This window comes from Trachinotus anak, unplaced genomic scaffold, assembly GCF_046630095.1.
Source record: "Trachinotus anak isolate AG129_WGS33_773 ecotype Australia unplaced genomic scaffold, CSIRO_AGI_Tana_v1 ptg000005l, whole genome shotgun sequence".
NCBI lineage: Eukaryota > Metazoa > Chordata > Actinopteri > Carangiformes > Carangidae > Trachinotus > Trachinotus anak.
In genome coordinates, this window is record NW_027273856.1 from 24,101,393 (window position 1) to 24,203,801 (window position 102,409).

A 102,409-nucleotide genomic window follows, 5' to 3' on the forward strand; every position below is an offset into this window, starting at 1 on the left:
TTTCTTTGATTAAAATGATTGCTTCCTTATAAACATCTGCCCTGATACTAACTGGTTCAAAGCATGTGAAACAATAAGCCATAACTTTCATAATAGTGTATATACAAAGTGCTACATTTAAAGTAAAAAGTTGCTTTTCATCAAATGTAATATCACATTGGACATTTGCATCAGAAAACCTCCTCATCCCAGCTGCACGTACTAACACAAAAAAGAAATCTGCATGTGATGACTCCTTCTGTACAAGGGGACATGCGTGTCACTTGCTGCTGCATACTCTTGTTGCAGAAACAACACAGCTCTATACTCGAGGTTTAATAAGGATCAGTCTGGAAAGAGAAGCTCCACAAACCTCTAAAATGTCAGACACTGCAGTATCATCACTCACAGTAAATGGCCTTTTTTTTCTCCATCTTCTCCCTTTGTCTTTTTTTGTTGTGATCCTCCTGGGTCCGGTGCACAGCGGTGATGCTGCGAACTGATTATTTAAAGCAGCTTGTAAAATACAAGCTTTCAGGTCAACTAACGGAGCAGCTAACTGATGTGTCTTCCCAAAGTCAGTGATTGGAATTCACTACAGTTAATCTAGTATTAAAGTTGTCCTATTTTAAGCTGGAGTGTTGTCAAATCACCACCTGCCATCATGTTTCAACATCTCAAAGTTAATATCAAGCAGACCTCCATTTAAAATAAGGCCCAATATAGACAGAAAACAGACTGACACCACCACTGCTTTCAAATCCCCAGTACCCCTGTTCCCATACCCACACATGCCCTCAATTACCCTATGAGCACCACATGTGCAACATCATTAATAAGATCCACTAATAATGGTGGCGAGCTCCATTGGCCGTGAGTGAGATTTGACTAATTACTGTAATTGTATTGGAGTCATGCTCATTAAATATGAAAATTGTGTTCTGTGAAATGAATGGGGTTTCATGATCACTCTTGTATGGACAGGCAAGAAATAAATTAGAGAACAGTTTCTCGTTGCACAATTAACTACTGCACACACAGCTACCTGCCACTCCCCCCAGTCTGGTAATACAATGTGTGTGTGTGTGTGTGTGTGTGTGTGGCTTAGTGTGTGGTATGTGTGTGTGTGTGTATTTTTGTGTATTTTTGCCAGTGTGCCATTACTTGTTGCTTATGATTCTCTGTACACATACTGGATGCATGACCTGCTTGCCCATGAAACATGGAAATGTTAATATAGCACAAAGCATATAATTGCAATTGTAATGATTTTTTCTTTATTTTTCAGCTACATTTATTTTATTTTATTTGATATAACTCATAGCTTATATCAAGTGCTTACTGTTTTCTGGTTTAGTTGTAGGCTACTGTATAAATGTTAGGCATGGCATGAGGAACAATAAAACATTTACATAGACCAAGATGCTTTTAATTTTTTAAATTTTGGAATTTTTTAAAATCATTTTGAAGCACTTATGGAAACTTGGAAATTTTTATTTTTTATTTTTTTTTAATTCTACAACCAGGTTATGAGACACATTGTGTGATGACATTACAAAACTGACAAAAAAACAAAGCTCAAACTGCACAAACACACCTAAAATATGTTTTATCGGACTTTTCTGACAATTCTGCCCATAAAAAAAAAAATTAGTGGTGTACAACTTTCAATCCAAATACAACAGTTTCTTCCCCTCACACAACAGGATGTGCCAGTGACTCTTCACTGTAACTTTTGTTCATACTTCTTTCTATCACCTCCTGGGATTTAAGCAGCTGTCAGGACTCCAGAGCCTAGACGACAGTGTCTGGGAGTGGCTACGTCCCAGAGGAGCAGAGCATCTTTTTTCCCTGCTGTGTTTCTGCACGCTCAAGTTGTTTGAGAAATCTTGCAATGCAAATGCGGTACTTACCTTTACCGCCCAGTAACAAAACTGTGTCACTGTCAGAGCTTTCTGTGAAAGCCCTGATTTTGTCTAAAGAGATATAGAGGTGAGGAGAGGCAGGTAAACAAAGCATAATGTGGAGGTCAAATGCTAATGAGTGTTCCATTTGTTACGTCTGGCTCCTTCCAAAGGCAAAGTAACAACGTCAGAGGCACCCAGACATAATAAATCATCCAAATAAATAATAAAGATTCAGAGAAGACTTCATGGTGTTCATTGTGCCACTTTGAATGAATTTACAGCCCAGACCTGATTTCCCTCATGTGGCCTTATTTAAATTGTCCCCATTTTAAGCCGCCTGCTTGAGACAGCAAGATGCTTGCAAGGCCATTTTAAAGCCCAACACCCTACCATATAATTTCCATCTGCTCACTGGTTAATAGGGTAAGACCAGAGAGAACCCCACTATGAACTGTAATGTAACTTGCTTTAGCTGAGATACAGGCCAAAGCGCTGCAAGACTTGAACAGATGCAATGCCATGCGGGGTTTGCAGCTGTTGCAAGGTCTCAGAAAACCCACAGCTGTCCCTTCTCTGTCTGAGTGCCCCAGTAAATGGAGACTGAAAGACAGACATGACTGATGAGGTGGTGAAAAATCCAAAGTGGCAGGTGGATGAAGAGTATCACAGGTAGTAGAGAACACCATAATAATACATAGCTGATAATATGTTTTCTTTCTTCCCTCCCTTCTCTCCTGCACTCTCTTTGTACCGTCACCACCCATAGATGGCGCCCAATTCATTTTGAAAACAGTGGCCTTTCTCATAGGGTTGTCCATCACAAAGTGCCACAGACTGCATGGTGGTGGGGATGAGCTACGGAGAAAGGCACCCTTACCTGTCCTTGAGCCAGGCAAGAGAGAGAGAGAGAGAGAGAGAGAGAAAAGAGTAGATTCAGCATGTATGTATGCTGTAGCCGGGAGCCATAAATCATGACCTTCTTCAATTTACACAGGGAGCATATTGATGGTTTCCTATCTCCTTTACTCACTTTCACCTAGTTACATTGTCTAAGACAACACCACTCTGGGTAACCATGACTGACACTTTACAGCCTATTCTCAGTGGACTCTCACCTCAGCCGCTGAATAATCCTCACGTGAGGCAAAGGAAGAAATGTGAGTGTAACGGTAGCGGAGCTGAAGCCGGTGGTAAGAGGTCGCGCTGACAGTGTGATCCTCGATTTTGTGAAAGAGGTAGGCAACAAGGTTGGCTGATTAACAGACCGCAGTGAGACAGTGTCAATGCCCCGTCTTGAGCGCAGACAGGTCAGACAACCGGTGACAATTTAGGAAAAATAATAGGTGGTTTACAAGATGGAAAGTCACTCTGAGGACAGTGGGCCATGTCCTAATTCTCTACTACATGACTGAAAACAGAAAAGAAAAAGTACCACCTATAAGAGACTATAATTATAACCACAGGAGATAAGAGCTGCAATGATGAGAAGTTCATGATATTAGTAATTGTGTTTTGTACCACCTCTTTCTCATCAGACTTTAATGATAACACCTTTACATTGACTTCTAAGATACTGGTAATACTGACATGCTGTGCAGAACAATCCACAAGTTAATACTCAGTAGTTATTTGCAGCAATAATGTGGAGTGGCGGGCACAGCCGTGCCAAGAATAAATAAAAAATGAAAAAGTGACAAGGCCATTTATTTGTTTAATTCAATCTTCTGTTGAGAGATCTTTTCTCTGGACATCATACTTGATTTTGTTTAGAGGAATGGTTTGTGGCAGGCTGATTAAACACAGACTCACCCCCCCAACCCCCATACTGGCTGAAGTTGAAAGCCCAGTAAATGAAATGACTTCCACAGGATTGCACCACAAAGGAAGAGAGTGTGTCAGATGTGCATTCAGCCAGTGTTGTAGCCAACACAAGGTCAAACGGGACATTGTGTAGACAGCGAACCAACTGACAGTCGGGGCAGAAGGATGCCGTTACACCCCAAGGCACCGTCTTGCTAAATGTACAAGTGCACACACGCACACACACACACACACACACACACACACACACAGATGCACATGCACATGGTTGGTCATACTGGGCACCATTTGACTGTACATTTCTTATCTCCGGTGTGAGACGAGGGCAAGGCTGTACTGTAAGACTGGATGCAGACGCCTCTACTCAGAGCAGGAAATTTCTATTACTATTCACTCTCATTATCTACTGAAAATAAGATCTTACTCTTCACAAAAAAAATCAGATGATATGGGAAACCTGAGAGCAACTTTACAGCAAATCCTTTAAAACTTACTTCACCTACATACAGGTATAGACAGGAACTAACAGCCTCTTGCAAAAAGAAAAAGATAGATCCTTTGCTTATTTATGAAAATCTTACAGTATGTTGATTTTTTTCATCTATAATGAGAATACTAAACTGAAGGCTGGTGTTTTGGAGGCAGTGCAGTATGTTATGGGAAAATGTAAATAAAACATATTTATTTTAAAAATTATATTACATTGTATAGTGTCCATATCAATATAATAGGGTAAATATATTTTATCTGACAAATTTGTCTCCTTGTTAAAAGCCAAAAACGGCAGTCTTATTCTGTATCCACACACATTTAATAGTTTTTAAGCTTTATAAACCCAGTGTTATTGACGTTACTCATCGCAATCACTGAGATGCACATGCATCCAAAAAGTGAAAAAATATCCACATGCGGATTTCTTGTTCCCAATTCTTCTTTTTATTCTACAACGACAGGACCATGTTTTGAACACGTATGGTTTTCCTAAGGTCTGAGGGTCAGGAAGACCATTTGTGGCTGAAACATTGTTATGTTCATGAAGAGTAAAGGGGATAAGCAGTGCGTGGGTTTTTTTTTTCTTCTTCTCTTTTTTGGTTTCTGTAAGTGATATGCAATCCTGAAAAAATGGTGACATATTGAGTAAAGCTTGTCAGTAAATGTGGTACAAACTTAATGAGTTGACTGATTTTGTAGATTGATTTTTTTCTCACATTCAGTGAATTGAAGATATTTAAAGAAATCATTTGCAGTGTTTACATAAACCATGTGATTTTATTGTCACTGTACATTCAGTGCACTGTTCGATCTGACTCACTCCAAAAAAGCATATATTTACACATGGATACAGTAGGCATGAACACAACAAACAAAACACAAGAAAATGGCACACAATACTGTCCAGTGAAACCTAGCTGTGGTTGGCTTTTTGCTTCTCACTTCTCAAATTTTTCCTTTTTGTCTTTCGAGCACTGTGAACGTCTGTGCATAGTTACCCTGTCTTGTTCTGAGCATAAGTTTACAATTAAAATGAACCAAAGCTTCCTCTTAACTTGATTCATATATCACAATTACTAACATATTGCTTTTGAGGGGAGTAAAACTCTTGGGTAATCACATGTCTATGGTACATACACCGAGCAGGGTCCTTTATACACCGCAGCCCAGAACGGCCAGAGAGGTTCCTCCATGTTTTATGTAAATCTCGTCATCTCAGAGTGCATGGAGATAAGATAAGTCCGCAAATGGAACAGCGAATAAGCAGCTTTCTCCTCCGAGGAATGTGTTCCCCAATTGCAGTAGGTTCATCTACATTTTTTTTAATACCCAGTCAGTGATGTCACTTTATTTCTGTGCCACCGATTCCCAGGAGGAACCCATGGCCCGCTTCCAAACCCAGTGTAATTTTCAAAATATGAATTGAGGTATAGGGTCTAGATGACTTCACTCGCTATATGTCCTGCTGTGCTGATAACCAAAATCAATGATATCTCAGAGTGTGTGTTTCAGTGTTGAGAAACACAAAGACGCAAAAAAACAAAATAAATATAGATCGATTATTATAATGGCCCTATCCTCACTTGAGTAAATACCCTTTGACTCAATACAGTCAATTGTATTGTTGAAGTTGCCAATACATCATGAAAAATTCAGTAAACAGGCAAATTAAACAACTGATCATTGCTACATCAACGCACAGCAGCTACAGTATAGTATAGTGAAATATGCACAACACATTTGCCGTGTACAGCACTGTACAGTATGTCCACATTGTAAACAAAGCACAACTAAATGTCAGTCTGATGCTCCACAACACAAGGAACATAGGTGGCCATATTTGCCTTGCATAGCCCAGTGATCGCTCTGTTATGAAACTATTACAGACACCCGTGAAATCGCCTTTGTAAAGGTTTAGACAAACCCTCCCCACCGTCAACCGAAATAAAACGACTCTTGTCCCCAAGGTAGAGCCAAAGCAGAAATTTAATTGCTCCATTTCTTTTGAGAATTTCAGCGTAGGAGACAATTAGAATTAATTGGATGTAGTAGAACAGTTTTAGAACTCTGAAAATAAATTAGGCATTTTTCTTTTATTTTCTTATATTAATTTCAGTGATGGGAAAGTTGGGAAACAATTATCTGCTATCAGTCTTCAAAGTGCACAGAGGAGGTATGTGACCGAAGGTTGGTTTGTATGTGTTGGTCAAATTTTCTGCCAGAACGTGCTCATTAACACTTCACTCAACCAGCACAATATGAACAGATGGAGCTTGTTGAAACACTCGCCCTTAACTGTCTCCACAGTATGAAAAAACGATCGTCGTGGTAGGTTTAGAAGCTCCTCAAAATGAATGGATGCACAGCTGGATACTCATCAAAATAAAGGTATTACTATTAATGAATTACTGTAAATAACATCCATATTTATATGGAAACAGCTGGCTGCAGGTTTATCACTGTTACTTGTGTTTCATTCTAAATGATTTGAAGACACTATGCTTTGGTTTGCTACTGTACAGAGGGGATGCATCCTTAATTTCAATTGGGAACGGATTAGCTGGGTATACATTTGGGGAAGTGCATCATGGGAATTGTATTCTCTACTGTATTGGGTTATAATTATCTATGCATTACATTACAGTGAATCAATAGCGTCTGTTCCTGTGAGGATTGTCTATAGTGACTGGTCGCTTGTCTTTCTGTTTTCTTCTAGTTTGGGCGGAAGCTAATGGCACTTGACACTTTAAAGACACAGCTGCTTTTAAGTGTTCGTAAGGGATCTGTCTCACTACAATCCTAAGAGCAGCTGATTAATCTATTATGGTATTATTCTGATTTTACGATAACATGTTCCATTCGACCTGCTCAGGTTATCAGGACAGAAAGAAATATGTTGATAACTGTGTCACATTATTCTCTTGGCTTTCTTTGAATAATTTGGCAACTGGTTTACAATTGATATTACGCTCTAAAAGTCTACTATCACTTCTGGATTATACACATTTATGAAATTAGCTTGTGCACTTCAGTGTGTCAGAGTGTCAGTGTTTGCAGAAATGTACAGAGAGTACAGTGTCAGTCTGAATGATTAGCACCTTCATTAGAGATGAGCTAAAAAACTGGTACAGAACTTCAGTAAGACGTAATCTGAGATCTAATATTTTCTGCCATTATTGATGTTGAGTTTTAATTCAGAGTGCAATTCAAGTTATTCTCACAAACACAGGTGTCATTATATTGTTGCACACAAACATTTCAACTAGTCAGCTGCTATGGTGTTACATCCAAACAGGTTTAAAATGTTGCCACCTTAAATCCAAGGGTCTAAACATCCTCAGTCATAAAAAACATCTGCATTATTTTTATTTGATCTTGCCACCTTGAAACTCGGATAGAGAAAAAGGGAAAATTATTTCTCAAGGAAACATATTATTTGTGAAGCTTCAGCTGTGGCAGTTGTATGTACTTGCATTTAACACATCTCTACTGGCTGTTTATGTAACAGCAAGTTTTAGCCTCCCCGATATAGTTTGGAAATTTGTTTCAAATTTGGCCAACCATGATAAAAGTGGGGAAAATATGCCCAATTATGGATGTGACTAATTATTTTTTTCATTATTGATTAATCTGCTGATTATTCTTTGATTAATTGACTAATTGTTTTTCCTTTAAATTCTTTTGAGAGTGAAAAATGCCTGTCATCGTTTCCCACAGCGCAAGGTCATGTTGACAGATGTTTTGTCTCACAACAGTCCAAAGGTATTCACAGAGAGAGAGAAAGCAGTTCAGATATGTGAGGATAGCGCACAGACTTTGGTATCACATAAGACTGAGGGCTGATGTAACTGGCTGTGGGACTAATGCTATTAATATAGTGACACTTGTTTGAGAGTACAACCTAAACAAGGGGGGTGGGTGGACACAAGAAAAAGCAAAACCTATACAATATATTGCAATCTAATACAGCACCATCACAACCTATAGGCTCAAAAGCAAATATAGAGTTGAGTCAGCACCTATGTGACACAAACTGAACATTACAATCATTACAAAGGTAGTATTTATTGCAGGGCTATCAGGGTGTATCAGATTGCATTAAATTGCATAGATGTTGCTGTTATTGCGCCCTTTTTCTATATTTACATAAAATAAACTTTTTATGACAAGCCGCACAGTTTAGTTTAAAAATTCTCAGCACAGAATATAGCTTATCATGTGTGTATTTCACAGTATGTCTGGTTGCCAATATTTCTGTATGACACTTAAAACAGAGAGAAGTGATGAGTGGGTCTCTAGAAGCAAAAACCACTGACTGAGATGCTACCAGACAGACTTCGCTAGTACAATACCCATTATTGCCACGTTATTCATAGATGCTTAGTGCAAACTCTTTGTGAACTATGATCACTAGCCAACCACTGTCCTTCTGTAAGCACCAAGTTGACTACAACGACTGAGTCGTTGAAGCTACTATGAGGTAAATACATTACGAGGAAGTCGAGAATCTTACATACCCGTCATGGTGGGTGGCGCTTTCTTTGATGACGAATATAAGAATATGTCTAACAATTCTCCCCCCGCCCAGTGCAATTTCACACAATATACAGTACACATATTATATGTAGACCAGTTAGAGACTATTGCTTTAACAACTGAGATTAGAAAATATGAAAGAAAGAAACAAAAACACATAATGTGGCTATGTAGCCGCACAGTTCTTTAGGACATTTATATTAACACACTTCCATTTTGAGATGAAAATAAGATAAGAAACAAATTCACAGAAGCTTCAGGTGATATAGAGCAATGGGTCTCTGGTTATAACAAGACCTCGGTTGCCTGATTTCTGTACACAACATCTTTATATACATCATCATGATCCCACATCATCAGGCTGATATTCATCCTTTTTAAACCATCTCAAGTTCCTTTTTCTTTTATTTTTATTACCATTTAAAAGTGTTAAAATGACTCAGTAGTCCAAAGCTTCATCCTTTCACTGTCAGTTGGCACACTGCCTTTATTTTCATGGGCTGTCTCTCGCCTCGCATTGGGTGATGCAGCTGTCTGTCAAACATCTGGCCCAGGTGTCAAGCCTTGGCTTCCAACATCTCGAGGAATAGTTTGTGCATGGGGACTTTGCCCTGCATTTTGATGCTGTAGAAGTGCTGAACTGCCTTGGTGGCGGTCTGACGGAGCAGAGGCAGGGTCATTAGGAGCTTGCCTGCCCGTCGAGGGTCCTCCGGGTGCTGAGAGCCCTCAAAGTCCTGAAGGGCCTCATGGAGAGAATCCTGGAGCCTTTGGACAGCCTCGATGTTCTCTATGTGCATGGAGTCTGAAGCAGAAAGGGTGGAGGGGGAGGGTGGAAGGGAGGAAATAAGAAAGAAAATATTTTAATCATTTATATTTTAAATGTTTGAAATGAAAAGCAAACATTTTCTACTGATCTGCATTGTGACAAAACATGTACAGAAACAACAACAACTTGGTGTTTTGCAATTGCATCAGCTGGCTTTAAATTCTGCATCTTGTCTTTGCAAACATGCAATTTTGGAGAGAGGTTTTCTCTTGTTGGTGGTTAATGACGCTCCTTAAATAAATGCCTATGCGTGGCCAGGACTCTAGGGACAGGGAGGGGAGGGAGATGTACTGTAGGTCTGTATAAATATATAGTAGGACAGGAAAAAGATTCATTTCTTTTGGTATCATGGACCACATACATCCCCCCTGCTAATGAATTCAGATGGCTGCATTACTAGGATATCGTTCAGCTGAATGATGGCGGCAGATGGCCTTCATTTCCATAAGAAAGAGCAGTTGGCCCCCTTATGTATAGGCTCTAAAATAAAACCAGTTGAGACTTATTAAAAACTGCTCCCTATGTATAAGTCTACAAGTTAGAAAAAAAGACAGGCTTGTCCTCCAAAGGACACTCTGACATACAGTAGAGTGTTTTAATAGACAAGCAGTGGTTTGCTTTCAATCAATTTCACTGCACAGACTTACAGTGTCAGGTCTCATCTGTGTATGTATCATATCTACAATTCATCAACTGACAGATAAAATGGTGCACAACAAAATGTGAATTCAATTCAGTATCGTAATTGAATCAAAACAATTCATCCTGGTATATCTATCAGAATAAAATCGACTTGTTTCTTCCTAAACACTCTGTATTACTAAAGCTAAACCAAATGTGGCTGCTGATTGAAGTGTGTGAGTGAATTAGATCAGCCCTGCTATGTGTCATGAAAGTTGTGGAGTGAAGTAAGACCGTGTATGAACATGTAAATGAGGCAGAAAAAAGGAAAGTACAAGGCTAATTATGTTCCTAACTGACTGATTAAGTCTCTTTTACCAGTCGCCTTCTGTGTAAATTGCGTTTCTATCTTGGGAAATTAACTAGGCTATGTGGACCGCACATGTGTTCCAGCACTCTTCATTTGAAACCTTCATGTTAATACTGATCTGATCCTCGTTTGGCTGTGCGGGCATGCGTGTGTGTGTGTGTGTGTGTGTGTGTGTGAGAGACAGGGAGAGAAGGGTAAAGCAAGGCTATGTTTGCAAATGTGTGTCAGTGTGTGTAAATGCACAGGGAGAGTGTGACTGTTTTCATGTGTGTGTGTGTGTGTGTGTGTGTGTGCGTTGAAGGAGGTTAGGGGCGGAATGCAAAACTAACTTTGAAGAAACAATTTCCATGTAATCCGTCAGCAGCCTGGCGTCAATCCCGTCGATACTCCGCTAATTACAAAATCAATGGCCATGAATTTCCACAGCTGTCACACCCACAGGACCCCTGGAGCCGAAGCTCTCCGAGACTGTGTTCAAACGAGCCGAAGCTGCCCTCTCGCCCTCCGTGAGCCTCCCTCTCAACCCCTGCCTTCCTCTCTCACACTTCTCCCTTACCTTTACATCCTTGGCTTTCCATCACCCCTCCCTCCCTCCAGCGCCACCCCCCCATTTATCCTCCCCTCTCTCCACTCTCCCATGGAGAGTTTGTCATCAGAAGACTAAAGCTCTGGGCTCAGCATTTTTCATTTTTCAGTCAGGCAGGAGAAAAGACTCCTAACAGGCATTGATTAGTGGGGGACAGGCCCGGCCTCATGAAAAGCAAACTGTCGATATGGGCGCAGCATCTTCACATTGGAACAAACGAGGCCCGTCGCTCCCCAACGCTCATTCCACTCCACTTAACACATTTTATTGACAGCCCCTGTTTTCCTAATGAAATGCTAAATATATCTCCCTGGGCTGTGGCGCGCTGGCAGCTACTGTTATGGAGACGGAGAGAATGAGAGCGCAATGTGACAGTCACACACACACACACACACACACACACACAGACACCCACACATGTATGTGCACACAAATTAAAATATAGATGCACACACTCTCTCACACATAGGAGGTGTTAAATTAAACAACCGTGCTCCTGACCTTTTTGTCCCCCTCTTATCGGGTATCCTTCATTGTGGAAGTGATCAGCTCCCCAGATATAGACAATCACTTGACATTTTTTTGTTTTATTTCTTTGTTTGCTTTAATTAAATGCCAGCTATCTCGATTCATTTGAGATTTAACACAGAGATGTACCTTCTGCTCAAGCTCATGTCACCTTTGAGTTTGTAGAGAAAAGTAAAGGATATTTGGCTAAAAGACTATAATTCACAGCAAAAACATCACTTCTTAATGATACCTTTATATAAACCATTTTTTTTTAGGTCACGTGGACCCAAATCAAAAGTAATTTTAAGTGCAAACTCAATGTTTAGCGGTGTAAGATCTGAAAAGTTGGTGTGCATTAACCCCTTCACATTTAGTTTACATTTATTTCCACTTAATAAAGATTTAAGGTTGAAAAAAAATAATCTTAATCGACACTGTCTGACAAAGTTGTAGACTATATATATATTCTGTATCATCTTGTTCCAGCTCCTCAGTCATGCTATATGATACACTGAGAGAAATTCAAACCCAGATGGAAACATTCTTCATGTCTTGAAGATCTCCTCATGTTTCCCCAAAATTCAGTAATATATTTGGACATTTTAGGATCTCCATTAGAGTTAAACATAAAAATGTGTGTGGGCTGCACAGCATGAGTTTGTACTGACTAACAGTGGGATTAAGGAGGTTAACTTTACCTGAGTTGGCAAGGGCGATGGCTTTGAGTGTGACAAATTCCTCCTTCTCCATGCGCAGCTTCTTATAGCGTCGGACCAGTGGCAAGATGGCGACGTGCAAGTCCAGCAGGCCTGAGATCCTCGCCTGCTCCTCGTCCACCACATAGTCCTCTGCGTACACAATCTCGTCCTCGCAGGGCAGGGAGCGAAACACAATGCTCAGCACCAGGATCTCCATCCAGGCACTCTGCAGTAGACTCATCTGGTCTGCCAGCGAGAGAGTGGAAAAACCTACAAAAACAAAAGAAAAAGGAAATGTGTTATTATTTTTATATTTTCTTTCTAGACATAGCTTTGCACAACCACATTACAAAGCATGAGATCAATCCATTAATCTCTCTACGCTTTAATTGGCCATTTCAAGTCCTCCCCATATTTTATGGGCAGTGTGTACAACGCTTTAAAATCCCTGGAGAAGCCCAACTTGAAACAGAGGCCGACCACTGTATGCGGTGGCTTAAGGGAAGAATATAAATCAGTCAAGTGCAGAGGCCTTTGAAACATGAGCCAAGGCTGCTTCACCCATCAACCGTCAACAGTTCCTCTGCGACCCAGTCCATAAGCACATGAGACAGCACTGAGTGAAGACAAATCCACTCCTAACCCTAACCATCCTAACCCAACCTTATTCTAGTAAAGAAAGAACATAACATTAATTTGTCTTCAGAACACAAGAATCAAATCTGGATTTTAAAATTGATCAAATATCGTTATCGTTGCGTGTTTGCTCTAAAGTTAGAACTGGTTATAACATGAAGTCATGTCAGTCATAAACACATTAACCAGAAGTCACTTTGAATACTTGAATTAATTAGTATTGTGATTTGGATAGAGTTTATCAATCAAGCAACATTAAGGCCCAAGACAAAAAAACCAAAAAAAAAAAAACCAATTATATTCTACCTGATAGCTTCCTACCTCATTCCTTATTCTTTTGAGTTCAACCCTCTGAATTCAGTAACATTTCATCCAAGATCTTGAGGTCGACCTGTCAACTCTCTCCTCTAACATTCACACACACCACATCAAACAGCCGGACACCTGAAAGGACCTAAACCGCCACAATACCTCTCACTACTCTATGGTGAATAGGAAGGTGATTGGGGGTATTGACCAGGGCCTTGAACCCACCACTCTGCTTACTTAAATCTGTGCTTGTATGGATGGGAATGGGGCAGGTTGACTTAAAAGAGGTCCTCCCGATGGCTCTTATCAAGCAAATAGAGGAACGATGAGAAGAGAGAGAATGAAGCAGAGAGAAAAGAGTGCTGGGGGTGTCATTGATTAGTAGATTGTAATCAGTCCACCAAATGCGAAGGGGGGATCGATCCAAGCCTCAGATCTGACAAACAGACAGTTGATGGAGGACATCCGGTACACGTTTAATGGGGGATGGGAGGACTCCGGGATCACAGAATGTAGATACTGTAGGCAGCATCAGGAATTCAAGTCTCCACCCCCAAATGACTATTTTTCCAAGAAAATTAATGGGTTTAATCCTTTAAGGTGTATTTAGAATAATGAGGAAGGATCAGTGACTTTATGTGTAACATGTTAGTTGTCTGGAAAAAGCCAAAGTGAATTAGAAAAAAGCTTAACCACTTGTAAAGGAGCAGTGATCCAGACATAAAATATAATGCTTAATAGCAGCATTTAAGTCATCAAACCTCTCATATAGGCCACTAAAAACATTAACAAATTGGCTCTTACATCTATGCACATTTTTTTATCATGTGCTCAACATGTTCTTGCAATACTATGTTTCTTTACACATTTTGTGAAAGAACTGACACCCAGTTCAACTGTCTTCCTCTGTTCCCCAGCCTGTGTGTTTTTTTTTCTTTCCACTCAATTTACTGAAATGATGGAGTGACTTCCTGGCTCCCTGGGGGTTGCCCTGGAGCTTCAGGTGTGTCGCCCGGAGGTGGTTGAGTTAAGTGTCGCTGTGGAGGGTGATTCCCCCTGATGAAATATCAATATTTCACCCTACTGATTTACTGCCGTTTGACCAAACATGACACAATATTGAGCAAACTGAAGAATGTCTATGTCTCTGTCTCTGCTGTTTCCTCCTCTTGTGATGACAAAAAGCTTGACGGAGACATGAGATACTACAGACAGATACTACAAAGACAGAGAAGTGTACACAGTGTCACACCTACAGGCAATTGAGAGTTGCCAATTAACCTGCATGTCTTTGGATTGTAGGAGACCGGAGTACCCAAAAGAAACCAACACAGGCACAGGGAGAAACGGCGTGCTCCACAAAGGCAGGTTCAAACCCATAACTTTACTGTGAGGTGCTAACCACTGCACCATCATGACACCCTACACTTTATTATGAAATCAAAACAAAAATCCATGAATTTACTTGTGTGGTTTAAAGCTAAATTAGAATTGCCTGAACTCCATCCAGAAGCTGAGACAACAGTTGGTGACAGTCTGCTAAGCTAGGCCAGTTACCTTTCAGTCAAACTAGTTCAGCTGTTTTACTGCATATGACCACTGCCTCATTTAGTTATATTATATATAACCAACTAAATTCCCATGATGTTGGTTTGGAAATGGATCATTCTCAATTTCAGAGAGAGCTAGGGGTGGAAAAAAGGAAATTTGGCTTTAGCCACTGCTCGCTGTGGCTACCTCACCATCTAGCATGTAGTTCTCTTGCCTTTGCTGTCTAGTTAGCCATTTCTCTGTGACAGAGAGTAAATGCTTCTAGATCCTGTAAATTATGAAGCCAAAGTTCGTATGCTGTGGTTTGGTTTGGTTTTTAGCTCTGTGTTGTAGTTACTGTATGTTTTAGCCTCTGCTTTTAGAGATTAGATTTTAGAAATTAGTTTTTTTTTAAACGGTAAAATCAACCCTTTCTCCTAGAAATTCTGTTCATATACAACTAATCTGCAACAGCAAATATGTCCTGATACCTGGATTACATTTTACACCAACATAATGAGTGAACATTGTTGATTAACATTTTTAAAAAGGTTGATACTGAACCTTTCCTCACAATGTTCACCAACGTTTTTCCAATATTTCCATGTAGCAACTAGTGCGTGATGAAAACTTTTAATGATTATTTTTAGGAACTCATAGCACTTGGTTACTGAAACATGGTGATCTTGGTTGGATATTGAAAAAGTCAGTAGTTATTTGAGGTGTGTTTTATGAACATTTAACCAAAACCACCATGTTTTGTTAACCTTAACCAAAGTGTTGCCTAAACCTAACTATATACGAGACACAAAATGCAAACCCTGATGTCCAGTGTTGTGGGAAGTCAGGGGGAAGAAGGCAATAAAATATAACTCTACTTTCATGGACCGCAAATTTTCATGTAACACCCTGTGTTGTTCCAGGTCAAACTTTTGCATGATGTAAACTTACACCATTTTTTTATTTGTATATTTTTTATGTATATTTCTTTAGGGTACCTTATCTGCTATGTACCAGAAGATGTTAGTGGTTGTTTGCAGGGAAAAAAAGTACTCTGGCTATGCAACAGTACAGTACAGGTAGAGATCAGATAAGTAATTGAATCCCTATTCAGTACAATGAAGAGACTGAGTGGTTGGCAGTGAAGCTTGAAGCTGTCATTGAGCACTAGGTCTAAAACAGACAGCAGTTCACTCTCTATTCATTTAGTATCATTACAGGCCTCCTAAGAGCCCTAATGGGCCTAATAAAAAGACAGAGGTAATAATGAGACTAGAGGGCCCTATATGAGCTGGAGGAGTAGGAGGGGGAGAGCCAGGGGAAAAAGAGAACAAGGAAGCCAGAGTGTGTGTGTGAAAGATATGATGGTAGAGAGAGCGAGAGAGTGGCAGAGTGTGTGAGTGGCAGAGAAAAAGAGAGGAAAAAAATAAAAGAGGAAGAAAGTGATGCTCTGAACTGAGTGAACATTAAATACCAGAGGGTGCTGAATGCTGCTGCCTCGAATATAAATCTACACATGTTGTGTGCAGTTACACGTCTGAGATGGTGTATGTGTGTGTGTGTGTGTGTGTGTGTGTGTGTGTGTGTGTGTGTTAACAGCTGCACAAATTAGTGGCCACCTTTGACCTCTTGACAACTGTGTTACGATTCTGTTTCCATTTTCATGACACAGTGTGTAACTGCCTGGTGATGAGTTACAACCATCCGCTTTAAAGTGTGTAAGCCTGTTTCCTAACAGGTTTGTATTTGAAGCCAAAATGTGTTTTCACCTCTGTTTCATTTTTATCTTTCTTATATTTGGTAGAATAAAAATACAGAAAAAATAAACTTGTGCACATTATGGTACACCACAGACAGATGTCCTGAGAACAGCTATTTACCACAAATATTCAAGCCTTCAGAAATGTGCAACAGAAAATCTATTCAGCGTTGCATGTTCCCCCCAGGTCTCCACATCTGGGTGTTGAAGGACTTTTACATTAATGGAGCAATCTGCAGTAATGACTCTTATTACCTCATCGTTAAGGCCATTTGCGCAGCGGTGTATGAGTGTAATGGTGGGAGTGGACTGTTAAACTGTAGGGACCCCTTTTGTCTTAATCGTTACTTGGTGACACTCTGACCTGGTGGCCCCGGGTAAAATGTCCCCAGAGTGTCACATGCACCTTTAATAACTCTGTCAGGTCTGGACTGAGATTGTCATAGCATGCAAGATCAATAGTTATACATAGGAAATATAACAGAGATTGAGGTCCAAAAATGTGACAGTAAATTTCTTGAATTTATTTCTGCACCCCTGTGGCTATGATTAAATTGAAGAATTTGATTGTAGTTGCCCCATTTGACCTCTTTTTCACTCTCTGAAAAATCTACCTGAATTAGATTAAAAAAGCTAGTTCAGACATATCCTTGTTCTCAAGATGTTTGATGAAAAAGAGGTCAGGGAAAAAAACTGTACATTTGGGTCAGGGATGCTCTATTCGTTGCAGTGTAAACTCAAGTGGTGAGACAGCACCCTCTCGTCAGTGGCCCTCCACTGCCTCTGTCTGTGGCAGTCTCTGTTCAAATCTGAGCATCATCACACCTTCACCCACTCTACATTGCATTAACAAAGGAATGAAACTTAAATCTGATGACAAATCAGTGATTAGGAATAAACCTAGACAGACCAGAGAGCTGAGCAGCCGGCTAGTGTTGTGCCAGCTGTGAATAAATCCACAATTGTTATATTTATAGTGATGATGGAAACGCCTTGTAACTGTTTATTTTATTTTGATGATTTATTAATAATTTCAGTAGTTTTCCAAGCAAAACATTAAGACTTTTTGGCTCCATTTTCAAATGTGAGGATTCACTGCTTTATTTTATATCACTGCAAATGAAATATCTTTGGGTTGTAATGTTTGTGGGGCAAAACAAGACACATGAATACTGAAACTTTGATGGAGCATTTAACCCAATTAATTGAGACAAAAATATTCAAAACATATTTAAAAACATATAAAATATTTCTCAGTTAAATGAGCTGAATTGGCTACATGTGCAACTTTGTACATACTTCATTGGGATCAATGAGATGCATCCACTTTGAATCTGACATGGGCTCCCTTTAAACATACTGGGGTCCAAAGTGTCTGTTTCAACTGATAGAGATGAAAAGAAAAGAAGATCTAAAAACATTTGCATAACAAGCCTTATTTAAGAATTCTTCAACTAGGACCAGGGAAATCCGTCAGTATTTGCCTAAATAAATCAATTTTACCACAGGCCCTGTGTAGTCTCCTTAAGTAAGTAAGAGGATTGCTTTCTTTAAGTCCTGGGTTGAAATGGAATACATTGACATAGGGGCGGATCCCAACCCCCCAGACTCTCCCACCCTACCCAGTCAAATCAAAGGTTTCAGCTGCTCTTTATTGATTAGATTTTAGAATATGGGACTAGCTTTTCCCTTAGGTGCAGATGAGTAGCAGATGTTAATTATCCTGTGTGTGTGCATGAATGTATGTGTGTGTGTGTGTGTGTGTGGGTGTTTATGTGTGTGCAACAGTCAGTGAACTACTTCAGTAATCTCATACTGTATTATTTCAGCAAATTTAAGTACATCCTTGCTTTACCAACAGCATAAGACCTATCAAGTTGCATTTCATGAATCCAATTATCAAAACAAACAAATCGACAATTTTATACGAATTAAAAATATATCCTCATGTTGTGCTCCAACCCGTTCTGTTTCTTGGGTCATATAATTATTCTACATTCTGTCATCTATTGATTTTGTCACAGCACATAATGGCTGTATAGAGAAAATTATTTATTAAATGCTCGACCAGGTTTAAATAATTAAGAAATCAAAAAAACTGATCCCAGACAACACGGTCATTCATTAGCAGTCATGTCTCTCTACCTGGGATATGTTTGGCCCAGCCGATGATGACCACCAGCTCGCGGTCGGCCAAGTCGCACAGCGTGGTCAGGGCCTTGATGTCTCCGTCGGGCATGGTGGGGTCAGGCATGGCATAGATCTTCTCTGGCTCCACCACCAACAGATGGGAAACGATTTTTGTCACTGACAGAGAGGACGATGGATACAGGGACAGGGCGAGAGAAGAGAGATAAGAGATCTGTGTTGTGTGACAATTTCAGACGACAGCAAATGCAAATTAGTTTTTAAGGAAAATAACAAAAGGCTCGATTATGCACGGACCAAAAAAAAAAGTACAATAAATTAATGAATAAATAATACATTTGAAAAGTGTTAAATATAACATTTTATGCCACTTTCTATGGTTCACTTAAACAGGTGACAGGTTGGCCTGGTAATGAATCTGACTTTAGCATCAGTGAACACAGACTTTTCCCCCCATGACAGTCGAAATTCATCTTTGCATCTACAAACTGTCACAGTGCACAAAACCTCAATAGATATTTTGTAAAATTAATGTATTTTTAATAGCAGTCTTGCAATTCACAGCTCTTCGTCCCAACATTTCATAAGTGGCCCAAATCGTTAAATTACTGCTTTCATATAAAATCAGAATGAAGACTTTCTGTAATGTTAAGGAACAATGCACATGTCATCTGAGATTAAAAAAAAAAGAAAGAAAGAAAACAAACATATATACAACACAATACAAACTGTGTGACTCACATGGCTTTTTGGCTGGAGGGGGGATGGTGAGGCCAAGGTAGGCGCCATTCTCTGCGTCCAACCTTCGTTTGTACTTCTGTCGCCCCCCCCTCACCCGGTCCAGACGCACGCCTGCAAAAAATATCACACATGTAGAATAAAATAGATTCAATTCAATGTTTTGTTTACCTGTTCAGTTTTGTTCTTTATCAAGCAAGCAAATCTGACATCATTAGATTCTGTTAAAATGCCACGCGACCAATTTCATGCTATTACACTTGTACTATAGCTACTACTGCTAATGATAGCCTCTTTATTACAGCTTCTTATTGAGAAACTTGACTTCTCTGCATATTTTTGCTGAGTCATAAATTCCTCTCAATGATTTCAATGTTTCTAATTTTTTGACCTCATTATTACCTCATCAGTTTTTATTTATAGTAGTATATTACTGAACAAATATGTCTTGATATTTATACATACTGCATAAAAAGTACATGAAGGAATTATATGGCATGTATATTATTATGTATGTATCATAACTGGGAGAAGAGAGTTTCATTCCTTTATTTTTAACCTTTTGACTGTCAAGAGAGACCGCTCAATACTTCCTTGTTATAGATGGAGGAGTGTAAGTACCTAGTTAGTATACAAACGTGACATATCTGGGATTATCTTGAAAGCCATCTCAGAGGACACAGGCTACATCAGATGCACCTTATGTGCTGGATTTACACGCTTGTATTAAAAGTTGTTTGAGCGTTGAGGGAGAGCAAACAGATTTTACATGGTCAAGTGGAATTGCGTTGTGTGAGATATCCCAGTGACTCATATAAATTCCTTTGATTCCCCTGGAAACAAAAGAATCCGATTAGGATGGTCTTTCAATTTCCTGACACCGACTATCCACTAACCTAATTACCCACCGTGCCCAGAGGGAGCTCATTCTTCCCAGCAAACACAGTGAGATCATTTTATGCCTGGCAGATTGAAGCTAAATCGAGAGCCCCTCTCCTAACACAGCTTTCCATTTGTACGCCTTAAAGTAATCAATAAAGCTTGCAAATAGACTTCTTGTTCTTTGAACACATGTGGATGTGGTTTTAATTAGTCAGTTAGGCAGCTAGGAGCTGGGTTTGTGACAGATGGAGCTTGGAGTTGTTTTTACCATTATTCTTGGTTAAGGTAAATTTAAAATTATAAATTGTGCTTCAGGAAACTGTGCACATGTACTCCACATATTAAATCAATTCAATAGCTCCTCTCTATTTAATGACACACATAGGCCCAATAAAGGCACATGCAGTTAGTAAAGGCTTTCGCAACAATAAGCTTGTGTAATGCAAAAATATATTGAGCAGGTGTAGACTCTAAATTCACGAACCATAGACTTGTCAGACTAAGTGACAGTGAATTGTTGCTGCTTTTGTCCCTGACGTCTACCACAATCCACACATGCACGCACACAGAAGCACAGACACACACACACAAGTACAAACAAGTGGACAGACACACAAACACACACACACACACTGGTTTCCCTGCTGTGGGCTGCAGGGTCATGTGGCTGTGACAAGCGACAAGTGACCAAACAGCCGGAGTTAGAATTCCAAGATCCGCGGGGGCTGTTTGAACTGGAACATCCAACTGGCCCATAATTAATGGACGCTGACAAGAATTAAGAGCTCAGCGCTAACCAGTTTCAGTTTACAGCTTAGCAGCGCTGCAAACGGCAGAGACCCATGGCAGGAGGGCAGAGAGAATGACAGGGAGGAAAAAAAGAGAAGAGAAAAAGAGAGAGAAAAAATGCTGGAGAATGGGAGGGTTGGGGAATAAGACAAAACAAGCTGCTGCTTTTGGCTGAATGTATCAGTTTTCTGCAAGATCTGTTTTTTCTTTCTCTCACTTTTCCATCTGTCTGCCTCTTATTCTCTCTCTTTTAGCATCGGGTCTACATCTCCTCCCTCACAGCACTGTCTGTCCCAGCCAGCGCCTGATCCAACCAGGGCAGGATTATCTCCTCCCCATGTGATACAGCACAGTACTGAGAATCTGACCACAACAAGACAGCTGGATGAGGCCCTTTGTAGAAGGCTGGGGAGGGGGGGGGGCTTGTGTCATCGTCAGCACCACATACCACAACTCAGGCCCGAACCCATAGCAGCCTCCATGCTTCCAGACAGTCGTGTCCTGAAGAGAGCTTGTGTATTGGTAGTGAGAGCGCCTGTAACATGGGGGCCAGGCGGGTGCACAGATCATGTTAAAAGCATCCAGATCCATTTTTTACAGTTGCTGGCCCTTCATAAAGTGTGGCAGCCAGAATATGGATGCAGGGGGTGAGGTTATGGGGTAAAAGAGCGCGGGGAATGGGAGGTGGTAGAAGTGTGTGAGCTGGATATTATGAGCTCGGTAAGATCATACAGTACAGTACAGTATGCTCATAACTTATTGCAGACTATGAGTGAGACGGGCTGAGACACAGAGATACTGCCTGATAGTCCATCTTCACTGTGTGTGTATGTGTGTGTGTGTGTATACATGTGTGTGTGTGTGTGTGTGTGTGTGTGTACATGTGTATGGAAAGACGATGAGGCATGTTTGCATAGGAGCAATCTTTACGGCCACCTGACCCCAGCTTCCCTTTCACATTCAATATCTTTATTGACTTCTGCAACCTTAAAGCACATTCCTGATTGAAGCGGCTGTTTATTCCTGGCGGTGGCGGTGTGTGTCATGTGGATTTATTTTATTCTTTTATATGTATGTTATTTGATTATGATTCAGTTCCACGGAGTAATTCGGATTCCTTCTGTGTCCACATAAAAAAAAAAAAAAATTTTAAAATAAGGGTCAAGATTTTAGAAATAATTTTAGAAATACTTAAGTCATGATTAAAAGTCCCCTTCAACACAAACACCAAACTAAAGTAATTAAAAACTCACTAAAATGATGAAATGATTGCATTTCATCATATTTAATTATTCTGTTAATTTTCTGTAAATTAGTAGAAATGAAAAATAGTGCGATAATACTGGAATTAGCCAATAAAAATACTCAGCATGTACTAGTTCTTGTTTACATCCAGTATTGCCCTTGACTTTAAAGTTGATTCTGACACTGTATGACAGAATGATATAGTATATATTCTGTATCATATTAAAAGACTCATGTTTTTTATGGCCGTAACATATGACATCAAAAGGAAATATTCTAGACGTCTTGAGCATCAATTTATAGGGTTAAATTATAGAATATAACTCCCCACGGCTGTTAAACACCTCAAATTCCCAGACAAAACAGAGACAATATGACTTCAGTGCCCTCATGGGCCAGTAAGCAGCATAAATGAAAGTGATAAACTGCAGAACAAATCAAACATAACCAACAAAAATTAAGCAGAAATAAATCAAAAATATACATAAAAACAAAGTGTCCAGAATAACATTAATTCCCAAAAGAATAAGTAGTATAAGTAGGAAGCTCTAAAGCAAACAGATTTCATCTCACAAATGTGCATGTGGCTCACAGTGTGTATCAAGCTTGAGTGTTACAATATGAACATGTGTATGTGTGTGTGTGTGTGTGTGTGTGTGTGTGTGTGTGTGTGTGTGTGTGTGTGTTTGTATCTCACACAACTATTTTGAGCCGCTCACCTGTCAGAGGCGCTTCTTTCTAGAGAATGTGTCAGAATTGGCTGGCTGGTGAACGCTGCCAAAGGGAGATTAGGAGCTCCCTATTTTAGCTGGGAAAAATCAGAGGGATGCAGCGTGCGCCCCCTCCTACACAGTCACTCACCCTTTACAAGGCACAGAGACCTTGCCCTTGCAAAGCTACTTCTAAGGGCCGAGTCTGTAAGCCTGCAAAGAGCTAAAGGCACTGGACAGCTTTTGTTTGATTGTACAGAGACTGGGTGGGCTGCAGAGAGGGAGGGAGTGAGTCTCTGAGAAAATGGGTATGGGACAAGAGGAAGAGGGGGTGTATGAGGATGTCCCACCTGCTCTAACCCCTGATGTCCTGACAAGACAAAGCTGGAGTTGTTCTCCCATAACCACACACACTTGTATCGCTCTCTTTATCATGTTTTACACTTTTCATGAAGCTGAGCCAGCGTGTCCATAAGGGGTATTACTGTGTATTACAGCCACCCTGACCACAAATGTGCCTGTAATTGAAAACATCTGCACGGCTGGAGATGGGCGGGTCGATTCAGGATCCCCAGTGCAGGCGTTCAGTTTGTGGTGTTCACACAGTGTGTTGTGTGTCGGAGAGGGTGAGAGGGAAAAAGACATAGAGGGAGAAGGGTGCCAGCGGGAAACATGTACTTCAAGGTCCGATTCCATGTCACTTGTCAGGGGTGATATACTGTACATTTGGCATGTGTGTACATGGATCTCTGTGTTCTGAGTTGAGTGAGTGTGTGTGGAGGGTTGTAAAGAGGTCAGCACTTCGCTAAATCCCCTTCTTCAGAGGAACACGTGTTAGCCTCCATGTCTGATCTATCACCTGCCAGACAGTGAGGACAGGCCAGAGCAGAGCCTCTGGGTGGGCGCTGACTCTCAGCTGCAGTCTGCCAGCTACTCTGACACCCTAAAACACAAACAAGGCCCCATACAAGTGTATTAGATAGACAGGTTTGTGGTACGAGAGAAAAATCATGTAGCAACGGGTCAGAGGGCATTCAGTCTTGCATACGCAGATGTAGCGCTAATGCAGCCTTGTATCATGTGCAGCTTAAATGTTTAAAGGCATCCATACAGTAGAGACTTTTGCTATGTCTTTATTTTGATGATGTAATCTTAGCGTATAGATTGGTTTCTGATCTAAGCCAATTGATTGGCAAAGGACCTGACAGTCTGTGATATTGGATATGGCTTTACTAATCTTTTGTGTATGTGGCTGGAGGAAAATAAGGCTGTAACGTTACCCCAGTAGCCACGTTCGCTCAGGAAAGACTGCTGATCCCTATCTGTGGTCTGGCGAGGGCGAGACAGTGGTGTAGGTTGCCAAAATAGTCTGGCAGCTTGTATTCATCCACCACATTATAGTGGTGTCAGAAAATCCCCACAAGCGAAGAATACACCACAGAAACACTTACTTAACACTAAAACCAACAAGCATCAACTTCAGAGGAGCAAAGGCTTCAGTGTCTTTTATTGAAATTGCTAAAAATTTTCATTCATGACAGAATTTCAGAAGGTCCACAGGGGTGGATGCTTCTGTTTCAATGGGACATAGTTTTTAAACATGCTAATTTGCTAACATGATGATGTGATTAGTCAGTCAAAGACCTACACAAATTTTGCTGCTGCACTAAAACTACTAAAAACTAAAAATAAATCTTTCAGCTTTAGCAGGAAATAACTGTAAACTAAACCACAAAATAAAAAAGAAAATGCTAATTCAGTCCAGAAAATTCATGCATCATTTAGCACTAAAGAGTAATGCTATGGAGGTATTAGCGCTACTATTAGCTGTGGGCACTGACTCCTGGCAGTAGTGACTGACACCATACCTTCCGCGAGTTGTAATTACGTGAGGGTTTTTCCATTGGACCTGTGACCTTTTATCAGCCGCAGTTGGACATTTAAGGGGTCACTGAGCGAGGCAGGTTTCTTCAAAAAGCCGCCTGCCGCTACCATCCGCCCAGCTTATCCACAGCTGTGCTGTGGCACAGCAGTAAAGCCAGATCTGGAAGGAAGCCTGTCATCTACAATGTTTTTTTTCCAAGAGTCTCTTTGATTTTATTTGCAGATTTAAAACTCATTCGTTGTCACAAAAACCGTTTACTCATATCCACAATCATGTCATGTGCATCCATAAGCAAACTTAATACGTAATGGACAAATATCCACGTGATGTAATTCATACTGATAAACCGCACAGTATGTATTTACATGTTCCTTGCCAATGTGTGTTGAGCTGCTACTTGAGAATAGTTGATTTGTTTGGACTCCAAACAAACCTGACGCCACCAAACTGGGTTTAAAAATTGAAGTCAGCTGATCAGCGGCAGGTGTTACAGGGAGGGGGGGTTTCTCCTGCCTGCCAGTAGTGCTGAACTCACTCTGGCAGCTGGCACTTTATGATTCAGAATGGCACGCTTAAAGTGGAGCTTAGAGGGTCCTGGTGGAAATATCAGATACTTTAAGAAGAACTGAGAACATGAGTTTTCTCAGCATCTTCTGTGGGGCCGGGCATTTCTTATGCTAACTGCAGCTGTAGTAAAAACACACTTAGCTTTGGGATGTTGTGAGCAAAGGGAGGTTTGTAATGTGATCGATGTCAAAAAGAATTCATGAGGAAATAAATATAAAATGTGAATATACTGGTCAATATCTGAATGCTAGTATTTGTACAACAGAATATTTTAAAATAGAAATAGAGGTTTTCGGTGCAGCAGATGGTGGAGAAAGTAGACCTGCCCGATAAAATGTCACCCAAGCATATATTTTCTTTCCAATTCCAGTACTATCATATTTTTATTTACCCAGCATTTATTTACTGTGTTTTTGGCTCCATTATCTGCTCTGAAGATCTCTCAAGACTAGATTGGTTTATTCGTGATATTCATGTTAGACTATGTGAATGTTTCTTTTCCATGACCAGCTCTTGGCCACTTGTTATATGGTGATCTCATTCCATGAAGTAGGGCAAGCCGCTGTCCCCCCACTGATTCCATGATCAAAGTTCCCCCAAGTGTGTAAGAGGCCATGCCACAGCACTATGCCACGATTAAATGTCCTTTTTCCTTTTAATTGAACGCCATCACTTTCAGAGAATCACCCACTGCGCCACATGTCGTGGTGACTGTGATGCTGCATCTCAGCAGCGGCAGGTGGTGGAGGCTACGGCATCAAATTCCCCCTCACACACACACACACACACACACACACACACACACACTGTCCACATCAACGGCTTAGCTCAGCCCGCCGCAGACAATACCCCGCCGTTTTTCCTTTAAGCATGCGCTAATAGTTTCAGCTTTATTTCTGAAGCATCAATGTTTTTTCTGGCTGACAGTCAAAGCCTCGGTGTGAGATATTTGGGCAGGATGAAGACATCAAGAGTGGACGCAGGTATTTTTAGTGCTTTAACGGCAGTACAATGGATGACCCCTCAGTCTGAGACGAACAAACACAGCTACATCAGTACACAGTAAAGTTGCATTAGTGGAAGTGAACCAAGAGCCTGACATACAGTCTTGTGTTACCAGCGCAGACTGCAGTTAACTGCTGTCGGCTTCTATTATGAGATGTGTTGGTTCTGGCAAACAACAACAAACCTGTATCACCACGGTTTTATTTTTAGGAAATTTATGACTGTTGTGTCTCTAAGTGGAGCCTATAAACAAAGTCTGTAAACAGTCCCTTTTATATTAGGATATATATCATACAATCAGTGTAGATGGGACTGGGCTGAACTCCAGAACTTGATCTGAGGAGACTTCGGAGATCAAATAAAGTTCTACTGAATAAGTATTAAAAATATAAACAATTCTATGAAGCTACTATTTGTCAACTAAACTCTGCCTTGAGTATTTCTATGGTGGTTCTAAAGCATTAATTTTCAAAGTCAGACACTGTGCAGATCGCTCAGACAAAATCAAGACAACCGAGCCCCATAAGTAGAGCTGAATAAACTATTCACAGTTCTTGCTTGCATTGTACCCATGGATGTACACACAACTATCGCTGGAATCTTTTAACTGATTGCACTAAAATGGGGCACTAAGGTACCTTAATTGCCTCGATGAGCTGTTTCGATGAGTGTTTGCCACATCCACTGGTGCAACTCCAAATGCTGACTGTGTTGATAAGTAAGCCGAATAAATGGGCAAACTACAATTACTGACTCCCTGTTGTTTTCAAAACGCCTGCATGCACCTGTCCCTTGTATCTTGTTTGAAAACACCTGATTGAAAGTCAAGGGAAAAAACGTGTTGGTGAAATAAATGACATGTAATTCATAGATTTCACATAATACTACCACAGTAACAGTGTGTATGAAAATATTTATCCACAAAAACTAACATAAAAACTTTTCACCCATTAAATGTCAGTGTGTACTAAATATTACTGCACATTCTCAACATTAATGGTAACTTTCATTTAATACATTTACTGATGTTGACAGTGTGTGATAGTTTTTGGTGACACAGACAGAAAAGTAATTAAAAAAGCATCATATTTTATAACATCAGTCATTTATCATTTATGTACAGTAAATTCCCAGTACAGCACTGGGTATGATAATACTCTCTACAAAAACGCAGCTTCTTGCTTGACTCAGTGTGTCAGTGTAGAACGATTCTTCTAGCTTAACACACAAATGGAAAAAAAAACAACAATAAATAAAAACTCTCTTCCCATGGAAAAAGAAAAAAAAAACCAAGAAAATCTATCGGCTAGATTTCCCCCCTGTACTCCCAAAGGTCTCTCAGCGCAGGAGAAACAACACATGCAGGAAGTGAGGTGGGATGTTCGGAAAGCATTTAGTGGATCAATATGCCAGGCAAGAGAGGGGAAGGGAAACAGACAGACAGCAAGAGTGAGGGCGAGAGAGAGGGTGAGGGAGAGAGACACCCGGAGCCCATGGGAGAGGGAAGTCTTGTGGGAACAGCTTGTGCTTTTCAAGAGTACTGTTACACATCTCAGTCAGTCTTGGTAGGAACATCCAACTCAGCAGCTTTTCCCAGCCGCTTGAGTTCAACGCTGAGAGGCTCAGGGGTGTGAGGAGAGGTGAGTAAGGCATGTGGGTGATGTCACTGGTGTCTCCCTAAGGCAACAGCTGGCTTTAATATCTGATCACTGACTCGTCTTTTAGCCCTCAGTGAGACTGTTAGACCATATTAGATTCACCGTCATTAAGTGAGCCAGTGAGTCATTTATTCCAATATATAAACCTAAATAAGAGACCTTTATTTGTTTTACATTTGTTTTAAACTTGGTCACAGAATCATGACAGCATCTAAAATGTTTGTAAATGATCATAAGGTCCCATAGCGAAGAGCTTAATTCTTTAAATTATAACAAAAAACAAACAAACTAATTTAAAAAAAGAACAGAAATCGGAGGAATGACAGTAAGATTTTATCCTCAGGATAATAATTTCTTGTCTTTTTGGTGCTACTTTTATCATTATTTTGTTAATTGTTGAGAGCAATAAACCCTTTTTAAGATCTCACCAGGACTACAGCTAACTATTATCATTTTTTTCCTCATCCATAAAATGTCACAAAACAGCAAAAAAATGCCTTTAATTTTTTCAATGAAATGATCATTAAATAAAAAATAGTGCTCACCTTCTTTCAACATGCCAACTTTAAGACATTTCATGAAGCGGCAGGCCTGGCACGATTTGCGTCTCCTTTTGGTGATCTCACACTCGTTGGTGGCCGGACAGCTGTACTCAATATTCCCTGTAAAAAAACAAAACAACATGTTGTCATTAATTTTGTGTGCACATCAAAAATCAGGAGGAGTTTGTTTTAAAATAACTGAATAGAAAAGGAGATAAAATCAGAAATCGTAAACAACAGGCACAGAAAGGCAGTAAAAGAAACAACACACGCGTGCATATACATACACACACACACACACACACACACACATACACACCTGTCCCAAGGTGACCCTGTGTGACACTCCTGAAGGAGAGGAGAGTTTAGTGGCATTTTGATGGGACATGTAAAAAGCACCTACCCGCCCCAGAGTCCCACCCCCATTTTGATTCACAGATAAATTAGCTTCATTAATGCAGAGCGTCCTCTCTGCAAGGCTCACCACGACCCCTTCCAGCCCATCCTTCTTCACCTAAAGGATGATGGGAAAGCTGCCCTCCCTCCACAACACAAGGGCTAAGAGATGGACGCACAGCCGAGCGCTCTGCATAATGTTCTCCAGTAAAGACCAAAAGCTGCTGTTAGATTGGCCAATCTAAGGCTCCCATATCATGTAGCAAAGCTTGATGTATTATTCAAGTCCGTCTCGACGGCTGTTGGCTCACTATGGAAATATTTCCTATGCAATTTAATCACTCGGGTCCAAAAACAGCCAGAAATGCAGACATATTGAATCTGCTGCCATGTAACTGCTGCCCGCTTTTCTCACCAGGTTCCGGTTCACAATTTTTTTTCCGGATCATCACACGCTCACTTCAAAAGTTGACACGACCCCCAGAATCCAATGACAAATCCTCCCAAGTATCCAAATCCCTTGAATGAATGTTTAAGCAATGTCCCATAAGTCCAGAGATGTATTAATGGTACCTAAAAACAGCAAACCAGGTGTTGTCTGTTGCAGATCTGCCAGATCTGCTCCCCCCAGCCACACACACAACCCCCTGTTGGACAAGGAGAAGGTGCCAACATTTGTCAGGATCCCTGGAATCGATGGTGCCAGCAGGGTCACATGCACAGTGAGGGGCCCGGGGCACCATGCCAGGATGTTGGCAGAGGCTGTTGCTGGTTTCAGGGTGGCTAAAGTCTTTTAAACTGAGAGGCGTTTGCAGCGGGAAAATACAGTAGACTGCAGTGTAGATAAAAGTGGCATGCTGTGTGCCAATCCTACACTACTAACTAACTGTAAAGAGCCTGTGCAATCTACTAATAGTCATAGTATACTGTTTGTGCAGTAATACAATGATGCAATGGCTTTGTCTGATGTTCATAGTTCGTATTATTTCTAAACAGGTTTTGAATGTGAATTGTGGTCAGTTAGGAAAAGTGACAAAAAGAAGTACACACAAAAGAGTCAGTGTACCCCCTTAAAGAACTTTTTTTTTTTTTTTTTAGAGTACTGTTGATGGACACTGAAGTCCCACAAGTTCCTGCTTGCCCAAAAGAAAGTTACACAAGAGAGATGTAAGAAAAAATGACCACAATGCAACACAAAGTAGGGTCCATAGCATGTAGACGACTTTCTGCTAACAATCCCACAGCGATTTGCATTTTACTGTTGTGTAAACTACAGCTGTCGATGATGCAAAACGACAAAGATCCACAAGCGCTCAAAATCTTATCTCATATCTTTACTGTTCACTATACAGTAAATTACTGAGTGTCTGTCCTACAGACAGTAAAGTGAACAGTGGTTCTCAGTATTCATTCTAAATATACTTTATTTTTTCAGTGTTCCACTGTGAAAACACAAAAACCTGCTAAAACACAGGCATAATTAAGGTTTCCCTAACCTCCGTAGGTCACCTTGCTCACTTTTTCTTGATCATATTTTATTTTATTCAGAAACATATTGTAAATATATATTATATATAATTACAGTGGTCCGAAAGTCTCAGACCACTTTCCTCACAGTATTTAATATTATATCATTAAACAGAATAATAGATTACAGAGGATTTTTTTTTTTCAGTTTAGAGGTCAAATTAATTTAATATTTTTCTGATTATTACAGGAAACATTTTTATACCTGAATGGATCAAAAATGACCTGGTGAGTGTATGTGAGTGTGTGTATGTGAGGGGGGTTGCATTGGGGGTTCACAATAGTCTTAAATTGCCTACCTCTAAAAGCTCACTGTCGGCATACCCTCTTAGTTAATCAGGTCTTGTGTCCACCTTTATTTCTCAAAGGACATTTCAACCACTCTAATATCCTTCCTTAACCTCTCTTATTTTCCCTCTAAATTTTGATATATTATTATGCTATGCTATTATCCACGCGCTCATCTCCACTCAAGCTGGACCTCTCCTTGTCCTCCTCCTTTGCCGAGGCCGGGACCCCCCTTCCTGATTACCATTCCATTAAAGCAGCTTCTCCTTTCAGTGAATGACCATGTCCCCTGTCCCTTGTCCCTCTGCCTTTTATTTAGAGGACTTCTCAGCGTCTCTCTATCCTCTCTTCCCTTCATCTGTTATTGCCCCGACAACACGTGCCTGAGCTTCTAATTGGCCCCCATCTCCCCCCCTTGGGTAGAGGGGCCTGGGGGCAAAGAACAGATCCACACCTCCCACCCTCCTTTCTTGACTTTCTCCCAATGAAATGCCTGGTTCTTAATTACAGTCACCCAACACTGATTGTTATTGACTGAAACTCCCGGGGCTCAGGACGAATGACGGACAGATTAGGTTCATTACGAGCCTGTCCTCCACGAAGGAGAGCGAGAGAAAGAAGAAGAAGAAAAAGAAAAAGAAGAAGAAGAAGAAGAAGAAGAAGAAGAAGAAGCAGAAGAAGAAGAAGAAGAAGAAGAAGAAGAAGAAGAAGCACCATTTACTGTCTGTTGGTCAGATTGAAACCTGTGCAGCCTTTAAACTAACAATAATTAAACACAAACTGGTATTCAAGATATGGCTAAAATGCCAAAGTGCCTTCAAATGTTTTGATTGGGACAATGAAGTATTTCCCACAGAATAAAAGCAAAGTATCACACACTTTCAAAACAACAGAGCTTTGAGCCATTTATCAAAATTGACACCACAGTGTCTTTATGTTTTGTTCAGTCCAACTGGTTTTCACAAAAGCAAAATTTAAAGATATAGTCTTATATTTAAATATCTGTCTTCACCTTGTAAGTGGGTATCTTAAATAAGCCAGAAGACAGTGACTCTCAGCTTGTCTCTCAGCCCATATCAACAATAAAATGGATACATCTAAAAATGCACCTGTTTTTGTCTGTTTTGCCCATCATCCAAACAACAACTTATCTATTAACCTATTTTAAAAAATCCTACACTGTCATCATACTCGAAGTATACTGTAGGTGTCGTCATTGACATATGTTTCAAACAATTGGGTTTTCTAAGGGTATCTTTAGCAAGCCAGCCACACTCCTTACCTTTTGGTGGCACTACTATGGTTTTTGCCAAACCCTAATAAAATTAAAAAGGGGAATGGAGAAGATGGTAATTCATTGGAGTTTGGACAGAACTCTTTCTTCAAATGTATCGGCTTTAATGTGGCCACGACCTCACTAATCTGCTTTCTGACTTTATGTCTATAGACTCAAATGCTGCAGATAAAATTCCAAATTCTGCATCTCATTTTGTGGCACATTATCTCTGTCCACGTGATTATTCTGGAACAGCTCCCGCACATGGCAGAGCCGATGCCAGACGTACAATTCACATGCAAACACATCAAAAATCACGACCCAAAGCAGATTTACAGACTGGGCCTAAAGCCTGCTGTAGACACTCATAATCACTACACTGTATCAGTCCCAAAAGAGCAGAGGGTTGACCATCAGCACTCAGAAACTCGTGGGACACATGACAATTGGATTCAAATGGATTAATCATCAGGTCAGTATGTTTTCCTGGCAATCCCAACTGTCAAGGTAAACCTAATAAAAAGTATTTTGAATCATCATAAAAATTGCACTTTTGTATTGTGACAAAAGTACATCTGGATAAATGATATATAATGAATAAACACTTCAGAAGATTCATCAACCTGCAAAATTACAAAATTTTTTTAATATTTTCAGGCTGAACTGAGAGCGACAGACAAGGGAGATGAGCTCAGGTGAGCCCCTGAAAAATGAAAGAGAAAGTGGGAAATACCTTGTATCGTCCTTTTGAAAAAGGCTTTGCAGGCCTCACAGGAGGCCACCCCGTAGTGGTATCCTGAGGCAATGTCGCCACACACCAGGCACAGCCTCTTGGGAATGGCATTGAGCATGTACTCGCACTTGATTGGTGAGTCATCCACCATGCTGCCGGAGCACTCCTCATAGCGACGTAGGCAGGCGCCTCCACCTCCAAGCATGCCTGGGTTGAACATTGGTGGGGAGTCCAGGGCGTGTGAGTGTCCGCTGGTGCTGTTAACGTAGCCGCCGCTGGCGTCAGAGTTGCCACTGGGACTGTGGTGACTGCCGGTGTCAACTAGAGAGGAGGAAGGACTGGAAGGCTCGGTTTTGACGTAAGAACCACAGCTCGAGGGTAGGTGTCGGTCCTCAGAGGGCATTCTGGTTAGTAACCTAGACAAACAGACACAGGGCCAAAGCTGCAGTCAGATTCTGCACTAAATTCACAGTAAATACACTTCAAAGCAGGTAGCAGTTGATCCATTGTAAAATTTTAGCACGACATATATTGTTACAAAATGTTCAGCGATCTGGTAATCAAACACCCTCAGGAACTGAATAGAAACACTTTTCTAGGCTGACAACAGAGCGTCTCTAAAATGATCAAATCAATTCTGTATGAACATTCAGAGACATTCCCTAATTTTCTGAACTCATAGATCATGTAATCTTTCAGCTGAAGCCGGTACACTGGAAAGACAGGGCTTTCAAACAAGATCAGCAATTGAGAAATTATGCCTGTTTAACAAACATAAACCTAAGAACTGATTTTCTAGAGAACTCAGAAACATAGACCTTTATGTGAAATCCAGTATAAATCAGGAAACTGCAGTATCAGTGAAATCATCACCGCTAACAAGCCTGACAAGATGTACTGCATGTTGCTTTCTTCCATCATCGCCTGATTATCCTGCGTGAGATTCATCAGCTGTGATGGAGCGCACCAGTTCATCTGAGTTTGATAGATTATGTTACAGACACAACCATTAATGTGTTGGAATGCCAAGTGATATACTACAGTAGCTTATTTCTCTCAGGCAAAATGGTAACTAATGATCATGTCAATGGATGCCCCATACATCTTGCAAACAATGCCCACAATGGGTCGGCTGCCAGAAGTAAGTGAATAAATGAAACTTCAGAAGGCTGTTAATGGACAGAGAGAGGTGTTACACTCAGCATATGGAGGATCATGGGTAATACATGACCCAATCAATAGTCCTGGTTACTTTGTCAATGGATGGTGCTGGGTTACAGTGGACTTAAGTGAGAGGCTGGAGAGTCAATCCCAAATTTCATTGTTAAGTTTGGGAAAAGACTCTGAAAAAATTAAAGATATTACATATAATTCTGTACACAAGATGTTTATTTGGTGTATTCAAGAGGAATCTCTGCTGCTCTGCCTGAGGTCTCTTTCCTTTTCCCCCTCATTAAAGGACTATTTGGGAGTTTTTTCTTGTCCAAATCAAACATCTAAGGCTAAAGCGTGTTGTTCCTATACAGATGCTACACAGATTGTAAAGCCTTTTCAGGCATTTTTTTTTTTATTTTGGGCTTCATGCCTGATAAATAAAATTGACTTGATCGGAATTTACTTGAAAATAATGTCAAATGACCAGATGTTACCAAAGGTCGCCAAGGCTTCTTGGGGACTTTTTCTATAGCTGCATCTCTTGCTAAAAACAACTCAAGAAAGGGAACCTTTCTCATGGCAAACTGTATTTATCTATTTGTTTTATTTTTATTTGAGGAGGATACAAAGTTCTTTATTTGCCATGTTTTGTAAGTTGTTGTACTTCCAATGGCTTCAATAATATCCTCTCAAACAAAGCATGAAATGAGGCTTGGGTCTGTGTTAGAACTGCTGGCTCTGTCTGTCACAGTTGGTGCTGATCTTACACAGCTTCGGTCCTACATGCTTGTAAATATTGTGTGAAAGCTGTGGAAAGTCACGCTAAGAATGTCTGAAACTAACAAGAAGCTAATGCTGGCTAGATTCCTCTGAACTTTGTGTCTGTTGCTGCCGGGGGCTGCCCCCTTTTTTTTTTCCAAATGTGCTGTTGTGGTTAGAAATGTATTTTCCCTTCTGTTGCCTCTTTGCATAAGTGTTTATATAAAGCCATGAAGTCATCAGGCCCTGACAACATGAAACCTCTCTTTTAACTGCTAACGGGTAGCGGCTGGGAGGGAGGAGGAGATATCCTCTACCCCTGAGCCAAGATCAGATCTATTGATCCTCTGCTTCCTTCCTGTTCCAGATGAGGCATGAAAAAATAAACCCTCCTCTTACGGGTCCCAGACATTCCTTATGCATTTTTAATCAGTCAGGACTGTTAACATAGTGCAAGATAGAGCGATACAACATAATGTTAGTCTTCATTCTGAGGCTGTTGCAGTTTATAAAAGATTCATAAGACTCATGTTAAATCTTGTTAGCAATTATCATGTATCTATAGTCAACTGGAAGGTATATTTTCTCCCATCTGAGCAAAGTGGAGAGAGCGGTGTGGTAACAGTTAATACATCATCGCAGCCAGATAGGGGGATTCCCTATGGAATAGTACATTGTGGCATATGTAAAAAGTAGTTCATTCCACACTTAGCACACAGTAACGCTGGGGAGATGTTTTTTGTTAGGTTTAATGGAAATTTCTAATGGGTCCTTTCAAATCTGTCGAAATGAAATAATGGCACGAACCACCAATTCGCATGGACAGAAATAGCTTCATAGTTTCATAATTTGGTTTCCCCCTCTTATTATAAAGAGACATAGTTTTCTAAGTGCAGCCTGACTTTCCTCAACCCGCCCCACTCCTTTGGCAACACACACACACACACACACTAAAACACACACAAACGAAGTGCACCCAATTTCTAATGGAGGGGTGTTTGCTCCGCCACGCAGAAAAATGGTACAAACCGAGCAGACAAGCAAGACTCATCAGACAGACGTGAAGGTCACCTGCCTTCTCTGTTCTGCTGTTTTTAGAGGGCCAGATGCTCCCACAATGGATGGCTCAGAGCAGCAGACACACAGGTTTCAGTGTGTCCACCACTCTGAAAGAAAAAGTCTAGACACGACTCCATGTAAAAATGAGAGAGCTGTCCAGAATGTTTAATACGACCGAGACGCTGCCTGAAATGCCAGATCAGTGACCACTGCTTTATAATTTTTTTTTTTCTTTATTTTGGAGCCAAAGTACGATGGGTGTGGAAATGTCCCATCAGAACAGCTTAAAATCTCAAATGTTTGTGTGTTCGTGTGTGCGTGTATTTTGGCATGCCTCCTCATGCTGGCAATATTGCAGATCCCCTGTTTCCCTACATAAATCCTGAATCCATCCACCTCTTCTGTAAGCCATGAAATATGTTTTCCAGGCTCCGAATTTCAGCGCAATAAATTTTAACATGAGTCAAAAAAAAAAAAAAAAAAAATCTAAAATGCATAATCAAAACAATTCTCCACAATGACCTCATGCTATCCTTTCCTTGAGGCGCGAAGGTTTTAAAAAAATAAAATCAGGTTTCCCATATTTTATTATGCATTTTGCCACTGAGGGGAAATATTATTGTTAAGCTTGGGGTTAAGCTTGTAGCAAGGAACACGACGTAAATCATGGTGCTGAACACACAGTCAAACATGCAAGCGCAGAAGGACAGAGGCAAGGAGCCATGCATGAAATTAGTTCATTAATCTTTCTATGATAGGCTGTCCTTGTTTGGGGCAAACTCTATCAGCTTTAAACTGAGTGCCCCTTCCTGCCTGACACATAGATTATACTGTTAGTCCGCAGCTGGGGTGTCTGGGAAATGAATGGTCATGCGAGCGGGAAAACGGGGTAGTTGTGTGTCGCCCAAGTGTTAAGTGGTAACAACAACATGCGTGTGACAGCGTTGGCACAAATGAAGGTCGTCAAAAAATGTGCGCGTTCTAACATTTATATGCATGATTCATACGCTGCTGTGAATAATGCCGTTGGTTTTTAGAGCACAGACATTAGTCAAAATACATTTATAATGCACATTAAGGTAATATCTTGATTGTACAATAGGAAAAAAAAGACATATCTATTTAAATCTGCAAGCCTGAAGTCTTTTTTTCCTCAATTGTTGTGTCCATAAAGCACATCCAGTCCTCTGCAGTTACCTCTTTGGCTTTAAACGGAGTGGTTTCCCTCTGTCAATCTACATTCAAACATTCAAACTCTGAGACTAATTGACTTATTAACCCAGCTGTTTTGGACTGAAGCAAATGCTCTTGTTAAAAATGGTATTTCTAGTCTTATTTAGACTTTGCTGTATTCTTTTGTGTATTCTCTTTGTGATTGTACCTTAATGTGGTAGGTTTCATCATATTTATATATTTTTTTATATAATGTATTATGTATATATGTAATTTATTATTCATATATACTTTATGTATCTTATGTTCAACTATGCTAGCATTCATGTTTTACCTGGCCGCAAAATAATTTTTTTCTTCTGGGGAAATAATCAGGCAAGTAACCAATGATTATTTTCACTTTTGATTAATCTTCAAATCATTTACTTGCTCTATAAAATGTCAGAAAATAGTGAAAAACAAGGTGTGTCTGACCAATAGTCCAAAAATTCATAATTAAATTGAAAAGATGATTATTGTAATCTTTTCTTTTGATTGACTAATTGATTAATTGACCATTTGTTTCAGCTCAAATAATGTCAAAGTTTATGCTATAAATGTGAAAGTTTTTTTGTCAGTTGTCTGTGGTAGTTACTCTTATTACGCGGTCATCTGCGCAAGTTCGATTTGTTGAAGAGGGCCATGGGATACGCTCGAAAGCTCAGAGAATAAAGAAGTAAGTGGACCTCATAGTATATGACACAGATTTGTGTACCAAAGGTGGCAATGTAAATTTAGTTTTGAATACAACATTTTTACTATCATAATAAATCTTTAATTTCAATTAGTATGAGTTTATACTATGTTTTCACTACATTTACACTGCATGGATACACTTCGTTTGTGCTTCTCTGTCTCCCCCTCTCACACACGTACTTGTACACAGAGCTTCGAGCATATGGCCTCTTCAATGTCACTGCCACGAGGGGAGATTGCATAGATTTCCCACATGGATGATGTCTCCTTACCTGGAGTATCAACCCCCATCTACATACTCGTCCACCACCTCCAGGAAACTGCTCTCCCTGCAAAGTCAAACACACCCTTAACTGCCTTTTAAAAAGAGACAGAAGAAGGAGGTTATGGGGACGAAAGAATAAACGAGCAGAGACTTAAGCCGTCATTGGGAATCAGAGGGGGACTCATGAGGGACAGTTACGATATTGATTTCATAAATAAACAGAGATGGCCATCGATCCTAATGTTATTTTGCATTTCAATTACTCCCCAGAAACATAACCTTCAAACGTCTGCTTCGCCACAGTAATAACATCCACTGATAATCACAAGCGAGTCTTGTCCGGCGCAAATTGGCTTTTCTCTCTCCCCCCCCCCCCCCCCCCCAAATGTGTAAATGACACAACTTTGCATTTGCCTAATGGTATTAGGGCATGGGCTGAATTTCAAGTGCGACTCAAGCTGATACAGTAAGCACTCCGGTCAATTGACACAATGCAAATTAACGTGGTGAAGAGGAATTAAGTTCACAATGTGAGACGTCGTGAGGCTACGCTGAGGCCCATTAAATTAAACATGCTGGCTGACCCACACTCCATGATTAGACGCACTGCTTCTTCGTCTGTGGGTATGTGTGTGTGCGTGTGTGTGTTAATTTCATTTGATCAATAAAACAAACTCATTCTAAGAAGTCCTCTCTGCTGCCTGTATTCAGCCTGATCCCATGAAAGCCACATTCATGTTTTGATTGAATAGCCGCCGCAAAAAAAGCGTCCATCTACATCCTGATGAATTCAGAGTCCTTGACAGGCTGCCTAAAGGATATATCTATATCAAGAGGGGGTCATGACATGTAATGAAGTTAGTTCTCCTCTCAAGCCGTCACACAGCAGCACTCTACCATAGAGCTGGGCTGGCTGTACCCTCGTATGCAGCAGCCATCGCCATTAATAAACATGACAGTCTGAACACTCTGAAAACAGCGTCATGACAAAATAGAGCAGCGAGTTTCAAGTGTTTTGAATTGTTCATATCTCTGGTAATTTTTCCTCAAGCTCAAAGCTGGTGGTGAAAGAATAGTTGGGGGCAATTTTTCCCACTAATGTGAACACAACACAGCACGCACTGTCCCACCACCTGCTCCCTCCATCCGTCAGTGGACTCATAGGTTCAGTTCCCAGCTGATGTTACCGGCCCTATCAGCCAACTATCAAACATAAAGATGGGATAGATCAAACGAGATGTTTTAAAAACCAACCGTGACCATGTTACTTTAACTGCAGTGATAAACTGTTTTCCATGAAGCGCAGAAAGCTGGGAGCTGGGAGCAACGAACTTTGTCCACTCACTAGAGCAATTAATCAGTAAGAAACAAAATTTTCACCAATGTTACCAACGTGTAAACATAAAATTCTGTTTACTGTTTCTAACATTCACAAAAATACTTTTGAAGAACACACAGAAGAAGCAATAAGACCCAAATTTATCAGTAACATATCAAATGTTGCCTAATAAATTAGCACTGCCGGTGTGTTCTTTCTGCATCAGATTTTTTTTCATGTCAGTTTTCAGTGAAAAAACTCAATTTTGGCACAAAACAGTACATGATACGTCAGGTGAAGACGTCCAGTTACTGTACACATACACATGAATCCAAACATCTACTGACCCACAGCCACAAGCAACTTCAGTAAAAAAAAATTCTCTTGATTTAATGTATGTAGTCATGTTAAGTTTTTACAAAGAACACTTGTGATAAGACAAATGATTGGACCATGGTGTTTGTCTTTTTACTTTTTAGACGAATGGAAAAGTTCCTTATAAATAAACGCAGTATAAACAATAAACACAGTATGACCATACGCATAAATAGTGTAATACATGCAGATGCAACACATGATAAGATGATGTGTTTCTCTTAACAGACACAGTCAGGTGTTTCCATGATATGGCACCGCTAAAATTAGATCCCAGGTCAGCATGTGATTCTTTGGTCTCATCCGTATGTGCGCGCACATGTGTGTGAATGTGTCTGCGATTGTGTCTTTCCATGTGTGTCATACATTTGACCACTTGTGCTCATGCGTTCCTGTTCGTTTGCTTGCGAATGACGCCTATGAGACCAGCAAGTGGAACGAGAGAAAAATGGATCTGATTTATTAGAGCAAGATAAACATCATTTAAACTTTAAGTTGAAATTATACAAAAACTGCCATGGCTAATCATACTGAAACCACAGCTAATTACAGACACATTAAAAAGGATGACTGTTTTAAGATAATTTGTCAAACATTTAAACAATTGGAAAATCATGTTTCTATTTTTTATAGTGCAAAATTCTGTTGTGTGTCCAAGAGAAGTGGTATCTACCATGAAAAACTCAGAAAAACCTTTGAACCTATTTATAAGTAGAAAGCACATAGAAATTTTTCTCTCCCCAGAATATTCAAATAGTGTCAACTGACTGAAAAGTGGAGAGTACCTGGGGAGGCAGATTTTAATAGTAGATCACACACTTTAATGGCCTCTGGTCCATTTTTTGTTATTTCATCCAAACTTATAGCATTTTGATTTAGGTCATAAAATTCACAATTCTTATTATAATTTGCTTCAACAAACACCAAAATGGTCCTGGTGTGAACATTTTATAAAAATTACATCATAAATTCATAAATAAACAGCTTAGCATAGTATAGCATTAATGTATGTACATTATTTTGCACAGAGGAAAAATACAGTGGCATAAAACTGTGAGTAATTATTGTTATCCTTAAAACAGGACAAACGATCTATCTGTGTGTGTGTGTGTGTGTGTGTGTGTGTGCGCGCGTGTGTCTGTGTGTGTGCATACACCTGTATATCTATAAATTGTTACTGGCAATGATGGGAGATGCCTGATAAGCTGATATTAGTTTGTTGGTGCAGGAACTGATTTGGCTCTTCAGCAGAGACATAGCGTGAGAGTTGGACACTACAGTGGTCAGACCTCTCACCTCAGGCCAATAGGTTGGTGGTCGGGCCAAAAGTCCTCAAGGGGTTAATAGCATTCCCCAAAGCCAAATCTAACTTAGTTCAGCTTTATGTGACACTAAAAGCACAGATGTACAGATTTACAGTATGCAAGTACATTAACAAATACATTTACTCCCAGGTGGTAAATTGTATGACAGAATGATTAACAACATTTAAAGGTAATAATGAAATTATTTACACTACATCACATATTGTAGCCTCAGTTATGATATGTTTGTGCTAAACAGAGTGCGAAAGTTTCCTACAGTTTACAGTCATGAGATGCAATTTTTTTTAAGTTTTATGATGGTTTGTCTGCCTTAAATGAAAATATAATCAACTCCTAGAAAATGCAGCGTTAATCAAAAGACGAACTTGGTTATAACCAATACAAACACTGTCTGTAGAGTTGTGAGTTTGTAAAACAGCATTTGCATTTGCGGGTTTTTTTGGGTAATGCCAGTGTTAGTGTGTCATGGAAAGTGCTGTCCTATCAAATGTGACCAACTCTTCCTGCAGTAATAGAGGAGAGACAAAGATTAACATTAACACATTCAGACTGCACACAGTATGCTTACATTCATTTATACATGCATATTTTTGTAGACATCCGTATCTGCAGGGCACACATGCAGATGTACACAACCATACAATATCACAAACACAGCAACACACACACACAAACGCACGTACACACTCAGACCTGATCCAGGGTCACTATAGGTTAATAGTATTATATTGTTGACTTTGTTTTTTTTAATAATATATATTCAGCTTTAAATGTTTTCAATTTTTTTGTGAGCTTAAGTTATAATATATTTTTTAATTACTTTACAATAACATAATAACTTTGGACCAGTTTTAGTTGGATAGATGTGTATTAAATGCAGGTTTACAGATTCTGGAAACTGATGATTGTGCGAAAAAGAAGAGCTCAGGGTGGTGGGTTTTTTTTTTTCAGCTGCACTGCAATCTGCACAGGAATTGCAATATTGAATGTAAAAGCCTTAAAAGACATTACATGAAACTGATATATTTAAACAAATTAAAAAGAAATGAAATCCAGGTCAGTTACTTTTATGTGAGATATCAAAACAACTGACAAATTCTCTAAACTCTTGTGGTTAAACATTACACTTTTAAAACAATTTCTGTCTATTCAATGAGAAATTTGTGTAATTCATTTGATTGTAGTAATTAAATCAAATTTTACATTATTTGTATGGCACACATTACTGCACTGTTGAAACAGTCTGAATTGTCAGTGTTGTCAAACTAACAATCCATTTGTTGCTTTAGTGCAATTTTGTATGCTAGAAATCTGAAATACCACCATACAAATGAACATACAATCAACAAGATGTACATGTTACTGTTGTATGAGAAGTCTGCAAAGTGTAAAAAAAATCTACACCACTTTTAATAATTGCTGAAAATCCCTTCTAATAAAAGCAGTTGCTTTTGAAAGCAAAAATGTTTGATCATTTTTCTCCTGCGTAACAAACACAGGCTGAAGTTATTTCACTTTGATGAGTTTTTTCTGCTTCTATTGATCCTGAGTTCAGATGCAGTCATAGACTGTACCAAATTAAAATAAATGTGTAAAATAAACATCAAAGAAAATGTTTCTTTCTTATTTGTAGAGAGTTTTGTGGAGTTTGAAATATTCCTAATCACAGTCTTGCTAATCAGGTTAAACCTTTCCAATCCCATCTGCAGCTTAACAATAAGAGGATCCCAGTGAAGAGTCTCCCCGTCCAGTCTTATTTGGTTAAAAGAGGGGCGTCTAAGCAAGGAAACACTGAGGACCGGTTCTCCAACTGAGATTTGAGAGTTTCTTTGACTTCTCATTTCCCCTTAAACAGCTGGATCCCTGCACTTATGAACTAAATGCACAATGACAATATATACATGCAACATCTGCACCACTTTAATCTTAATTAAATCGAATAAACTGTGTTTTCTTCACATACAAGGAGACTTTTTAGATTATCTGATACCTCTCTGTTGAAGTAATTTCTGCATGATTTAAGCATAAGCGCAAAAATCAAGTTAAAAGGAAAATTACAAACAACATAAAAGTGATCAGAGCTTTAACTAAACACAGACAGTTATCTGCCCCGTCAAATATGCTCTTATCTGTCGCTCATGAACACACTCTTTCACACACACACACACACACACACACACACTGGACAACAGCACAGTCACAGTTTTCTTTCTCTGGGACACCGCCGGACATCGGCTGCTGCGGACGATATCCAGATGAGGATAGTCATCTGGATATCGTCCGCATTAATCTGCCTCTAGCTCTTCCCTGTGGCTGAGGTTAAACCCTGGATCCTGATGCAGAGCTACACAGCTGTAGGGCAACCATCCGACCTGGACTCCCTGCGGGCTAACACTACTGCAGCCTCACTGACACAACTCAGCTCGGCTGTCCCGTACATGGTGAGGTGGAGCTGAGATAATACGAGGAACTTTCTGTGTTTTGAAACTGTCTACTTTATGTGTGAGTTTTTTTTTTCACAAATTAATTAAACAGGTTTTCCTTATGATTTGATGATTTGTTCTTTTCTTTTGTTAAAAAAATAGAGGTCAAGAAGTAAATGAAATTCTGTCACCTTAAATGGAAACAAAAGTCGAAATGAAAAATTCCTGACAGAAGGGAAAAAAGATGCGGAAAGAGATGCACCTACTGGTTGTGGTAGCAGAGAGGGTCAGGGATGCACAGTTCGGAAACATCCATCAGTCCACGTTAAGCATTCCAGGTGTTGCAAAAAAAACAGATAAACAAACAGCTTGGGAAAAGCTGAAGGAGGAGATCAGTTCCTAAGTCTCCACATATCTTGATGAAATGTTGGTCAGGTGTTCCTGGGTGTTGTCTCCCCTCCCTCTCCCGTTCAACACACACATACACACACACACACGAAATATAAAAAAAAACCTTCTGCCTCAGCCCGACAAACTCCAGTCTGCACAGGTGCTGCACACTCAGGCTCAGGAGTACGTATGGAGAGAAGAAGAGTGGATTTAGTGATGATATAGAAAGGGGAGAGTGGAAAAGGAACTTGAGGTAGAAATGGAAAGAGAAAACAGGAAGCAAGTGTACAGAAGAGGAGAAAGAATAAAAATCAGGGAAGTGATGGATAGAGAAAGAGAGAATAAAAGATAAGAGACAGCTGGATGGAGAGCAGCAGTGGTGAGAGCGCACTCTGGCTGAGTAAGTCAGTGAGGGGATTGAGTCTCCATTGAAGACATGTGGGCTCTTTAAGAGCAGGAGGGCGTGGTTTGGTGCATATGGAGCAGCTGCTGTTGGTCAGTTTCTGGAGGGCTGTCCTGAGAGCAGCCAATGGGGATTAAAGATTACTGTGGTGGGACGGGCTAATGGACGATCCTTTGGTGTCCAGTCATTCACAAGGGAGCTGCTGCAAAACACAGAGACACAGGCAGACCCCCCCCACCCCACCCCACCCCACCCCCAACAAGAAAGATAGTCAGACAGACAGACACAAACAGAGATTCCTCCAATAAGACAGATAGATAGATAGATAGATAGATAGATAGATAGATAGATAGATAGATAGATAGATAGATAGATAGATAGATAGATAGATAGGTTTCTTCCACATAACTTTAGAACTGAACTGACAAGCAACAGAAGTAGCAGCACGTTCACTGAGGCCGATTTATACAGGTCTGTTTACTGTGCTTTAAAAGGCTCAGTGCCAGCTTAAGGAGCTAAACTGTTCCTTTACTCTTTTATCCTCCCCACCGTGGATCTGGCTTTCCACAGCCTGCCCTCCTTTAAACTAATGGCAGCTGCTTCCCACAGCATTTCACCAATCACACTGTGGAGAGGGGATCTACCACTCCCTACAGAGGCAGGATGTAAGAAACTGAGAGTGATAATGACCTCGACAGGAATGTTAATAATGATGACAATGCCAGAGAAGTTTGAGTGGACCTTTACCACATGTATATAATGTGGTGGCCATCAGAAGAGAAGCAACCCCCCCACCCTCCAACCCACTTCATCAACCCACATTTTCCTGATCGATACAAAACCCATCACACGCTTTTATTGATCACAGCGTTGCTGTGTCGCCAGAAGCCTCGGGACAGACTCTGTTTCCCAACCATCTCTTAAATAAAAAGGAATTATAAATTTGAACGTTTTCTTTTCATGTCAGTCTGCATCAGAGTCACGGGAGCACCGGGCGATTGCTTTAATAAAGGAGCTGTGCATTCTCAATTAAATTCTTGATCAATATTTTGACATTTAATGTACTTTCCTGTGAAGGAAAACCAGGGTATTCCTGCTGATCTGATTAAGACATCCAGACATAATCAATAGAGGAGATATGTTTATGTTTTTAATGAGGCAGAAAGAAAAAGAGGGAGACTAATGTTCAGATGACATGTATGATTTCACATTAGGGTTGAATACTGGAGCAGAAGTTAATTTAATAAAAAAAATGTGGAGGTCTTGTCTTTGCTGCTTTTATTTTTTGTAAAGATTTAAATTAGTAAAAATATCTCAGCTATAGGAAGTAAAGGTAAAGTTGTGGATTTTTCAGTGTTTTTTCAGCATTATTCATTTTAAAAATCACTGCATTGCATTTTTCTGCTTCACCGTTGTTCCTCTGTTGGCAGTTTCCTGAGATGGGCCATATTGTACGTCCAAGCCTCATCTGCCTCCCTCCCTCTCAGTCAGCCAGCTTACCCAGCGAGGGGACACCGGGCTTCATCTGGCATCTGACAGGAAATCTATTGAGCGCGCAGTCTGTAATCCCACTATCACGCTATCGCCAAATGAAGAAACAGTAATCCAATCATTAAGTCTGTATTTAAGCAAAACAGATTTTCAGCTCTATGACCAAGAGTGTGTCTCTTTAAGCAGATCTCAGCCAGTCTGGGACTTAACCACTGTGCGTTTTGACACAGCAGTTTATGTTTTCATAATACTTTTGCTTTCATTTGCTGTTTTTTTATTCTCAGTGATGTATTCCCCATTTTCCACTGTCTCTGAATGCTGGAATATGGCCTTGATTTAGCATAATACAACTAAATATAAAAGGAGCTTATGTTTACTGTCAGAGGGAAATTTAGGCTTATACAGAATGCACAAATGATTATATGTGCACTCATGAACAAAAACACATAAAACCTGAGTTGTAACTGACTAAAACATTTCCTAAAGCAGATCAGAAGCACTGAGATTTAACTGTCTGTGCCAATCAGCGGCTTGTTTCTGAAAAGTGAAAAAGAGCCAATCGTTATCTGTCAATACGTAGTAATTACATATTGTGTTGGGCTGAGGGACACAGTCTCTCTGCCACACTGAGTGTATGTAATTAAATTCCTGATTCATGAGCAAACTGGTCTTTTATGTCTGACCTTCTGACCTCAGCACAGAGACCCGGTGGCTCAGCAGGAGGCTCACTGTGCTACAAGTCAACTTTTAACAATAAAAAAATCACATAGGCAGAATACGATTTAACTGAATTGTTTCTGCAGCAATGTTATTTATCAACAAAAATACAGAAAAAGGAACTGACTGAATTACCAAAAGACACAGTAATATCAGGAAACTATTAAAGTACCTTTCCATACAGAAGTGTTGAAATTATTAAGGAGCCATATAGTTTGCAATGGAAGTGACAGCTGTAAAGTTTTATTTGACCCATATTTCACATCAACCAAACACTACTCATACAGCTGCCACCTCTCTGGTTTTAATGACCTCCTCATACAACCTTTAGCTGTTGATAGTTACTGGTAATTAAAAAAAAATATACAAGCTATATGAGAGAACAAATAAACCAAAAAAACATTTTCTTCGAAAGAGATTTAGTCAATGTGGTCTTGTTTTAAAGGTTATTAGTTATAGAATTAAATTTTGTATTTTGTTTATGTGGTAGCATATTGTCTCTGAGAGAAAATTATAACTGCACAAACTCTGTTTTCATTCAGATCAGATTTTTTTCTCCTCAGCTCAGCAGAAGAAAAACAGCTGGAGATTCATGTTTATCTGATCTCTTACACTGTAAATGGCTGTGAACTGAAATATGACATTCAAATATTGTTATTATACTGGGTAAGTCATGTTAATTGCTCTCATTTAACTAACAATATATTCATGCAGATGAAACTAGCAATATGAGGAGTCTGATAATGTTTGTATGTTGCACCTTTGTGGAAGTCATTTCAATGTAAAAGTTATAGCAATATAACATGTTTTCTATAAAGGTGAAAAAAAAATAAAAGGGATTTTCACAAGTCAAGGTAGCAGATTATTACTGAAATTTCACTATGCTGTTAACCTGCTGTGTTGTATTTAGGTGTATTTATTTAATTTTGGTTTACTTTGTACTAATGTAGTTTTAGTTCTTAAGATCCTATTGTTTATGTTGCAGTGTTGTTCATGTTATCGTTTTGTAGGTTCCTAAATAAAAATCAAGTCTATATTTTGAATATACTAAATATATTATCATCTACACACATAAAAGCAATAATATAATACACAGAAAATGCAAACCTGACCAAAACACTGTAGAGAGTAAATGTCTAAAATGGAAGAAAGCTTCAACTTCACCTCTGTCGTCAACCAGTTCTACAAAAATGTGTCTTTTCCAACAACTAACACGAAGCTCACTAAACAGAGCCTGAATCCCACAGATCCATCATTTGCACATTCCCCTCTCACTGCCACACACTTGTTTGGCTCATCTGCTGGAGGAGTGTGGAGAGGGATAATTACTATAGCCACAGGGCTGCATTAATCAGCTGGGTGCATTTGTTGGGTTTTATTATGTTCCACTCCCCTCTCTCAGCCACGCTAACTGAGCCACCAGGACTAGACAGGGCTGGTGGAGGGCCGCGGTTGCCCTGCTGCCCGTTCACGCTGGGTTAATAAATGCTATTAGCCTCTATCTCTTGCCTCTTAATTTCTCATTTAACTGAGGACAGTTAAAACAAAACTCAACAAAACTACATGAGCGGTGGTGTTAATCAGGGACTCGTAGCAGGACTCTGATGTCTTGATTGAGAGAACTGGACTCACACAATGAGGGAAGGAAATGTATGCGGGGATCTGTAGCATTGAATGGACTTATTTTCGCTGTGACACTACTTCATCATGTGTGGTCAATTCACACTTCATCATTTATTATAATGGTGGTATGATGCGATATTACCGACAGCAGTAAGAAACAGGCCGAGCATGTCCAAAAATCCTACATGAAATTATGTTTATTTGCTTATTTTTCAGCTCCTATGTGAGAATATTTTATATTTTATGTTTTATGTTTCCCTCTCTTCCCTCGCATTTGATATAAGGTCCTGCAGCTGTTAATATTATTATATTTATATTGTGGGTATATGCATTATAATTATATTAAGATGAGGAGTTGATACTATATCAGTTATCAAATCATTAAATTACACAACATTCAGTGACTGAAATATTTCATTTTCATCATAATCTCCTAAACTAAATCTTGTCAGCTTGCACTATTGCTGTCTTGTATTACTGAACCAACACTTTCATGGTTATTCCCACTGCACAGTTCATTATCAAAATGTTTTCAATCACAGTAAGACACTTTGGTTAAAGGCAATCGCCAAATGGCATATATTATCTTGAGGACATTTTTCTAACCTGGGTTTGCTCCAGTGAAAACCATGGTTGTGATTCCGGCAACAGCAAATGGTCTCTGCGTTTAATCACATCAAATATAAACAAAATCAATTGTACCCATATGCTCTAATTTTAAATAGCTCCTTGACACCAGTCGAATCCTCAAGCGACTCGTCTACGTCACCTGCATAACACAAGAGGTCTGGATGGAGTCACCTCTAAACTGAAGCCAGGTTGTGTCATTGCAATCCAGAAACAGGATCAATACATTCATCTCAAGTTCATTCCAATAAGGCAGCTGGCAAAAACGGCCCTCGTGGTGTCAGCTTTTTAAAGCTTTTTCACGCTTGTGCGTACAGATAAAACAGCTAGCGCCAAGAGAAGTGGGTAACTTTACACAGTGGCATGGAGTGTTTGCTGAACTAACAGACTGATTAAACAAAACATAATGAGACTTTTATTGTAGATAATTATATGTGTAGATTTTTTATATTAAAGAACAACGTGGCATATTTTTGACAAAGAAAATTTAATTAGCAACAGCTAGCTAGAGTGAAACTGTGAGAACATACTGAGGGATATGCACACTGATCTGTATAATAGCAGTTTTGACAAACTTCACATCAGTGAGCCTGAATGTCTAAAAGAAGGAAAAAAAAAACGTACGTTCATTGAATTCATATCACGGAGCTGCCGGTTGGGCTCATACCAACTTCAACGTCTAAAACACCCACAGGGCACTAGTAACTCTTCAACTACCAGCTTCACTCTGAGGAACAGTTAACTAAAGTACAAAACTTTGTGTTTCAAATGACTTAGAGTGGGTTTGATAAGGAAATTATCCTCTTAGCTTGTCCTACTGCCAAGATAAAAGAGGCTGTTACTGTATAAATTACTTCCATAGACGAGAGGCTTGTCAAAGGAGTCAGTGGCATATCTGAGTGAGATTTTAGCTGCTGAGAAATCATCTGATTATTTTTAATGCATAGTTTAAATAACTACTGACCACATACACAACTGGAAACATCGAGCCCGGTGTAGCCTTTTATGAACCATGAGGGAAGAAAAAATGTCCAGCAGATTTTAAACTGCAGGAGTTGCAGCCTGTTTACACAGTGCTGATGAATATAATACTAAAAACAAACATTTATGTAAAGCAGCCTCCGTTGGCAGTAAATCTCATTTTGAAGAGAGGCTTAGTATTCCAGACTTGGCTCCCCCAAGATCCAGGGATGACTTTCATTTAGTCTCACCTCTCCATCCAACTGGGGTCACCCCTGTTGGTATAGCAAGCACAGCAGTCACATTGCTCCACCATGCGCGCAGATTGCTTACTAGAACCGCCTGGAACCTTTCATATTTCCCAGTCAGCATTTTTACAGGATAATTTTGGCAGCCTTTAAGGATATCGCTGCCTTAATAGAGGATAAAAATAAACGGGTGGTGGAAGGTCTATATCAGGCCGGTATAATCTTGTATTCTACACTGTGTGGAGCTAAACGTCTGGCTTTGGCTCCATTCAATGAGATTAAACTTCTCCCCAGTTGATTCCAAAAGACCATTTGTCCTATTTTTAAAACTAGAGAGAGAGTTTTGAGCCAAGTATATCTAAAAAGGCCAGTTAAATTGATTAAAATACTATGGTGTAAATAGCATTATAGCGCAGCTTCTAAGAATGCCTTTGGTCTATATCCCATTGAGCGATTCTGGTCAGCAGATTTCTATAGATGGTTTGTCAGATTCAGCTTGTATTTGCACATATGCCTCGATGTGCTCTGTATGTGTGCATCTGGATATGTGCATACATGAACAGGCATTTGTGTGTGGGTGCTATATGTGCATATTGGTATGGTTCTGTGTAGCTTTAGCAGTGACTGACTTCTGTACAAGAAAGCTTGTCAAAATGTCTCAAAGAAGGAAACAGCTTAATTCAATCAGTGCTGCCGCTTTCAAGACCACAAGGGAGCCAGCTAATGGTGTTGGAAACTTGAAAAGTTGGAAAAATAAGCTTGAGGAAGTTCTCACTACCTGGGAAAGAAGTCTGTTCCTTGAGGCTTTCCTACACTGTATGATAGTAAAAGCTCCACTCTTCTGGGCCTTGTTGCTTCTCTGTGAGCTCAAATGCTGGATTTTAGTTTGTGCTCCTCCCATGAGGGGCAAAGCTTTGCAGAAGTTAGAGGAGGGTTATATGAAGTTCAGTAGAAATGTTTTTCGAGTACTCAGCCAACTTTTTAATAAAAGACAAGAATATGGATCGAGATGTTCTGCAGAAGCATGTTTGGAAGTGAGTGGATGGGGAGTTGGAGAATATACAGGTTTAGTTAAATGTGAAAAAAGTAACCCTTCTTCTAAATAGGCATCCTGTGGGCATTCCCTTTCAGAATTATGAGAAAGAAACAAATGTTATGCCAAAATCTGGAGAAAACATGACAGTCTGTGTCTATGACTGTGCAATGCGGTGAAAAACTGCAGGTCTATAAGGCATGCACCTCATTTATTTTATGCACCCTTCCCCCTTCTCCGACATTCACCCACATTAATTCCATGATTGTGTCTTCCTCTCATTTTCTCCCTCGTTATGCATTTAATGTTTCAAATTTGCCGTCATCACAGAAAAACGCCACAAGACGCTATAAATTCTTTTCTAATTCCAAATAATTAGGATTACACGGACCAGTAGTTTTCAATCAGTGAGATCATCTCAATGATAGATGGTAGGATAACTGGTCATTGCCGAGACATAAATATTGTGTCGTTCAATTAATCTGGTCTAATGAGGTGTCAAAGCTGCCACTCATCCATCAAATACAATTAAGAATAAACACATATGCATGGAGATGGGTAATTAATAATTAGCAAAGCAAAGAAAACAGTATTGGTTTCAGCAGCCACATTCACAGAGCAATTTACCACAGCTCTTTTCTTCATTCGATTTTTCAAGTGAGTGAGACAATGCCCCATCAAAGGAATTTGAATCAATTTTTACCCATTTTCATGTCTGATGTTTGCTACGCTCTGTGATTCTGCCAAGACGTGTGTCAGTTTAGAAAACCGTTAGGAAACTTAAAGAGGCAGCGCTTCGTTATGTCACCTTCAATGACAGTTCAGTCTTTTAAAAAAATTAATCCAGGTGCCTTTCACCTAAATGCACCACAACCAGAGCTGGAAATAAAAGCACACTTTATAAAAGTGTTCCTAAAACTTAATGATGGATAGAGTTCTTTTCTGGACCAAAAAGAGGAAAACATTTATTCTAGATCTTGGGAATTAGGGACTGTCATCAACAGTTTGTCTTCATCTCTCTCTAAAGCCCACAAGGCTCATTGTCCTAAAAAAGACATTTCAGAGTGTTCATTGTCTTCCATTTTCAGAGGCCAGTCAAGCATCCTGACAGAATTAAAGTGCAGTTCTGAGATGAGACCTCCAATATGAAAATAATAATTTATTCTGCCACAGGACGTTCAATACATAAAGTTCTAGCTGTCAAAAGCTTTCATCAGACTCTGTCACACAAAGGTAGAAACATTTGTGACCCACTTGCATCAACTCTCAGCCAAAGGTCCCGCTTATTAAACCCCTCTGTAGCACCGAAGCTGACACCTGTCATACATGAGTTGTGGGGTAAGTTTCCCCTTGACACGACACAATTATAAGGCTTCACCTACAGACTTTTGGTCATGTTTGTTGAAACCTGAGAGGAACATGATACATTCATAAGATAAGGAGTTGAGCAATAGGAGTTAATTACTGTGCTGTAAATAAATCAAAATGAAAGTATAAATTTAGATTTCATCTCCAGATTAATTTGGAAAAGCCTTTGTTGACTGTAAGACTGTTTATTAGAATAAGAGATCAAGGTGGAAGTCAAATTTCTCCCCTGGGTTGCTCTGGGGAAGTCTTCTTGTCTTGTCTAGAAATTCTGTATTTACAGTATAATCCTCATTTGCAAAAGCACAGGTTTTGAGAGAAATGTAATGTCACCTGCATTATAGATTTTATTTACATAATCAGGGAAAGAGTTTCAGGAATGTATTTGACAAGTTGCAAAATGTTGACTGATAATAATTTGTGTTTCCATTCACCTGTTTTTATGCACGGGCTGTTGTATTTCATTGTTTTCCTACAATATCTGCTCTAGAAATAATGGTTCGGTTTAGGCGCTTAGTCAAGGTTACATGGAAAGATTGTGGTCTTGGTTCAAGGTTGAAAAAGCCACAGATGTGTTTACTGTGTTAACGTTTAAAGAGTATTTTATTACTAGAATGAAAAGCAGTGTTTTACTGCCCTCTTTGGTTGAAAGTCTGTTTCACTTATGACCACACACATCCACACCCATCAGTGACACCCTTGGGTCCTGGAGCACACCTGTACATCACTGCCTGCAGCAAGGTGAGTTTAACAGTTAAACCACTGGATGTCAGAAAATACAAGAACTTTAGGGAGTGTTAAGTGACTCCTAAAATAAAATCCCAAATTGTTCCATAACCCTGTTTCGCTTATTTACTATTAAATGTTTCTCTTGCTCTAAAATGCATTTTTTAAAGGTTTGAATAATGCTTGGATAAGTCACAATGGTATAGTGTCAAAATAATGTAGTCACAATGGAAATATCACAGCAAAATGTGAAAATTATTTTTTTGTTGAGTTCATCTGTTTGTGTAGTTTCCGTGAGGTTGTTAATGTGTTTTAATCGATTCCTGATTACTTTGACAAGTAATTACAGTTAGCATATGCTGAACATGTATTTATGTAAAATCATGTAAAAAATATTGATATGAAATAATGTAAATAATGTTAGTAAGTGGATCACAAGTTGAGATTGTTTTGTCACATGTTGGTCAGTTTGGCTCAACCTGTTCATGTCATTGCTTTAGTAAATGCAAAACAGAAGACAGAGCATTCAAACACTTCCATATTATCTCCCTGTTTGGGGGCAGAGTGGTCTCAAAGATCATTTTTCAATACTGGACGATTAGTGGATCAAACTGAACATCCATATTGTCATCAGAATCATGTCCAATCATGTCCAAAGTGGCGTCCGGCCTTGCAGGCACTAAAGTCATCAGAAACAGATCCAGATACAGTTCAAGTCCATGTCCCAATCTCAGATGTCTAACAGGCCAAATTATTGAAAAGCAGTCAATGGCTATTAATGAACATTTTTTAATTTTTCACTTGCTGCTGCACCAATATATTGACAAAATTTAATATTTTTTGGATGCTTAGTTGTTTTTTTCCCCAGTTGAAACTATGAACATTGATATCTTAATAAATGCAATGATTAATGACATATTTACACCAGTGATACAGTACACAGTCTCTACAATGTGCATCCACTCTTGCTCCAGTGCTTTCGCCTCAAAAAGTTTATGTACAGTACGGCCCTGCAGTGTCCCAGCTGGTGATGGTGGTGACATGCGATGCAACAGAAGTCAGTGGTGTCTTCCTGATGTAAGAGTCTACATAACAGGCGCAGAGACACCGAGACACCCTGACGGCTAAGTTCAGCTGTAGTAGTAGCAGCAGCAAAGAGGCAATTACCCAGAGGCATCGGGGCGAAAGACAGGAGGAAAATCAATACATAATTTCAGCATTTCAGAGGGTGTTTCCTTCAGCAGAGTCAATGTCTCAATTCACCAGTGTGAGTTAGTTGTTTTTCTTAAGTTGATCTCCTTTTGTATTTCATATTGCACAATGAAAATGTTAATAAATAATGATTTTCCTATGGTTCCTTTACCTGTTGTGGCGTATATAAGTCATTTTCAAATGGATGAATGCAAATGCAGTTGGAATTTGAATCTAGTGAATGTTAGGTCTAGCATTAATAAGAACCGACAGCACACTGCCATGAATTTTGAGTCTGAAAAGGCTGATCCTAAATTCACAGAAAAGGCTCTACAGACACCTCTGTGCATCCTGTGAGTGGCATATTAGGAATTCACTTCACCTGACCCCAGGTTAAGTGTCTGAGAGGAATTTCATCTAGTCCTAACAGCACAGGAGCATGGTGTAAGTTCACATACAGTTTACAGCTACCACGCAGTAGCATTTTGAACACTGTCACACTGTGTTGTGCAGGCAGGCAGATGGGCAACCCCTGCCTACCCAGCACCAAGATGCCATGGTGAGGTGACAGCAGCCAGACACAGAAATGAAACAAATCAATAGTGGCGTCTCTTATGGAGAAGATCAAACCACAGCCCAACATGATAATGACCACAAATGCACTCAAGCGTTGAGGCTACCCCCAGAGAGGCGCTTGTTCAAATGAATGTAGGTTAGTATGATTGACTAATCGCCTACTAAATTAGAAAAGACAATATCATAAGGCTTGTGCTGCTTCTGAGAGCTTTGTCTGCTCTGACTCATAGGAGCACCTATGGCCCATGATGATTGTTAAACATAACGGTACACCTTCTTTCATAGCCTGGCAATTATACCACCTGCAAAAACTTCAGGCATTATCTCCTTACAAAACAGTAAAAGACCCATTTTTAGGATTAGATATGGCTAACTTTTATGTCGTGGATTTGAATATGAAAAGGAGACTGGTGGGGAGTGCAGGGAGCCCAAGGGACCTAAACACAGACTTCCTCTAAAATGTTAATCGTTTGGCTAATTGAAGGTATGTTCTTTGTCGGCTCTGTGTTTTGGAGGGTCCCTTCTATGGACCGAGTGAGTGCAAGGTAGAAGGGCTGTCAGATGTTATTGTATTTGACTGCTGCTGCACCGGGGTGCCAGTGGATTTAGGTGCTTTCAAGATAAGTTACGGGGACACGCACACACACTCACGGACGTCAATGGAGACACGCGCACATATACCCATGAAACACACAGCTACACATGCACACACATACACACACACACACTAACAAATGTACATGACAGACATTTACATTTCAAAAGAGCATAATTGCCCAGGGCGGTGGCAGGGGGAGTGTGGCCTCAGGATTCCCCGAGAGCGGCTGTGAAGTTAACGAATCGTGAGTCTAGACTCAACCGAAACTCCTCTTTCATACAAGCACATTCACACTAACATCCTCCTGAGTAATAGTCAGGTAGAGTAGTCATACACCGTTACACAGACAACTCATTCACTGCTTGTTGCAGTTCAGGCAACAAAAAAAAAAAAAAAAGAAAAAAAGATTTTCCCTTTCCCCTTGGTCAAGGATAATATTTAATTGGTTTAAATGTTGAGCTCAGTTATTAGCCATTTTACGTTTAAGCTGATCAGCACTATGATTACATGCACACAAGAAACCAGTCCTGGGTGAAATCAGGTTGAATACACTGCAAAAACCTAATTACTGTAAATACATTTACATTTACGCACAGCTTTTATAAAATCTGAATTTTACATTTAGTCTAATGCTCAGCTGTAGAAACAGGCTTATTTAGACTACTACTTTGGTTCATTTGTAATTATTCTGGATACAGCTATGAGTAATGGGCTTTCCTTTCATCCCTCAGCACGTCTGTAACAGTGATATTTTCCCTGTGTCTCTGTCACAGACACCGTAAAAACCCCTTTTGGGTTTTGGTATGGCCAGTTTCTCCATCAACAGGTTTTTCTTAATCCTCTTTTATCATGTTCACACAGTTACCAGTGGGAATAGTGGGAAGTTCAAGTTAAAAACAAGTTGCAGTTTACCCTAATTTTAAATAGCATACTGCTTTACAACACTGGAAAGTTGCCACTGCAACAATAACATGGAAAAATGGGAAAATAGGATTCACACAATGTAGAAGAAATGCAAACTATTGCAAAAGATATGCTGTAGATAATTTAAAAACGGTGTTGCCATCAACCCTTTAGTTTTAATCTTAGTCCCGACATTTTTGTCACTTGATTTTTGTCATGTATTTTAAATGTTGCTTTGAGGCAAATGATCTTGCCATCTGTGTACATTTACCATGGTTACATGTCAATCACGAGGTTGGTAGAACACAGTATCCATGTCACTCTGCTCTATAGAGTGATAGAACAGACTGACTCCTCAGTAAATCCCGTTATCATGATAAACTTTGAACCACTGTCATTCCTGCTCGCCTAGCCTTACTATAGCTCCCTGTTCTCTCCACTGCAGAGCAGCCAATCAATCAGAAGCTGGATCCACTCACCAACAAACTGTTCATTGTTCTTGGATTTATCTTGAGATGTGAAGGTAAAATGTTGAATAATGTTGTGATATTTCTTTAGCAAACATTTAGAGGTTTACTGCTGACAGTAATCCAACTAAGAAAGCAAGATGTCTGAAAGTAACATGAACATTACATCCACAGAACCTGACGTTACATTAGTTTACTATTGTTTAAATGTTGCTCCGTGTCGCATCTTACTGAATGCAAATGTTTAATAGTAGTGCAACAGATCAAGCAGCTAAATTAACTAGAGGACACTTTTACTAGTCTTTACTTTCCCACAAAGGGGACTTTAACAGTAGCATTCAGGGGAAGTGGAAAGGGAGGAGACTACCACCTGAAATAGGTGCCCAATGGCAAACTTTATACCCACAGCCTATATATAGTGAGCCAGACTACTGTTTTACTCAGGAGTTATAATGTGTGATTCTCCAGATACAAGCAGGTCGTTGAATAGGATTTTTCAGTTGTCCATTTATCTGTCTTTCATATTATTATTACTGAGTTTTCATTTGGTGACTAAAAATGTGATTTTTTTTTTTAGATTTCATTTTAATAGGTAACTATTTTCCTTTTTTTTCCATGAATATTTTTTGTCATAGTTTTTTTTGAAGAAATGAATCCTGCACTGTAACACTGCAAAGGGCTGAGAAAACACATCACTGCAAAAAAAAAAAGAACCCCCCCCCCCAAAAAAACAAAAAACAATGATCCTAAGTTAATGTAAACACACTCCAGGTAGGAGTGACCAGAAACAGACAGCATGTATAGTTTTGATTCGATATATAGAGATAAAAATAGCCTTGTACATTCTGGTCAGACTCATGTCAGTCCAGTGGGGACAGTCAGGGAATGATAGAGGAAGCTGAGGTGATGCTGAGTCTGGTACTACATGGACTACAGTCAACTGAAAGCTAAGCTGCCACGTTGCTGGAAAGAGTGATGGCCTGGCAGAAGTGTTATTTGTCTTGTATTGCTGGGTGAGCCCTCACGTCCACTCAGGAAGAGATGAAAAAGGGACGGACGGTCTGTCTGGGAGAAGTGCTAGCAATGTGGTGGAGGACAATCTGTCACCAGCAGTCATCACTTAACCGAGCCCAGAGCTGCACCACTCACTCAATGAGAACCTCACCAGACTTAAATGGGAACGCTGGGCAGAGCCAGAAAGAGACATGATTAAAAATATGCATGAAATGAAATGAAATGAAATGCAAATCCTTCACTTTTTTTACTTTAGCATTGAGCTCAAAAAGCGTAAGACATAAGACACATGAACGACAAAGAACACCAAACATGCTTAACTACATTTGACTCTCATTCTACCTTTTTCACAAATATTTTCTGTCTTTTATCCCATGTTAACAACTGAGGTGCTTCACAGAATAACACACAAACACACTTCAGTTTCTAATAGGAGCTGGCATTGCACGTGGAGGTGGAGGGCGCGCAGAGGGGCTGCCCTGTCTCATGACACAATAAATGACTGTGATCCAGGTTCCAGCAAAAACAAGGACTGCTTTTCAATTCCACCTCTTTTACACGGATGAATGATGAACCCTGGGTAAGAGGTGCAGTGTTGTGGTATTAATATACATCAGAGGCCTGAGCGCCACACTAAATCAGGAGCCCCAGTGCATTTGTTATTCTAATGACAAGCAATAGCCACATTCTGCTTGTGTGGAGGTGGGAGATCCTAAAATGTGAGAAGACTAAACTACAAAAGACTTTACTAAAAGTAAAAACAAGGAACGGTCTAAAGGAGGAATGACTTGGAGACTGAAGTGCAGTTTGACAAAAGTCTATTGGTCATTGTAGTTATTACTGTGTGGTGTTTGATTTGTCGAAGAGGGAGCTTTTTCCTTTAACTAGTACCAAGCTAACTAAAAATGAGAGCAGGACAGGTTATGGACCATGTAGCAAGCTGTAACACAATGTCATACTCATCTGCACAAATTTGAAAATAAAAATTAAAAATAAAACCCAGATAAAGTTCAAACAGGACAAGCCACTTTTCAAAATCACATCAAAGGCTATTTACTTCAAATCACTTTTATTCATCTCCGAGGTATTTTAACCAACAGCTGCTCATCTGACCCAATAGATCATAAATCAGCTTTGAGGAGAAGATCGAGTGAAAAGGAGAAGAGAAGACGGACGACTCTGGTGAACTCTGTGGATTGAATAATCAATACTGACAAAAATAAATGGCTTGACTATTTATCACAGTCTGTGGTCAGCGCTATAGCAGAATTCCTATAATGTATATTTCATACACTTTTATACTCATTGATTACCTGCCCTGTAGTTTGTAAATTACGTGTATATTGATCTGCTCATCATACAGTTGTGGCTTTTACTGTCGCCCATTTGTGTCACTGATAAAGAGATCAGGACTATGAACAGTTGGATAAATCTTGAGCCATTTTCTGCTATTATCACAAAATATTATCACATACAATACTGATTTATACAGTGTCTATCCTGTAACATCTTAATTTCTTGTGTAGATTATTATCAGTAGCGCCTTTTCATTAGAAAAATAGGTTGTCTCTTGTGAAAGGCATTTAGGAGGTTGGCAGATTGCAGAAAGAATTTCATTATTTACAAGGTAAACTGACAGAGAATCAAGATTATTGCAGACATTAATGGAATATTAGGCTTTATCATACCTGTACTTTAGTATAGGTTGTCCATAAATCTGTACTGACTAAAAATGACACTCAGCGAAACAAGGAGAAGTGCACCATCACAAGGTGGTTCCTGCACCTGAAGTCAACCATATTGATTAAAAGTGATAAATCAAACATGAAAAAAGAGGAATACCGGCAGCAATCAGAACTGCCATTTATTCTCATTATCTAAGCTTATGTGTATATTCCATGGGGAGATTGGAGTCAAAAGATGAACAGGAGTGTCCCTGTGAATCTGAACACATTACAGAGAGAGAAGAGAGGTGGGAGGGAAAGAGGCGAGGTTTGGATCAATGGCGCCAGATCAATGATCAATAGGCCCCTCACACCAATACACTTCCTGCTGACGCTCAGAGCTCTGGTTACACAGATGAAAATGGGTGGGCAGGGCCAGAGTGTGACGGTGATTTATGTTTGCAGAGCAGATGTGTTATTTTGGAGACTGTCTGATAGAGATGCCTGAATGTCACTGCCTGGACTCAGAGACTGAGGGAGTGTTTTAACATTAACACCAGTGGGCTGGTGCTGGTCTGCAGGTCACCATAAGAACATAGTGCAAATCATGATTTCCAGAAAGGGAAATAAACACATAAGGATATGAAGGAGTAGGTTTTAGCAGTGTTTGAGAGATAGTTTCTTTTTAAATAACTTAACGAGGCATAGAAACACACAGTGTGGCTCAATGTGGAACAAAGGAAATCTATCATCCAAAATCCAACACAACTCATCACTTCAGTGTAAAATTGGGCATCAGAGAGGTTGAATATCTGATGAAGAGGAGGTACTACTTACAGGCTCTGGTCTATCTCACAAGTAATGGCAAAGTAATTTAATATTTCAGCCAAAGTGCCAACAGACACTGTACTCACTGAAAAGGATTCGGTAACTGGAAGAGGGAGATAGCAAAAAAGATCAAAATCAATACCACATTGGCCGGGCAACCAAGAACAAGGCAATAGATCATTTCCCTGCAGTAACTTGGATGATTTTTTCTCATTATAAATTATAAATATACCATAGTGTCTTGATCACAGTTTATGTTAATAGAATTTCTCCACTGTAGAGGCTTTTTTTCTTGGAAGAAATGAAAATGTAGCTGCATTATAAAAAAAAGATTTAACATGAAAATGCCAAAACAAAACAATCTGAATTAATCTGAAACCAAAGATTTTTCTTATGAGAGATAGAATTACTGTCTTGTGGTTGTATGCCTCTGCCAACCAGTGTGAATTCTCAAGTAGTCAAACACGGCCAAAACGTGTTTTGTGAGGTCACAGTAACCTTTGACCTTTGACCACCAAATTATAATCAGTTCATCTCTGAGTCCAAGTGAATGTTTGTGCCAAATATGAAGAAATTCCCTCAAGGCGTTAATGAGATATCATGTTCACAAGGACAAAAACATGTTTTGTGAGGTCACAGTGACCTTGTCCTTTGACCTTTGACCACCAAATTCTAATCAGCTCATCCTTAAGTCCAAGTGAATATTTTTGCCAGATGTAATGAAATTCCCTCTCAGCGTTCCTGATATATCATTTTCACAGGAATGTGAGGTCACCGTGACCTTGATCTCTGACCTCTGACCACTAAATTCTAATCAGTTCATCCTTGAGTCCAAGTGAACATTAGCACCAAATTTGAAGAAAATCCCTCAAGGTCTTACTGAGATATTGTGTTCATGAGAATGGGATGGATGGACAAACTGAAAACACAATGCCTCTGGCTCTGGCTGTCACAACCGTGGAGGCATAATAAAACATTGAAAATCAGATGGGGATATAAGTAAGTTCAACAAAAAAAGTTGCCTCATCCATTTTTAGTTGTTATGAGCTGTACATTTGACAGGACCATCGAGGGCCAAAAGCCACCCAAATATGCTCCAAAACAAATGGCGTCTCACTGTCTCATTTTATGACTATGTTAATTGATCATTTGATGGGTGAAGATGGGTTAAACTAAACTTTTTTGTTCTGTAATGATAAAACAAAAACAAAACCATCTGTGTTTTGCAGCTGTGATTTTATTTGTCACACACTGACACCTCATGTCCCTCAGAACAAAGCTTCTGTTTCTGGTTTACAAGGTTAAACTAACAGAGAATGACATTGACAAAACTCACATCACACCATCAAATACTTGTCACAATAGTGCAGACCTACAGTATATTGCTGTGCACATACACAGAGGTGAAGACGAATCACATGTGCACACACACAGACACACAAATGAGAGCCTTGTTTCAACCTGTCAGTCACCCATGCCTCTCACAGCCAAGGTCTAGTGACAACTGTTAAATCAGAGCATGCCTTCATCCCCTCCATGGCTAATGCTGTTAACTGTAGAGCAGCATCTCAGCTAACACATTCTGGGTAACTCTAATTACCCTCGGATGAGTCCAGCTCCTCCTTCAGCCCACATGGTGCCCAACTCCACACTGTGGTGGGAGGACAGGCAAGAGGAGACCACACAGCATCACTGAATGGTTTCTCTTTCTTGTCAATTTCACATTTAAGTGCTGAACTCTCCTCCTGAGCTCCAGTAGATGTCTCTAACCTCTGCGCTGTATTGAGCTCCATCTTGTTACAGATCCCCCCCTCCCCCCGCCCCCTCCTCCAGATCCCACCTTAAGTTACCCCTTGCAACTGTGTCCACCCGACTCTTAGCCGTGGTAAATTGGGTTAACGCTCACTAAGTGTCCCATCGTTAGCGTTGTTAATTGACTACTGCGTGTGATAATTAACAGGGAGCAGACTGCCTACCTCGCTAATCTTATTTAGGTCATTTGCATTTAAAATGGTTTTGGTCTCTGGCAAGCTGAAAAAAAAACCCCCAAAAAAACACACGCTCTTGGAAATCATGCTTGATGGACGAGTCAGTACAGCCACTTAACATAAAAGCCTGTGAAATTGTGGTTGATGAATTTAGTGTTTTTGAGCTACTTTCTACATAGAAATGAGAGGCATAGTTTTAACATAACAGAAAAGAAATAAGCAAAAAAAAAAAAGAAATAAAGAAAAGAAATAAGCAAAAACTTCAAGATGATTTAAGTACTAGAGCGAAACAAAAACTTTATTTGAAGTTCTGTAAACCAGAACAGCATCACTGTGTTTACCAAAGACATCCTGTCCCATAAATGTTCCCATCACATCCCATTTCTCTTACTAACTAATGCTGTGTACTCTTAATGTATGAAGGTTGATTTTGTTGTCATGCTGTGATACCTCCGGATGAATGTTTCCTTTGTTGAAGCACCTTCTGTCCTATTTTGGCAATGACATGAGCGCTCGGTAGCTACAGGGGAGACACACGGCTGAGCACTCCTCCTGATTCACACAAGCATTAACACAGCACATTAGCTCGGTGGAGTATTGGGAATGAAAGATGGGCTAACACCGCTGCCCCAGGCAAAGTGAAGACGTACACTAAAGGCAGCTGCCATCTATTATGGATAGCCAGTACCGACCCCCACTGTTGGTGTTATGGGGGTGACAGTGCTGTCCTTGCCGAGGCGCTGACCTTCTTTGGTGGGGAGAGGGCGTTGGGCAGATTAAAAGTGGACTGGCTCACCGTGCAGTCCAGGCGTGCCCCTGATGTTCTGCCCAGATGGTAACCACACACACACTTGAGCACACACAAGTAAATACGTGCACACACGCACACACGTACACACACACACTCGCATTCTGCTGCATCCTGGGAGGGCAGATGTGGAGTTTCGAACACAGCCGTTCCTCAGGGTGCTCAGGCTTCAGAGTTTATACACTCTACGTCTACATTTTTCCCCACACACTCACAGAGCAGCACACAGGCACGCACACACCACATGCAGCCCTCAGAGGTCTAACCAACCCTCACCTCCTCCACTCTCCTTCTGAGTGTTTCTCCATCACTTAATTCTGGCTGTATGTATGTGAATCATCCATCACTCACTCAATCAGTCCATTGAATTTCATTTAGTGCGGTGTTACACAGGGCATGTGATTGATTCACTGGTACCTTTTCACTGAAGCTTGAATGACACACAATGCTGGTTTGTAGACGCTTGCTCGCTCGCTCCCTCGCGCGCACACACACACACACACACACAGACACACACACACATACACACCACTTGCATATACACTGCTGCACTGGGTCTCCATTGCCAGGGGGGAGAGTTGGGTGCCCATGCTGCCAAAGAAGACCCCTCTGAGACTTACTCAAGGTCGCCATGTCCAGCTGGCTGTGCCAACATCTGTTCAAAATGGCCTCAAGACTGGCATGAGAGAGGCCCGTCTACGCTGCTTGACCTTGGATCAATGGCCACATTTGGAAAAATAAATGTTAACACAGTTACTGCCAGCTGATGTTGTATGAAGTCTGACCATGGCAAACAAAACTTCTCCCACTGATAACAAATATGTAATCATCTATAATCAAAGTAGACTCAACCAATTGGTAGGCACTTAAGACTGAGTTGGGAAAATTAGTCAATTCATAATTCATGAATTCATAGAGAGCTATTCCAAAACAAATCAAAGGTGCATGCAGTCATATAACAAATCAAACTTTAAAAAACAAAATGAGAAAATGAGGAAATACAATAAAGACAACAGCAATTACATTTTAAGACCAACACAAATGCTTAAAAGAAGCGTTAATTGACATTAATAGAAATAGATTTAGCAAGACTTGGTTTTTATTAGTAGGGTCAAAAGAATTGTGACTATTGGCAGACCTCAGCATGTGGGGGGATGGTAGTTCAGACATGTACACTGGAGTGAGACTACTGATTGTTGGTGACAGGTTATATGTTACGTCTTAAGTTAACTCTATCAGAAGCTAGTAGAAACCGTGGCTATCTTCTCTCTTCTCAAGCACCTGTTAAAAGTTAGCTGTTGTATTTTCTACAAAGTCTGTGAGTTGTGCAATTGATTGCAAAGTAAAGAGAGTTTCAGCAGTTCAAACAAGAAATATGAAGGCATGGACACCATTTTTCAAACATCAAACATTTTGAGAAATCAACATTTTGTTTCATAGCAGGACAGAACTACTCTATTTTTCTCTTGACAAAAAACCTGATATTTGGAACAGGTTACATATTTTGTAAGAGACATCTAAGTTCTTTGTGACTTGGGTTGAAGCAAGTATGAGCATTAAGTGCATGTAGGTGGCCAACACCCTCTGCCAGAGAGACAGAGGGAAAGGACAGCAGGTATACTGTAGGTGTGTATAATGGAAGAGAATTAATATTATAAAATGTATGCTGTAGGAATGCCTTCAGCTGATGCAGTAAGCAAGAAGATTAAATTAAATACTTGAACACATGTCTAAGACATTGTTCAATTGAGTCAAATCCAGTTGTTCCTCTAATTTGAACATAGAAAAACAAATCCAATGAATTAAGAGCTTTGAATCAAAGATAAGAGTAATGATTTCATATTACCACGATAAAAGAAAATAATTTCTTTTCATGTCTACTAAGCTTCTGAAAAAAATAACAACTTATTTCATAACCAAAACTGATTCTGCTCCAAAAGGTCTCTTTAAAACTGACAGTACTTTCATGCCTCATGCATGTAATTTTAGTGGATGTCGGATTTCACAGTGATTCGTTCAAATGAAATCATCAACTGTACTTTTTCATCTCTCTTCCCATTTCAGGACGACAGCGAGTTTCTGGACGGTAAATGACATTTATTCATGGCTGCATCAGTAAGTGTAGTGTTAGTGGACAGAAAAATGATTGACCGCTACCAACGCTTTCCCTGTTTTAATTCTTCATGGAGGTTGTTCTCTGCCAGCAAGCCTATCGATTTTTCTATCAAATACGAAAACAGGCATTGTGGAGAGGCCGCAGAGGTCAGTGTGAATTAGAGCAGAGGTGTGTCAGTGTGTTTGTGTGTATCTGTGTGTGTGTGTGTGTATGTGTGTGTGTGTGTGTGTATGAGGACACCCCCTCCTCCTCCCCTACATCCCCATTGTCACTCCCCAAAGGCCTCTCTGTTAAATTGGCTGACAGATAATAAGATCATACAGGAGAGTAAAGACACGGAGACCTTTGTCCCACAATCCAACAGTCTTATTTCTGGTAAAGCTCCTGTTGTGCATCACAAACAACATACAGCGTTACAGCATGGGCACATCTAAGAAGAAATAAATTCAGCTGAGCTTTGGTTGAGAATTTTTCGGGGGATGAATTTAAATTCTCTTGATGTATCTTGGATGAAACATTGAGATTAGACTTTCTTCTTTTGAACTAACACAAATTTAAGCATTTTGCAATTCACTGTGGTAAAAACTATTTTGTCAAAGCCTGACAGTTACATTTCACAAATATAAATTGTAATATTAAATGATCAAGCCATGTTTCATGTCTGCCTTCACTTCATTTTTTATGACCATTTTACAACAAACACCATTTGACCTTGTGCATATTTATGGGATCATAACTTTGATTCTATAAATCATTATAGAAACAACTGACTGATGTGATCGTATGGCTAATGTACACACAGTATGCTATATCAGCACAGGGTAAAATTTTTACTACTTCAGCTGAATTTTTTGATTTGCATTGACCAATGTAAGGTTGCAACAGGAAGTTTGGGCATTTCTAATATTTTAAAAAGTAGGACTGGATAAAATTGTTAAAATGATCCAATAATGATTCTGATCCTTGCATTTGGGCCTTTTGTCAGTAAACATCTGCACTAAATGTTATGGGTAGGTGATGGCTATTTGTTCTAAGTGGTTCAGTTAGTGCTGCATGATGTGTTAAATGTCTACTTTATGGCAAGTTATTATAAAGTATTAAGTTAAAAATCTGTGCAGATTATATCTGGTTATATGAGCCACCCTGAGCTACGACATACTATGACATGAATAATTAGTCTGTGTGGTTTTCAGGATGGTTCTTACTCAGGATTGTTAACTGACTCTGGTTATCTCGGTTTGTGCTTGTCGAGACGATATTTGAATCCATGGAAGTCAACAGAACAGGTTGTGGATTCTCCTTCATTCAGTCTGTCCCTGCAGGGGATCTAACACTAGCTAACAGCTGTCGACAGATATCAGGCTGATGTCTTGTTAACACAAACAGCGCAGATGAGTTAGTGAGCAGACTTTCAGTTTCTGCCCTGTCTGTGCTCAAAGTTATCATTAAAGTGGATTTCTGGACTTTGCAGCATCTGATACTGACAGTCCATGTGTAGCTGTATGAGATATCATTTATTTTTAAATTATGCATCATGATGACGCCCTTGTAACTGGTGCAGGTTTTTATTATTCTTGCTCCACTGTTTTGCACATGTACAGTAGACCTAAAAATGTGGATGTATCATGTTTTAGTTGTTTTGCAAGTACCAAGAATAATAAATCCTTGGTCCACAGTTTTATGACTGGGAAATGTGTTTACAGTTCAGCCTGTAGTATGAGAAGCTGTCTTTGCTGATTATTTATTAAATTTACTACTATAATATTTTAAATACATACATACATGTATATGCATGCATAATGTGTGAATATGTGTGTATGAGGGTATATTAGTGTGAGTGCATTTGAGTATGTAGGTACAGTGGAGGACCTCTTTCCCATTCACTTGAATGAGAAGGTTTGAAGCTTTCCTGAGAGTATCACCCAAACAACGTCAAATTTGACACTAAACTTCCCAGGGTCCTGAGTGGAGCAATACACCTGCTGTGACATAGTGTGTCCCCTGGAAATGCTTCAGTAGATGCATTGTTTTTGCACAAAAGCTCCTGCAAGCATTTAAACAACGTCACAATCAATGAAGTCAAAGCCCCATTCAGTGTTTTTATATAAACCTTACAATTTGCAACATACAATAGCAATGCACTGTGTGTGGTCAGTCAGTTTTCTTTGTTACATCACAGTCAACACTGACCTTCCTTGGGTCCTAAGTGATACACCTGAAGTCGATAGGATGAGCGTTGTTATTGTTGGGAAAATTGAAAGACAGACAGACAGATGGAGATTCCTCCATTTATAGTTAGATGTGTATGCAGGTAGTAACGTATGCGCATGCCTGTATGTATTATATAGGCATGTATATATGTATATGCATGTATGTGCAAGTGAAGTATTCAGTTTTGGTTTGGACAATTTTGCACTTAGCACAATTTAATGTGTTCACTAGTTGAATGTAGAAGATTTTTTTTTATTGGAAACTGCTAACCACATGGGGAATATGATACATTCAAAAATAAGATGTAAAAAATTGTCTATTCATGCTCTTTTCTCTATAGATAATGCTTGAAGTATCAACATTAAAATGCAGTAAAGGGATGAATAAAGGGATGAAGGAAAGCTTTACCATTTTTCTTTTGTTTTGACACTGGACACTCAGTGCAGACACCAAGTGTTAAAAAGCTAGTGTGGAAAAAATGTGACATGTAAACATCATTTTCAAATGTGTCTGCGTCAGTCAAATTGTACCAGTATAACTCTTCGCGCTCATCTGTTTGTGGTCTTAGTATTTAATATAGCACTAGCTGCTGCTGCTGTTTCTCATTATCTTTAAACCTCTTTACTAAAATCCCAAATGGGCCAATTCTATTCAACCACTATCTGCTTTACATTTATCTATAGTATTCATATTAAAATGTGCAGCTCTCCCTTTTCCCACAACATCCCTTAATACATCCCCATAGCGTGTCCTCAGGCCTTCTGCCCCAAGGGCTCATGGGATACGAATACTCCCTGGGGCTGCTGTTTTCACAACCTGTGAGAGAAGCACTCGAGAGAGAAGGAGAGAGAACAGCAGAGAGGCGGCAGCAGCGTTTCTCTGTTTGCTTGATGTCACTATAATGGAAATATGCATAAGTGAGAAAAGGCATAGTGGGCCTTTGGGGCCCAAGAAGTACAAATATTTTAATAACAAACACTTTCAGTGTTTGCCTCCTGTAACGGCACCTGGGTATTATTTCACATTGAATGTAGTCAGTCAGTGCCAAATTCTGTATGCATAAAGATATAGATGTTTTCCTCTTTTACTGGAAGTGATTTTCATGCTGTGGAAAGTTTTCCTGGTGATATGTCCTTTGGAGAACTGTCATTAATCAAAAGTCAAAGTCACCTCAGATCTCACATTAGAATAGACCAGTTTAGCTACGGCTGAAATTGCAGCTGACCCCTCTTGCCCTGAGCACTTATTCAAAATCAGCAACACGGCCATAGGGGGCTAAAACAACTAAATTGAGTAGGGTTGCAAGAAGCTAGTAAGAGTACTGGGGGAAAATACCCAATAAAGCAATGCCAACTGGCAATCTCAAGGGTTTCTTTGAGCTTTCTAATGTCCTGATGGGTGACTTATAGCTTTGTATATGCTATAAATGTAAATGACAAAGGGGTTATACTGTAGAGAGTAAGGAAAAATGAACAAAAATGGTGGTGTTCGTGCCAAAACAGTAACCTATGTCCAGTCCAAAGGATGCCTGTGGTCAGAAATAGACCTGAAAAGCATCTGACAAAGTTGGCAACCTCCAGCTTCACAAGGTGAACAGCTAACCCAAAACCAAACTACAACAATTACAGAAGGAAGGAAGGAAGTAAAGGCTTCTGAAACGTTTGATACCCACCAACACATTAAAAAATATGACCTCATTATTTGTATTAGAGAACACTGTTAACCAAAACTTCTTTTAACAGCCACAGTGTCTCCATGATGTATGAAACAGATGTGCTGGTGGTTTTACAAATAGCAGACGAATACATACATACTGTAGATAAATGGGGAAAAAGTTTCACTGCACCGAGTATAACAGAGTATTTGCAGGTTTGTATTTTCTTTTCATTTTTTGTTAAACTCATCTTGAATCTTTTTGAAGTTTTGCTGTTATTGCATTTAAATTTCTTCCACTCTCAACAATTGGAAAAAAACACATTCCCAGAGAATTAAAGGCCCTTAGTATTAATGAACATTTGTGTCCATATTCAGTGTATCAGAGATTGGGAAAAAGGAAAGGAAATACATGAAAAGGCTCAGTTGAACAAGTTAGACTCCCTTCTCAGATTTTCATAATGAGCTGTCAGTCATTTCTCAGTGCACAACAACTTTCATCTGCCCTGATTCCTCCCAACCTCCCCCATTTATCACTCCTTTCTCTCTTCTGCAACGCGCTCCTCTGACGCCCCGTGTCGTTTATCACGTCCGGTGGAATAGAGTTTCTCCAGCTGTCAATTTAGGAAATGGAGTGACGAGCGAGACCCCAGGGACCCTGCACTAATCTCAGACTGCAATGTTACGGAAAATGATGAACATCTCCAGTGGCCAGTTACACTGGCATCTGTGGGAGCATGTGTAAATCAATTACCTGTCCTCACCCAAAATTCATCATGTCAGTAGACAAACAACTAATCAAACGCTGCAGCAGGGCAAAAGTCAGCTCAGTGGTTATCTCGTGTACTCTTGTGTCAACACGATCACACATAGTTGCACTTTTATCACCTGTATAGGGCATTTCATTTATCCTAAAATTATACCTTAAGGTTGGAAAAATCTACTCCACTCTGCTCTGCTTTAGTCAACTGCTCTTTCATGTCGATAAGAGTATTCGATAAACTACTACCTGCTCCAGCGGTTTAACGGTCAGTGGAACTGTGTGCTGTCAGAGCCTGTGGTGAAAAATGCCAGTGTCACGCAGTCATGCATCCCATGGGGAACAGATCTCATAGTCGCTTACATGACAGGTGTGGCAGAAGAGCAGTGAGTGAGACCTCTGCTCATCACTCTGGTGACCGGTTAACACGGCAGCAGACAGTACACGATGCATGCTACCTCACCTCTGAATGCATAAACACCTCAGATCCACTGACCACAGGAATCCTGTTTTATGAAAACCTGCGCGTGGCGGACAATGGCTGAGTTTGTCTTTTCACTGTCTCCAAAAATGTTTATTATTGTTATATTTATTTTATGCATTTCAATATGATGCGCAAGTTTGCCTTTTGCATATTTCGTGGGGTTTTTTTGGTGTTTCTCTGAAAAAAATACTATGATTCTTCATGAAGTAGTTACCAGTTCCACAACAGTGGAGGATGTATGAAACAGTATTCTAATGGCCATAGTATAGCAGTTATTCCATTGGCCGGCCACTTGTAATCACCCTTGTGGTTTAAAAGGTCGAGGGGTCAGGGGTTATGGGAGATAAGGACCCTCGGGACTGTCATAAAACACTTGTGACACTTCAGCCCTCGTTTGTCATGCCAGAGCTCGATATCACACATTCATCTTGGTTAGGAAAGTCTTTTCCTTTAATAGACATCTTACGTCATAATCCTGCATTGTGGCCACAGCCTGTTCTCTCTGAGACCAGTTTACAGATTTTATTTTTTAACTTATTTTTAGAGCATGATGGTGGATTTTTGCACTGTGCAAAAGTGAAAAGGAATCCCTGACTTACTGTAGTTTCAGTCCAATGTTTATATGTCTGTGTCAAGAAAGATCCTATTCAATATCTACAGAAGCTCTACTTAAAATGATTTTTCCTCTCCATGTGTAACCATGACATAAGTTTGGGGTTTTCAAAGTCAAAACACACTTCCTCAGATTGGGTGGTAACAGCGACTGCTCGCCCTCGTCCACATCTGCATTGTATTTTCCAGAATTTGCAAGCGCAGAAAGGGACAATCAAACAGCCGACAAAACAAATGAGATTCCCTTACATTACACAACCATGTAATCACATTTCCCATGTTGTCTCTTTCCCTATATGCTGTGTCCTGACGAAAGTGGAGCCAGAAAGCTGGACCTGCATCAGGAGGGTCACAGTGCAACCTGGTGCAGGCCTCCCTCCGTTAGCTCTGCATACAGAGACGTTTTGCTCCCGCTGAGACATCTCATTTAGTGCATCTGCAAACAACATTACAGGTGGAAACGCTTTAGGAGATGTCTTGCAAACATTAATCCCATTTGTGTCCTAACCCATTTCAAATGTGCATTCCACTGCACTCTCATGAAATGAGAGAGATGCTGTGCCGATCAAATGGATGCAACACAAACATTTCCAAGGACTTCAGTGGACACACAAAGGAGATGTCATCACTAAGAGGATCTGCATTCAGTGAAAAGCAACTGATGGTGTTGAGCAATAAGAGGCTGATTTAATAATAGTATAGCATGCATTCTGTTGTACAAAGAAACAGGAAGTGACCACAGTGTAACCACATTGTGTCCAAAAATCTTAAAATGAAATAATAACAGCAGCAGGTGGTGACATAGATAGTTGTATCGCGCTTCTTAAATTACTTACAATAAATTGTTCCTATTAATTGAATAAATCTTAATTTCATATGTGTTTTGCAAATTCATGCTATTAATCTGTTAATCTGCACTAATCTATTAAAATTCAGCACCACAGCATTTTTAATTTTGTAATTTCATGTAGGAAAGTTTTGGGTTTTTTTTAAACTGTCTTTATGTGATGTAACATCACATCAACATCAAATTATTACAGTCATATGCACATCCCTCAGCAGGTGGTGGTTTGAGGATGATACCATGGATTAACACCAAAGAGCCCAGCACACTTCCTGCTCCAACCTGGTTTAACTGGAGATCATTTTGACTCCATTAGCAGCCACTACATGAGAACAAAACATTAGAGATGAATGAAAAAGTTCTTCTGCTTATAAAATCACCTGAACTGAGTTCTTAAATCCACATGTAATTGGTTAAATAATTAATGCACACAAAAATTTAAACTAAGATAAACTGTACAGATAGATATGTAAGCTATAGATACAGCATGGATAGCAGAGTGCATGAATAAATATTAAATGCTGCCAGTGGTTAAATACTACCCTCTAGTGGAAGTCAGAATATTGCTTGATGTCTAGTCATGACCTAACCAGAGGAAGCAGAGGCTGCATTTTATTACCTCATAATTGGGAACAGTTCTTAACAGGCTTTCTTGACATTCTTGTTATCCCAACCTCAATCAGATACAGTTCAGGACCAAGAGAATATGATCACATGCAAAAGATACTGATTTGCTCATATTTTCAGATTTGACTCATATGAGTTTGGTGAGATAAATGAAGAAACACACTGATGGAGGAACAGTCACATATCGAAATCTGCTGTGCTCAAAATGATGATCAACTTTTTGTGATACTAATTCTTGCTATACTAACTTGATAATTTTGTTCTGATCCACAAGACACAAGCTATAAATTCAGCTTCTCATACAATACAACAAACAACATGTTGCCAAGTCTGACTCACTCAAATGAGGATTGTTTGGAAATTATGATTAGTCGATCGATCACTTAGTCGGCAACTATTTTCATTTGATTCATTTTAGTCACTATTCAAGGAAATATATCAACATTACATAGCTCCAGTTTCCCAAATATGATGACTTGCTGTTTTTCTTTGTCTTATGTGATGGTAAATTGAACATGTTCAGCTTTTTGCCAATTGTTCCATGAATCAACAAAATAATCTGCAGATAAATCAATAATGAAAATAACCATTAGTTGCAGCCGTAAACACCTGTATTCTTCTTTTTCCTCACTGCTTTCTTCACAGTTTAACTTCCACATTACGAACTTAAACCACTATTAGCTGAATGACATACGCCACCCAATCTCCATCTCTCCTTGCTTTTAGCATTCTCCTCCTTGGTCACGTCCAATTAGCTATCCCCTAAACACTCTTTCTCATTAGGCAACCCATAATCCACTCATCGTGCCTTGATTTGGCAAATAAATCACACTCTGAGTTTTTTCATACTCTTTTCCCTCCCTCCCTTCCTCTACTGCTGTCTTTTTAAGCTCTGTCTCTCACTCAGCCTCGTTAACCCTGTCCAGAGTTTCTACGGTGACAATCTCCGCCAAGCCTCCTCATTGGACATGGCAGCCGGCAATTTGCATGCCAGACTATTTCTCTTCATCATTGGGCCTCTTTCTCGCTCTCTCTCATTCTCTGTCTCTCTCTCTCTCTCTCTCTCTCTCTCTCTCTCTCTTTCACTATGCTAGAAGAATAGAGAATAACTCAGCAACTGACGGCAGACGGCATGCACGTCCTTGTCCTACAAGGTTACGAATCCATTTCATCTGTGCAAGAGGGGAGTGAATTAAAATAAATGATGGCTGGACATTTATTGCATTCTGGGGGTGAAGGAGGGATTGGGGAGGAGAGGCACAAGTTGCAGAGTGAGACTTGTGTCTCATACTGAGTCAGAGTGGCAGACAGTTTGATATCAAGTGGCATACAGCACTGGCACAAAGAATGAAGACAATACGAAGACAATAAAATAATCGGCCACAGAGCTGAGTTTGAATCAGTGTGTCTCTGTGCAGACCACTCTTCAGTCTGAGCTGGTGCTCTGGGATCATACATGTCTTTACATGTCAGTGTGTGTCCAGTATTGGACATCATATGTCACTGGTCAGTGCCAGGGCAAGTCAAAGCTGACTTCATCGCATGTGCTTCGATTCTTCATATAATATAAGTAGTACATGTTAACTGCAATTATATCTTACTCGTGCGTGATATTGGTAATGCACTTAGAAATACATTCATACTTGTATAACAACCAGTTTTAGTTATTTGCAGGTTTAGAGCAGAGCTGCATATTTGTCGTGAAATATGTTGTAGGTTTTATAGAGAATATAGAACTATTTCGAATATGTCGTGGAGTTTTCTATCAGTAATAGAATTTTTTTTTGTCTTCATTTTTTGTCCTTTTAAAGTTTATTTTTTGCTTTCATATACAAGAGGAGTTGGTGAGAGTTGTTTGCTTAAGAAAGAATAAGAAACACATGTCAACTTAAGGCTTACATTAATGACAAAGCCCCCACAAAATGTCTAAATATAACAATGCTGAAGTAGAATCAATAAATCCTTAAGTGTTTCATTTTATCTTAAAGGCAAGAGTGGATCTTGAATCAGTGCATTTTCCCTGTGAAGCTTGATGAATGAAGCATGTAATTATTTATTCCTTTATAATACTTATTATCATTGGTGGCAATATTGCTGGTGAAGAAATGATATGTTTGCTTATACACACTCTCTGTTATCAATTGCCCACATGCCAGTCGGCTTTTGTTCAGCTTCTATTTTTTATATTCAGCATTATTTTATGTCTGCATCCTCATATTCATGAGCTGCAAACCTTCACCTGATGATCGCTCTATATAAATCTATAGTTGGTTCTATTGCTGAACCTCCAGTACCATCAATGTGGGGATGTCCTGAGTCTATTTTACCCACATTTAGTAGTCACAGTTTACAATATCTATAATTCATTATAAATTCAGCTCTATGGTGTTGTGAAAAGACAGGATAGTGTTTATAGACGTCACTGGAGAACCACTGTGCATCACTCCAAATTGCTCCTTGTTTCCGTCTGCGTGTTCCAGAAACACATCCTGGACCCAAAGGATCCCTAGCTAAGTGACTTTTTTCCTGTTGACCACAAAGCTATCAATATGTCTGCCTCTTGACACTGCCCTATCTCTCTCTGGACACGGAGGCCGGACTCTGAATGCTGACTACTGCTCACTGCACATCGCTCCTGGACCTCTTCCAGGACACTCTATTGTAATACAGTTATTTTTAGACAAGCCGACGCAAATAAATATTTATAGTTGTTTGCAGGTCAGGGGTCTGAATGAACCGCAGGGTGGATGGCAGTGAATAAACTACAGTATGTAACTACGTAAGCACGAATAAGGGTTCAGTGAAGCAGGACAGGAAAAAACTGATGGGTTTTGAACTGAGATATTTAAGGCTTGGCACTTGCTCATACTTAGAAACAGAAAAAAAAACTTGTGCCTAAGAATTATAATCTATGGAGCACAATTAAGGTTGAGAACACATCTATCAATACTAATACTCATGAGGCTTCAAAATAACTTAAGTGGAGAGCTTTCCGGTGCCTTACGTGGTTATTCATTGCAATGTGGTGTTAGATTTTTGCTCACTCTTTCCCTGAATGCAGCTTTCTCATTTTCCCTGACATCTGGATGCCTGTGATAATAGCCCTGACGCTGATCACTTTTACATTTAACTTCAGTGTGTCCGTGGAAATTATTACACTTGTCACTTCACTCCACTTCCTATCAAATTTATACTTTAGAGAGGGTATTTCTATGCAAAGAGACTGGAATGACCGAGACAAAGCCTTGGCCTGGGTGATGAAGGAGTAGCACAAGAGGGGAAAATTTAAGGTTTAAGGAAATGAAGAAATGCTGAAGGAGCCAAAATGGTGATTGAATGGTAACATTTTCCTGTGGTCTCCCCCCCTGACCAGAATTTGGACAGAATATGGGGGAATATTGTGTTTCTGTCATTGTTCGTCTAGCCTAACTTTGAGTCTAAATATAGGTTATGTAAGAAAGACTGAGGCCACACATGCACGTGTACATGCACAGAAACACACACAGACAAAATGCAGTATGAATACTGGTTGCTTTTTCTTTGTAATGATGAGGCTTCTGTTTTTAAATCACACTAATCTTTTTTGCCTTTCAAAACTAATTTAGATATTTCAGACAAACTGACTTAAATGCATCATTAGCGCAGTGACATGACCATTATATTAGTAGTTTGCTATTATTTTGATGTTTAAATTGACAGATCAGTATCAGTATATGGAAGAAAATTATCAGAAATACCAACTTAGACACAGTAAAAGACAGAATTACTTCTGTAATATTAATAATCCTCACTTCAACAATTTAATGTATATAAAAAGTATAAGGTATATCAAGTGTAGAGGATTCAAATGCAATGGAAATACAATATGTGTGAACATCAGATGTCTCTCCTGGAAAAAATCTTGAAAAGTTGAGTCTGTTCTGTTTCTTTCTTGGTTATTTATCATACAAGAGATTGTCGTCAGAGTGTGCAAGCGGTCAGACAACACAGAGAATACAAAGAAGTCAGTTTTAATTTCTGAAAGTAATGGTGTACACCTCCATCTCTGAGACCACATGTACCCATAATGGATCAGATTCCACCAGAACATTTTGTCCTGTGCCTTTCTCAATTTTCTGACTGTCTCAATAAAGAATCAAATAATAATATGGTGGACCGTCCAATCTGCTTTTCAAAACCACATCAATATTTGCCATTGCAGTGAAATGGCTCACAACAATTAGCCATCTCTAGCTTTAATGGACCGACAGCCCAAACAGGGGCACATTTTGACCTTCCTACCAACCACCCAACCAGGCGTCTGTCAGTCAAGGCCGCACAAATAACCGAGCTACTCAAACACTTGTCATCATCGCTCATCAGCATCTTGATTGTTGAGGAGGACAGTTCAGACGGAATATCCACATACATCCAACGGCCTCTGATGTGACAGCAAGGGTTTATGGGATGGCAACGCACGAGCCCCACCCGCTTCACCTTGACCCCACTGCCCCACTTCCATCGCCACCACTCCGCTCGTCTCAGGCTCTCCAGTCTGACCTCATCATCCCGGGGGCCTCTGGCCTCGCCTCTGACGGCTGAGTTATTACCATAATTACCCATGAGGCATTGCAGGGAGCGGCCACGTGGCAGAGGCCGCCCATGTTTAACAGAATATTTGGGTGTTTTATCGGCTTTAACTCAGCCCCTGGGGCAGGCGAGAGGGGGCCTGGATGATAAGAAAACCACTCATGTGGGAAATGAAGTGGACCATTTCACAGACGGAACTAAGAAGGGGATGAAATATATTGTTAAGGCAGCAGTGGCCAGTGCACATATGTCATATATTCTCTAAGACAAGGTGTAAATATGCTCATATATTCAGGCGGTGTCGAACAGAAGAACTGTCAGAGATGACTACTATCTAAAAATAGCAGATTAAACCTTATATAATGAAAAGAGTACTTTGATTGCATTGTGTCAACATCAGATATGTCATCTCCTGAGGTTCAATGCAGGTGGATTAAACAAATAATAGATATTATAGGCTTAAGTGGGTCAGGTTTTATTTTCCTTCTTTAATTCTTTTAAATCTTAATTATCTGCCGTCAGTCCAATGTATAAAGACCGTTTTTATATCGCTGTACATTTGTTCATTTTTATTAATAGATGTGTATGGGATCAAAAAACAATTTCTCTTAAAAAACAGTAGTTCAACATAGATTCAAAGTGAACACAGGGTCATGAAAAGGTATCTGGGAAAGACAATTAAATTCATCCAAAACTGAACTTTCCTTAAAGAAAAATATTTTTGTTTATTTAAACATATTTCAGAGGCAAGGTGTTTTTTTAATTATTATTATTTTTATAATTTCCAAATTTTTAAGAAAATGCTTTATAATCCATGTCTATACTGCCATGTCCAACAAGCCAGGAGGCCATGCATATTCATACAGTTAGAGTGAAAAGTACAGCCCATCCTGCCATACATGGGTCACAGGGGCCATTGGCCTCAGGCCAACTACACACTGAGAGACAAAGATTGTGTACAGTAAGTGCACACATCTATTGGTCTCCGTATTTATACTTAAAAGCTCAGTCAAACCCACACAGAGAAATACAGAAACACACAAACATTCACACACGCCCTCACCTGCTCAGAAAGGTCAACACATTAGCATTCCAATACATACAGTATTCAGACTTTCCTAGCGCAATATAGCTACCCATCAAACATGTCCAAGATGGCACTTAGCCGTGTGTGCCCGTGTCTTATTATGCAGACCCATCTGTGTGGGTTCAAAGGTCATGGCCAGGCCTGGCAGGGGCTACAGGTGAGCAGATGAGAACAGTAGGGGCTCGGTTTAATTTAGCTAAGCACTACAGGACGTGGTGCGCCCCCGTACCTGGGAAGGACAAGTTGAACTTTTCACACTGTGCCTCAGACTCATCATTTCAATAGGTGGAAAGTCGAGGAAAAATGAGTAATAGAGTCAAAAAAGCTTTTGACACAGAATCTGTGTTTCTTTGTGGTTGAGTTTTTTTTTTTTTGAGTGAGAGTTGTTCAAACAAAGACAGACAAGCACATAAACACACAAAACTACATTCACACAGGCCTCTGTCACAAGTCTTTGTTTTTACCTCCCTCTCTTTCTCGTTTTCCCTTTGACACACATCCAAGTACACAATACACACAGACATATTGAAAGAAGATGACTGTCAGCAGTGTGACTCTGTGTGTGTGTGTGTGTGTGTGTGTGTGTGTGTGTGTGTGTGTGTGTGTGTGTGTGTGTGTGTGCGTGCGTGCGTGAGTGCGTGCGTGCGTGTGTGTGTGTGTGTGTGTGGGGGTGTAAAATGGTGTGAGGGTGTGAGGGAGAAAATCCCTAATCTGGCATGGACCAGCTTCCTGTCTAGACTCTGCATGAGGAGGCCAGCACTAACCTGGCCAGTGCTGTGAGTGAGAGTGTGTGTGTGTGTGTGTGTGTGTGTGTGTGTGTGTTTGTGTATGTGTGTGTGTGTGAGACTGTGTGTGTGTGTGAATGCATACATGCACATTACCATAGTGTTGGTGTGCATCCTGCATCCTGCTAATGTATGTGTGTGTGCAAACCCACATTATCTCTGTGTCTTACTGTCTGTGCACACTATCAATGTTTTTGTCTAAAGCAGAGAACAGACATTAACCTCTGGCCTTCCATATCTACTGTCCAATGTCTGTTTTTAATTGGACAATTTCCAGTAAAGCTCCTTTTTGTTTTCTCTGTTATTTTGACACTTTCTCTGCCATGCGTGCCAATGCTGCCGCGATTCCAAAAGCTAATTTCCTCATTATCCAAGTTGCTGCGCTTACGGGAATACAGAGGTGGGAGAGGGGGGGTTAAAGTTGGAGGGAAGTGGAAAAAGGCCTGATGTGGTTTTCTCTGAAATTTCATACAGAAAATGAGGATGAGCTAGAAAAAGCTGAATGACTCTTTTTTCTTCATTATTCTATGGCATTCCTAAATTCAGCTGATCAGTAAATATAGTAGTGAACGTTTTAGCCCAAACAGCATGAAAACGACACTGAAAGTGCAGAAAGTTAGGTCACTGAAAAAGAATTCCTCGTGGTTTGGTAACATGATTAAACTGAGCTGAATCATAACTGGAATCGCTGACAGCCTCTTGCCATCCATCATTTGCACAAACCCTGCCATTAGTAATCACAACAAACATCACTGAGCACAGCGACTTTCTGCCGTCTTACTGACACTGAGTGCTAATCAAAAAATGCTAAGTGTGTTTAGCCTTAGCTTTGACAGTATTTGTCTGGAGTGTGAATCAACAACATGGGCGTTGCTATTTCATATTCATGCCGAGGCCCAATGACACCTTGTCCTCTGCTTTCCAAAAGGCCCTAACTCAGCAGATCGCCACCCCCTTAGACCCAGATGTAAAGTGAACAGTCTTCACCTTTGTGACATCAGACCGCCTCAATATGCCGTCTTATGGGAGCAAGCCGTCACAAGAGGCCTGCCAAAGACCACGGCCACGACCATGGCAGCCAAAAATCCAGGAAGAACAAATGACAAAGGTGATCTTTTTGGGAGGAAAAAGAAACAACTAAAAGTCAACATTTGGAGTGAAAAGTGGTTATTCAGCATTTTTTAAAACTCAATCAATACTTTTATATTTAAATAGGACCAAATGATGATGTATAACTTAAAGGGGCCTCGTGTACTGGTAAGAATGATCTTGTAGTTCAACCAGTTTCTGTATATCTTTGTCTTATTCCTCCCAGCAACCATGTTTTTGGCAAACGATCTCAGACCAAAGAAGCAGACAGACAAAGTGTCCAACTAACTGGTTAATTAAATCAAGCTACTGGTATGTTAAGACTGAGTAATGGTCCTCTGGATTTTGGTAGAAACCAAAACAGGAATAAAAGTAGAGTGGATATTGGACTTACATCCATTAGGTAAGCAGAAGCATGGCTCCAAAGAGTTTCTGATATCGCTCCATGTCTCATGCTGAGTACCTGCTTGCCAACACGCCATGTCACAGCTGTGTGTCTCTCAGCTGGTTTGAAGGTCTTCTGTCCCCTGGTGATCAAAAACAAATTTAAAAAGGATTTGTCTTTCATGGTAACTATAAAAACAAAGCTAGACAAGATTTAACGTGAAGCAAATGTCATTACATTACGTTCATTTAGCAGATTCTTTTCTCAAGTCTGAGTGATTTACAAGAAACGCATTGAATATCCACAGAAACAAGAGTGGGATGTCGTTAAAAAATGTAGGTGCTTCAGAGCTGTAGTACAAATGAGATTATGTAACTTTTGTTGTTGCCACAAGCAACAAGTAAGGGATAAATGTAAATGTTAAAATTTATTGCAACAGTAGCAAAAGTGGAGGAGAGTCATAAACTCAACAAAATGGCCTTTTAATGTTCGTCATAGGGAAACATCTAGCTAAAGTTTGCTACCATTGGCAAACATTTAACAGCTACTAGTCATATGAGACCAAGTACGGTTGTAGCAAGAAAATCCTGAGTGTGTGTTGTGCTCAGTGGTCACACTGGAGTGCAGGGTTTGACCGAGACTTGGAGGTAGGAGGAAACTTTTCACTTCACTGCCCTCTAGGTTTGCACCGGAGTGTTGCTGCAACAAGGATCCAGAAGAGGGAACAGAGAGGTGGGATTGTGTGGGAAAACAGAATCGCCAGAGATGTGGGAGAACAGAACCGCAGTCAGAATAAACTAAGTCTAAACCAGTCACAGCCTGATACACAACCTGGGCACACCTGTGAACGCAACAACACTGACATTTTTCCAGCGTTAATCATTGGAAGCCATTTGGAGCTGCCAACAAGCAAAGTTGCCCACTGCCTCAAATTTAACCACAACAAGGAGGTAAGCCTTTAACTCTGCTGCGTAATCAATTTAATCATTGTATTTATAGTACAGGAACAAGATGAAGACACACATCTCAGACATGACAATGACAAAGTGACAGACAAGCTTTTGCCACGTGATCTCACCTTAAGTCATCGTCTAGCCGCCGTGGTATTCCTTTCCTATGTACATGTATTAAGAAAACCGATGACTAACACAGATGGTGGACGAATCAAATGAGTCATTTGAGTTGTATGGCTATTACATATACACATCATCGTCTCCGCTGGTGTGGGTTTTAGGGGTCTCCTGTTAGCATTCCTACCCAACTGACTCCCCAAGTATGACTCATATGGCTTGTTACCCTCAGACAAAGCAGACTTTACTGTGCTGGCTTGTCAGTGTGCTGTAGTAGGGAAATCTGGCAGGATGCTGCTTAGTATTTGGGGTTTGTCTGACTCTGTCTAGCCAGTCTTAAGCAGTCTGACTATGTATGTGTGTGTGCATGTGGTCAGATGGTAAAGTCTGTCTACTCTATTGAACCTTTTAAGATTTTAAAAGCCAAAAAACTGTTTTATGTTTTATAAACACAGCAGTCTCCAATCACCATGCTGCTAGAGGAGGTTAAGCACTATGGTCGCAGTAACTACTCTGACAAGTACAGTCAGCAAGAATCTAACCTACATTACAGGAAAAAGAGGACATATTCCTCCATATGGCTACCAGCATGTGTTTTTGTTTTTATCCTTCGGACTGTAGCTGCATTCCTTTTCCGTGTGTCGCGCGAGACGGACAGATTGCCGGAGAGTGACTCACTAAAACCTGACCCAGCAGTGAGGTAATCACTGGAGGACGCCTGGAGTAAAAGTGAACTTTGATGGCGATGTCTGGGATCATGTCTCGGAATCCCCAGACAGTTTGGACTACTACAAAGTGTGTGTGTGTGTGTGTGTGTGTGTGTGTGTGTGAGGGATGACATAATTGTTGTGCACCAGACAGGGTCCATGTGAAGGATGAAGCCCAAAAATCCATTACAGAATCTCTCCACACAGCTTTGATAAGACAAACGGAAATACATGCTCAACGAAGAAGTACAGTTGGTCCTTGATAATTTATAGATCTGCCTGTTTTTTTCTACATGTTTGATAAGACCAGAGAGGACAAAAGGACGATTACTACTACAGTGGTGTTGATGATGATGATGATGATGATGATGATGATGATGATGATGAGAATAAGTTCAGATATATTCTAATATAAAATCTAATGTCTCAATGAATCTGTCTATTTAAAAATGACTCCTTCATTCATTTATTTTGCAGAAGTAATAATCCAACTGAATGTGACATTTCACAGAAAACTTTATAATGATGTACTGACAGATTTAGTTCTCTTATTGTAGTAGAATTTCTGGACTCTTGAAGACAGGGCATTTTTTAAGCATTAAATAGACAATTTTAGACAATATGATCCTTTTGAAATGTTGTGTTTCTCTGCTCTAGTGTCCCTGTGCAGACACAGACAGCAGACATAGTTATGCAGCATCACCTGCTGGCTTAGTGGAGAACTGCCAACATTACAGAAACTGCCAAAGGATGGGACAGAAACAGCAGCATTGCAGATGCAGAACAAGGAACCTCATTTATTCCATCAAAACAACCAAAAGTTCAGTTTACAGTGGAATGTAAACTGTTAGAATTTATCTGTAGAAAGGAAAGCCACATTATGTAATGGTATATTCACTGAGGTATGCCACAAAGACTGGAAAATGGTCCACTGAAAGATCATCGTCCTCAAGAACAAAGACATAAGTCATACATTCTTGGGAAGAGGGGAAGAAATCAGAAGTGACTTTGTTGTGTCATAATTTCCCCAAACTCTTCCCTATGATTATTTTCAAGAGATAAGCTTTAATTCAGTGCATGACAGTATACACAGAGGACTGTGGGAAAGTGGCTGACGGATACCAGGGACCTGTATGCTTGTCCCAAGATAGTTTCACAATGCCTATAAAGACATCTCACTCCCCACTCATTCTAGGATCACTAAAAGCCCAAATACCCATTTTGGTCCACTTTGGGTTTGGATGGCTACATCACTGAGCCAAACTTATGAATGAAGACATTTCAGCCAGAGCCTGGAGCAACGCTAGTGGAAACCAATTTCCAAACAGTAAACAAAAAAGCTAAAATTTTCCTATGACCAAGTATAAAGGAAAATAGATAATGTAGAGCTTAATCATCAACAAACAAAACAGAGCATTTGCTGTCCGCCTCCTTAAACAGCACAATAAAGCGTCACTGCAAATTATATTTACGGTACATGACGCACCAACTTGCTCATTCAAGCCCATTTATATGCAACTGCAAATGAAACAGTGAAAAGAAATTTGACATTTCTAAAATACTTGATGCAGACTAAAAGTCAGAATTATTCTGTTCTGTACTGTTCATAGATACGATGCTGTTAAAATAAATCACATCCTACATCATCACACTGACAATAAAAGACAAGATAACAGACAAACACCATGTGAAAGCATCAGATGGTGCATGAGCATGAATGCAACATTAATTAACAATATAAATATACAAACCGCATCCATTCATCTCCAACTCCAACAAATTAGCAAAACAAATAAAGAAAGTTTGTGTATAGTACATGCAGGTACCTGGGCATATGATCCAAAGCCAAATATTTACCAAGTTTGGACATTCAACAAAATCATTCTTGCTATGCAAACTAGTGAGCAAAAGAAACATAGTGAAATACCAGACCCCATGTTTGGGTATGGGGCCTCCAGTGGTTGAGTGAGCTTTGACCTAAAATAGGTCTGAGAAATGTGGATATGCTCTATGAATAGAGATAAAACAGACTGTGGAGGGGAAAATTCAAAAAGATGAAATAACTTAAGGGTCTGCAAATAAACCTTCAGACATCAGTGTAGAAAAATGAATTTTATGTGGATGGTGGTTTGCAGAGGGCATGGGAAAATCTGCCTCGACAGTGAGGAAACTTTGGTTCTTTTGAACAGTAATGCAATCGTGTAGCCAGAATGTGAAGTCTGAAAGGATTTCTGTAATTTGAGAGCAGCCTCTGACAACAGGATTTGTCCTGTATTGTGTGGGTCTTTACAGAAAGGCTCCAGCTGAAGAAGAACAGACAAAGGACCCAACTTTGAATTATCACAAATGACGTGTGTGGAATTTTTATGTGTAAAATCTACAAACCCTTTCATCAGTGTTTTTATGGTTGCTATAACAGAAATGGCATATTTTCAGAAGAATTCTTTTTCTTTTAAATTCTCTTTCCTACAATATGACTCAAAGAAACAATTTTGAGATTTAAGTTAAACCAAGCAACATTAAACTTGAATTAAGTTGGCTCAATATTTCAAGTTTTAGACTTAGATTTGACTGTTGTGTTGGTCTACAGTACATTACCTTTAGGCCATCCTTGGATCAGCCAGTGAAAGGAAAAGTGGAGTTCTTACATTTCAGAGAGAACAAACATCTTAACAACACAATCTTATTCAAGAGAAAATATTATAAGACACAGAGAGTAATTTAATAAAGGAAATTTAGATAATGTCAGTTCAAGTAGGACTGCGGGTACCGCAATGTGCCACTAGAGGGTGGATTGACAAACCTAAAATACGGTGGACAACCAGAGGTAACATCAACTGAGTCTTCTCCACGATCACAATCAACGGCACTATTAAAAACATGGTGAAAAAAAACACCAAACCGGGATCATTAGACGAGATCTTCACATCATCTCAGATGCCTTAATATAGAAAACCTGGCCAGAATATGGAAGCTGAACTTTCCAACTTCATATAAAAGTACATATGACTGAGTGGTCTGAAAATAAAACAGTAGACTCTTTTACATGTTTATTAGTCACAGCTGATGTCTGGTGCATCGCAATGAGCCCTGTTATGATTTGGGCTCTCCCGGGTGTTTGCGGTCCCTCCTCCGTCAAACGTCAGAAACTACTGGTATAAAACACATGCGAGGCCATACCGACCGCTCAAAGTCGCATATACCTCGTTAACCTGACAGCCTGCGGTCTGTCTCCTCAGAGACAATAACGAGGCTCTAGATTTTAATGAGAAAGAGAAAAGGAGGAATATGCCCAGCTGTGGGACGGCTTAAATCTACTGGATTGAGCACAAGAATGCAAAAGAAAAGTCTGTTTGTTTCTACAGAGATCCTTGTGCCGGATAAATTTCATATATGTGGGAGAGTTTCTGTTGCTCGGGACTTTGAATTGGGTAATGTCTAATGGGCGAACACACACTTGGATTTCTGCTGATAGCAAAAGGGACTGCCACGAGAAAACGAATTAAGTGAGGAGTTTTTCATCATAAGCTCCAAAGGAAGTTCAAAGAAACAACAGCAGGGTTCATCAGCTTGATCTGAAGGCTAACTGACACTGACCTTGGCAGTCGTCGCCGGTGAATCTGCACATTTCTACCGAGCGAACCAAATGCAGAGAGAAAGATGCATTTGGGTAAGGCTTTACTGTTTGTCCTCCTCCTCAACTGCGCAACTCTGAGCTCATGCCTGTCAACTTGTGCCACCGTGGATATTGACCATGTGAAAAGGAAGAGGGTCGAGGCGATACGAGGTCAGATTCTGAGCAAACTCCGATTGACGAGTCCTCCGCACTCCCTCGGACCCAGTAAAATCCCTTATCAAATCCAAGCATTGTATAACAGCACCAAGGAGCTACTGGAGGAGCTTGGGAGGGATCGGCAGCAAAGTTGCGGTCAAGACAACACAGAGACAGAGTACTATGCCAAAGAGATATACAAATTCAACATGGTCTACGGACCGCCAGAGAGCAGTAAGTATTAAAGCTGTTTAGGCAGCTAAGTTTCTATCACTGGTGTTTTTTTTTAAATTGTCAGCAATCAAGGTGTCCACTGTGCGTAATTACGCACCAAATGAAGCCAGCCAGACGCGTCAATCTATGTCATATAGCTTAATCACTGACTTTTTGCTCTGCTGCATATTAAAGATCTCCTTTAGACAAGTTTAAGGTTTAATACACAAACACTTAGGTTTATATAATTTGTGTCTAATATGGGCTTCCACAAAAATAAATAAATAAATAAATAAAATTTAAGTTACCTGGCTAAAAATTCATAAAGTTACAGCTAGTCATTCTCCCCTGTTGAGAAACCCAGAATCTGCATATTTATATGCAAATATTTTAAATTCTTAAGTTTAACTGCTGGATACAAGATTTCTCCTACTTCACCATGAGCACAGATAAACTTTCCTCCTTCAGCAGTTGAATGTGAAGTCAGCCTTCTTGTATTAACTCTGCACCTAGATCATTTTCCACATTCAAAAAAGAAGGTGTCTGTGTCAGAGCTTTCTGGGTTTTGTAAATCTGAAAGTTGAACTTGTTTTGCATTTGGAGGATGTGCTTTGTTCCTGTAATGCTCACCAACCTGTTTAACCCTGAACTAGTGTTCCAGGAAAGTCACTCTCCTCCTACTCCTGACTCCACTCTTCCTCCTCTTGTTTTTTTCCTCCATGGATTCTGTCCCTCTCCCCAGATGTTCCCATTTCCTTTCCAGTCAGGCCCAAATGAGAGGGACATCTGCCCAGGCAGAGGGGGATGCCTTTAGGAGAGGGAGTAGGAAAAGTTAACAGAGGTGGACAGGAAACGTTAGATGATGGAAGGACCTCCCCATTAGCCTGGTTAGAGGGATCCCTCTCCCCCCCAGAGTGTGACTCTACAGGAGTGGGGTCCCATGAAGCTATCACATACATAGACACATCATTACAACCCACCTCCCCATTGAAACAGAGCTTTGAGTGAACCCCACTGGATGTCTTGGCCTGTGAATCCCCCACAGGGGTGGCCTGTGAGCATGAGATCACTAACTCAGTGCTCAGGTTTAACTTTGCTTAATTGAGTGTGAAACTGAGCCAGCACCAAAAAGATTTCACTGTGCCATCATTATATTGCCAAAAGCTAGTGTTAGGTAACATTTAGTATAATAGTTATAAATGTTAAGTTTTAATAAAGTTAATAATAACTTTACTTTGTTTCAAGAATATTTGTTAAGATTATCAGTAAAGTCCTGCTCAAATTTTTTGCTCTGTACTAAACCTCTCTTTGGCACTACAATTTCCTTTATAGAATTAAAAGATATGAACTGGAAGTAGAAAACCTACGCTGAGAGGGACATGTGTCAGTACTTGAGGGAGATTCATACAGCATGTGGTCCAACTGAGTCTGGATTACTGAGAAAGTAGAATAGGATAAATGCTGTGCGTGTGTGAGAGCCGGAGAGGGCCTCATGGTCTAGAGGAAAGCCAAGACCATTGCATCACAGTCCCTTTGAAATCAACAGGTGTTTCTCAAAAGACCTATTTTCCTTCAGCAATGTTCTGTTTCGAATCTCACAAAACAGTTATGACAAAAACGCCAGGCTGAAGGTGCCTCAAGTTCATGTGGTGGTTTTATTTTTGGATTCAGAGTCATAGATGGGCTTAAGGTACAAAGATGTTAGAGAGATTTACACACATGTACTTTTTTTCCTAACAATTGGGTGAAGGCCATTGTTTCTTTTGGCATAACCTTATGTGATTAAAGAACAAATGGGAAATGGCAGAAAAACAATATAACACTGTAAGAGCTGAACTGACGCATAAGTACCTGCAAGTGTGTCCTCGTCAACAGCTCTACTACTTAGATATTTAAAATGTGAACAACCTAATATCACCCTTAACGTTTTACTTTGTCAAACTTAAAACTGTGGTATTGGCAGAGGTTTTTATGTGTACAGTGTGATCTCATACCTGGAAATATGCATTCTGTCAATAGCTTATACAGTATGTCCACATACATATACTGAGCCTGCTCAGACTGGTTAATGTGATTTTCATATGCTGGAGCAGGCAAGATGAACCGTTTTCAGATTCATTGTGCTGAACTCTCTCTTTCCTCTGGCAGGGGCGACTCATGATTTCTTCGGTTAAATGATAATAAGGAGACGTAATCTGTCTCAGCAGATTAACAAAAAATCCCACAGGTTCCTTTCTAAAAGTTTCATAACCTCTCTGATCAAGGTTAAGACACTTGTTTTACTTAAATCGGTGTGGCTGCAAAACTCACTTTTATTGTAGTCCCACTTTGAATTTTTGAGTAACAGGTATGTTAATTTTGTCTATAGCTGCTTTCAGTTCTCTTATCAACAGCTCTCGAAACAAAGCAAATGACTAATACCATTCCTAACAAATGGTCCACTTCATATATAATGATGTTTCCTAAAAATCTATTTACAGTAGCGGCGTCTGAAATGTTAAGATGGTGTCTGATCCAAAGCCAGACAATTCCTCGAATTTGTCTCCAAGAAGTCCTCCAAGTTCAAAAACAAAATACACTGTTTGTCCATCCTCTCTACAATGACTGACGCCCAGCATTGGCAGGACAGTGTTTGTCACAAATAAAAAATAAATCCTTTTTATCACTGGGCAATGGCATGGTTAAGTTAAGTAGGCCTCTTCGTTAAGTTTAGGTAAACTTCACTGTCGTGGTTACAGTAACAAACACTTGGTTAAGATTAAGGAACCATTGTGGTTGTGCTTTAAAAAAAATCTCCATGGTCATCACTGAAGGACATCCATCCATCCACCCTGACCTTTTCCATATGCAGACTGTGTCGCTCTATCATGACGTTGCCTTTGCCCCTGTCAAAATTACTACAGCCACTAGGGGGCTTTGTCACTCGAACATAAGCTTATATTGTTTTGGGGCACTGGCTGAAACGACTGACACTGTCATTCTTCTCTGAAGCCCAAAAATGCCCTTTAAAGATGCACTCTAATTGACAGTATACTTATTTAGCATCCATACAAATGTTTTCATAATGGTACGTTTCTACTTGACATTAAAGGTAATGATTCCCTTTAGGAACTACTTTTTTTCATTAAAGATGTGGTTATGTACATTTAGCCTGAGTCTTCTTTGCTAGGTGCAACAAAATGTTTTGATAAACATTTATAGGCATTTGTCCCTACTATGTTCTAGTAGACGGTTTGATCCCTTCCCACAGAACCAGGCTAGCTGTTCCACACTGTTTCAAGTCTTTATGCTAAGCTAACTGACTGTAGCTTCATATTTACTGTATGAACATAGGAGTGATATCAATGTTCTCAGCTAACTCTCAGCATAAAGCAAGTAAGTGTATTTCCCAAAATGTTGAACTATTCCCTTAAGATAAGGTAGAAACAGCAGACTGCGTGTGAACCCAGTGATTATGAAGACACAGCCACCTTAGGGTGTTGCCCCTTGTGGTATAACAGGACTTAGAGTGCTGGCTGTGTGGAATCAATTTTTGACTCAGAACCAGTGATTTCACTCTCTTTCCCCCAGTTAATGTGGGCAAACACACACTATCCTTTTGATGGTTTCTGAAGGTAAACTGTTGACCTTTGGTGGATCTGAGGCAGCTCTGTGAACCACCACAAATCTGTGACAGGTGCAAATGAAGCAGAAAGCTGCTGGAAGACTGGCAAATTACTGCATTGAGAGGCTGGACAGCAAACATCGGAAAGATTTCCTTTTATAGCATGGTACGCATACAGAATCTGGCATATGTCAATGACTGAGGTTGGGTTGTGGAGAAGTCATCATGGTCAGAAGGCGTTTGGGTCCAAAAAGTTGTCAGTGGAACTGAGGATAGAAGGGTTTTTGATATGCAGATACCAGGGAGATGAAGTCATGCTAAGCTCAATAATATTGCTATTTCAATTACAACATTTTCATTTCCACCAAATATAGACAAAAAGTGTTGGACAAACATTGAGGAATTTTTGATAAGGCAGGCAACAACACCAATCATTTCACTGTGGCTGATAAACTTAGTGCCAACCAAGGGTCAGTAAACCCAAGTTCATATCTTAGGTGTGAATGGGTTTATAAGTTTTCCAGTATATAATAAACATGTTAATCCATGCCCTTATTTTCATTCTCATGTGGAGCTGTATTTCAACACATGGTATGACAAAAGGGAAAAATGCAAGCTGTCATCATGAGCTTGAAATTATTATCAAGTGGATAAAAGCTTGATCAAAAGGCACAGTCCACTCTACCCTCACTAAGTCACTCAGCCAAAAGTACTTTCAAAAATCAGTTGTAAGCTGAAATGAGTCGATCATCAGATCAAATATCATATCAAATATCAATATCAAAATAATCAGCAACTACTTTGATAATTGATTATGTTTTAGTCATTTTTGAAGCAAAGTTTAGTTGCTTAAAGTTTACAAGCTTCAGTTTCTTAATTGTGAGGATTTGCTGCGTCTCTTTGTCTTAATTGATGGTAAAATTAACACTTTGGTTGTTGAGGTGTTGACCAGACCAAAACTTTAGGAAATTTAGATTTTTTAGAATAAGATTTTTTTCCACTATTTTCTAACACTTAATAGACAAAATGATAAGTGGAATAATAGAGAAAATAATCGGAAGATGAAACAAGAATTAAAATTATTTGCAGCCCCCATTATAAACTTTTAAAAAAAGAGTTTTTGTTTCATGGTGGCAACCCCTTGTTCTTACATATAAATTATTATTTTTGCAAGGTTGTTAAAAAAAAAAAAAAAAAAAGGTTCTTAAAATAGTGATGACAAAATAACTTTTAAAGCAGGAAACATTTTGACATGTCACAGTGGGAAGAGGTCGGGTTTCAATAATAAAATGAATGACATCTAAATTCCATTTAGCTGCTTCAATTTCTGAGTCCTGGTATTGTTCAAACCAGAATAGAATTTAATGTAATAATGTTAACGTTATTGGTAACACCTGTGCTTTTCCTTCTATGCTAAGGCAAAATGTCTGCTGTGAAAAGGGCCTACACCTGATAAACTGTTCATTTCATCACTTGCATTTATATGAAGGAGATCACAAAGTAATTATCTGTGATTATGTTGTCCAGAAGTGATGATGCAGTTGTCTGGACATACACTGCTGGTTTTGTCAGATCCTGATAAGACTTTCTAAGCCTGTTCTCTCACTTAACTTTTATTTTATTCTCTCTGTTCCAGACGATCTGCTCTACTGCCCAAAAGGCATCACCTCTAAGGTTTTCCGCTTCAACGTCTCCGCCATGGAAAGGAACTCAACCAACCTCTTCAGAGCAGAGTTTCGAGCTCTGAGGGTGCCAAACTCGAGCGCCAAGAGGAATGAACAGCGGATTGAGCTCTACCAGGTGTGTAAAGATACTGTTTCCTTGTTCTTCTACCCAGATCAAAGGCAAAGCTCAAAGTCAAGGCAACAAGAATCTTCAAAATCTATCTTTTCTGGATTTAATCTTTGTATGCTGAAACATTACTAGATTCTAGTCTGTCAGGAATGCATCTTACATAAGCTGGTTACTTGTTCTCCACCACATGATTTCAGACTCTAATTGACAAAGAGAGCCAATGACAACCAGATTGTGGTTGCGGGCGTGGGTAGCAGCCAGACCAAAAGCCAAAAAGCTCAACAGGCCTGCGGAGTGTTTGCAGAAGTGAGACAGGGTTACTCTTAGTGCAGTACTGGCAGGTCAGATCTAATACGCTCACCATTTTGGTTATGAAGAGGCCTTTTTTAAATCAAGCTATTAAAGGGGGCTGTGCTCTGTTAAGTGATGAAATGATGCCACCACTTTCCTAAGTTGGAGTCAACATCATCAAGCCCCTGTTATTCTGTCTTAATATCCTTTGCATTTATGGATCCAATATAAAGAGAAGTATAAAAATAAAAGTGATAAAAAAATACCACAGTATACAGATACTCTGGTCAGGCATGATGCTATGAGAAATGCAAAAAGACAATTTTACCAAACACAGAATAATACCACAGGCAAATGCAACCCTGATTTAAATAAGTGTGTTATTTTTTGCCAATTAAATGTAGTGCAACGTTTTACATTGTTTGTTATCATGACTGTATCAGTTTCTGTTACCGTCTAACAGACTATACATGTGATGGAAGAAGATTTCAAGAAAAATCTGACAATAAACTGTCATCAAATTTAATTCAATCCTCACCAACTTCTGCGCCAATCACACACCACTTAAGTTCTTTCACGGTTGGCATCGAACAATTGTGTGTTTGCAGAAGACCTTAATCTGGTGGTCAGTGTTATGCAGGGGAGCAGCAGGGGGCAGGTGCTGTAATTTTACCAAAGAAAATTATTTTTACTGCCGGTTTCAAACACGGGGGGGAGTACAGGAGAGGAGGCTCACACTCAGTGATGGAATACATATTTGATCTTTTAAGAGTAGAAATAAAACAATGAGTAAATAAAAGTCCTGTGTTTAAACATAAGTATTGACAGCAAAAATGTATTTATTTTTGTGTAAATGTGCTTAGTTACATAACACCACTGGTCACTCAAGACAGATTTCCTATTTCCTTCCTTTCATATTGGTTCACATTTTCATCTAAATACAAGAGATGCTTGAGTGTGCATTGTTTTACTATTTTACTCCAGAGACAGGTCAGGAGCTAGACTTGTAATTTACTTTTATAGGTGCTCCCACTGAACACACAGCAACCACGAGTTTCTTTTTGAGCAAAAGCTATGAACTGGACAAATATGCTTATATTTAGAAAGAATAAAATTGACTGTGGGTAACGTGGAAGCAGCAGCTTGCAGTGAGAAACTCACAGACAATTAGCATCCAATTCTGCAGCTTTGCACATTTTTCTTTAGCCTTTAGCCTTTTGTTTTCGTCTAACACACATTTACTAAATGGTCGAAAATTACCACTGCCCGCAAGCTTGTTTTCAACAACAGCTGGCTGTTATTTTCAGCAAACAAGATTTCATACACTATGCCCCACCTAGCAATGACACAGCGTATAGATGAGATTAGAAACTAGCTCGCTTTTGGAGAAAGGTAGAACAGCTAGCAAGCTAAAGAGCCAGATACAGAGAAACAGAAACAGACCTAAAAGAAGTGTGAATATTGGACTTACATTTAAAAGTTGGACAAAAACATGAATCCAAGTGAGTGTTGCTCCATGTCTCCTGTTTTTTAACAGGTCAACGTGTGTCAGGATGTCTGTCAATGGTCAGTCAAGTCCTTCTGCCCCCAACAGGCCAAAAAATAAAAACAGAAAAATACACCCCAGGTGTTTTGAGTTATCTGGCTAATTAGTCCTAATCTCTCTGCAAATGTTGCATGGATTGCTTTGGTACACACATCGCGCACATTCATGTTGTCCTAAAGATGAACTGTCACCACTTTGGTGATCCCCTCACTTTTTTTTTATCTGGCATCCCCATCAGGTCCAAATTTCACTTTGGTTTATGATGACATACCTGCACAACCAACAGTCTCAGTTTGTGTTTAGTGGTAATTAGCAATTTTTAGCATGCTAACATGCTAAATTACAGTGGCGAACAAGGTAAACATTATACAACATTAGCATTGTCATTATGCTAATTGTCATTATGAGAATGTTAGGAAGCTGACATTAGTATTTATCTCAAATTATCAGTGTGTTGATATGAATGTAATTCCACATTCATGTGGTGTGGGAGGGGAAGCGATGATGATAAAGGTTCTCATATTTATGACTGGCCAGCATTCTGACCTGACAACTGAAAGTGGAAGCAGCAAGCAAAATGTTGGCTAAAAACACTATAAATGGCTACTTTAGAGGAAGGTGATTTGAACAAAGTGTAAATAATGTTGAGTGAGTTGAGTTTAAAGATACCGTGCTTGTTCAGTGTAGCATTATATCTATTGCATCTCAGCATTTAATTAGTTGTGACAACAGACTTCGGCAGATTTTCATAATTATGACTTGGATGTTGACGTGAACGCTATTTACAAGTGGGAAACTGGTAATTACGGTGACTACAATAACACACTAAAGCACCATAATTACAGCCTCACACAGCAATTAGGATGTAGGCCCTTACTCTTCTTTTACATTTATTTTTGAGCCTATATAATCTGTATGTACGTTCCAGTAATCACATTATTTTAGCTCATAGCACGATTCATTACAAGTGATCAAAACTGTCACTGGATAATTAGAAAAAGACAACAAAGAGCCTTGTCTTGTACCACCAGCCTTGTCTGGTGTCTGCTCTATTCTACATGTTGTTTTGTTGAAGCTATTTTAGTATTGAGCGAAAACTTTCCAGAGTGACCATGTCTTATTGCCTTGCAGATTGTGAGGCCAAATGAACACATTAGGAAACAACGCTACATTGGAGCCAAGAATGTGCTAACCAAAGGTACCCCAGAATGGGTCTCCTTCGATGTGACTGAGACAGTGCGGGAATGGCTGATGAACAGAGGTGAGACTGTGATCACTGTCATTTGTTTTTTTACTCATTAGTCCTAATGATCATCCCATGTTTGATCTCAGAATCATGACTTTTTTCTTTTCTTACAAATATTGAGTTTTAGTAACTTTGACAATCCTCTTCTCTGTACTTGTTTACCATCAGGAACTAATCTTGGCTTGGAAATCAGTGTGCACTGCCCCTGCCACACCTTCAACCCAAATGGTGACATCATTGACAATGAGAACGAAGTGCTGGAGGTGAAGTTCAAAGGTGGGCTTCAACAACATTTTGTCATATAGTTATTTATTCCGGGTGTTAGTTGCTCTTTTGATTTCATTTCTGTTAATGTTTTCTCGTCATCTTTCTATCCTATCAGTTTAGAAGCTGGTGTTCATATGTTCTTAGTCCTTACTCCTACAATTTACAGGATTTATTCTTTAATCATTTTTAAAAATATGTTGCAATTCATTTAATAATTTGTGGAGTTTGGTACAAGATTGATTTAATTCAGCACCTACTTTAAGTGCTGATGATCGTTTGTCTTCATGTGGAAGATGAGGTGTTGCCTGATACAACTTTTGCCTCAGAGGACTAAAAATAAACTTGCAATGAAAATATTTTATTTGCATTATTAGAAACAATATATCAGACATAATTTTCATGTTGGTGTTTTTATTTCTGTGTTGTGTAAAATAATTACAAGGATAACTGTTTCGTACTCTATAATTTTAAAAATTGTATGCACAGATTCAAGGAAATTATGAAAGGAAAAAAGCCACTAAATAGTTGGTTTACTTGCTCCTCCATCATGTCTATAATTAAGGCGTGGATGGAGATGAGGAGCACAGTCGCTTGGATCTGGATCACCTGAAGAAGAAAAAGGAACAGTACCTGCCTCACCTTATCCTCATGATGATCCCACCCCATCGCTTGGACACTCAGTACACACGCCGACGCAAGAGAGCACTGGACACAAACTACTGTTTCTCGTAAGGGACACATAAATTATCTTTAGTAACAGACAAATAGTTATAACTTGTAAAAAGGTGTTTACATGCATCAGCTTATAAATGTAATGTTTCAAATATGTGCTGCAGCATACTGTATCATATTCATGTAACCAAGAAGGTCAGAATGTAAATGTGCATCTAATTGCATGATTACAAAAATTAATCTGGAGACTGATTTCACTATTGTTGTGTTTCCTCATCACAGAAACACGGAGGAGAGCTGTTGTGTTCGCAAGCTCCACATTGATTTCCGGCGTGATTTGGACTGGAAGTGGATCCATGAGCCCAGTGGTTACGATGCCAACTACTGCTCTGGGCCCTGCCCCTACCTGAGGAGCTCAGATACAACACACAGCTCGGTAAGGACTCCACAGGGATACAAAACAAGAGATTTTGTGAGACACTTTCCCACAGTGTAAAACAAAAACATATTTTTCGCAAATTTTTTGCGGTAAATAGCCATGCAGGTACATTTAGCTTTATTTGCCCAGATTTTACATATGCCCCTCCGAGTCCTCTGCCTCCATCTCGAAATGTTCACAGCATCAAAACTTTGGACTTGATCTGAGGCTGCCCTGTGTAAAATCTACCTAAATCTGACAACCATGAACCCAAAGATAATTACACTCTGCCCAAATAGCAGTTGACCAAAACAGAGCTTTTAGCTCCATGTTTTGGTTCTTGAGCTCATACATGAACTGTATGGCTGAGCTATAACAACAGAACTGAAAATAGTATAGGTAAGAATGGCCGCAAAAACTTCTAGACAAGCAGATTGCATATTTTAGACCATAATCTACCAGAAAATGTGAGATTAAACATCATAGAATTTAAAAGAGTGTTTAGTTGGTTATTATAAATATATATATGAATTTTCAATTATACGTCTCAGTACTTACAGATAGAAGTCTAGCCATTACACTGAATAAGTCAGTAAATTATCAAGATCCCATCACCCTATGGATACTGAATATAATACAACTTACTCAGTTGTTGCACAGCTGTAAATAATATCTGAAAGTGAGCTTTGATCTCTCCCGTGTGCTTTCCAATAGCTGCTGAGCCTGTACAACACTCTGAATCCAGAGGCATCAGCCGCCCCCTGCTGTGTCCCTCAAGACCTGGAACCCCTCACTATACTCTACTACTCTGGACGAACCCCCAAAGTGGAACAGCTCTCCAACATGATTGTCAAGTCTTGCAAGTGTAGCTGAGAAGACATTGAAAGGCGAGGTAGTGTGGCACGATTTTACTAGGTACTGACCAAACCCATGCTCGTTGACTTTTGGACTCTTAGCTGTGACAAATACTTAAACTGACCCTGTGGCCTCGTGGCTTAGATCTGAAAACCACTCTGGAGGTCACACTTTTTTTTTCCAAGGATGCAGATTTTCTTAAAACTTGAGGTCATCTTTTTTTTGTTGTTTTGTGTTTTTTTCCACCCACTCAGTCAGTTCTGGATGACAAGTAGTTTTCTTCTTAATCCTAAAAGATCCAACCCAAACCACACTCGGTCTTACAATCAAGGTACGATCTTTAAATATTTCCGTCTAGATTTGTGAAGATGGACAGCACACTCTTCAGGCTAGATTACAGAGACTCCTGTACAAATCTATCTGTGACACAAAGAAAAAAGCAATGAAATAATGAAAGAGACTTAACTTTGTGCTATATTTTCCACTTCAGAGCTCAAGCAAATATTCCACTAAGTTCAAGTCTCTGCATTATCAGCATAGCAGCTTTCCTGTCTCTAGCCTTGGAACAGTATTGTTAATAGTCACAAATATAGATGGTGCTCTCCTGAAAGGTTGAAGAGTCCTTTCAGGCTGGATTTTTCCTTGAACTTGCCTTAAGCTCCCTTCCCTTCAAACAGTGGGCATTATCTTCAATCACAAAAGGAGAAAGGACAGACTTGCTGCTGTATCCAAAGCCATAGCTGTGGTCAGGGAAAAGGAGAGCTGAGAGAGAATGCCTGTTGGATTTGCAATGGAAAGTGAATGAACAAAGAAGTTGAGCCAAGCTTTTCTTTTTTTGGCCAGCCAGCAGCAATGGCCTTTTTTTTCGGTGCATCTATTAGAATGGATGGAAGAAGAGAAAGAAGAAGGAGAAGAAGAAGGAGAAGAAGGAGAAGAAGGAGAAGAGGGAACCTGTATGCAAGGGAAGAACTGTGATGGAAACTAGCCATGAGCGCACTGCCTGCCATTCACTGGAAGTTTTCATTCCTAACAGGTTCAAATTATTTTTGGGACATCAAAGAATATACTGGAAAAGAACAAGTGTTATGCAACAAGTTTTTATTCTATTTTTTTTTTATGAGATTTCTTTTGCATAAATAGCAGATTTGGTCTGTTATGCAACTTGTCATATAGTGATTGTTTCACTATCTGGGATGAAAATTGATAGATGGAAACACTTTTATATAAAACCACAAGTACTGTTACATTTCCTTGTGATTTAGAAAGAATGTGCAACTTTTTTGTGCATAAACAAATATTTTGACCTGTTGTATACTAAAATCTTAGTGTATTAAAAGGTGACTATCCCCAGAAATTTCAATGAGAGCACTTTTCTCCAGCAATAACAGGAAATGTAATGAAATTTGAAGTGCAGCTGTTTATTTCTTTAAAAAAAAAATCATATTATTCTATCAACTCACCTGTCACCTTTCACTCCAGCCAGCTGACAAGGAGTCACATGTGCATGTGCAGTCCGGACTCTGGTGTTCCCAAAACACTGCAGTCTTTCATTCCCTCTGCTCCGTCTCTGTTTGTGTTGGTGCTCTTTTACAGTGTGAAGCCCTAATGGAACAAAAAAATGAAGAGGGAGGGGAAGAAGTCATAACATGACAGTGGCTGGATGTACAGTAAGACCTCATTTTTCTCCGAGTCAGGAGAACGATTCTGAATCCCTGTACTGTTTGACGTTGGCCCAGTCAGAGTCATCTAACCTTTAGGTGACATTTAGGTGATGTTTTTGGCAGTAATATTGTTTGGTTGACTTGTTGATCATGATTGTTATTAAAAACACAACATGCAAAACCTGTATGAGCCCTTCTTAACCCATAAGAATCACACACAAAATAATCAAATGTAATAGATCTGTAAAAACATTTAGCACCAAATTAGGGAATGATGAATTTACCCACTGGTCTTGTCTGCCATATTGAAATGCTATTTAAAATGCTATTTTCTCATAATGTTTTGGTTACATACGAACATAATTTTTCTTACTTGAATCTCACCAGTCCCACCTGTTTCCTGCAGGCGCATGGAGAGGCCTTTTTTCTACTAGAGTAATAAATTCAACTTCTCTTTCTCAGGGATTGTTGCTTAACAGCTTTCCCAGGCGAGAAGCAATTACTCTTCTTTTCAGAGCATATTAATGTGCAGACAGATCTTTATTTTCTTATTTTTCACAATATGGTTAGTGAAAATCCACACATAAACCAGAGAAACATATTATACATTTTGACACTACATTCCAGATGTTTATCCCCCTTTAGCATGACACTGGATTTGTCTTTTGAATTCTTTAATTCACCCAGATGTCCAATGTCCTGTTTGACCATTGACCTTCTGGAAAAGAGCTGCAGAGCATCTGGACCAAAATGATTTTTTTATTGTTTAACTTGTTTGAAAATAACTTGATGGTTTTATTAGAGAGTCTGAATCATTACACTTTATTAATAATTTACTAATATTATTGATTGGCAGCCTATTTTGAAAGTGAGAACCTCATGAACCATTATAATTTTACTAACTGCAAAATTGATGGCTTGAGTAGAATAATGCGTTCTGAATTATTAATGAAGATAAAACCCAATCTGGTCCTGCCTAAACCTAACCATAAACTTGTTCTTAATAATTAATTATAAATGATCTATAAAGTATTAATACATATCTTATTAACCATTAATAAAGCCAACTGTTAAAGTCTTAATTAAGGGTGCAATTGCACATATAAGCATATACTCTTATGTCAAGTTTGCCAATGGATTGCAATCAGTCGGGCAGTTTTTTTTTTCTTTTTTGGTGGGTTGGGGGTTCTTGGGTTGAGCTAATACGGACTGACAAGTAGCCAGAGAGAATTCTCTTTCTCTGTGTGCCCGTTATTGTTCCCTGTCACAATCAATCAGAGATGAACCATGATAGAGGCACAAAGACCAGAGGGCATGACGAGGTCTAAAACAGGGGTTGGGGCTTTAATGGCTTTGCAGATGGCCCTGTACTAACAAACACATTACCGCTAAAGAGCAGCCATGTCCCATGCATGATTGACTTTTAACCTTCAGCAAAAGTCACTTACTTATTTTCAAGTTCATTTGTCCCTGCTAGAAACAAACTGAGCAAGACTTTAATAAGTTACATATTATGTACATTGACTGCTCTGCAGCTACGCGTCCCTGTTTACTCCTTCAAGTCAGTAAATGCAACCTAAACTGGGCGGTTGTCTACTGGGTGGACTCCCAGTAAAATTAAGATAATATATCTGATTCTTCCAGGGAATCTTTTCCCATGTCGGTGTAATGGAAGCAGGCTGAGGGGTTAGCGATGGTGAGGCCTCTCCTAACAGAGGCAGTAGCTTGGCTTGTGTCTTTCTATTCATGCAAGGAGTCATTTTGGCTCACGTAGCGGTTAGCCACATTGTTCAGAAAACCACCACACAGACGGTAAAAAGCTCAGAGTGAGAGACATACAGTGAAGCTGACGAAGCAGTGATGGGACGTGCTCATCAAGTGTGAGACTGCATGATTGGTATTCAGTATTTGGTGCTAGAATGGTGTATAAGGTGTAGTGCACAAGCATGACAAATAAACACGGTTGTTGAATCATTCATAATTTGCACCACCTAAATGGATCCAAAGGGAGCCCCAGCAGGTACTGTGATTTTATCTATTGCCTCTCTTCTTTAATTGCATACAAGTTTTGAAAAAAACTGTCTGGATTCAGCTGAGTCTGGACTTTTATTTATAGAAACAATGACACTCCAGGGAGGTTTGAAGGTGGAGATAAGAACATTGTTTTCTTCCTCTGGGGTCAAGCTGGCCACCTCAACCTCAAACCTGCAATAAACCTATTTCAGGCTCCCAGCTACTGGATGAGCAAGCCACCATCCCATTCAAGTTCAGGGTCCACTTCTGGGTTGGAGTCTAGCTTTCTCAGAACTTGTCCTCTTCCAAGACTTACCAATGATGAATTGCATGACACGTAAATGCACAGAGGTTTGGAAAACTGTCTGCTGCTATTCCCTGAGCAGATTAACAGATGTGGAGGGAGAAAAAAATGAGAGGGGGAAGTGAGAGACAGAGACAGTGAGGGAAAGTGTGTGTGTGTGTGTGTGTGTGTGTGTGTGTGTGTGTGTGTGAGTGAGAGAGAGAGAGAGAGAGAGAGAGAGAGAGAGAGAGAGTCCTCAAAAGGACTGCTGCTGCAATAAAATCATCAGGTCACATCAGACCAGTTCTCAGGCCCCCGGGTGGAAAGAGTTGTGTAATTCAGCAATGAGAAGAGTGCACACACACACACACACACACACACACACACACACACACACACACACACATATATACATATACAAGTCAAGCCAGCGGCCATAGTTACTGGAAAAGAGTGAAGGGGTGAACAAATATGTAAACACATATCAACTTCATAGACCTTTATAGCTAAACAAATGAATGGGAGGTCTGGATCAAACTACAGCATTATATTACAGCAGAGTGTGTGTTTCCGTGACAGTATTCCAATAATAGAGGGATGGTGTGTGCAAGAGACAGAGGAGAGAAAATAAGAGACTGTGAGAGAAAGGGAGAGAGACAGAGACAGTGCGAGATTGTAATTTGCACTCCTTTTAAATCAGGATACAACAGCCAAGTTTGAATTATATAAACAACTGCTGATCTTGAGATAGAGTAGTAAAAAAAAAAAAAAAAGACAAAAAGATGCAAGAGAGGCAAAACAGTGGCCTCTTAAGTGCAACTATGTGACTTTAATTAATTAAAACACATTCTACATTAATGAAAAGTTGAATTTATAAGCAATACAAAACAACACAACCTTGTTCAGTACACAAAGACTGTGTTTAGACTGACTTATGCCATATTTAACAAAGCGCAGCCCTCTCAGTCATTTGACTAAGGCCAGTCCATGAACGCGGCGGGGGTCCACACAAGGTTGTCCTGTGATAAAGTGGCTCAAATTTTGTCACAACACAACATGATCCAGCAAGGTGCCACACTAGCCAATAAAATACATGCAAACGCACATTCCTGGTTGATTGGCTTTGTTTACTACTGAACAAGATAAAACAGCAGATGCGAATCATAACTTTAATTTCTGCTGCGCATTGTTTTAGTATCTGTAAAGCCTTCACACACATTCATTTGTCACTCACTCCTGAACTTCATTGTCTCATCACCACCTTAAGCAACATGCCCCAACCAATGCAGCCCCTGCTCTGATTAACACAGGGCTCTTTTCTGTCTGATTGCCCACTCAGGGGATTTGCTACTATTTTGTTACTTGCAGCTTATGATGGGTAATGTTAGCTGATGTTAGCTGATGTTAGCAAACTTTACTTTTACTATTTTACTTTACTATTTTTCTATATGAGCAGTACATTCCCGAGTTAGTTCACTGACTTTTTTCCACTTGTGCTACTGTTACAGCAGTTTTTAGCATTTAGCATTATCCTGTAATTGTCATTTGTGGTCCAAATGTTCCCCCCAGAAATTATGTTTACATTCAACTAATTTGTAA

General features: G+C 39.7%; 2 protein-coding genes across 5 annotated transcripts; one reads left to right on the forward strand and one right to left on the reverse strand.

The window, feature by feature from the left end:
• Positions 1-4,583: 4,583 nt before the first annotated feature.
• Positions 4,584-94,514, reverse strand: LOC139622076 (steroid hormone receptor ERR2-like). Of its 4 annotated transcripts, XM_071479185.1 has the most exons (9): positions 93,321-94,514; positions 86,795-86,968; positions 80,408-80,540; positions 32,970-33,385; positions 28,753-28,869; positions 19,470-19,580; positions 18,726-18,887; positions 12,347-12,616; positions 4,585-9,537 (listed from the first exon to the last, which is right to left on the reverse strand). In XM_071479185.1, coding segments are annotated over exons 3-9 (1,323 nt in total). In that variant the 5' UTR covers positions 80,410-80,540; positions 86,795-86,968; positions 93,321-94,514; the 3' UTR covers positions 4,585-9,292. The 4 variants fall into 4 exon arrangements, with proteins under 4 accessions (XP_071335285.1, XP_071335288.1, XP_071335286.1 ...); XM_071479186.1 differs by lacking the exon at positions 86,795-86,968; XM_071479184.1 differs by lacking the exons at positions 80,408-80,540; positions 86,795-86,968; positions 93,321-94,514 and adding an exon at positions 43,823-44,336 and having other exon boundaries at positions 4,584-9,537.
• Positions 85,316-98,695, forward strand: LOC139622077 (transforming growth factor beta-3 proprotein-like). Its single transcript, XM_071479188.1, has 7 exons — positions 85,316-86,181; positions 91,401-91,564; positions 94,527-94,656; positions 94,810-94,917; positions 95,471-95,636; positions 95,863-96,016; positions 96,713-98,695. Exons 1-7 carry the CDS (start codon positions 85,836-85,838, stop codon positions 96,869-96,871), a joined length of 1,227 nt encoding a protein of 408 aa, XP_071335289.1. The 5' UTR covers positions 85,316-85,835; the 3' UTR covers positions 96,872-98,695.
• Positions 98,696-102,409: the final 3,714 nt, after the last annotated feature.

Bases quoted from the DNA above. Each gene is read 5' to 3' on its own strand.
- LOC139622076 (XM_071479184.1), bottom strand. From the start codon at position 43,872: ATGGATGTTTCCGAACTGTGCATCCCTGACCCTCTCTGCTACCACAAC. The intron at 28,870-32,969 runs GTATTTCCCACT...GTTTTTTTACAG, and splicing joins TTTCAAAAGGACGATACAAG to GGAATATTGAGTACAGCTGT. The intron at 18,888-19,469 runs GTGAGTCACACA...CCTCTCTGTCAG, and splicing joins CCCTCCAGCCAAAAAGCCAT to TGACAAAAATCGTTTCCCAT.
- LOC139622077 (XM_071479188.1), top strand. From the start codon at position 85,836: ATGCATTTGGGTAAGGCTTTACTGTTTGTCCTCCTCCTCAACTGCGCA. The intron at 94,918-95,470 runs GTGGGCTTCAAC...TCTATAATTAAG, and splicing joins GCTGGAGGTGAAGTTCAAAG to GCGTGGATGGAGATGAGGAG. The intron at 96,017-96,712 runs GTAAGGACTCCA...GCTTTCCAATAG, and splicing joins CAGATACAACACACAGCTCG to CTGCTGAGCCTGTACAACAC.